The sequence below is a fragment of the Rhinoderma darwinii genome, chromosome 7 (assembly GCF_050947455.1).
Source record: "Rhinoderma darwinii isolate aRhiDar2 chromosome 7, aRhiDar2.hap1, whole genome shotgun sequence".
Classification (NCBI taxonomy): Eukaryota; Metazoa; Chordata; class Amphibia; order Anura; family Rhinodermatidae; genus Rhinoderma; species Rhinoderma darwinii.
Genome location: NC_134693.1, coordinates 50,944,442 through 51,088,620, shown reverse-complemented (window position 1 = coordinate 51,088,620; position 144,179 = coordinate 50,944,442).

Below are 144,179 nucleotides of genomic sequence, written 5' to 3'. Positions count from 1 at the left end.
TCCGCAACGTGGGCATGAGATTTTCTAAATCTCGTCCACTTTGCTGCTACTGTAAATTCAGCGTTTACGCTACGTGGGAACCCGGCCTAGGAGTAAAGGAAGTGGACACCCGCAGTTGTCACCGGGTTATGACTTGGCAGCAAGGCTGTAACTATAGCGGGTTCAGAGGGTGAGTTCGCACCCTGGCCCTAGCTATTGAGGGAGACCAGAAGATCCCTCTGTCCCATATGAGAAGATCAGTACTATAAATCACTGGGAGGCTTATTAAAGATTTTCCATTGTCGCCCAGGAGCTTCAAGTTACGCCTCAGCCTGTGAGGACGCAAAATTTAGCTAAGAAACTTCAGAGTAGGTAATGCTCACACCAAATAATCTTAACCACTTTGTGGCTCACATCATGCTGTGTGAATGTAATCATTGGTGGAATTGTTTTTCTTATTATTAACGTGTTCCTGTTGTGTTAAGATGTAACTATAAACCACAAATTTGCAAGTAAGAGAATTATTGTATTGGGATCTTTAAAAGAGCAGATATTAAAAAGACATCTCGCTGGTTTTAAAATATATCTACCTGATTTGATTATCCATTTTAAACAAACATGAATAATATAAGGATTCTTATCACACAAGTGCGCTCTAATTGCAGGCTTTTAACAGCACCCCACTGACAACACAGTTCTGATGTGAACGCTGATAGTCAGGGAAAGCTTAGCCTGACCACAGGTAAATCCTAATAACTCAAAGTTTTCTCTTAAAATGGAATTATTCTGTACAGCTGGATAGATTAGTAGGAAACAGCAGGCAAGAAGAAATAGATTTTTTCTAGCTAAATTAAACTTTCAGATTAAAGGATTTGCCCCGAAATATTCTCAGCAAAGGTGAGGCGAGCACTTAAGGGTATTGAAGGTATTATGTGAGTCTAGAGATCTGCTGGGGAGGAATACAACAAACAGGAACATTTTATTGATTAAAAATCCTCAGATTAATGCCGGGTGCAGCTGTCGAGCAGGCGGATTTAACAGGGAAGAAGATTCAGGTATTTGAAAGTATTATAATAATAGTATTGGTTTTCCTAGTCCTTACATTTAATATGCTGGAGTCTCTCTGACAGTGTAGTACTGATTTGATTGGCAAACCGTAAGCATATGGGTCTTCATTTCATTATGACTGTATGACCTTAAGGTCCCTGTGAAGAAACTGGTCAATTCATGTTTAGGGTATGTGCACACGAGAACTGCGTCGTTTCAGACGTAAAAGCTCCTCCTCGCATTATGCGAGGCGTCTGTGACGCTCGTAATCTTGAGCTGCTCCTCATTGAATTCAATGAAGAACGGCTCAAATTACGTTGCAAAGAAGTGTCCTGCACTTCTTTGCCGAGGTAGTCAATTTACGCGTCGTCGTTTGACAGATGTCAAACAACGACGCGTAAATGACAGGTCGTCGGCACAGTACCTTGGCAAACCCATTCAAATGAATGGGCAGATGTTTGCCGACGTATTGTAGCCGTATTTTCAGACGTAAAACGAGGCATAATACGCCTCGTTTACGCCTGAAAATAGGTCGTGTGAACCCAGCCTTAATGTTATTCTGTATGTGAAAGTTCTGCTGTAATAGCCAATAAAACGTTATTTCAGAATGATTCATTTCAGTACAATTTTCATATAAGCTACGGTATGTTTAGGGAGAAAAAAAAAAATCACAATTATACCTGGAAATTATAAGAAAAGTAGAAATCAGAAGATTAAGCCTGTTAAAGAAGTTATCCCATGAAGACGGGTGTGTATAAACTTAAGGCCGGGTTCCCACGGGTTGGATACGCTGCGTAAAAACTGTGCAGTATTTCCGACCTGGAGCCCGCAGCACTTTCCGTCCGAAAAACCGCACCACATTGTGGTGTAGTTTTTTTTAACGGAATTTCCGCTGCAGAATGCAGTGCTGGGATAAAAAAACAAAAATGTCTATACTTACCCCCTCCCTCTTTTCTGCACGTAGTCCAGCCTCCCTAGATGACGTTGCAGGCCATGTGACTCTGCAGTCTGTGATTGGCTGTTTTTCTGAGTTGCGTTATTTGCAGCGGAATCGCTGCGAACGCGCAGCAAAAAAATGCAACAACTGCTAATTGTTGCTGGTTTTACCTCCTTATTGAATTCAGTGGGGAAGACCCGCAACAAATAAGTAGCGTTTACGCAAAATACAATTGACATGCTGCGGAGTAAGATTCCACACCGCAGGTCAATTTCTGAGCGTTTTTTACGCTTAGTATTTACGTAGCATGTGGATGAAATTTGTTTTATCGGAGAATCTGCAGTATTTACGCAACATGTGAACTGACCCTAAGGGCATGCCCACACGTGGCGGATTTCCTCCGCAACTGTCCGCATCAATGTCGCACAGAATCTGCGTTGCAGATTCTGCGGCGGATCTGCCCAAAATGTGCAGTAAATTGATGCGGACTAGCTGCTGCGGACTGCGGTAAAAGTGCTTCCCTTCTCTCTATCAGTGCAGGATAGAGAGAAGGGCCAGCACTTTCCCTAGTGAAAGTAAACAAATTTCATACTTACCGGCCGTTGTCTTGGTGACGCGTCCCTCTTTCGGCATCCAGCCCGACCTCCCTGGATGACGCGGCAGTCCATGTGACCGCTGCAGCCTGTGATTGGCTGCAGCCGTCACTTAGACTGAAACGTCATCCTGGGAAGCCGGACTGGAGACAGAAGCAGGGAGTTCTCGGTAAGTATGAACTTCCTATTTTTTTTACAAGTTGCTGTATATTGGGATCGGTAGTCACTGTCCAGGGTGCAGAAACAGTTACTGCCGATCGCTTAACTCTTTCAGCACCCTGGACAGTGACTATTTACTGACGTCTCCTAGCAACGCTCCCGTAATTACGGGAGCCCCATTGACTTCCTCAGTCTGGCTGTAGACCTAGAAATACATAGGTCCAGCCAGAATGAAGAAATGTCATGTCGAAAAAGCAAGACGCATCCGCAGCACACATAACATGTGCATGACAGCTGCGGACTTCATTGCGGAAATTAGAATCTCCATTGAAGTCAATGGAGAAATTCCGCCATGAGTCCGCAACCAGTCCGCCACAACTCCGCAATATCCATTGCATGCTGCGGACACCAAATTTCGCACCGCAGCCTATGCTCCGCAGCGGAATTTTCAGCCTCGTCTAAACGAACCCTACTAAATAGAAGTGGAAGTCAATGGAGAAACGGCTCCGCTGCGGATTAACGCTGCGGAGTGTCCGCAGCGGAATTCAAGAGCAATTCCGCTACGTGTGGCTTTGCCCTAATACTGGAGCAAGAGCTGCTCTTTGTTAATGGCTCACTGCACAGGAGGGTCTTGAAAGTGGGGAGCCCCCTCTATGAGCTTAATTTGCCTCATTTTAAAAATATCCTGTTTGTCCTTGGAAACAGACTGCAGTTATCCATGATTTGCTGTCAGAAATGTGATTTAACAGCTGTAAAGTAATCTGAGCTCCCACAATGCACTACCATCTCTCATAACAGGAAACAAGTACAATTATTTTTATTTCCAAATCCCTTTTTATTGGATTTTTACATGAACATTTACATGCATATTACAACAGAATTACAATACAAGTAATATTTAACATAATCCAATTTAAACAAGTTACATAAAAGAGTAAAATAAAAAAAGGAATGTGAAAATTCACAAAAAGTAAGATATTTTATTCTGAAAACTGGCATCAATAATATACAAGGGATAGTCATATAAAAGGCTTTAGCTTCTTCCTGCTGTTGTGTAGCTGGATATATAAGGTGTCATGCAATGGCAGAGCCATGGGCATGGAGCCTGCATGGCAGCACAGTCCCTGCGGTCCCTGCATGGCAGCACAGTCCCTGCGGTCCCATATTACAAACGTGTAGGCACTTTGTGTGCCACCATATGGTATCTTCGTACTGCACTGTATTACGGAGGTATTGTCCCACAGTGGCAGTGCATATATGGTATGGAAAAGAAGGATTATAACAGACATACCAAAGCAGGTGCCTAACTGTAACAATGGAGCAGAAAACAATGTCAATTGTGAACATGAACAGCAGTGCAGTTCTTCATCAGGCAGCAGGAGGAGCAGTCAATGGATAGGTGATAAATATGGATAACTGATAAAAGTTTTTCTTGTGATAACCCCTTTAAACAAGCTAGGTCAAAACAGGTCACAAAATCAAGTCACAAATTGTCAAATAAATGAGGACAGAATGTATCACAATGATATTATAAGGTGCACCCTAAGGCTATGTTCCATAAACGCCCCGAAAAACGGCTAAAAATGCAGAGGCTGAATGCCTTCAAACATCTGCCCATTGATTTCAATGGTAAATACGGCGTTTCATTCCAACGGGGCGTTTTTTTACGTGGCCATTTGTAAAAACAGCAGCCGTTTTACATTGACTCAATAGAAAAACAGCTCCAAAAACGTCCGTAAAAAAATGCATCCAAAAACAATTGATGCTTTAAAAACGGCTGAAAATCAGGGGCTATTTTCCCTTGAAAACAGCTCTGTATTTTACGGCCGTTTTTAGTTTGCCGTGTGAACATACCCTAAAGGTGCCAGAGAAAGAGTCCAAAAGGCACTGTTACCTTGTGATTGGCTGAGCTCTATGCTACTCTGCATCCTTACCATGATTTCTTCTCTTTGTGCACCTAAGAATGAAGCCACTCTTCCTACAGAAGTTTTATAAAAAGATGGTCCTCCTGGTGGCCATCTATGGGTTCTCTAGAACTGGATGATGTCTGTTCTGTAGCTGACACTGCTCAGCCACCATAGTACTGTGTCATGCTATCCCAATACCTCTGCGATGCCCTTTCATGACATGTGATGGCTACAGCTTTGTCCAGATCAGACTACCTTTTTTATATGGTTTTCTCTTGCCTCTACACTGAGACTGCTCTATTTGCAATCACTGCAGTTATATTCACATGTTTTTCATCCTGCTTACTACGATAGACGTAGGAGTACACCTGGAATGATTACCTCAATACTGTCATATTGATTCTATCAATACTAGGATGCTGATATCTTTGTTACATTGTTTTATTGTATTTCAGAAAAGTATAAATAAACTACATTTAAAAAAAAGAATAATGACACACTGGTGATCAGCTGATCGCCATGGGTCTAGCTTCCCTAACCCTTGGCGATCAGCTGACCTCTCTAGGGAAAGCTACTTGTGGCCTGTGAATTCCTATGCAGTGAGCGGTACAGGGAGAATGTAGTGTAATATGGTGTCCATTGAAATGGGTGAATGAGTTATTATTTAGTACATGGACACGTCAAATTCACCAGAATGTATCTCCATTTTGTCTCACGGGGGAGCTGGGGACCACCTCTATGACATCTATTTGTTGTATCAGGGTGCAGTCACATGCGGCAGATTTTGCTGCAGGAATTTTCTGCAAATCAGTTCTATTCATCTGCAGCAAGTGTATGGATTTATGTAAGTTCCATTCAGATGATTGGAACTGATTATCAGTTGCAGAAAGTTTCTGCAGAAAATCTGCCGTGTGTGACTGCACCCTCAAAGACCTTGATGGGATATCTGCTTTAAATTACTGCCAGATCACACCACTTAAACAGCAGGCACGTATGTTTTTTTTTAAACTATTATTTAGAGTTGGAAAAATGAATTTTAAAAATAAGAGTTCCAGGTTGCTTGTAGTTTACCTCTGTGCCTTTAAACCAGTGCCACAGGTAAATCCTTCCTGTTTCACATTATACATACGGCTCTCTAGTCAGACAGCAAATCAATTTAACACAGACTTCATACGTCCACTAGAGAAGATTTACACCTTCCACAGCTCTACATCTAAAAGAGAGACTTCACACTCTGTCACAGCCTGAAGGACCTGCATAAAATAGTGTACCGACAACTCTAACAGACAAAGTATCATTGCGGTACTTTAAGCATGACGTTTATTTATTTATTAACATTCGTATATTTATAATTAAAAATAGAGATTTTTATCAAGTTACAAGATTTTAATAACATAAATTAATAACCCAGCGATGAGTCCAGATACACTAGATGCAAAACAAAATAACAATAATAAAAGGTTCACTAACACACGCTTTCAAGCAATATTGGAAATGTAAATTTGGAAAATTGTAACTCTAAGGGCTTGTGCACACGTAATGGAATTGCTGCAGAAAATGGTGCGGATTTTGTTGCATTTTTCTCAGTGTTGGGAGATGGTGATATCTCTTGTGAAAAATGCAGCAATTCAGTCCATTTTCCGCAGCAGGAATTGACATGCTGAGGTACTAAAAATACAGGTCAATTTTATGCAGCATGTGGATGAGATTTGTTAAATGCCACCCACTTTGCTGCTACTGTATTCTGCTGCGTATTTTCTATCCACGATTCCGGACTGAAAATATACAGCAATTCCGCTACATGTGGACAAGCCCTAAGGGCACGTTCAGACGTGGCAGAGTTTTTCTGCTGCAAATGTTGCTGCAGATTTGGGGCAATTACGCAACGAATCTGCACCAACATTTGCATATTTGACATGTAATTCAGACGTTGCAGAAAACACAGTGGACTTGCCACAGATTTCAGTTTTTGCATTGCAAAGGCTGAAATACGCAGTGAAATTCCGCTTCTTCTCCACAACAGACAGTGCATGCTGCGGACTGAAAATTCCACACCGCAGCCTATGGTCCGCAGCGGAGTTTTCCCGCAACGTCTGAACTAACTTTCCTAAAAATGTATAGAAAGAAATGTAAAAAACGGCCTGCAATTCCGCCACGTGTGAATGTGCCCTAAAACTGAAGACATGAAGCATACAGATGTAGCAATCCTTAACTTGACTGATCACTTGCTGCAGCGTGACATCACTTTAGCCTTGTAAAATTCATTCAAAAAGTTAACGTTTCTTGCCACTCTGTGTTTAATGCGTTTAAAGCCACGTTAAAGATCGCTACGGCTGTAGGAGCTTCATAAAGTCGCTGCGTTAGGAAACCTTTACATGTTTTTTAACATAGAGATCAATCGCAAGTCTTCATACACATGACAGTGTCGAATTGAGTGCTGAATATAGTATCATATCATAATGTGCACATGTTGCTTGATATACAGTATGTTAGAGTATATTTCCCCCTAAAAGCACTTGAGTGCTACAGTCTGATGTAAAAGCATATGATGGAGCATGCTGCATTTTCTTTTATGCAGACTTATAAAATGAAAATGCCACATGCATACTCCAAGGGATGCTTCTGTGCATGAGCCCTAAATATGATTTTCTATTTTTCAATATCAGTTTACACCACTGAAAATGGTTGGATATGTTAAGATAAAAGGAAAGGTCTAATAACTGCCAAATTTCACGATTTTTTTTAAAGTGGATAATAAAAGAAACATGGAAGAAAACTCTACCGAAATAAAAAAAATATATTTCTAATAAAAACCCTGATTTGTGCAGAAATCTGTCTTATTACACCTTTTACAATAACGTGTCTGCTGGGTTTTAACATGGATATGACTGGATGTGGACATGACAGGTTAACAGTTTTGAGAGGGATATTTCCAGCTAGAAGTAATATGATATGCAACTGGAAAAAAAAACTGTTGTGAGTGCATGGGTATATTCTTCTTTACATCCAGAGGCTTAAAACCCATACAGACTAAATGCTGAGAGTTTGTTACAATTGATGCAATCTAGTCTAAGCCATAGTCCGAGCTAAGTACATCAGCAGCACAAATCTCTCTCAAGTCCCTGATAGTTTGATTCAATGTTTCAGTCTGGTGAAAAATGTATCAGCCTGGAGTTCAGACTGTTTAGCTCACAAAAGATTATTTTGACTGGATACACTTGTAGCAAACTCTTAGGGCATGGCCCCACGTGGCGTATTTCTTCCGCAACTGTCCGTATCAATGCCGCACAGAATCTGTGTTGCAGATTCTGTGGCGGATCTGCCCAAAATGTGTAGTAAATTGATGCGGACTGGCCGTTGCGTATTGAGGTGAAAGTACTTCCCTTCTGTCTATCAGTGCAGGATAGAGAGAAGGGACAGCACTTTCCCTAGTGAAAGTAAAAGAATTTCATACTTACCGGCCGTTGTCTTGGTGACGTGTCCCTCTTTCGGCATCCAGCCTGACCTCCCTGGATGACGCGGCAGTCCATGTGACCGCTGCAGCCTGTGATTGGCTGCAGCCGTCACTTAGACTGAAACGTCATCCTGGGAAGCCGGACTGGAGAAAGAAGCAGCTAGTTCTCAATAAGTATGAACTTCTATTTTTTTTTACAGGTTGATGTATATTGTGATCGGTAGTCACTGTCCAGGGTGCTGAAACAGTTACTGCCGATCGCTTAACTCATTCAGCACCCTGGACAGTGACTATTTACTGACGTCGCCTAGCAATGCTCCCATAATTATGGGTGCACACACGTAGTCACCCGTAATTATGGGAGCCCCATTGACTTCCTCAGTCTGGCTGTAGACCTAGAAATACATAGGTCCAGCCAGAATGAAGAAATGTCATGTTAAAAAACCAATACGCTCCGCAGCACACATAACCATGTACATGACATCTGCGGACTTCATTGCGGAATTTAGAATCTCCATTGAAGTCAATGGAGAACTTCCGCAATGAGTCCGCAACCAGTCCGCCACAGGTCCGCAACATCCATTGTATGCTGCGGGCACCAAATACCGCACCGCAGCTTATGCTCCGCAGCGGAATTTTCTGCATCGTCTAAACTAACCGTTAGGCTGAGTTCACACGTTGCGGATTTGTTGCGGTTTTGAAGCAGATCTCACCCTTTTGCATTGCAAAGTGTAAAATCTGCACTGAAAATCTGCGTGAAATCCGCGACGTGTGAACTCAGCCTTAGTATTAGGGCACATTCAGACGTGGCGGAATTGCTGTTGAATTCCGCTGCGGACAGTCCACAGTGGAATTCTGCAACAGCCGTTTTTTGCATTTGTTTCTATACATTTTTAGGAAAGTTAGTTCAGACGTTGCAGAAAATAACTGTGCGGAAATTAGGCTGCGTTGCAGAATTTTCCCTCCGCAGCATGCTCTTTCCATTGTGGAGAAGAAGCGGAATTTCACTGTGTATTTCAGCCCTTGCAATGCAAAAACTGAAATCTGTGACAAGTCCGCTGTGATATCTGCAACGTCTGAATTACCTGTCAAATATGCTAATATTGGTGCAGATTCGTTGCGTAGCTGAGCCCATCTTCCTACTTTTAGCATAATGATGCATGTCTCCAGTATGAAAGTCCTCTGAATGTGGAGAAATTAAAAACACAAAAACTTATTTAAAGGCTATGTAAACCTTTGAAAGGCATTTAAAAAAAAAAAACGTCAGTCAGTGTTATTGGTGCAACTTGATAAATAGTTTTTATCAAAAATAATTTTTACAGTTTTTGATACAGCTGCTCTGTATTCTCTATGAACTTAAATGTAATAGATTACAGGTGGGTCCTGTGTGTCAGAGATACGCAGGACCCGCTTTCACTGAAACCGTCAGTGCCGCGGACCTGACGGGAACAGGGTTTAGCAAACGATACAGCTGCTCTGTATAGAAAATACAGAGCAGCTGTATCTCAAAAAGTAAAAATAATTTTGAATTACAAATATTTATAAAGTTGCACCAATCACACTGATAAACCTTTTTTATACATATAAAAAAACCGCCTTTCAAAAGTTTACATAGCCTTTAACTCAAGGAAAAAGCTAGAAGAGAGATTTACTAAGATACTGTATTGGAGCAGATGGTTACTAGTCGCAAAGGGACAGACAGAGTCATACAGTTCAGGTCAGCAACAAAGGTGGTAGGCAGAGGAATGGTCAGCAACAAAAGTGGCAGGCAGAGCAATGGTCAGGAACAAGAACTGATTGCTAATAGGAAAGTAATGCAGTACAGAGTCATGTAGGATGACAAGAGAACTACATTTTTGCTATAACATTATTATTGATGAGTTCCTGACCTTTGAGACCCCTTCCGATCCGGAGAACCTTGGTCCCCTCTGCATTTTCCCAGCACAGGGCTGTTTCTGTATACCTACATTGCAGGAAACACAGCTTAATTGAAGTGAATGGAGCATAGTTGCAGTTCCATGCACAGTGGGGTGACATGAGCACTGCTGTGCAGGAAAAAAACAAAGTAAGGCTGGTGGGTGTCCTGGCAGATAGAGACCCACCAATCAGGAAAAGATGGCATATCCTTGTGATATAAAGAATGGGAAAACCGGAGCACTTCAATCACAAAATAACGATGAGTCCTTTATTAAGCAAACATGTTCCAAAGTAAGGACCTTAGTTCCTTAGTAAGGACCTAGTAGTGAAATAACTCCATCAATGTCAAGGGCTGTCAATTTTGTCAGTATGATGGGAAATGCACAACATTTTTAGTTTATATCACATATAAACATAGACTATCAATGCTTCAGACTAGATATCCATTGACATATACGGTAGTATTGTAAAAAATTCAGCCGTGTGGCCGACCTAAGAAGATAGCATGATAACTGCAGGTAACTTATCATGCAACTTGTAGAATGTTTTTGTGAAAACAACAGATTCGACAGGTTCTGTTAATTTCTACGGGATAAACTCTTACTATGCTTCTAGGAGAGAATATGTTTATAATACAGTGCTGTACTGTGGTAAAAAGTACCTACAGCTCCATAGTACAGATGGACTCTACTCTATGTGACTCTGCTGTGTGCATGAAGCCTTGGTTTCAATAACTCTATTCCAGACACAATGTTACACTTTTCTAAGTGGGTCTATCTCATCCTTGAATCTGCTCACAATGTTATGATGAACCTGCTGGTCTAAATTAAAAGTAAAACTGGAACTGCATATGTTCCTAATTAAGATACTTGAGGATAATGACCTGTATTTGTGCTTTATGCTAAGTGTTTAATGTGGGATCATAAATATGGTTAACTGCTACCAGCCTGTGAAGGAAGCCGTAATTGCACTGTTAAAACACTAACAAGGTTATGTTTTTACTCTTTTTTTTTACATTATGGAAATCATCTTGACTCGTTAAGCTTCTGCTTAGAATAAAAGAAGCTGTTTCTTAAACCTAATGAGATGTAAAAATAAACTATAGAGATTTGCCGTGTGTTTATTACATTATCGCCAATATTACTTTAATTTGCCCTTCTACTCTGAGTTTGTGTACAGTCAGATATAGTGCTTTTCTTTGTGAATCTATAGATAAGTAAATCAACACATAAATTGTAGTTTCCACCTTGGGCATTCCATGGATTTAGGTCCTATAGAAGGTTATAATTTAATAATAAAATCTGTAAACTTAATAGTTTGTTACACAGTATCACCTAGTATGTGACTATGGTAAGGTGTAACTGCATAAATATTGCCAAACATAGTATTAGCATATTCATTTATCTAGTCCTCATTAGACATTAGCACACACACGTTTTTCATCACATTACAATAATCTTGAACTTCAAATCTGAAATCTAGTCCTTGTCCATGAGATGCACTTAATGGCCTTGATCAGTGGTGGTCAACCATGCATATTGTGGAAGCCTCAAAATCACATATTTCTGATTTTCGAAACCCATCCCATAGGGTTATGCTAAGAATCTTTTTAAATTTTCTTATGTCACCACACTTCATTAGGAACCCATCTCCAGGTAATTGCTTTTATAAGTCATACGGGCAGAGGTGTGTGACATGGGAGCACACTTAACATGGCTGAGAAACCTCATGAAGGAGATCCCCTAAAAATGCTCATTAGTATATGTGTTCTGCTATTCTCCACCACTTTTTGCATTAGTATGGCATCTGGGAGAGGCTTGGGACCAGTTCAAACAGAGGTTTTTTTACGCTGAAACCGCGTTGAGATCAGCTGCAAAAAAACGGCCAAAACCACCTCCCGGTTTTGGCCATTTTTTTTCAGGGAGGTTTTTAGCCGCTCAGGGTGAAAAAAAGTTGCATGCTCATTCTTGCCGCCTCTGTTCTCTCATTGAAATCAAGAGAGAGAAAGCATTTTTTCCCCGTGGTGCTCAATGGCCGCGGACGAAAAACACAGCGATAATCGTGGCAAGAATTTGCAAGCAGGTCAAATTCCTGAAGGAATTTTGAGGCAAATTTTTCTGCATGCAAAAAAACTCAGTGTGCACTTAGGGGACTTACTTTATATAGTACATTTTCCAGAAATTTCGAAAAAAAACCCTTATAGGATACAAAGGAAATTTCTGCCAAACATTCTACTTTATTGGTTATCAAAAAGGTAGTGCTTTATATGATGATTCAATAAGATGATTTGGGTGAAATATATTTATCTTCTTTCTTGCTTTTATCTTACAAAAATCTTATTTATCTTTCAAAATGTTAATTTTAAACTTTGAAGACCTTAAGACCTTATCTAAATCTGCTAAGTCTCATAAAACATAGACGGGATATGCAGATGCAGTGTTATCTTTAATAATGTAGGCACAATACAGTAATATGTATCATACAAGATGTATTTTTGTTGTATATTGATTCATAACTAAAAACTGTTGGGAGTTCATTTTTGCAAGCACAAAGGCTGAATGAAGCAAGTGTAAAAATAAAAGTTTTTTTTTTTCTATAATTATTTTTTCATTTTATTATAGGAAAAAAAACAGTACACATATTTGGTATGGCCGCGTTCGTAACAATCCAAACGATAAAACTATAATGTTAATTGTCCCGCACTGTAAAGACCGTTAAAAAATAAACGAAAAACAATGTTAGAATCACTCTTTTTTGGTCACCACCACTCCCAAAATATAGAATAAAAAGTGATCAAAAAGTAGTAGTACCAATAAAAACTACAACCCATCCCGCAAAAAACAAGCCCTTACACAGCTTCTTTGAATGAAAAATAAAAAAAGTTATAGCTCTCAGAATATGGTGACACAAAAAAAAAATTATATAACAACGGCCGGGTAAGTATGAATTTCTTGTACTTTTACTACGGAAAGGGCTGAACCTTCTCTTTATCCTGCACTGATAGAGAGAAGGGGCTGCCGATTAGTGCAGTGCAATTTTGCAGCGAAAACGTGCCCGTAAATACGGGTGGAATACTGGTGACACCGGACCCGTATTTACGGGCACGGGTCCGTAAATACTGGTGCAATACGGGTCGAATACGTGTGACCAAGGACCCGTATTTACGCCAGTATTTACGGGAGGAAAAAAATATGTTCGTGTGCATGAGGCCTTACTACAATAAATATAGCAAAATATATGTGAGGTCAAAATATCCCTAGATAAATTTCTAGAGAGGGTTTCAAAAATGGGGTCACTTTTGGGGGGTTTCCACTGTTTTGGCACCACAAGACCTCTTCAAACCTGACATGGTGCCTAAAACATAATCTAAAAACAAGGAGGCCCCATAATCCTCTAGGTGCTCCTTTGCTTCTGAGGCCGGTGTTTTAGTCCATTAGGACACTAGGGTCACATGTCGGATATTTCTAAAAAATACATAATCTGGACAATAAATATTGATTTGCGTTTCTCTGGTAAAACCTTCTGTGTTACAGAATAAAATGTGTTACACATGTATTTCGGCAAAAAAAAAATAATTTAATTTGTATATTTCCCCTCTACATTGCTTTATGTCCTGTGAAACTTTCTGAATGCTGTTTTGAATACTTTGAGGGGTACAGTTTTTAAAATGGGGTGATTTATTGGGGGATTGTAATATATAAGGCTCTCAAAACCAATTCAGAACTAAACTGGTACCTGTAAAAATAGCCTTTGGAAATTTTCTTGAAAATGTGAGAAATTGCTGCTAAAGTTCTAAACCTTGTAACGTCATAGAAAAATAAAAGGACATTCAAAAAACAATGCAAACATAAAGTAGTCATATGGGAAATGTTAACTAGTGACTATTTTGTGTGGTATTACTATCTGTTTTACAAGCAGATCCATTTACATTGAGAAAAGTGCAAATTCTTGCAAATGTTCTCAAAATTTTGGTTTTTCACTAATAAATATTGAATTTATCGATCCAATTTTTCCACTAACAAAAAGTACAATATGTCATGAGAAAACAATTTCATAATCGCTGGGATAGGTAAAAGCATTAACAAGTTCTTACCACATAAAGTGACATATGTCAGATTTAAAAAAATCGGCTGTGTCACAAAGCCAAATTAGGCTGCGTTCTGAAGGGGGTAAAAGCATTTATGTTCAAAAATGTATTTAAATGGACACTTACTTTTCAAACAACTTATTCTAATCTAATAGTATACCTGATATAGATCAACTTTGTAACTTACTTAATGTTAAAATGTAGTTCTTTTATTCATGCAAATTCTGTGCAAATTTACTGCCACTAGGTGTTTCCCTTTCTGTAATCTGCTGTCCATCCCCTGTTTTCCAGCAAAGTCTGTCCCTGGTTACAGAGCAGAATTGACGAACTGCAGAAGGTGGGAATGTATCTCTTCACTGACTGCCTACACAAGTCTATTAAATGGGAAAGGGGTAGCAAGAGGAGGGAGCAGAGGGAGAGTGGGTCAGCAACAGACATGACTGTAAGAAGTCTATGGAGAGGGCTGGTATTAGCAGGAGAAGGAAGCAGGAGCAAAATCAGAAAGACACAGTTGTAATGGTAAGATTTCTATGTCACCACAGTGCTGGATTCTCAGCTACACTGCTCATTACTGCTGTATAATCTCCACCATGCTGTTGCAGCTACTATATACACCGTGTTCCAAATTATTATACATTGGATTTAAGTGTCATAAACATGTAATTATTCGTTTTTCAATTAAACTCATGGATGGTATTGTGTCTTAGGGCTCTTTGGATCATTGTAATCAATCTCAGACACCCGTGATAATTAGTTTGCCAGGTGTGCCCAATAAAAGGAAAACAACTTAAGAAGGACGTTCCACATTATTAAGCAGGCCACAGGTTTCAAGCAATATGGGAAAGAAAAAGGATCTCTCTGTTGCCGAAAAGCGTGAAATAGTGCAATACCTTGGACAAGGTATGAAAACATTGGATATTTCAAGAAAACTTAAGGGTAATCATCGCACTGTGAAAAGATTTGTGGCTGATTCAGAGCACAGACGGGTTCGTTCAGATAAAGGCATAATGAGGAAGGTTTCTGCCAGACAAATGAATAGGATTAGGAGAGCAGCTGCTAAAATGCCATTGCAAAGCAGCAAACAGGTATTTGAAGCCGCTGGTGCCTCTGGAGTCCCGCAAACCTCAAGGTGTAGGATCCTCCAGAGGTTTGCAAGTGTTCATAAAGCTATTACTCGGCCCCCCCTAAACAATGCTCACAAGCAGAAACGGTTTCAGTGGGCTCAGAAATACATGAAGACTAATTTTCAAACCGTGTTGTTTACAGATGAGTGTCGTGCAACCCTGGATGGTCCAGATGAATGGATTAGTGGATGGTTGGTGAATAGTCACCATGTCCCTACAAGGCTGCGACAACAGCAAGGAGGTGGCGGAGTCATGTTTTGGGATGGAATCATGGTGAGAGAGCTGGTAGGCCCCTTTACGGTCCCTGACGGTGTGATAATGACCTCTGCAAAGTACGTAGAGTTTATGACTGATCACTTTCTTCCGTGGTACAAAAAGAAGAACCGTGCCTTCCGTCTCATGCTACCATCTCATGCTGCAAAGAATACCTCTGTGTCATTGGCTGCTATGGGCATAAAAGGAGAGAAACTCATGTTGTGGCCCCCATGTTCCCCTGACCTCAACCCTATTGAGAACCTTTGGAGCATCCTCAAGCAAAATATCTATGAGGGTGGGAGGCAGTTCACATCAAACAGAAGCTCTGGGAGGCTATTCTGACATCCTGCAAAGATATTCAAGCAGAAACTGTCCAAATACTCACAAATTCAATGGATGCAAGAATTGTGAAGGTGATATCAAAGAAGGGGTCCTATGTTAACATGTAACTTGGCCTGTTAAGTTTTTTTTTTTATTGAAAGAGCTTTTGATTTCTGTAAATATGACCTCCTGATGCTACAAATTACCATTTTAGTTCTCTTTACAACCTTTAAAATGTTTTGATCTCTGTTGTGCATAATAATGTGAAACAGTGCATTTTGAGTTTTTTACTTCTAAAAGAAAATCTGTTATCATTAGGAGATTTGTTCAATAAAATTTGCATTATACTCCAACGGTTGATGGCTTGAAGATTATACTGACTGTCATTTGCATCGACTATTTTGGAAAATCAGCGAAAAATAACATTTGCATAATAATTTGGAACGCGGTGTATGTGATAAATAGAGATAGGGTAGCAGGATTCTACTTTTATTTGTGTGAAGTGTATAAAAGACATGTTAGCCCACTAGCTCAGACACAATTGAGAATTAGAGATAGAGCTTGCAGAGGGGAAAACTGCTAAATTCTGCAGAGTGCAAGTCATATAATGGCCAGAAATAGTGTTATTCCTCATGTACGCACATATGACAGCTTATTCTGGAAATCACCTAAAAAGTTAGGTTTACTTTAAGAGCATGGTCGATATAGCAATGCAATCTAATGTGGAGTGGACTATGGAAGCCGCTTTACAGAATTTACATTTATTTAACAATTTTAAGGATTAAAAAGTCAATTGACCCAAACCAGCAAGAGATGCTAATTGAACTGCTTGGGATTAAAGGAACCTGTCTATAATTAGGTTTTAATGGAAACTAATCTTTCTAATACTTGTCAGTTAGTCATTCTGCTTTGCACAAAGACAGAGCTTAAAAGGTTTTTACCAAAACTTTTTTTAACATAAATATGCACTTTATGGACAAAAATATTGGGACACTTACACATTACACCTACAGGAGTTTCTATGACAGCCCATTCTAAATCCATAGGAATTAGTATGGAGTTGGTCCTCCTTTTGCAGCTAAAATAGCTACCACTCTTCTGGGAAGGCTTTCTACAATATGTTAGTGCGTCTGTGAGCATTTTTGCCCCTTCATCCAGAGGAGAATTTGTGCGGTCAGACACTGACGTTGGACGAGAAGGCCAGGCTTGCAATCTCCATTTTAGCTCATACCAAAGGTCTTCGACGGGGTTGAGGTCAGGGCTCTGTGTGGGCCAGTCAAGTTCTTGCACATCAAACTCACCCAGCCATGTCTTTCTGGACCTTGCTTTGTGCACTGGGGCACCTTCAGGCTGGAGAGAAAAAGGTCTCCTCCAAACTCTTCCCACAAAATTGGAAGCATATAATAGTCCATAATGTCTTAGTATACTGAAGCATTAAGATTTCCCTTCACTGTAAAAAAGGGGCCTAGGCCAACCCCTGAAAAACAACCCCATAGCATTATCTCTCCCCAACCTAGCATGACAGTTGGCACAATGCAGTCAGGCAGATAAAGTTCTCCTGGCATTCACCAAACCCAGACTGCCAGAGAGAGAAGTGTGGTTCGTTGCTCAACAGACCATGTTTCCACTGCTCCTGAGTCCAGTGGCGGCTTGCTTTACTCCACTCCATCTGACGCTTGGCATTGTGCTTGGTGATGTAAGGCTTCCATGCAGCTGCTTGGTCATGGAAAAACATGCCATGAAGTTCCAGTGGCACAGTTTTTGTGCGGATGTTAATGCCAGAGCAGGTTTGGAACTCTGCAGTTATTGATCAGCAAAGCGTTGGCATCTTTTATGCACTATGCGCCTCAGCTCTCAGCAACCCCGCTCTGTAACTTTACGTGGTCTGACACTTCGTGGCTAAGTTGCTTTGGTTCCTAAATACTGCCACTTTGCAATAATACCATTTACAGTTGATCGTGGAATATCTAGGAGGAAAGAAATTTCACAAACTGACTCATTAAGACAGTGGCATCCAATTACAGTACTACTCTCCAATTCAGTAAGCTCTTTAGGCTGGGTTCACACGACCTATTTTCAGACGTTAACGAGGCGTATTATGCCTCGTTTTACGTCTGAAAATAAGGCTACAATACGTCGGCAAACATCTGCCCATTCATTTGAATGGGTTTGCCGACGTACTTTGCAGACGACCTGTCATTTACGCGTCGTCGTTTGACAGCTGTCAAACAACGACGCGTAAAAATACAGCCTCGTCAAAAGAAGTGCAGGACACTTCTTTCAGACGTAATTTGAGCCGTTCTTCATTGAACTCAATGAAGCACAGCTCAAAATTTACGGCTGTCAGAGAAGCCTCGCAAAATGCGAGGAGGAGCATTTATGTCTGAAACGAGGCAGCTGTTTTCTCCTGAAAACAGTCTGTCTTTTCAGATGTAAAAGCCTGCTACCGTGTGCAAATACCCTTAGAATGAATCTTCTCACATCTTTTCACAAATGTTTGTGCAGGCAGACTGCATACGGTGGCTAGGTGCTTGATTTTTTTATATCTGTAGCAATGGGACTGAATGAAACACTGAATTTAATGATTAAGAGGTGTGTCCCAATACTTTTGTCAACATTGTGTATGAATAGTGTATGTGAGAAGAAAAAAAAAATCCTTGTGCATTTGTTCTGAGCTTGGGACAATGTGAAACATGACTATGTTTCGTGACCATGTAAATGTTACTTCAAAAGGATGACATGTCACTCTATATCCAATATATATACTGGCCCATAAACAGACTCAAGAGGAAGCTGACTTGCAACAAAAGATATGCATTATTATTTTTGTATTTGACATGTTATTATAAAAAAAATAATTATTGGAATCCGAAAAAAAGTCACCAAGGCTGGATTCCCACATAGATTTATTTTAGTTTTTTTAGCCAAACATAAGACTAAATACAAAACAGAGGAGAAATATAAGTCGTTGCTTTATACTTTCCTTCATTTTGGATCCACTCCTCACATTGGCTGAAAAAAAACGACATCAAAATCTCTATGTTTGAACCCAGGCTTAAAATGCACTCTGCTTAGCAGGTCAGAGCATGTGTCCAAACATACTGTACTTAACATTATGTTTTAAATTTTAGTATTAGGCCAAAAGGTGAAAATAATTGGGCAGAATTATCAATACTGGCACACTGTACAATTGGTTTGCCAGAAAACCCCCTGTGACCAGGGCCGGAAGGCCCCTACATACCAGTGGCATCGCTAGCAACGAGCATTTCAACTGCCACAATCAATTGTATCTGCATCCATAGGACGCAGATACAATTGAATACTATGACGGAGTAGGGAGCCTGCTCGCTGCCCTGCCATTCACTAGGCTGCAGGCCACGTTAGGCCTGCAGCCTATTAGACGCTAAGACAGGATCCCTGCGCATTCTAACAGAATGACGTCACTGGATTTCTCCAGACTACGCAAGCACCCCGTCTTGGCGCCTCACAGGCTACAGGACTAAGGAGGCTGTGGAGCTCTGTTCTTTGCGGGAACGGGTCTAGTATAAGCTGTTTTTATTTGTTTGTGGGGCACCTGGGCACTATCTACAGGGGGCTGTGTGGCACTATCTTCAAAGGGAGGGAGCTTAGCATTATCTATAAAGCGTGTGTGTGGCACTATCTATAAAGGGGGGGTTTAGCACTATCTACGAGGGGGTGTGTGGCACTATTTACAAGGGGGCTGTGTGGCACTATCTTCAAAGGGAGGGAGCGTAGCATTATCTATAAAGCATGTGTGTGGCACTATCTATAAAGAGGGTATGTAGCACTATCTACGAGGGGGTGTGTGGCACTATCTACAAGGGGGCTGTGTGTGGCACTATCTATAAGGGTGTGTGTGTGTGTGTGTGTGTGTGTGTGTGGCACTATTTACAGGGGGTGAGGCACTATCTACAAGGGGGTATGGGGCACTATCTACAGGGGGTGTGTGGCACTATCTACTAGTGGGGTGTGTGGCACTATCTACAAGGGGTATGTGGCACTATCTACAGGGGGTGTGGCACATTCTACAAGGGGGGTGTGGCACTATCTACAGGGGGCTGTGTGGCACTATCTACAGGGTGCTGTGTGGCACTATCTACAGGTGGCAGTGTAGCACAATCTACAGGGGTTGTGTGTAGTACTATCTACAGGCAATGGCAGATCATCATTAGGGTGTTTTGGGCTTCGCGTTTTTGACGGGATTTTGCCGCAAATCGCGGCAAAAAACAAGACGAAACTGCATTGTATATGTCCTGCAAAAGGACCTTAAGACATAAAGTCACATGACCTTATCTCTGCTATCATTACTGTTTAGATACCTGCTGGTCACATGACTGCAGGTCCTAAAACAGCAGCAAGTCTCCACAGAGAAGACTGTGAGGTGAGCTGCTAGGTAAGTATAAGGGATTTTATTTGTTTAATTGGTATGGGGTCTGCATTTAGGGGGTCTGTTCTGGGGTCTGTATTTAGGGGGTCTGGGCTGTATTTAGGAGGACTGGGGTCTGTAGTTAGGGGGTCTGTATTAGTTTAAGGGGTCTGGGGTCTGTATTTAGGGGGTCTGTATTAGTTTAAGAGGTCTAGGGTCTGTATTTAGGGGGTCTGGGGTCTGTATCAGTTTAAGGGGTCTTGATCTATATTTAGGTGTCTAGTCTGGGGTCTGTATTAGTTTAAGGGGTCTGTATTTAGGGGGTCTGGTCTGGGGTATGTATTTAGGGGTCTAGTCTCGGTCTGTATTAGTTTATGGGGTCTGTATTTAGAGGGCCTGGTCTGGGGCCTGTATTCGTTTAGAGGTCTTTATTTAGAGGGTCTGTATTTAGGGCTCTAGTCTGGGGGTCTGTATTAGTTTAGGGGGTCTGGTCTGGGGTCTGTATTACTTAAGGGAGTGAGATCTGGGGTTATTATTAGTGTAGGGGGTTAGGTCTGGGGGTCTGTATTTAGGGGTCTGGTCCATGGTCTGTATTTATTAGGGTGCTTGTTCTGGGGTCTGTATTTATTTAGGGTGCTTGTTCTGGGGTCTTTATATGTTTAGGGGGGTCTGGTCTGGGGACTGCAATAGTTTAGAAGGTCTGGGGTCTGTATGTATTCTAGGATCTAGTCTGGGGTCCGAATTTATTAGTCTGAGGAAAAGGGGTTGTCCGGGCACGTTGATTGGTCATGAGTATGCAAAACTGGTACATGCCGGACAATCCCTTTAATGTATGGACCTGGGTGTGGGAATTTGTGTGTTTCTATAGAGGCTAGAAATGGCTGCAGAAGCGAGGAGCAAAGATGTCTTCATAACGGTCTGTGTTAGATGGAGAAGAAAAGAGAATGACTCCCATCAGAGAAGACATCACCTGTGAGTCACTGGATCTATAGAGGAGATGTCCCCTCTCCTGATATGTCCATTATAGGTAATCCTTGTATCTACATATCTTTGTGTACCCAAGACTAATGGACAAATGTGTGTTACTATTCCCATTGTCAAGAGGATGTGTCCCTACACAGTGTGATACTGTCAGTGATGGTTGGAGATTGTCCGTATGTAGGCACACAGCCCTTTGACAAGGGGAATCGTAGCACCCATTTGTCAATGCTCGCACAGAAAGGTGATGTTCAGTATAGATGCGGCAGTGGGGAAGAGGGGCCAAAGTTTGTGGAACAGCCCAGTGCCTATGGTCTACTTAATCCGCCATTGTCTACAGGGGGCTGTTTGTAACACTATCTACAGGCTGGTGCGGCACTATGTATAGTGGTGTTTGGCACTATCTACATGGGCGTGTGTGCCACTATCTACAGAGGGTGTGTGGCACTATCTACAGGGGGGCTGTGTGGCACTATCTACAGGTGGCTGTCTGGCACTATCTACAGGGGGCTGTGAGTAGCACTAATTACAGGGTATGTGTGGCACTATCTACAGAGGGTGTGTAGGCACTATCTACATGGGGTGTGTGTTTGGCTCTACCTACTAAGGGGCGTATGTGGCACTATTTACAAGGGGGTGTGGCACTATCTACAGGGGGTGTGGCATTATCTACAGGGGGATGTGGCACTATCTGCAGGGGCACCCTGTGACACTATCTACAGGGGGTGTGTAGGCACTATCTACATGGGGTGTGTGTGTGTGTGGTTCTACCTACTAAGGGGTGTATGTGACACTATTTACAAGAGGGGTGTGTGGCACGATCTACAGGGGGGGTGGCACTATCTACAGGTTGTGTGTGGCACTATCTACAAGGAGCTATGGGGCACTATCTACAGGGGCTCAATGGCACTATCTACAGGGGGCTGTGTAGAACTATCTACAGGGGGCTGTGTAGCACTATCTTTGGGGGGCTGTGTGTAGCACTATCTACAGGGGATGTGTATATTACTGTCTACAGGGGGCTGTGTGTAGCACTATCTACAGGGGATGTGTGGCTCTATCTACAGGGGGCTGTGTATGCTCAATCTATAGTGGGGTGTGTGGCACTATCTACAGGCGTGGGTGTGGTACTATCTACAGAGAGCTGTGTGGGGCACTATCTACAGGGGATGTGTATATTACTGTCTACAGGGGGCTGTGTGTAGCACAATCTACAGGGGATGTGTGGCTCTATCTACAGGGGGCTGTGTATGCTCAATCTATAGTGGGGTGTGTGGCACTATCTACAGGCGGGGGTGTGGTACTATCTACAGAGAGCTGTGTGGGGCACTATCTACAGATGGCACTCTAGCATTATCTACAGGAAGGAGTGTGTGGCACTGTTTACTGGGGGCACTGTTACACTATGTACATGGGCTGTATATGACATTATCTACATGGGCTGTATGTGGCACTATCTACAGGGGGCAGTGTGTGACACTATCTACTGGGGTCACTTTGGTACTATTTGTATAGGCTGTGTGTGGTATTTTCTACAGTATGGGGCACCATCTACAAGGGGCACTGAATGTGGCGCTATCTATCTATCTATCTATCTAATTATCACTGTTTTTTACACTACAAGTAGTGGTCAGCACATATAGCCTAGCCCTTTTTTTTTTTTAGAACGAATAATATAAAGGGCTCGGCTGGTTGATACGTGCAGACGAATACTCATTGCGTAAAAGTAGAGGGTAGCGGGAGAGTGCCGAAAAAAACTTTTTGGTTTGAAAAGTATGCGTTTGGAAACCCCTCTTTAAAAATCCTGCGTTTGCCCCTGTAACAGTAACATACTTCAGAAGTGCTATCCAAAATGTTAATAACAAAGGTTAACAAAAAACGGAGTAAATAAAATATCAGCTACCCCTGTGTCCATTGTTCTATTACCTTCAGTTATCTGTGTCCTTCTTTTGTTCTCTCTTTCCAGAATACCTCCAGCTATCTTTTCTAGCAGTGAGTGCTGGATCTAGCTTTCTTTCTTGACACTGAGTCTCTCTCCCTTTCTCCTTCTGTGACCCCCACTCTCCCAATCACATTATGATGCAAAAGAAAGCTGTGAGACCGTAGCAGGGGGCAAATTGCTTGCATTCCCATCAGCAAATACATATATTAATGTTTAAGCTTTAATGTAGATAGAATGTGATACTCACACCAATTATATGTAATTGTGAAACACTCACAGTGAGTCAGGTTAACGAGGTTTGCGGGAAAATAGAGAAATGGCCAATGTATTAATTTCTGGGCAATATGCTCTGATCAATCACTCTCATTAACTCAACACATTTTCATAATTACACTCTACGGGGAGGAGGATAGGAAGCGGATTCCTGAGGGTAAACTCTTCCCGTCTAAATATAAATCAATTTCAATAAACATAATTAATCTTGTGTTTGGAGCATTAATAAAGTAAAATGGAGCAGTGACATGTAGACTAGAAAGGAAGCTGTTTAAACTCACTTTCAATAAAACAGTGTCTGCTGGTAGCTAAAAATATATTCACTTGCAAAGCTCATTCAGTTCAATAATAAAATGGTGCTTTCCAATGAAGAGTTAAAAGCAGACACATTATAATCCAAGTTCTATAAATATGTTATACATGTTTTTCACACCATTTATTTCAAGGTATCAAACCACACATACCAAATAATCTACTGAGCCAAGAACTAGTAACCTTATAAGTCCCAGTTGTGAAGGTCAGGCTAATGAGTAAACCTTTAGCAGAACTTATAAACGTGTTAAAATAATGTGTTAGAGTAATGTTCAGATTCAGAACCACTTCTGATATTGCATTAGGGAATTGTATTATTTGCATTTCGCTAATATAATCTTACAGTGTCATTCGGATAGTAAGTCTACGGGTCTGCAGGTTACTTAGATTTCTCTCTGTTAGCATCACAGGACACATTTATCCAAGCTTGGATTCGGTGAATGGACCCATGCTCATGATGCCTGTCCATTGGCAGAATACAGACTGCTACAAACAGAAACTGTATTATGTTGATGGTGCCTGATAGGTAGCAGTAATACAATTTCATACAGTCCTTCGTGATAATCAGAATTTATTATAACAACATTATATTAAGGAATTGCTTATTTACATATATATTATTACCTATCCTACGAGGCTAATTAATTAAAGCTGTAAGAGGAACAAAATTTGCACCGATTCTTTATTTTGTTTTAATATGACCTAGACACAGAACAGCGACAGCTTAAAAAAAAGTATGCTTTCCTATAAAAATGTCAGTTAATTGAAAGTCTACTCTGTGAAATTCTGTTCTAAAGATTCAACATCAAGGGAATGGCAAATGCTCTTATAGGTTGGTTTCCCCTCTTGGGACCCCTATCCATTAGCCTGAGCGGAGAGTCACTAACGAGTGTCTCTCGCGCTCGCCGAACTGGCCCTTCCATCTATATTGTTGGCTATTTATTTGAATATTGGCAAGTAACTGATTGAGAAATGACATACTATCTGTGCTTTTACACAAGACTACAGGTCAGTTTTAGACATATACAGGAAAGTGTCCCTGTGCTAGAATAGCACGTGGTCCTGTTGCTGTCCAAAAGCTAATTTGCTTAGAGGAAGGTAACCATCATAGAGCTCCTCTCTGATTATTCTCTAGTACATATTTGACTGGGGGGCCAATGACTCTGGTATTTCTCAATCCACTAGTAATTGTAAGCCCATGGAACCATTACCACCATCCCATACATGTAAGCTAGTAGACAGTAGGAGGAACTGCAATATTTTTATGGTGGTGGCAAGCCCCCTTGCCTATAGGATCCCTGTGCAGTTGCTGATTGTTTGTTCGACCCATGTAAATCTACTGCGTTATCTAACATTAGAAAGTAATCATGGTGTACAACTGGTGCAGAAAGCGTTAGGGTATGTGCACACGTAGTGACCAAAAATGTCTGAAAATACAGAGCTGTTTTCAAGGGAAAACAGCCCCTGGTTTTCAGATGTTTTTTGAGCAACTCGCGTTTTTCGCTGCATTTTTCGCAGCGTTTTCGCGGCGTTTTTTACGTCCGTTTTTGGAGCTGTTTTCATTGGAGTCTATGAGAAAATAGCTCCAAAAACGTCCAAAGAAGTGTCCTGCACTTCTTTTTACGAGGCGTAATTTTACGCGTCGTAATTGCCGTACGACGCGTAAAATTACGCGTCGTGGGAACAATACAGCGTTATACCCATAGAAAGTAATGGGCAGATGTTTGACAACGTATTTGAGACGTATTTTCAGACGTAAAACGAGGCAAAAAACACCTCGTATACGTCTGAAAATAGGTCGTGTGAACCCAGCCTTAATCTGTATGTTTTTGCATCTTAGACACTAAAATCCAGAACTTTTACTTTTTTTTTTTACTTTTATTTTTAACGTGTCTGGAATTTTTTAATACTCTTTATGAACAGTATTAACATAGTTAATTAGGAACGTTCACATGTAGTCCATAGAAAAGCCTAGGATAACCTTCATAAAAGACAAGATTCAAGGATCATGCAGTGGTTTAGTACTAGTGATCCCACCAAGGGAAAAAAAAAGGAAATCAGATAAGTAAAGGATTATGGGAGGGAAAAAAAAGCTGCACCAAAGTCTGCATGACAGTATGGCCAATCTATACTCTAATCAATTTCAAAACAGAAATGGTTTAAAGGGATAAACTTTCAGCCTGTTATTAAGTGTACCCTCTGTGGGCTCTTCTACCTTGACTTGATTGTTACTTTAAGCGGACATTCCCAGAAGGTTCTCTAAGTCATATATTTCTGCTCATTAGTGAGTAATCCATCTTCTATCCCTGGATCTTTATTGCACACGTTCGGCTGAGTGAAACTAATATCTTTTTTGGTTGATGTTGTTCACTTAAAATCAACAAGACTTTAGAAAAGATATAGATTAGCAATAAAGGTTTATCCTGTAATAATTACTCCAAGCTCAGTGCTGGAATCACAAATCAAACCTGGATCGTTAAGGGCAGGTTAAAAACAAAATGACAAAGGGTTTCAGAAAGATTAATATTGTGATAAATCAATGTTTTCCTATCTCACATGCTTCCTCTGAGTATTTTTTTTATTAAAGAAAATCTTTTCTCTATAAACGATGAATTTGTGTAAAGCGGCATATATACTTCCACGCCTTCATGCCTATGAAAAGTACATGTTGATACAGCTAAATGCCTTTTTGTTTTTGTAGTAAAACCAAATTAAAAGCATGCAACCATCAAAATCAATACAACTTTTGATTCTTCAGTGGGTTTTTAAAAAAACTGCTTTGGTATTTTTCATGAAGGAACAAAGCATGTGTTCAAATACGGTGAGCAAGAACTTTAGGGGATAGTGTTTTTATTGGTTGTAAAAATAACATTTATTTATAAAAAAAAAAAATTAACCAATGAGATTGGATGAAACTTAGCCAAGTGTAGGTCTCTAAGATAGGAACAGGGACTGATGTGACTGGTGATCATTTCTGTACAGTGCTGTGGCATATGTTGGCGCCCAATAATCAATGGGAAATAAATAAATTACGGGATCAATATATTCTGCAGTTTTACAGTCAGAGAGAGAATAGTTCACACACAAAAAAATAGGTTAACAAGAGAGCAAGACTAGAGATGAACCTGTTTATTACAGTTTACAATCTAAAGGAGATAAGGGTAATGAAACAATATCTACACAGGGCAACCTTTGTGCATTTCTTTTGTATTTTAGTGGGGTAGCTTCATCACCTACAACCTCTTCAATATGACAGCTGCTATGGCGGTCAGCTGATTTCTGCAGGTCCGGCTCCCATGACCCCAGGCAGACGGCTGATTTTGCTGTCGGAATTTATAGTCGGCTGTCATACATGGATGGCCCGAATTCACCCAAGCGAAAGACACTTGTTATAAGTGTCTCTTTGCTATGATTTGTAGAGGAAAGTCATGAGGGGTACCCTGACTGTGATATATGTATGTCCCAATAGGGCACATGGACATGGTATTTTCCTAATGAGAAAACCTTCCTATGGCTTACCTATAAACATTGAAACATACATTTTATTACAAAGAAGATCGCAGGCACGGCTACTTGTCTTGTGAAAATGTTTGTCTACTTACATTGTACTTCGACTTTAATGTTTATAGCTTATCCAAATATTAAAATATTTTATTACACGTCTGTGTCAAAGTTCATTGTTTCAGCACATTGTTTAAATGTATACAGTAGTATAATACAGCATATATACAGAAACAAATAGACCTGGAATAGAAATAACACAATTCAAAATCTTTTTACCAATGGGAATCCGGAGTGCATGGAAAGGGCACACATCAAAATAGTAAGACATTACCTAAAGTGCCTCTTAACTGTTCTGCACAGTGTCAGGAAAAATATTAAAATTTCTTCAAAAGGTCTGTAATTTTATTAGGTAAGAGCATATTCTAGATAAAAGGATGACATTTCTGAAATAGTATCTATCACCCCCATATTAGAATAATTTTAGCCTCAAGCTTCTTCATAGGCAAGAGACTTTATAAAGTCTCTAATAGAAAATTCTCCAAAGAAGTTAGGGGATATTCATTGCTTGACGACATTTTCTGGATGCCAATCCATCCAGAATGGCCATTGCTTTGATTCCTCAAAATACCTACATATGTGGGAATGTTCTAGGACTCCAAAACTCTACATACACATTAGATATCGTGTTGGCAGAACTGGTTTGATGGATTCCACCAACAAATATTTTGTGTCCCCCATTAAGCATAGTATGAGTGAGGCAAGCTGTATTCACAGGGATAAAAAGATTATCACTCAGGAATCAAGGCAAAATTTAAGTTAGGATTCTAAAATACTTGGTGCAATTTTAAAGTTATGATGTTCAACCGTGTTTCCTGGCATTTGTACATGTTAGGACTGCCAGTAAGACATCAATGTACCTACTATTACCCTAATGGTTAAATTAAAATAATGTATAATAAAGCTTCAAAAAAGATTTCAATGACATATAAATCAAATATGCCATAAAAGTGAAATAGTGGTGGTCTTGAAAGTTAAACAATTTCTTTCTTATCATCTGTGGCGAGATGGTAATGCTCTCATGGTCACTCTCCACTGAAAAGAAAAATTGCAGGTACCTTCAAATGCTCTTGGAACTAACAATACACAGAAGAATAAAAATCTAAAGTTAAGTAGTAAAACAGAATATGAAAACAAAGATATCCCATTAACTATCTCAGTTAATGTAAATTATTTTACACAGTGCCATCTGGATAAATTGTAAAATATAAGGAACAAAAACCAAAAACATTGCTGAGGAGGCAAAAACCAGCACACACTGAGATACAAAATTATCAAATTTAATTTCTTCCAAATTAACCCAAAATATTAAAATGTATAGATAACATTCCCTGGACAATACCAGCAAACATACTAAACTAAATAAAATATTAAATAACCCCTAGACTACCTGGCCAGGTAATAGAACTACAAGTCCTAGAAAAATGATGGAGTAGCCAATAACATGTGCTTACAAAGATAATCAAAGTTACCCAATCAAAAGTCATACAAAGTCAACATTTAGACAATCGCACAAATGTCCCTTAGATAGAGATTGTATCTTGCAGATCTTCTAAGCATATGTTCAACATATGCTTAAGAGATCCGCCAGGGACACAGCCAGAACGGCCGTCTCAGACTAAGTCCCCGCCGACCACAGGGGGCCCAGATCAATGATCCCACAAACAGCGGCGGGGAGCGAGCAACTGCATACCACCAAAACGACCTCGGACAGGTTCACAGCCAAGGATGGAGGGAGGTAGTGCCAATTCAGGGATTCAAAAGACTGCCTAGACTTCTCTGGCCATACAGTCCTGGTCCACTGCTCTCTTGTTAATTTATCCCGGACAGAAGGAAACTACAAACTGCGTCCTGAAAGACATGGCCATGCATGATACATGTACGCTTTACAATTTATGAGCTCTGTATCTAACACCTGGCTTATTTGAAGATCTTAGAGGTAGGAACTTGAGATCTTCTGGTTTACACATCCTAAATGGGGCTCCAGCACCTCAACAAATAGATGAGTATACTCACCTTTGGAGCGTTCAACATAAACCCTATATGTTGAACATATGCTTTAGAGATCTGCAAAATCTCTATCTAAGGGACATTTGTGTGATTGTCTAAATGTTGACTTTGCATAAGTTTTGATTGGGTAACTTTGATTATCTTTGTAAGCACATGTTATTGGCTTCTCCATCACTTTTCTGGGACTTGTAGCTCTATTACCTGGCCAGGTAGTCTAGGGGTTATTTCATATTATATTTTGTTTAGTATTTTTGCTGGTATTGTCCAGAGAATGTTATCTATATATTTTAATATTTGGGTTAATTTGGAATCAATTAAATTTGATAATTTTGTATCTCAGTGTGTGCTGGTTTTTGTCTAGACAGCAATCTTTTTGTTTTTTGTTCCTTATAGTAAAACAGAATAACTTACAAATATAATTTACTGTTGTGGATATAACAATATTTGTACTTGTGAAGTAAAATAAGAACCTGATAAGTAAAGATGTATCTCTTCTATGACTCAGGTCATCATAATTGAGGAGTCTGAATGGTTAGGGAGCTTTATGAGATATTATTTGCTATCATAAAATTGCACTATTATATTCCGTTGAAATAATTGTATGGCAGATTCTTTGTGGTGTGATATAATGAATAGGTTCCTGAAATAAAGAGAAAAGCAAAATGTTGCATGTCAGTGTGAACTGAGAAGTGAATATGACTTAGATAACTATGAAAGGGACTTGATATGAAAACTACAGAGAGTAAAGATATTTATGTATCATAAAGCACACCCAGCAGAGAAAAATAAAAGATGTCTGTCTAAATAGTCTACGTACTGCTTGTCCAGCTGTGGATGAATACATATGATTCATAGAACTGAAATAAAGATAAATGAGAAACAGAAATAAGCAAATTTTAGACAATGTCTTTAATTTTAGCAAAATATTATACAATTCTGCTGCATTCAAGCAGAATTTCTAATGTGGATGTATTTGGGGGGGGGGGGTGTTGTTTGCTTTCTTTTTACTTCCTTATTTTTGCCTAATTTTTACACATTGAGTTAAAGGAGTTGTCTAGTTTGGCTAAAGTTTTAACACGTCACAATTGAAATCAATAGGCCATCTGCATGAATGAGCCAAAAAGGATAGCCTCACTTTGCAGTAGCTCTCCGCCTTGGTTACCCAGTTTAGGATGCTGGACGAGTATGCTCATCATAAGTGGCCAGACGTTGCTGCATCAGGTTCAGCATACTCATTCTTCTGATTAGGCTTGCGCAGCAAGTGTGCCAGTATATACTTACAAATGGACACAGCTAGGTCAGAAACGCGTTTCTGACCTGGCTGTGTCCATTTGTAAGTATGGCCTTTTTCGGTGTTTTTGTATATATGTCCCCTTGTTTTTATCTGTTGTGTCTGTGCATCAGGAGCGTTTCATTCCAGTTAGGGAGTTAGGGACTCGGAAGTCTGGGGATCCTTGTCGTGGATTACGAGCTTGCGTCCTTTTGGCCAAAATAATCACTAATACCCCAGGTATTTTTCATTATTACTTATATTCGCTTCTTTTGGACACAGCCGGGTCTTTGATGCTGGGAGAGCATGGTGTGTTGTTGTTTGGCCTAGCAAGCAGGGTAGCCCGCTCTATGAATTATCAAGGCGTCACAAATAGGCTTCTACCTGGCTATCTGTATAGAGTCTCTTTAGTCTTTATCTTATCTTCTCATGAGGGTTAATGTGTTTTTCTTCTGTGTGCTTTACTGAAGTCACAGCTCGTAATGGAAACAGCGATGGTATATTTCGGTTTGAGCCATGGAAGTCAACTTGACACAGGGTAACCGATTTCTAGGCATAGGAATACAGTGGTGTCCGCTGGTTTAAATTTATATTTGGGATAATCTGTCCGCTGAGGTTCAAATTTTCAAGATCTCTGTTTTCAGTCGGCAAATGGGAACACTCTTGTTACATCATGATGCTGAATATCTGTACAGACCTAAGAATTGTTTAGGCTGGATTCACACGAGCATGTTCGGTCCGTAAAGGACGGAACGTATTTCGGCCGCAAGTCTCGGACCGAACATACTGCAGGGATCCGGGCTCCTAGCATCATAGTTATGTACGACGCTAGGAGTCCATGCCTCGATGAGGGACAACTGTCCCGTACTGTAATCATGTTTTCAGTACGGGACAGTAGTTCCACGGAGAGACAGGGACTCCTAGCGTCGTACATAACTATGATGCTAGGAGCCCGGCTAACTTCAGTGTGTTCGGTCCGGGACTTGCAGCCGAAATAGGTTTTGTCCTTTACGGACCGAACACGCTCATGTGAATCCAGCCTAACACAGCAGATTTATTGCAGAAGTTTCTGCAACTGCCAATTTATCTGAATAGGGTTTGCAAAATCAATGCAATGATGCAGAAACAACCCCACTCATATGTATGGAATTGATGATTTAGCAACAGACATTTCTTGCTTCAATTGTGTCTACTCTATGCAAGTGTACAACCTTCTGTTCGCTAAATATATTACCAGTCATCTTCATAAATCTCTCTGTCTTGATGCTGTTGTAGGAAACTCTTAGTCTTCGGTCTGTAGAGGTATAAATGTATTTTGTAAAATAGACCTTGAAATAATCTGCCTGGGGTTAGGGATACAAATCAGTAGAAGTGGCTTCATATAAAGCAGTTGCCCAGATGGGACAACCTCTATAATAATTTGCTGCTCAATGTAAACCTAAAATCTATACTCATTGGCTCATCTCCTGTTATCTTCGCTTAGAACTGACTGTGTAAAATATTTTCCTTTTTTCTTGCCTTAAGCCCCTGCTTGTGTCTATTTGTTCACAGCTATGATTTATAGATAGTAGTAATCTAAAATGATAAAATATTCCTTACATTAGACAAAGTATATCATCAGAAACATAGTACATATAGAAAAGATAAAAGGAAATTCTGCCCTTAGATCCCCTTATACAGAGAATGTCACTCACCCTCCCTTTCAGGGTATAAATGACCCATCTCGTTCTGTTTACTGCCCGTGGGATATTCTCAATCTTTCCATAAGACTTCTGTTCTTGCTTCATTTTTATCCAGATGAAGTAAAGTCTTTTAGCTCCAGTTCTCATACTTAATATCTTTCTAAGGAAGAACGCCTTCTGAGTAAATCAAAGAACTGACGCTTTAAGATACATACTGCAGGGAAAACTCTGCAAATACTTTAATCGCATATTTATTTGTCATCCATTAGAGCAATACCAGTTATAATTTATTTATTGAGCAATATTCTATTCTGAGCTTCAGTGAAATGCCTTTTATATATTATATTCAATACTTCGCTCCCTGCTAATGTTTGCAGTCTGCCATTTGAATTTATTTTTATAGTATTTTATAACTCAAAAAGGGAGGAGTAACAATGTAAAATAAATTATTATGCGGGAACGTAACATTGTGAAAAAAATATTTTCTTGCTTTTTTAGAACTATGCTTAGGATGCTGTTGTTCTTGTTATGCAGGGGCGTAGCTAGGGGGGGCAAGCGGGGCATGTGTCCCGGGCGCAACTTAGAGGGGGGCGCTAGCGCCACCTCCTCCTGCACTATAATTGTACCTGTGTCTATAGGACACAGGTACAATTAGAAGAAATGAATGGCCGGGTACGTTCCGTGCCCGGCTATTCAGCTCTTTTGTACCAGTGAAGCTTCCGTCGCTGAAAGGCGCTGAATGATAGGCAAAGTCATACTGCCCAGCCAATCAGCGCCTTTCATCTACGCTTCGTTCAACCCCCAGGAGACCTGCGCAGAAGAGAGCAGGTCTCCATTGCTGCCGGCTGGCGTGGGAGCGGGATTAAAGTGAGTTTTTTTTTTACTGTGATAAAAAAGTGTGTGGCTTTATCTACGGGGGGGGGGGTCTTTATCTACAAGGGGGACTTTATCTGCAGGGGGGGACTTTATCTGCAGGGGGCTTTATCTACACGGGGGGGGCTTTATCTACAAGGGGGACTTTATCTACAGGGGGACTTTATCTACACGGGGGTGCTTTATCTACAAGGGGGACTTTAGCTACGGGAGTCTAGCTACGGGGGGGCTTTATCTACGGGGGGGACATTATCTACGGGGTGGGGCTTTATCTACACACGGGGGGGGCTTTATCTATTGGGGGGCTATATACTGGGGTGGGTTATCTATGGAGCACCATATACAGGGGTGGGCTATATCTACAGGGGGGCTATATACAGGGGTGGGCGATCTATGGAGTACTATATACAGGGGTGGGCTATATCTACAGGGGGGCTGTATACAGGGGTGGGTGATCTTTGGGGCACTATATACAGGGGTGCGCTATATCTACAGGGGGGCTATATACAGGGGTGGGCTATCTGTGGAGCACTATATACAGGGGTGGGCCATATCTACAGGGGGCTATATACAGGAGTGGGTTATCTGTGGAGCACTATATACAGGGGTGTGCCATATCTACAGGGGGCTATATACAGGGGTGGACTATCTGTTGAGCACAATATACATGGGTGGGCTATATCTACAGGGGATCTATATACAGGGGTGGGCTATCTGTGGAGCACTATATACAGGGGTGGGCTATATCTACTCGGGGCTATATACAGGGTTGGGCTATACGTGGATCACTATATACAGGGCTGGGCTATATCTTCAGGGGGCTATATACAGGGGTGGGCTATCTTTAGAGAACTATAGGGGGAGCTATTTGTGGGACACTATATACAGGGGTGGGCTATATGTGGGCACTATCTTCAGGGGGCTCAATGGGGGCACTATCTATAGGGGGCACAGTGTGTGTGTATGGGACATGGTGTATGGTGCTATTATAATTAGAGGTGCAGTGTATGGCGTTATTATATTTAGGGGCGTAGTGTGTGGTATAATGATAACTTTATCTTTATTTATAGGTGTAGAAATGTTGGAAAAGTGGGAAGCTGAAGACATCTGAGCGGCAAACTGCAGAAATGGGCTGTGACCGGGAGAAGTCATCATAGAGGTCTGGATTGGATGGAGAAAAAAGAACTAGAATCTGAGACGTCACCGGTGAGTCACTTAATGCAAATGTTTATTCTGCCTCTAATCAGCACTGTAGTCACTGTATGATCTGCAGCGAGATGATGGATGGTATGATTATGATATGATTTATTTATTGTGAAACAGCAACTCCCAGTATATCCTTATCATTGTTCAAGCCATGCTGGGAGCTGTAGTTTTACGCCGTACATACCTATGCGGCAGGGGTTGTACTAAATTGAGCTGTATTTGTGCTGGTGTTGTATTTATGTGCTGAGCTTGGTTCTGGTGCTGTATATATGTATTGAGCTTGGTTCTGGTGTTGTGTATAGAACTATATTGCTTGTAAAATGTAAAAATGTTTTTATGCTCGAGTTACATAAAATGAAATGTGGAAAAGAAATGACACGTCATTGATTGGTAGAGAAAACAAACACGGCGAGGGGGAAGGAGATGTCTGGAAAGAGGTTGGGGGGGGCGCCAAACTGAATTTTTGCCCCGGTTGCTGGAGAACCTAGCTACGCCTCTGTGTTATGTGTGTTTTTTATTGGCATCTATAATCATAACCATGGTGTAGTACAGTGAAGGGAACCTGTCAGTAGGTTTGGAGCCACTAAACCACCAGCAGGCAATTATGCAGATTGGGTTTATTATACCAAAACTGCCTAACTCAAAAATGGATATTTAGCGAATAGTAAAGTAAATTATGACCAGGACCGTGAGCAGCATCGAGCGCATTGTACACAGGAAGCAGAGGTGAGTACACTGTGCATGCATATTGGAGCGAGGTGCAGTGTCCTCGGCTTCATGTCGGCAATGCATATGCGCCCACTCCACCCGGACTCCTTACCCAACCTCCTTTCGGTAAGTTGTAATTTACTTTACTAACTATACCTTAAATATCCGTCTTTGAGGTAGGCAGGTTTGGAACTCTAAACACCTGCTGCATAATGGCATTCTGGTGGTTTAGTTTCTCCAAACTTAAGTTTACCTTAAAACCCTATGAATATTATCTCCTGGGATCATCATCTCTCACTCATGTCCAGGTTACTACCACATGTAAATTAGTATCTCCCTATATGATCATTAAAGGGTTATTCCCAACATATACCTTTATATCCGAGTGTCCTGGATAAATGTATTAATATCTCTAAATACCTTCTTCTTTCTGTAGTGCAGTGTTTTGCAGCTATGGCCCCGTTTCCACCCTACTCCGTCTTCTTTGTTGCGGTAGTCATTCCTTTGGAAAGGACCACCACCGCAGCTTGCAATCTCGCATGCACAGTTCCCCCTGCTTTTGCTGGCTGGATTCCCGGGAGTGCGCTGGGGCTGCGATCTGCCGACCCTTCCTCCTCCCCTGCTAGTCATATTATTTGTAAGAGAAGGCTCCAGGGCTAGCACAGCAACCCTGGAGCCGTTCCCTTCTTGCACAGCGTTCTTTGTGAGCCCGTTGCTGTTAGAGCGCGCACAGAGATGGTGGCTAGGAGAGAGGTGGCTGAGTGACATGCCCACATTTTAGGAAATGCCTGAATACGAGAAGCGGGGAAAACAGGAGGAGTCATGAGAAGTATTGGGATGTGAATGACTACAAGGGGTGCAAAAAAAAAAAAATTAATATATAAAATAATTGCCTATTTTTTTTTTAACAAGGAAGTTTTTAACACCCCCATATAACACCCTCTTATATCGCACTTTATTCAGAAGTCTGGTCTGGGGTATGATTTGATTTAGAGGATCTGAGGTCTGTACTAATTTTGGTCGTCTGGGGTCTAAATGATGCAAGTACTCTTTATGGCACAACATTATATGGAACTCTATCTGTATTTTGGCATTATTTACAATAGAGCACTATCTGTATCTGGCGCTATTCACTGAAGGGTATTTTAAAGGAGTCCCTAAATGTATGGCAATATTAATTATGAAGCTATATCGTATGGTGCTATTTACTGTGTGGCACTTTGGGGGGTACTATGTGAATGGCACTACTTACTGTGAGGCACTGTATTTCACTCCAGTACAGTATTTGGGGGCATTGGCCAGCAGACCAGATACATTTTTAGGGGTAACGGCAGTACAATACTACTAAATGAGGCAGCAGGATTGGGGTTTATTCAAGAGGGTCGGGATGTGCTCAGAATGCATGGAGCCAAATGTCTGTGCGGCAAACACTGTTTGGAAGCATAGTTGAAAGAAGTCATGATAGCACAGTCTGGGTCAAATGGAAAAGATGGGGAAAGTGAATGATTCCAAGCAGAAAAGATGTCACCTGCGAGTCACTAGATATAGTTCTTTATTCTGCCTTTAACTTCGTCTGATTAGTTTATTTTATTAATTTTTCCTGTGTGCAGTGTTGTTATAATGTACAGACCGTCTGTGAGGTATGTGACCACTGTATTTAGTCTTAGTAGGTTGGTAATATTCACTTACAGTATGGTTGTAATTTTGGTACACTCATGGTGCTTTTTATTCAGCAAAAGTATGGAGGTATTATTCGCTGTATAATGTTTATATTTAGTCACTGTATGGTAGTGTTATTCAGTTACGGTATGGTGGTGTTATCCAGTCACGGCATGGTGGTGGTATTATGCAGTCAAGATATGGTGGTGTTATCCTTTTATTGTATAGTGATGTTATCCTGTTATGGTATGGTGGTGGTATCCTGTTACGGTATGGTGGTGTTATCTTGTCATGGTATGGTGGTGTTATCTTGTCATTGTATAGTGATGTTATCCTATTATGGTATGGTTGTGGTATCCTGTTACGGTATGGTGGTGTTATCTTGTCACGGTATGGTGGTGTTATCTTGTCACGGTTTGGTGGTGATATTTAGTCACTGTAAATATTATTATTTGGTAAAAGGGCTAATCTATGGATACAGATTTCAGATTCTGGTACAGAATAGTGTGCCCTGTATTTCCCAATAGCACACATGAGTCTTGTGGAGAACAGATCACACCACTGAACACCAGGACCTGGCTGCGTGCTAGGCAGCAATGCCTTGTGTAAATGCCTTGTGTAAATGTTATTAACCTGTATTTACATTTATCAATCGTGCCCCTGATAACAATTATTTCTGCTGCATCACAATTGATGATCAACAATATGCTATAGTTTTTTCCTTTGTTAACACTGCCCAATTATCATTACTATTGCTCAGGAACGAGCGAATCATTACAATAATTGGCTAGTGTAAATGGACCTTTAATGGGATCATATTCATTCTTAGTGCCTAGGGCAGCGTGCGCTGTAAATACAGCCTACCCATTGTAGAATGTAAAAGCATTCTTTCTAAAAAGCAAGTTTATGACCTCAAGAACAAAGCCTCATGGTCTTATTTTTTTAATTATCTCTAAATTAATGTTAGGCAACCAGCTAATCCAAACACATTTTACTGATATTCAATACTGAAATAAGTACCTAAGAGGCAATATTAGTGATATATTGAATGAACCCAAGCTCCTTCACTTTCCAGTGGTGGACAGTTATTTTGTTGCATGATTCAGTTTAATGTGTGAAGGAAGTAAGCAGAGCTGCTCCCCCCTCACTCACAGCACGCCGTCACTGAATCTCCTTTCTTTCATGGCAAAATAACCCTCTGGAACATCAGAGCCATGGAAATGAATCACCGTTCTACCAGGAATTTGCACAGTGTTCGGCTCTGGAAGGTAACCTTGACTTCAAAGCGAAGCTTGGTCTGAGCCATCCCGCGCTGGCAGAATCTGCAGCCGCCAAGATGAGGTTACTTTTGTCTTCGGAAGAAAGTCCCTTACTATTGATTCCTAGGATTCTTTGAACAAACTTCTAAAAAAAAAGTGAAGTTTCTTTCCGAAAATAATGCAGTTACTTTGAAATTCATGAGGACAAAGTTTCCTTGTGAGAATAAATATCTTATGTGTAACATAACAGATCCTATTGAGATAAAGGAATGCAGGATTGACAGCGAGAAAGATAATGTACAGCTATATGGCTAAACAGACAGGGATAGATAGATAGATAGATAGATAGATAGATAGATAGATAGATAGATAGATAGATAGATAGATAGATAGATAGATAGATAGATAGATAGATAGATAGATAGATAGATAGATAGATAGATAGATAGATAGATAGATATTGTTAGTGCCCTTCCCCTGTGAACTTATGTAATACGCTCTACTCTTTTTGGTGCATTTTGCTATGTATACAAACCACATCTGACACTAAGGGCCCATTCACACGAGTGTGAATAACGTCCGTGTGCTGCGCATTCCAATCACGCGCAGCACACGGACCCATTAATTTCAATAGGGCCGTTCACACATGTGTGCGTTTTCACGCAGCGAGAGTCTCACTGCATGTCCTATATTGGTGCGTTTTCACGCACCTACGCGCCCATTGAAGTCAATGGGTGAGTGAAAACCATGCACCGCACACGAGTGCGTGAAAAACGCATGCCACTCGCAAATCACACTGATGCATAACGCAACACACACGGACACTGACGTAGCTATAGGGGTCGCAGCGGTCGCAATTGCGACTGGGCCACGAAGCCAGGGGGCCCACGGCACCCCGCACCACATCAATAAAAAGTTACTATAGTAACTCGGGCCGCGGGCCCCTGTTACTATAGTAACATACTTTACTTACCTTCCTGGTTCCTGATCGCAGCGGAGGTCCTGACGTCAAGCGCTGTGCGCAGCGCATGACGTCACAGCGCTATGCGCTGCGCACAGTATCGAGACGACAGAACTCCCGCTGCGGCCGAAGAGGAAGGTAAGGTTAGCCCTGACTGGCGGGGTCTGACTCCCGGGACCCGCCAATCAGCTGTTTTGAAGGGGCCGCAGCACTCGTACGAGAGCTGCTCCCCTTCATTCCTGTCACTTCATTCCGGTCACACTGTGAATCCGTGTCGGCGATTCACAGTGTGGGCGAGTAGTGAAATGAAGGGGAAGCAGCTCTCGTACGAGTGCTGCGGCCCCTTCAAAACAGCTGATTTGCGGGTCCCGAGAGACACATCAGCTATTGATGGCCTATCCTGAGGATAGGCCATCAATGTTTAGGGACTGGACAACCCCTAAGCTTACGATGTAGCAGGCTTAGGGGGTCCATGAGACAGGATCACAGATTGTGTGATCCTGTCTGCTGGGCCCTGTATCTAAGCCAATCACATGGTAGGCTTAGATACATGGCCCATGCGTGATCCTGTCTGCTGGGCCCTGTATCTATGCCAATCACATGGTAGGCTTAGATACATGGCCCATGCGTGATCCTGTCTGCCGGGCACTGTATCTAAGCCAATCACATGGTAGGCTTAGATACATGGCCCATGTGTGATCCTGTCTGATGGGCCCTGTATATAAGCCTACCACACTGTAGGTTTAGATACAGGGCCCCAGCACACAGTAATCTTATACTGTATAAGATTACTGTCTGCTGGACCCTGTATCTAAGCCTACGTTGTGATAGGCTTAGATACAGGGTCCCACAGACAGTATCACACATGGGCGCTGTATCTAAGCCTAACACATGTGTTACTAATCATTTTTTGTGTGTTTTCTTACAGGTTCGGTCATTGGACTACGTTGGATTCCAGGACTACTTCGATGACAGCTTTTTTTTTATTATCAATAAAATGGTTAATGAGGGTTGTGTGTTTTTTTTTTATTTCAATAAAATATTTTTTTCTATGTCTTTGTGTTTTTTTTTTAACTATATTACTACCGCCTTAGTAATGGCCGCCGGCTGATTGACTGCATCCATTGCTAAGGCGGGGCTTAGTGTTAGCCGATGCAGAGGCTAACACTAACCCCCTTTATTACCCCGGTACCCACCGCCACCAGGCGTGCTGGGAAGAGCCGGGTACGATCCAGTACCTGACCATCTGTAGTGATGGTCGGCCACTGGGGTGGCCGCAGGCTGATATTATCAGGAGGGGAAAGGCCAAAATCAGTGGCCCTTCCTACCCTGGTGATGCTAGGCTGCTGCTGCTTTATTGTATCTGGCTGGTTATGAAAAATGGGGGGGACCATTACAAGGGTGGGAAGGGCCACTGTTTTTGGCCTTCCCCAGCCTAATACTACCAGCCTGCGGCCACCCCGGTGCCTGCCCGTCACTACAGATGGTCGGGTACTGGTTCGTACCCGGCTCTTCCCAGTACTCCTGGTGGCGGTAGGTACCGGGGTAATAATGGGGGTTAGTGTTCGCCTCTGCACCGGCTAACATTAAGCCTCGCCTTAGTAATGAAGGTTGTCAATCAGCCAGCGGCCATTACTAAGGCGGTGATAATAAAGTTTAAAAAGATACAAGCACATAGAAAAAATATTTTATTGAAATAAAAAAACACAACCCTCATTAACCATTTTATTGAGAATAAAAAAACCGCCGTCATTGAAGTCCTCGTATCCGAAGTCTAACAACCGAACCTGTAAAAAAACACAAACACACAAAAATAATCAGTAACACATAAAGAAGCAAAATTATTATTCTTACCTATCCTGGGTCCAGCGCTGGAGCCGCAATGTCAGCGAGCTGGGCCCTGTATCTAATCCTATCATGTGTGATACAGTCTGCTGAGCTGTGTATCTAATCCAATCATGTGTGATACTGTCTGCTGGGCCCTGTATCTAATTGTATCTTGTGTGATACTGTCTGCTGAGCCCTATATCTAATCCGATCATGTGTGATACTGTCTGCTGAGCCACTGTATCTAATCCTATCATGTGTGATACTGCCTTCTGAGCCACTGTATCCTATCCATAGTTTATAGGGTCGTAGTGCTATAGATATGCTATGCTGTCTCATATACACACTTTATTTTGGGCGGACACATATGTATTGGGGCTATTTCCCTGACATTTTAAGCCCTGAGGGTATGTTCACACGGCAGCGTCTGTTACGGCTGAAATTACGGTGCTGTTTTCAGGAGAAAACAGCACCGTAATTTCAGCCGTAATGGCATGTGCAGGCGTCTTTCGCTGCGTCCATTACGGACGTATTTGGAGCTGTTTTTCCATGGAGTCCATGGAAAACAGCTCCATTTACGTCTGAAGAAGTGACAGGCACTTCTTTGACGCGGGCGTCTTTTTTACGCGCCGCCTTTTGACAGCGGCGCGTAAAAAAAAATGACCGTCGGCACCGAACATCGTAAGACCCATTCAAATGAATGGGCAGATGTTTGCCAACGCTTTTGAGCCGCATTTTGGGACGTAATTCAATGCTAAAATGCCCGAATTACGTCCGTAAATAGGGTGTGTGAACCCAGCCTTAGTGACGCTCCGGCTGCTAGTGCTGCATTGTTGGGTCACTTAGGAGACCCAGCGATGCAGCTGAAAGCTGCGGACCGTCGGCCATGAGAAGTTTGCAGGGGGGGGGCCAGTAAGAATTTTGCGCATCGGGGCCCATGAGCCTTTAGCTACGCCCCTGCACACGGACCACATGTTTTTCACTCGCTTGAATCTGTTACGCTCGTGTGAATGTAGCCTAAATGTTAACTAAAAGCATTACTTTGTACAAGCTCTTCAATAATAACTTGATGAAAAGTTTGGCTACTTCTGCTGCCCTAGGCAGGTGTAACTCCTCGTCCAGTTAAGGTCAGTAAATAAATAAACGTTTTCAGCTAATTAAAGAATTAAAAGTGTTCAACTAAAATGGAAAATGAAAAAATAATGCCAACCACTTGTGAATTCACAGACATACCATAGAAATTGGGGCATCCGTAAAAAAGAAAAAAAAGAAAATCGAATGCATAATTATTTTGAAGCTTGAGGAGTTTGTGCAGATTATCATGATTCTGCTTATCATCATTTTACAAGTCACAGTAAATGATGCTGATGTGTTAATGTCACTATTCTGAGCTGTAGACATATCACTTGGCTGTTCATAATTTTAGTATAAGTTGTCCGGAAAAAAAGAAAAATCAGGTTTTCAACCCTGATTTTGTCTCTTTGAATGAAATGATAAGTAAGGCCACATTCAGATGGACGTATTATACCTGTGTTCAACTGTCTGTATTTCATACACCTAGTGTTACATCCAAAATATAGACTGTTCAATACAGGGTACAATGTGCCTGTCTGAATGAAGCCGAAGAATGATCAACTTTAGATAGATAGATAGATAGATAGATAGATAGATAGATAGATAGATAGATAGATAGATAGATAGATAGATAGATAGATAGATAGATAGATAGATAGATAGATAGATAGATAGAACTTTATTTATCCCCACAGGAAGATTATTGTGTTTTTCATAACTCCGAATATTTCACAAATCCAAAACAAACCTAAACATTCTACGAAAACACAAACAGCATACATTAATACATTTAAAACAAGCTTCGGGCCTGTTTACCTCAACGTTGGCTTTCCGTTGAGGAGTTCCGTCTGAGGTTTCTGTCGGGAGAACCCCTCAACGGAATGGCAAACGGAAACCTTAGCTTCCGTTTGCATCACCATTGATATCAATGGTGACGGAAACATTGCTAATGGTTTCTGTTTGTCACCATTCCACCAGGTTTCCGTTTTTTTGACGGAATTAATAGCGCAGTCAACTTATTTTTAAAAGTCTTTGTAATAGGTTTCAATTCAACATAGCCATTTCCTGTGTTCATCCATAGCATGGCAATCCCACCGGTCGGTCAATGACGCAAGTGGCCATTTCAGCCCTTGTATTCCCCAGCTCCAGATGATAATTTACCAAATACCCCCTCGTATCAACCTCAGCAGGGAAAGCAGGGACACTAGAGGCAACAGCATCCGCATCAGCAGCCCTCCTGAACCCTCCATTCTCCTCTGCAAAACTCTCCCTTCTCTGCGTTGGCTGTATTGGTGGGACATGCGTTGCTGCCCCTAGAGACACCTGCATCGGCACTGTTGTCAATCTCCACCTTGCCTTCTGCACCGCTGTCGTGGCCAGCTGCCTTCTCCCATCCACACTTTCCAAGACCATACCCCCATGCTCCATCCCTTCCCGGACCCCTGCGTGGCCTCTGGGAATCCTCCCGACCCGAACACCCCCTCCGTCACTCTCTTGGTCCCGGCTACGGGCTCTCTTGGTCCGGCCTGCGTGCTCCAACATTCAGAAAAATCCCGGCCTTTTCCACCTCCCCCTCTCTCGGCACGACCAACCTGAGCGCCGTCAACAGGACTGCTCTTAGTCAAGATGGTACTTCCGGCACTCTCACCACCTCTCCCTTGAACCGCGCTGCGGCCTCCAACATTGTCTGGCCTTTTCCTCCTCCTCTCCCGACACACAAAACAGCAGAATCACCAATGTAGTATGGCAAGTAAGCCCGCACATTGTAAACGACCACATAAACACATTTACACAGATAGACACGGAGCCGCTCTATGTTGCTGCCGCTAGCACGGCGCCATCTTTGCCTATAAATGTTCATGGTCCTGATCTTTCTAGATCTTTTTTCCCTGCTAATGTCAGACTGAGGGTCTGAACCTTGCATTTTTTCATAGTGGGATGCTGAAGTAATTATTTGTTATCCTTGCCCTAGCCCTGAAGAGGTCATACTTTGTGTCAATGATTAAGCCCTTATTGACATGGTGCAGATTTGATGCAGATTTAGCATGCATTTTTTTAAGCCAAAACCAGAATTGGATCCAGAAGAGGAGACACTTTAGGGCCTTTGATATATTTCTTCTGTTTAGGGTTCGTTCCTGGTTATGAGTTAAAAAAAATACATGCAAAATCTGCAGCAAAAGAGGCCTAAAAATTGCAAAAAAAAAAAAAAGTTTCTAGCATACACCTGAAAACAGTAACAAATTCAGTGCAACCGTAACTTGTTTATTTCAAATATGGAAATGTATTTTTTTTTCTAATTTTCACTTACAGAAATGTGCTAAAGGCTAACTGTTTGAATTTGTGATTTAGTTGCTATAAGCCAGACTGAATACGATTTCACATTATGCTAACTGAAATAATTAATGGAAAAACCTCCAATTGCACATGGTCTTAAAAACTCGGTCTGCATCCTGATTTGACCATATTATTCAGAACAAGAGTTTCCTGTGAAAATAATGCCATTTTGCCCAAGCCTTCATTAACCCCTTCACAACATCCGTCGTATACTGCAAGGGATTCCCGCAAGCCGCAGTACAGTTAAGTCGGGGTGATAGCGCGGGCCCAGAATCTGAGCCCACACCTTCACCGCCGGGTGTCAGCTGTATGTTACAGCTGACACCCTCCTGTAACGGCCAGGAGCAGAGCTAGTCTCCGATCCAGCCGATTAACCCCTTTAGATTCTGCCCTCAATAGAGAGTGCAGCATCGGAGGGTTTTTTAGCCGCACAGCACCCCAGCGAAGCGATCGCTGGGATGCCGATTCCTGGTATGGCAACCGGAGGCTTAACAATGTCCTTCATGTCTGCCTTGAGTGGAGGCCTATAAGGACCCGCCTCCTGCGGGTCCTAATAGACTTGCTGTCAGATTATAACTGATAGCTCTAATACACTGCACTGCGTATGTAGTGCAGTGTATTAGAATAGCGATCAGAAGTGCAGGACTTCAAGTCCTGCAACACTTTCCCAGGAAAATTTCTAAACTACAAAGGAGGAAAAGTCCCCAAAAGGTGCAGAGTGTTACAAAAGGGGGATAAGAAAGGACGCAGTTTATCAGTGTGACACTGGCCTGCGCATAACGGATTGCTTCATAGCGTACCACACATCTATGGATAGTTTTATTAATTACCACATTATTATACCCTCTTATTATGCCACGATGTACTCCACACAGATTACATATGCCCCCACATTATAAACTGAAATACAAGTAAAACTCCAAACAAAACTACTACAAAGCAAAATCCAAATTTTCACTTTGCATCATCCACTGTGTATTTATTTCTGAAAAGCACCTGTGGGGTTTAAATGCTCTCTAGACCCCTTGATAAATTCCTTTAGGGTTGTAGTTTCTAATTTGGGGGTCACATTTTCTTTTGGTACATCAGGGGTATTGCAAATCCAATGTGACGTCAGCAAACCATTTCAGCAAAATCTATGCTCCAAAAGTCAAATACTATTCCTTTTATTCTGAACTTTCCCATATGTCCAAACAGTAGTTTATAACCACATATGGGGTGTTACCATACTTGGGAGACATTGCTTTACAAATGTTGGCGTGCTTTTACTTCTTTATTCCTTGTGAAAATGTTAATTTTCACTGCTTAATTCTAATTATTTTAGCAAAAAACCTTTGGGGTCAAAATTCTCACTATACCCCTAGATGATTCCTCAAGGGGTGTAGTTTCCCAAATGGAGTCACTTTTGAGGTATTTTCACTGTACTAGTACTACAGGAGCTCAGAAAATGCAACATGGTGCCCATAAACTATTCCAAAAGTCAAATGGTGCTCCTTCCCTTCTGAGTCCAAACAGCAGTTTATGACCGCATATGAGGTATTACCGTATTCAGGAGAAATTTCTTTACAAATGTTTGGGTGCTTTTTCTTCTTTAGCTTTTGTGGAGATGAAAAAAAATTGTTAAATCTACATTTTATTGGAAAAAATTGAGATTTTCATATTCAAGGTCTACTTCCAATTATTTCTGCAAAAAAACCTGTTGGGTAAAAATGCTCACTATACCCCTAGATAATTTCCTTGAGGTGTGTAGTTTTCAAAATGGGGTCACTTGTGGGCGGTTTCCAGTGTTTTGGCCCATCAGTGTCTTTGCAAATGCAACATAGCCTCCACAAACCATTCCAGCTAAATTTGAGCTCCAAAAGTCAAATGGCGCTCCTTCCCTTCTGAGCCCTGCCGTGTGTCCAAACAGCAGTTTATGACCACATATGGGGTATTGCTGTACTGGGGAGAAATTGTTTCACAAATGTAGGGTGCTTTTTCTCCTTTAATCCTTGTGGAAATTTAAAAAATCTACGTTTTATTGGGGAAAGTGTCATTTCTCGTTTTTACAGCCCAATTCTAATAAAATCTATGAAACATCTGTGGGGTCAAAATGCTCACTACACCCCTAGATAAATTCCTTGTGAGGTGTCGTTTCCACAATGGGGTATTTTTTGTGGTGTTTCCTTTGTTTTCGCACCACAAGACCTCTTCAAACCTGACATGGTGCCTAAAATATAATCTAATAAAAAGAATGCCCCAAAATCCACTAGGTGCTCCTTTGTTTATGAGGCTTGTGCTTCAGTCTATTAGCACACAAGGGCCCGATGTTGGATATTTCTAAAAACGGAAGAATCTTGGCAATACGAAAAAAAATGGATAAAATATAAATTCCTGCAAAAAAATGAAATTTGTACATTCCACCTCAACATTTCTTTAATTCCTGTGAAACGCCTAAAGAGGTAAGAGACTTTCTAAAGGCTTTTTTGAGGGGTGCAGTTTTTAAAATGGGGTGATTTATGACGGTTTGTAAAGTATGGGCCCTTTAACCCGTTAGTGACCGGCCCATAGTCTTTTTACGTCGGTCACTAACGGGCCTTATTCCGATGCCATAGACTTTTTACGTTGCGGCATCGGAATAAGTAAACAGAGCAGGGAGCTGTCAAATCTTCCTGCTCTCAGCTGCCAGAGGCAGCTGAGGGCTGGGAGCGTCCCTGCTCTGCCGGGTGAGATCGATATTAGTATCGATCTCACACGTTTAACCCCTCAGATGCGGTACACAATAGCGTGCACCGCATCTGAGTGGTTTTGGAGAGAGGGAGGGAGCTCCCTCTCATCCCACCGATACCCGGCGATACGATCGCCGAGTGTCTGTGTCTCTAATGGCAGCCGGGGGCCTAATAAAGGCCCCCAGGTCTGCCTGGAGCGAATGCCTGCTAGATCATGCCGCAGGCATGACCTAGCAGATGCCTGTCCGTTTTAAACGGACAGGCAGTAATACACTGCAATACAAAAGTATTGCAGTGTATTATAAATGTGATCGCAGAATCGCATATTATAGTCCCCTAGTGGGACTAGTAAAAAAGTAAAAAAAAAGTTTAAGAAAGTTAATTTAAAAAAAAAAATTGAAAAAAAATGAAAAACCAGCTTTTTCCCTTACAAAATGCTTTACTATTAAATAAACAAAATAAAGTTAAAAAGTTACACATATTTGGTATTGACGCGTCCGTAACGACCCCGACTATAAATCTCTTACATTATTTAACCCGCACGGTGAACGCCGTAAAAAAATGTAATAAAAAACTATGGAAAAATTGCTGTTTTCTGTGAATCCTGACTTTAAAAAAATGTGATAAAAAGTGATAAAAAGTCGCATCTACTCCAAAATGGTACCAATAAAAACTACAAGTCTTCCCGCAAAAATAAAGCCCTCATACAACTGCATCGGCGGAGCAATAAAAAACGTATGGCTCTTCAAATATGCAGACACAAAAACAAATAATTTTGAAAAAAAAGTGTTTTTACTGTGTAAAAGTAGTAAAACATACAAAAACTATACAAATTTGGTATCGTTGCAATCGTAACAACCCGCTGAATAAAGTTATTGTGTTATTTATATCACACGGTAAATGGCGTAGATTTAAAACGCGAAAAAGAGTGGCGAAATTTCAGATTTTTTTCTATTTCCCCCCAAATAAAAGTTAATAAAAGTTAATCAATAAATAATATGTCCCCCAAAATGGTGCTATTAAAAAATACAACTTGTCCCGCAAAAAAACAAGACCTTATACAGCTCTGTCGACGCAAAAATTAAAAGGTTATAGCTCTTGGAATGCGACAATGGAAAAACTTAAAAAATGGCTTGGTCATTAAGGTTTAAAATAGGCTGGTCATTAAGGGGTTAAAACCAGTTCAGAACTGAACTGGCCCCTGAAAAAATAGCCTGTTGAAATTTTCTTGAAAATTGGATACATTTCTGCTAAACATCCTAGAAAATAAAAGAATGTTAAAAAAAAATGATGTGATTCTATTTTGTGTGGTATTATATTCAATTTATAAAAATGCTAATTTTTTTATTTTTTTGCTATATTTTGGTGTTTTTCACAATAAAATACTGAATGTATCAACCAAATTTCACCACTAACATAAAGTCCAATGTGTCACTAGAAAACATTCTCAGAATCGCTTGGATAGGTAAAAGAATTCCAAAGTTATTACCACATAAAGTGACACATGTCAAATTTGAAAAATGTGGCTCTGTCAGGAAGGTCAAAACTGGCTGCAGCAGAAAGGGGTTAATTGATGCATTGTACTCTACCTTAAACCATGTGACTACACAGCCTATTTTTTTTATTTAATTTTTGCTAGGGCATGATAAGTGCCCTTTTCTTATGAAAACAATTATTTCACATTAAAACTGCAAAACTCACAAATAAACCAAACTTATATCCATTTACAGACAAAATGTTTAACCCAGTAAGTCCAAATTAAATCTTCTAAACTAAGGAGGTGTACACCACTGAGTAGAAAACGAGAGATATTGCACAGTAATGTGCATGGGGGCTTAGTAAAAGTATCCTGCTTGTTCATCAGGTGCTGAATTTGTGATACTCTTATAATCTAGCTTTCCCCACCCTTAACAAAGAATACTTTGCACTTCCTAATGCAAAAAAAAAATTAGCAGAAAACTAACACAATCAAGAATTTAATGTAAAGTCATCAGTATGTTGAAAACAGTACTTCACTCCTTGATTTCTATATAAATAACAGAGTAGTTCAGAGTGGAGTAGCTGCGCCATATTGTTCAATCGACGTGCAATGTGTTTAGAAATATGGCACACCCTACACGAAAATTCAATACTAGTTTTAGTAAATATGCCCCACTGTGATCTTATGATGCCAAAATATAAACTTAGCTCTGCTACATATATGTTTATTTTTATTAAATTTAATTTCCTTTTTGACAAGAAGTTTCAATTTATTTAGGCCTACATTAATCAAAGTTTAGTGGTTACTGTGTATCAAGTTTATGCTGAAGTTAAAAAATAATTTTACATTTTAAGTCCACATTTAATTTTGATAAATTCTAGACTAGAAATTTTTTTTTTTAACCTAGGATAAACACAGAAAAGTACCTATATGTGTCTACTACACATAGTGTAGAAGTGGTTGGTAGTTATTCTTTATTTTCATTATGTTGCCCAGGTATGTGCAGCACTGTTAATTTAATTTAATTTTGCTAGTGCTTGCTGTTAGCGGGATCGCCATGTAAAGGATTACAGTTCCCAAGATTAATCTCCCCTCTCATAGACATTGCCTATATTTACAAAGTTTTCATGGCCCCTCCGTTACAAGGTGCAAGGAATTGCTGTAATCATTCACTGTCTGCTACTGAGACACAAATCTGCACTATCTGCTGCCCAGCATGTGATACACGATCCCTCCAGAGACAGGGACGGAGGGTGGAAACAAGTAGCAGTAGAGACAGAGGCTCTTTTTTTACACATTAGTGAGCCCAGTGCAAAGACTTAATGAGTGGCCCCTCTTCTTGATCATTTTTATACCCACCAACATTTTAAAATAAGAATGACACAACAAACACCCCCACCTCTTGCCCCGCAAGATACAAATACACACACACATTATATACACAAACCACTTAGTATACACACATACACCACGTATATACACATACACACATACACCACATATATACACACACATTATACATAATCCACATATATATGCAGCACATACATACATACACATACAGTACCATCCACACTAAATACTTCACTAGGCATTGAATGCCAAAAGTGTGGTCTTTTGGGATACGTTTAGCCAGTATGCTTTGGTATATGTAGTCAAATATGGTTTTCAATAAAAAAATAAGTAGTTTACATTTTCCAATGGATTTCAATGGTAGACCTATGCCACAATATAGGCATACAGTTGAATATGACTTGGGCAATTGTTTGATAGACCATTTAAAATGGTTCTGCTGAACGTAATTGGTAAACATGTTGGGAATCTAATCTAAGACTGAAAAATCGATTGACAAATATTGTAGACTGTGTAACCTTTTTACTCTATATCCTGCATTGATAACAACTAATAAATGTAAAATAGTAACATTGACTTTTATACATAGCACCTTGGACTTTTTTTTTATCTTTTGGTTTTTTTCATATTTAATTTTCACATTTGTTCACATAAAATACGGAAAAATAATCATTCCTACTAAACTAAACTCATTCAACAATTCATTTTTTTTTCCCTCAGAAAGCAAATGAAATAAAGCAGACAGGTCTTATAAATTTATCTTCAACACATGCCTGGGGCAGCTGAAGAGAAAAGAAATATTTTGTGTACTTGGTTGGTCTTATTACAGAGAAAAGACTTGTCTGCTGCTCCAGCAGATTTACTGATCTATAAAGATAATTCAGGTCCAACATTATCAATACGTCTTACAGATTGTCCCATTTACAAATCATTATGGTTCTATATTAGTGTATGCAGAACAAGTACACGATAAGAGCATAAGGAGTCCGCTGGAGGAAATGTGCTGAAATCTATCGTTGTGAGTAATCGCTAGATGTACACAAGTTATTAATGGGGAACAAAACTGATATGACAACTCCCTACTCAATCATTGCAGTTTCTAACCCCACAGATGTATAAACTAAAAACCCCTTAGTTTTATAAGAGTGAAAAAAATAAGAGTTGCAGAATAATTCAGTTAACATGAAAAGCCATCCATAGTTTCCAGTGGACCTGTAATCTTGGAAAGCAAATTCAAGAAAGTTGCCCTTTCCCCCCAAAAAACAAAAAAGCCACCACCAATGAATGTTCTGTATAAGCCTGCACAGCTTGTGAGTGGTGAGTTAGGCTTCGTTGACATCTGAGTCGGGACTTCGTACATGGGTTCCATCGGACCTTTCCGTCCGGGGAACCCAGGAACGGAATCCAAACTGAAACTAACAGAATCTATAGGTTTCTGTTTGCATCACCATTGATTTGATTTCAATATGGTTTCCGTTTGTTGCAGTTTGGGGTTCCCCTGATGGAAAGATCAGACGGAACCCATGAACGGATTCCCGATGCAGATGTGAATGAAGCCTTAGGGACATAGATGTTATTCCCCCTTTGGTAAACTATCTAAACAGTGCACAGATAAAAATAATTAGTGCCATGCAGTGGTCAAATAATTATTTATTCAGCAGCCAGATGAACAGTTTAACATGGCATCCATAAAAAAATTAATACAGTGTCTAGATATTCCACTCAAGAATAGTTGCCAGACAAATATAAACAACGTCACAACACGCAGTACATACAATGCCCAGATACATAATTTATACAGTTAAATAGTGTCATACAACACTAAGACAAATCAAGCATCCTCTATTAAATCATTATGAAACTGTAAGGAGGATAAACCAAGTGGCCCCTTCCCTATATATAGAGCCTATGAACTGAGAACATATGTTTTTCAAAATAGTGACCTGGTCCCTTAAGAGATGGTCCAGACAACTGTTGATGATGCCTTATGGGTATTCTGCTTTGTTCTGTTGTTTTGTCTTGCAGGTCGCTGGAGGAGGCAGGCTGCATACTCTGCAGTACCGCTGGTCATACAGTACTGTCATTGGTGAAGGGAAGTTGCATATAGCGCTGACAGAGGACGAGAGAGAAACTGGCAGGCCCTGGAAGAGCCTAGTATCGGTAAGTAGGAGAGAATGGTGATACTGATACCCTGAAAGGAGGGACCAGAAGGAGCCAATATGAGGGGGTGTTTTGGCGCCCAAAGAGTGCAAGAGAGCCGCGTGGAGTGTAGTGAGGAGGAGATCTGGTGATCAGGGCCGGCTAGCTTATTGCGGAAGAGCAGTGGAAGGCTGGAGGCTGCATCTTTTTAGGGAAATCCAGGGAAAATCTGTAGTGTGTCTCGCAGGGGAACTAGACTCTTTATAGAGAGTTCCCTGGACAGGTGGGCCCAAAAGAAAGCTACTGTAGAGTGGGTCAGATTGTGGCCTGGTAATTGTAGTCCTGGGAAAAACTGTCCGACTGCATAGTCATTGGAGAAGGTAGAGGTGGGTGACTCTTGAGAGCAGGGTCCTAGTGGATAGGCTACCTGCATCCTGAAGTGACTGAAAGTATGCGGGAGAAGACCTTGCTAGGGTCTGGAGACCTTCTAGTGGAAGTACCTGTTGGGTGTGGTCAGCAAAGCATTGAAGGACGTTGTAAATTTGCTTTGTTTGTGTGCCACCGTAAAAAGATTTGTGTGTTCAGTAAAGATTCTTGTTCAACATCCATTTGGTCTGCGATTGTGCTTCTTTTGAAGGAGAACCACTTGAGAAACCCCACGTTACAAAACTGCATTTAGTAGAGACGCCATGACTCTGGAGTGTCCTTTTACTCAGCGGACACACTTCTAGCAGAAACTTTCAGATATCGTGGGCAAGGCAGGTGTGAGGAAAATCAGTACTGTGACTACATGGTGAGAAAGGCAGGATCTGGTCAGGAGACATAGTAAGCAGTTCCCTTGGTCTGCCTTTGTCTTTTATGATGATGTTTATGGGAGTGCAGAGGCTGCAGGGCTTGTAGACAGGCAGGGGGGCGGCCTTCATTGGTGCACATGTTCTCCAAAAAAATATGTGACTGTGCTTCCACTCTGCTTATTGTTAACACTGGCACTAATCCTTAGCCCTTAATATAAACTTATGATCATATAACACTTTGAGCACTATGTCTACGTGTAATGTATATAGATATGGTGCACACAATAATCAGAGCTCTCACTGGTATTGAGCTATGTACGGCGGGACAAACAAGTTAGCACGTGGCCCTCTCACCCACAGGTCACATAGCACTGGCGTACCCTGTTCTCATGGTAGGTAAGCCTGTGAAACTGGGGACCTTAAAGTCCTTGTTTCAGCTGGTCACCATCATTTGTTAGTGGTAGCAGTGGGAAAACTAAAGGTATGTTCACACGGCGGGGGTCCGTAACGGCTGAAATTACGGGGATGTTTCAGCCTGAAAACATCCCCGTAATTTCAGCCGTACCGGCATGTGCAGGCGCTTGAACGCCGCGTCAATTACGGCCGTAATTAGCGCTGCTATTCATTGGAGTCAATGAATAACGGCTCTAATTACGGCCAAAGAAGTGACAGGTCACTTCTTTGACGCGGGCGTCTATTTACGCGCCGTCTTTTGACAGCGGCGCGTAAATATACGCCTCGTGTGAACAGACAAACGTCTGCCCATTGCTTTCAATGGGCAGATGTTTGTCAGCGCTATTGAGGCGCTATTTTTGGGCGTAATTCGGGGCAAAAACGCCCGAATTACGTCCGTAAATAGGCCGTGTGAACATACCCTAAGGCTCAAGCTGCAACATCCTATTGCTACAACACTGAGTTTGCCTGTGAGCTGCAGGCCCCAGAACCGCTGCTACAATTACTGCGGTACAAGAATATTTTATTTAAATATTTAAAATAACAATTATTAGGTTGGTAAGAAAAAAACAAAACTCTTTAGGTCCAGCAAAAGTGTAGAAGTCAGTAATGCTAATCTTTCCATCTCATAATCCATCTCTAGAAACTTATCCAGGTAATGTGTTGCCTGACTATACGGCATGAACAACAGTATTCAACTGTGCCAAGCTATTTAAAATCAACTCTCATTTTACAAAACAGTATTTTTACATTGGAAATATAATTTCTTTATTTCTTTATTTTTTTTCTGCTGAACACATTAAGAAAGCTACGTGAAATTTCTTAGAAATAAAATAATATCCTGTTTAGCAAGCTACTTGGTATAAAAACAATATTCTGTCACCTAAGCAGTTTTTCACCACATAATGGGGCAGATTTATTAATAATGGGAAAGCTAGAGGTGCTAGGCTGAAATGTGCCAAATTTTGCAATGACGCGCATGCTAATTGATAGATTTGGCATGTTTTGGCACGTCAGACACCTTTTCCTTCTTTACACCACCTATTAGGTGGTATACTTTAGGGGGGATTCACACGAGCGTGTATTCGGTCCGTGCGGGCCGTGTGGTTTTCACGCGGCACGCATGGACCAATACAAGTCTATGGGGCAGTACAGACAGTCCGTGTTTTTTGCGCAGCGTTTGTCTGCTGCGCAAAAAGCGTGACAGGTTCAATAACTCTGCGTATTTCGCGCATCACGCACCCATTGAAGTCAATGGGTGCGTGAAAATCACGCGCACCACACGGAAGCACTTCCGTGGGACGAGCGTGATTCGCGCAACAGCAGTGAAAAGGATGAATGAAAACAGAAAAGCACCACGTGCTTTTCTGTTTCCGAACATCCAAACAGAGTGTCTTTGCGATGAGCGAAGCCGGACAAGCGTACCGAACTTCACCGGGTTCGGCCAAACTCGTTTTGGCTGATCCCGGCAAAAAAATTATCGGTACGCGATGTCAGGAGATAGTCACTGTCCATGGTGCTGAAAGAGTTAAACTGTTTCAGCACCATGGACCGTGACTTCCGATCCCAAAATACATGAACCTGTAGAAAAAAAAACGAAGTTCTGACTTACCGCTAACTCCCGGCTTCTTCCTCCAGTCTGACCTCCCGGGATGACAATTAAGTCCAAGTGACAGCTCCAGCCAATCACAGGCCAAGCACAGGCTGCAGCGGTCACATGGAAGGGCGCGTCATCCAGGGAGGTGGGGCCCGATGTCAAGAGAGGCGCGTCACCAAGGACGCGTCACCAAGGCAACGGCCGGGAAGTTCTCGGTAAGTACGAACTTTTTCTTTTTTTTCTACAGGTTTTGCGATATTGTGTTCGGCATTCACTGTCGAGGGTGCTGAAAGAGTTAGCTCTTTCAGCACCTTGGACAGTGACGGCCGTCGACTAGCCTCATCTCTATGATGGCGGCTGCGCGAAAATTACGCAGCCGCGCATCAGACACGGATGACACACGCAGCTGTCAAATGGTTTTTGCGCGCGCAAAACGCTGCGTTGTTTGCGCGCGCAAAAACGCAACGCTCGTGTGAATCTGCCCTTAGACCAATACATTGCACCACAAAACCGGCGCACGCAAGTGATATCTAGCAGATTTCAGAACTCGATAAATCCATGGTTATATTCTAAGTATGCGACCCGACATGGCGAGCATGTCGCAGATCAAGGTTCATTCTGGCACACGCATTAATAAATTTGTCCAACATTAAACAAGAATGGATCTTAGATACGGGATACATTGTATTTAAAAAGTGAGCATAACATTCCATGGATCTCCCTTGTTATAAACTTTTTTTAAAATTCCTATCCTAATTTAACTGAATTCCTTAAGTGGATGGATGGATATAATTGCAGTGAAAACAACCCGCTATGCATAAATGGGATTTAGAAAAAATAGCCTTTGTGAATCTGCCCTTACTCCCTGATTTTAGGCAGTTTCACATGACCGTCATATGGCAACATTTTAACAACGCTGCACTGTTTTGCTGCATCTGTACTGCAGCAAATCAAGGACCATACTAGGACCAGGATCTGCTAATCTGAGATCAACATAAAACCCTACACTGATCTAAGGAAGGGGTCTGGGTTTTGTGGCCATAATACAGTCTTTAATGTGTGGCTGTATTATGGCCATTTGGAATATACGTAAGGCTGATCTCAGACTGCCATTTTTAAGTGTCTGTACTTCAGCCACAAGGCCATCTTCAAGTAGTGTTCTTTTTGGTTCAGTAGAACCACGGTGGGGCTGCGTCTTGAGCTTGTAATACGAATGTTAAAGTGCTTTTTCGAGCTTTTAAAAAAATAAGAAAACAGAAAAGTACCTGTATGTGTCTGAATGTTCACCAAGTGATGCTACTATAACTTATTTTTCATTTTCATTATGTTGCCCAGCTCTTTGTAGCTCTGCCTTTTTCATTTTGATGGGATTAGCAAGTAAACGACTGCAGTTCCCATGGGTCCTCTCCCCTCTCACAAACTTTTCCTATATTTACAACTGCCTGCATGCCCCTCTATTACAATGTGTAAGGTAGTGCTGGAATTACTCACTGTCAGCCACCGAGTCAAGGCTCTGCTGCTATACTCTTCACTACCTGTGACCAGCATGTGAAACATGATCCCTCCAGAAAAAGGGAGTGAGGGGGTAGAGCACAGAGCAGTGGTGATAAGAGATATGTGAAGTATGTATGAGGTATAGTAATTCAGGGAGTGGGAGAGGGACAGTAACCACTTATTCAGTGTACGGAACATCACACAGGCGAGAGATAAACACCAGGAGCCTGTTGATGTGAGTGCATGTGGGACTGGCTTATAGAGGTACTGTATTTTAGCTACAGATAGTATATTTGGTAATGACTAATCTTACTGCAGTTAAACCATTGCACAAAATTACTGGAAACACCCCTTTAAAATATGACAGAATGATGGCCATCTAAAACTGCCTTAAATCTCATTCCCGCAATCAATCTGGTACTCTAAAAATTAGAAAATAGGGCTAATAGGATATTAAGCACATCTTGAAGACGATAGTTTGTTAGTTTAGTTCATACCAGGACTCTTGCATAAAATTGAGGAAAAAAATGGTGTTGCTCGAGGGTAGCGGATATCTTCAAACATTAAAAGTACTGGACTAATGACATTACTAAGGAAATGTAGCACAAGAACAGTGTAAGCTAATTATGAAGTTAAAGGGCTGGACTACATCTTTTGAAATCTCACTTTTTTTTTGTATGGGCTGTCTAGGATTTGAATAAAATAACATGTCAATTATAATTGTTCTTTTTAATAAATTGTCAGCATTTTCTAAACATACAACCCCACTAAATAATTACTTAAGTACAGCATAAGCAGAACACTTGCTTAGAGCACATTCACTGTTAGCTTCTAAGCATTGCCTCAACCGGGCTCGTAGAGATGGAACAAATGGAATTTTACACAGCTCATAAAAACAAGTGATGGTATATAAACATAACAGGATGATACAAGTGTTTATGGCATAATAGCCGTGAAATTGCATTAGAAGGTAATAGAATTAGGGTTTTATTTAACTGCACGTAAATAAAACTTTCACAGCGTATTACGGCACTATGGCATTTACAGTTTACTAACCCCGTCATAGTCCTTTATCAGAGACTATTTGAAGGGGTGATTCTATATATAATTAGCATCACAACAACCTTCCATGGAAAATTGCCTTCTAAAATAAAAATAAAATAGAAATATAATTACGATTACAATTCTATTCGCTTATTTAAGGTCTATCCGTAAATGGGAAAACTGGTTGGGAAAAAAATGCAGCCATTATATAGCAACATTGTTAGTATGGTTGGAAAAAGAGCACCTCAAGTTTAAGTTCAACCTTTCATCCTGCAGTTTTGACCTTGATGGCTAGTCTCACAATGTTCGTTAGCTTATCTTAACTCCTGAATGTCATCTCTGCTTGTACGTAATGATATATTACCTTCTCAGTATCACTACAAAAGTTGTCAAAGTTGCTATTCCGGGTTTTAGGAAAATGAGATGACATTAAACATTAACGCACCACCTAATATTGTGTATGTTTCCTTTGTGCCACTAAAACAGCTCTAATCTGTTGATGCATGGACTCTACAAGACCTCTGAATGTGTCTTGTCGTATCTCCTACTAAGACGTTAGCAGCACATCCTTTACATCCTGTAAATTGGGAGGTGGGTCCTTCATGGATTGTACTTGATTTTCAATCACAACCCACAGATGCTCGATCAATTTGAGATCTAAGAAATTTGGAGAAGTCCATCTTTAACACTTCCACTTTTCCTCAAACCATCCGCAAACAATTTTTGCAGTGGGCCAGGGCATTTTTTCGGTCAGAAGTAAGGTCAGAAGTAAGTGTTAAAGTAACATGGTTGCCAGGAGCCAAGGTTTCCTAGCAGAGCAATACTCACAGCATCACACTGCCTCCTTGTGCTATCACTTTCTGAGGTAAGCAATGCAAATGTACTGGGCCGTCCACATGATGTAAAAGAAAGTGTGATTATCAGACTGGGCCACCTTTTTTCATTGAGTCAGGGTCCAGTTCTGATGCTCTAGTGCCCATTGTAAGCACTTTCTGTGATGGATAGGGCTTCGCATTGGCAATCTGACCAGTCTGCAGCAATGTAGCCCCAAACACAGCAAGCTGCAATGCACTGGGTACTTTCACACTTTATATTATAGCAAGCATTAACTTTTTTCAACAACTTGTGCTACAGTAGATCATCTGTGGGATCGGACCAGACTGGCTAGACACTTTTGTTAGGTACAACCACTGCATATCGGGAACACTTTATCACCTGCCGTTTTGGAGATTCTCTGAGTGCCAGCCTATGCCCTCTGTTCCTAATGACAGCTCTAACATCTAATTAAGAGACTGCTAGAACGTCACTCATAACAGAGGGAAGGGGCTGGCAGCGTTCAGTGAGTAGAGCCCAGAGCACTTGAACATGAAGGGGCTGTCTCCATGGCACTTGCAATCGCTGTAAAGGGGGCACTAAACTTAAAGCTCAACCAGCACAACAGCTATAGTTGCACTGCCCTCCGTCTCCTCTGTATAGCACTGTCAGCAGTTTTTAGGGCTCAAAACTGCTGACACCTTCCTTTTAATGATTTTGGATGTTTTTTTTCCCTTCTATGTATTTTGATCTTTTCTCCTCACTTACCGCTTCAATGTTTCTCTATATAAAAAAAAACATTACATTGTGATCTAGACTCTTCGTTGGCCCAATTGTGTAGACAGTTGTCCTACTTGTTTTTTTTCTTTTGTTTGGGGGTAGTGCCTAGATTATAGAAATTGCATGTAAGCACAGAAAGACTATACAAATGGAGATTGCCAGCTCAGGGCCCAAAAGCAGCAGTCCTAGCTACTGTGGGATCTTCAGCCTACACCTCCTAATGTCTAGTTGAAATTGTTTTGCAACATTTTAGTGAAAAATCTTACAACCTATGATTTGGCCTCGCTTCTCATATTTTTCTCACATTTTTATATGTTATATTTTGTTCACCAGATGTCATCTTTACTAGCAAAAAATAAACAATGAACAAATGCGAATTTCAGTAGACTGTATTTCCACAAAGTGTTGCAGTGCAGAAAAGTTATTGAAACTTGCATCAAATGGCTAATACTGTAATCTATGGACAGAAGGACATGTCCATCCTCATGGTTGGTTGAATTTGGTTAAAGACTCCAATTTCTTATGAAAAACTTTCAACACAATATTCCGACATGCTAGAAAAACCCTTGGCAGGCTGCAAGTCTCATCACAACCAATGGGTGGCCACCGCAAACATAGCAAAGACATCTCGTGACAGAGTACAGATGTAGCCGTCTTTACCTTGAATTTTAAGGCATTAAATAAACAATGGCTAGATCTCTTATCTTGACTTTTCAATGGCTTTTGTTGTGTGATATCACGCTGCAGCATGTTATCGGAATCAAGTTAAAGATGGCTACATCTGTTTTGCAAAATTATCTTTTAAAAGTGGTTATCTCGCGCCACACATCTCAGCATATGTTGAGATAAAAGGAGAGGTAAGGGGGGAAACATCTATAGTATGAGCTCTTAAAAGGAAATCCTGCCGAAAACTAGTTTCTCATTGTCGATATTCATAAGGAGTTCCTTCAGACGCTCTAATGAATATTCTTTTCTAGTAAAGTGCTCTTTAGGGAGTTCCTGAATGAGGTTGGATGGCTTGTTAGCAACCAGTGAAGGTTACGGTGTTAAATCTATATAAATCTATATGGGGTGGAGTAGATTCAGCATAGTCTTCTTCAAGCAACATCAGCACTTCCATTTCTGCACTCTGCAGGAGAAGATGGCAGCTGGGAGTGTAAGATGTGTAACAGTGTGTGCGAGAGCTGTAGCGTATGGAAGAGAGATAATGTCATCCTACCGCAGATTTTCTTTAATGACCATGACATATTAGGCAAAAACAAAACATTGAATGTCATAAAAATTATCAAGTGCCATACATTAAATATGGTTTTGGGGGAGGGAAAAATGATTTGATTTAGTTCAACCATTGTTATAATTTTTTTTCTAATAATTACATCTACAGATTCTTAATATAAGAATATTCTCGGTAAAAAAAAAGGGAAGCTTGTCTGAAATTATTCCATAGAACATTGAACCTGTATGCAAAATCATGATTACAATTGATAAAAGAATGGTCAATACCTCAAGCTCATTGAAACGTAAAGATTATTCTCATCTGAGACATTTATGGCATATTTACCCCCCCTGAGACTCCCACCTTTTTGGAAAAGAGGGTTTTTCAGACATGTTGGGCCACATCCTGCTGCAGACTTAATGGAGAGGTGACTGTTTTATGAAGGCATCGTTCTTCATTCAAGTCTAAAGGAGTTTTAGAAGAGCCGAGAAAGCGTGATTCTGTAACTCCGACAGACTTGAATAGAGAGAGCTATGTATCCATTTAGTTTGTGGCTGGAAGATGCAGGTGCTGGCCGCCTTGCCTTGGCAGAATAGGGTGCCCCCCGTTTTTCTGACTTCCACCTTTCAGTCATTAATTGTATACCGTATGCATGCCATAAATGCCATCTTATAAAGCTTATAATAGCAAAGGCTATATGCCAATGTATTTATAACATTCACACATCTGCGTGTAAATGTTTCTGGAGATTACCAGAACTAGAGAAATGTGAAATAAAGTGATCATGGGGCAATTTTTCTTTACTTTCCATCAGTAATCCTATTGAATAAAATTACAGTTAACCTCTTCTCAATCTGATAAGGCTAACATAGAATAAGACATAAAAATAGATTTTGTTCAGCTCCCAAAAAAACGTAGGCAAAACAGACCATCAGTTTATTGTACTTTTAGAGCACAGTCCACCCAAAATATATCTATGAATGTAATTAGCAGTTTTGTTGAGGTCGGTCTCATCAGTGTGATTCATCTTAAATTATAGTTCTACACGCAGTATATTATTATTTTTCTCTAAGACTGACGGAGTTGTCGCTGTAGGTTTCATGTTAACTGTTTGGTCCAATTCCAGGCTAAAATCATCCCTTGACTTTGGTATTCTTATAGTAATAAACCTCAAAGGTTTCATAGCACTAGTCTTTTTATGTCTGTAACTTATTCCATGTTCTACAAACATGAACACTCAGTAGCAGGCATGTGAAGCTTTACCATATTACATTATCAGAGCCACCAGCAGGCAATAAGCATGAAATGAGAGAGCAAAGCAACTTTTTTTTAGATTGCTATGAAGGTACCTCCAGCTTTACCAACCATAGTATCTATATATGCGTTTACATGGACTAAATATTACAACGTATGTATCTTAAAGTAAAGTAACTTGAGATTAAGAAAATAAATGTATCCTACTTATCTAAAGGCAAAGACTACAGGCCTCTGTTTTAAAATATTAAAGTGTTGTCCATTTTAGATGTTTCAATTTCATGTAGCATAGAGATTAAGGAACAGATTTTAAGAAACTAGGATTATTTCATCGAGGGAATTACAGTTTTAGCAAGTATGATTAACTGCTTCACTTCCCTAGACCATCAGAGTTATTACTTTAAACCACGTAACTGTGCAGTGTGGTATAGAAGATTTGCTCTCTTGTATCTCTGTTTTAAGCAACAGTAAGAACAGATCCCAGCACAAAGAGAGAGAAAAACATTCCTTAGGCTTCGTTCACATCTGCATCGGGACTCCGTTCATGGGTTCCGTCTGAGCTTTCTGTTAGGGGAACCCATGAACGGAATCCAAACTGAAACAAAAGGACACCATAGGTTTCTGTTTGCATCCCCATTGATTTCAATGGTGACGGATCCGGTGCAAATGGTTTTCCGTTTGTCAGCATTGTGTAAGGGTTCCCGTCGTTTTGACAGAATGAATAGCGCAGTCGACTATGGTATTGATTCCGCCAAAAACGAAAGAACCCTTACACAACGGTGACAAACAGGAACCATTTGCACCGGATCCGTCAATATTGAAATCAATGGTGATGCAAATGGAAACCTATGGTTTCTGTTTGTTTCAGTTTGGATTCCATTCATAGGTTCCCCTGACGTAAAGCTCCGACGGAACCCATGAACGGAATCCCGGCGCAGATGTGAACGAAGACTTAACATTTCCTTATGAAATGTTTCCCATTTGCTGGGGTCTATTCTTACTTTTTATTTAAAAAAAAAATAATTATTTAGTCACTGTGCAGCAGTATTCATTATTGTATTGTTTGGTAAATAACTTAAAAAATAATTATCTAGTTAAAAAACAATTCTTAATGTACACGAGCAGGAGGGATGTAGCATTTTGAATGTTAGGGAAAGACTCTAGAAACAGCCGTGATAGAAAGACAGAGATGATGGCTTGAAGGACAGAAATAGAAAGATAAATAGATAGATAGCCCCAGCCGAGAACTATACTATATATATATATATATATATATATATATATATATATATATATATATATATGAGATAGATAGATAGATAGATAGATAGATAGATAGATAGATAGATAGATAGATAGATAGATAGATAGATAGATAGATAGATAGATAGATAGATAGATAGATAGATAGATAGATAGATAGATAGATAGATAGATAGATAGATAGATAGACTTTTCAATATTGTATTTAAATTTTAATGCTACTTGTGATGTTCAGGGTTAAAAATTTGATATCTGTTTTTGAGTATATTCTTTTTGGGTGCTTGTTTTAATAATGAATATTCTCTCTATATATATATATATATATATATATATATATATATATATAAAATTAATGTTGATAATATGGTTTGATAAATAAATATGAAATGGTTACTAAGCATTCAGTACTATATTATAGTATTTGGTTTCTTTAAATGCTGTTTTGCATGGTGATGACTTCCACGGTTTTGTTCTTGTAACTTATTAATAATTAAACCGGTTGCTGGATGGAGGTGTAATATCTGCTCCAGTCACAGTCAATAAAACTTCAACCACTGAGCAAGAGGCCCCCAGTGTGCAGCTAATGAAACCTCCGCCTTAACTCAAACCCACTTCATGGAGGTTTTAGGAGCGCAAGGCAGGAAAGGGATCTTGTGGTGTGAGCTTCAGTAAACCAGCTTTAAAAGAACAATTCCCAGCTGGCAAATTAGTAGCCACAAAACTGAGAATGTGTTTGTATCTCTCACTAACCCTGTGCTCTGAAGATTCAGAGGTAACATAAAAGCATCACTTTATAAAGACAGTAGGAGGAGGCAGCTGGTGGTGACTGATTTACACGATCCGCTCATCTTCTTAATGGAAGCAGCAAAGACAAGAGGCTTTTTAAATTTGATGTGTCTTCTGAGTCTTAGGGATTGACAGTAGAGAATAATTCAATAGGTCTTGGTCCTCGGTTAGTCCAATTTTCAACAAGTAGTAAAACCGCAGACTCTTTTTGAAGATATTTTCACTCTTGATAGACCGACATTTTTTTAAACTACATAATCTTACTTTCAAAAATTTTATTTGTGAGATTTTCTACTGTAAATAGATAGATAGATAGATAGATAGAGACCTGACTTATTAAAATTAAATAATTGCTTTAAGATGCCTATATAACAAAGAGCCATAACTACAGTACAGTATACGCAGTACAATGGGGGCAGTCATCCAGGTGCCTGACGGGGTCCAGTTTGTTAATGTAGATTGTGCGATCTTAAATATCAAAAATGTGGATTCAGAGCGGTGTTCCTGGAGAAATGTTTAGTTGTTTTTTATTAGTCAGCCTAGATAGCCAAGGGTTTACCTTAGAAGTAGTACAATTGTACTATGTTTACTATGTTGCTATGTTAATCCCACCTCTTCCAGTCTGATTCTACTTTTTTACTAACAGAATTTTGTGTCAACCAATAGCGCAATTCATCAAGTTTCAGAAATAGGCCACAGTAATTGATGGAATGACAAATATTGGAAGTGTAAATTATGTTACATATGCTGACTGAGCACAGCACGAAGATACCAGCATATGGAAAAGGGGAAAACCTGAAATTAATAATGTTTAACCCCTTCCCTCCTCAGCCACTTTTTGGATTTTCATTTTCGCTTTTTCCTCCTTACTTTCCAAAAGCTATAACTTTTCTATTTTTCCGTCAATATAGCCATATGAGGGCTTTTTTTTATTGCGAACAATTTTTCGTTTTTCTCGGCACCATATACAATATAATGTAGTGGGAGACTGGTACAAAAGCTTTGTGTGGTGGAAAGGGAAGGAAACAGCGATTCTGGCATTTTATTTATTTATTTACAGCGTTCACCGTGCGGGTTAAATAATGATATATTGTAATAGTTCAGACTTTTACGGACGTGGTATTACCAGTTATGTTGAGTTTTTATTTTTTTTACATTGCTTTAGGGGGGAAATAAACTTTATTTAACCCCTTGGAGACCGACAATTTTGGTATTGTGGACACAGCCGATTTTTTCCAATCTGACATGTGTTTTTTTTATGTGGTAATAACTTTGTAATGGTTTTACTTATCCAAGCGATTCTGAGAGTGTTTTCTCGTGATATATTGTACTTTTTGTTAGTGGAAAAAATTGGTCAATAAATGCAGTGTTTGTTTGTGAAAAACACCAACATTTAGATAAAATGTGCAAAAATTTTAATTATTCTAAATATAAATGTATCTGCTTGAACGACAGATAGTAAAACCACACAAAATAGTTACTAGTTAACATTTACTATATGTCTACTTTATGTTGGCATAATTTTTTTTAACATAATTTTATTTTCCTAGGACGTTTTAAGGCTTATAAGTTTAGCAGCAAATTTCCAAAACCTATTTTTTAAGGTTTAGCTCTGAAGTGGCCCTATATATTAGAACCCCGCCATAAATCACCCCATTTTAAAAATGACACTCCTCAAAGTATTCAATGCAGCATTCAGTAAGTTTCTTAACCCTTAAAGCAAAGTGGAGGGGAAATTTTAGAAAATCGATATTAATAAAAAAATGTCTGTAACACTGAAGGCTTTACCAGAGAAACACAAATTAATATTTATTGCCCAGATTCTTCAGTTCTTAGACATATCCCATATGTGGCCCTAGTCTGGTAATGAACTGAAACAAAGGCCTCAGAAGCAAAGGAGCACCCAGTGGATGTGGGGTTCTCATTTTTATTAGAATATATTTTACGCACCATGTCAGGTTTGAAGAGGTCTTGTGGTGGTGCCAAAACATAGGAAACACCGCCAAAAAGATACCACTTTGGAAACTACACCCCAAAGGAATTTATCTAGGGGTATAGTGAGAAATTTGACCCCACCGATTTTTTGATAAATGTTGTGGAATTAGGCTGTCAAAATAAAAATGTCCATTTTTTCTCCAAAATTTAACATTTAGCTCCGATTTTGCTAATTTTGATAAGGAATAAAGGAGAAAAAGCACCCAACATTTGTAAAGAAATCTCTCCCAAGTGCGGAAATACCCCATATGTGGTCATAATCCACTCTTTAGACACACGGCAGAGCTAAGAAAGGAAGGAACGCCATTTGGCTTTTGGCTTTTAGAGCTCAAATTTAGCTGGAATGGTTTTTGGGTGCAATGTTGCATTTGCAAAGCACCTGGCCGACCAAAACAGTGGAAACCCCCGAAAAGTGACTCCATTTGGGAAACTACACCACTCAAGGAATCTATCTAGGGGTATAATGAGCATTTGGAACCCACAGTCTACTATACTATTCCATCCTTCAAAAAACAGGTAAACCCCATTCACGTGAGTTATATTGTAATTTGTAATGAATATTCAGTGCGTAATCCGCACCGAAAATAGGAGAGTTTTAGCCATGTGCCAATTTAAAAGCAAATTGTTCTTCTACTACTCTTCCAACCTACATGTATTTGGTCTTGTTTTTCTCAGAACATGTTGGGCTTCCATATCGTGTAAAAAAATAAGTGATGTAAAAAGGGAAATACATTTTTTTTAAAAAGGGAATATGTCATTTTAGGTGATGTTTTTTTACATCTGGTGCATGCCACTGAGTAAACACACCTGAATACATATTTGGCAACTTCTGCCGACTTCAGCTATACTAAATGTGTGCACATTTCTTACACTCTTAGCGCAAGGCGGAGCTTACAATGAATGGTGCTCAAATTGGCTTTTGGACAGAAAATTTTCCAAAGCTGATTCCATATCCTGATCTTTGTGCATGTGACCAGTGTCGCAGTCAAAATCGCTGTGTACGGCCTACAACTGTACAATACATCTATACACATGATATGAAAGATATAGATAAATAGAAAGGTAGATAGAAATAATAATAATCTTTATTTGTATAACACAAAAAAAAAAATCACAATTTAGCTATATAAAGATATTATAATGATCTATCTATCTATCTATCTATCTATCTATCTATCTATCTATCTATCTATCTATCTATCTATCTATCTATCTATCTATCTATCTATTTATCTCATATATATATAGATATATAGTATAGTTCTCGGCTGGGGCTACATGATGACTTTGGCCACGACACAGGTCCCATGGCCAAAAATCGCTGTGTCCAGTAGCCTACATCACAAGTAAAATGACTGCGACCACATTCCAGTCATTACTTGTCATGAAGGCTACGGAACATAATAATCTTTGGCCATGCAACCGGTGTCGCGGCCAAAGTCGCTGTGTAGCCCCAGCCTAACACTATACTATATATCAATATATATAAGATAGATAGAAATAATAATAATCTTAATTTATATGACACAAAAAAATCTGCATTTAGATAAATAGATGATTATTATAATATCTTTATTATGGACTAGATAGATGGAAAGATAGATAGATAGATAGATAGATAGTCGAGTGGGCCCCTTTTTTCCAGCCATGTGCCCAGGCCCCTAACGGCACTATTAGTAGTACTGCCCTGATGGCAGCCCTGTGTGCAACTGAAGACAAATACCTAATAAACTGTTTAGCGGGTTCTTTCGGGTATGGTAATGACATATATGTAGACGTTAACTGCTGTTTGGGCATGCTGTAGGGTTCAAAAGGGAGGCCATTGTTAGGCCTCTGGTTGCCATAGCAACCATCGGCACCCCGATAACAATGGCTTAACAATGGCCGATCGGCTACAAACCACCTAGATGCCGCGGTCGCAAATGACTGCGGCATCTAAGGGCTTAATCGACGGGGATCTGACCTCGGTTCGGTCCCTGCCATTACAGCAGGGTGTCAGCTGTAATATACTGCTGACACCCGCTGGTGGTGGAGCAGGCTCAGTTTCTTAGCCTGCTCCATCAAGGTCACGTACAGTTACGTGACAATGCGCTAACCCCATGGCGGAAGCTATGTAACTCTATCTGAGATGTCGCCAAGGGGTTAACTGTATTTAAACATTTTTAAAAGTCCCCTTAGGGAGACTTAAAACAGCAAACGTTGGATCCCTTGCACGATATACTACAATACTAATCTATTGCAGTATATTGTGTTTCTGACAGGCCCCTAATAAGCCCTGCCAGAGGCAGGACTTAATAGGAGTACAAAGATAACAGACCTCAGGTGCCTTCATTAGGCCCCTAGGTTGCCATGACAACCATCAGGACCCTGTGATCGCGTCATAGGGGGCCGCCCCCTTTGTTTCTAATGGCTTAGATAACGCAGTCGCATTTGACAGGGGGATCTAAGGGGTTAAATGAGCTTGTAAAATACAGTTGACACGCTCGTTCACAGCGTGAGCCTGCTCCATACTTCCTCACCCTATCTCCGCCGGCAGCTCTTGGCAAGGGGTTTAAAATCATATACAGGAACTCGAGCGATCTATTACCTGCATAAAGTGTATTGTAATATTCTGCTTTATAATAACCATATATTAATCTGATTATGGCATAGAGGCATGTAAAATGGTACATATTTATCAACATATTGGGCCACCCCCCATACTTGCCAACAGTTATTAGGTCATGTCAATGGAGCTACAGTTTTGTAATATGTGTGTCATCTATTATTGCATTACAACAACAAAAAAACCTGAAATTAATATGTATATAAGCACCAATATTTAGAGGGACACTCCGGCCAAAACAAAACTTTCCCATGTGTACCATTATGGTATTCCATGTGTTAGTCTGTCACCTGTTTATTTTCTTGCGGCTTCTATTGCTATATATCAGACTGGGATAGTTGCTTAGCAGCAGTGTGAATCAGGCTCAGTGACACTCTTTCTCTACTTGAGTCTATGGAGATCTATGTGTCACCCATCACAGGCTTCAGCAGTTCCTGTACCACACTAGTTTTCCTCAGCGGGGACAGAAACTTCTATAATCATCTACCACCGATACTTAGACAGGTTCCTGTCACACAGGTATAATGTACAAGAATATAGTGCAGCCTCCCTTTCTGTATACTTATGGTTTATCAGCTTATTTAGGAGACTATAGAGAAAATGATCAACACAGTGTCCCCCAACATGCAGAAATGATATTGTCTTTACTGGTCATATGATGTTGTGCTAATTCATCATGGGATTGATAGCAAAGCAGAGAGGAAGAGAAAACTGGGGAAATCTAAGACTCAAGATGTAAACTTTTTTAAAGGACAGACAAGGCAGCAGTTCAAAAAGTAAATACAGTATACATAAAAGAAGTGTAGAGTGTGGTATACAGTCAGGTGGGGAATACAGATCACTGGTTCAAGTAAAACAACTGTAAAATAAAGGTTTTTTAATAAATAATATAACAAATTAAAAGTTGAAAAATAAAAACTTTTCCCATTTTCCCTCAAGCACAATGTAAATTTTAAAAAAAAATTAACATAAATGGTATCGACATGTCTGTAAAAGTCTGAAATATTACAATATATTATTATTTAGTACACAGGATGAACACCGTAAAAAACGTGAAACCGTCAGAATTGCTGTTTTTGGTCACTTCATCTCCCACAAAAAAATGGAATGAAAAGTGATCAAAAGGTCTCATGTACCCCAAAATGGTACCAATAGAAACTACAGATCACCCCGCAACAAATAAGCCCTAATCTTGCTCAATCTACGGATAAATAAAAAAGTTATGGCTCTCAAAATGTGGCGACAAACACAAATTTTATATTTAACAATCAGTCTTTTCCTTGTATAAGTGGTAAAACATAAAAAAAGAATAATATAAATAGTGCCATGAAAATCTAAAACTCGTCCCGCAAAAAAAAAGCCCTCATACGACAATATCGATGGAAAAATAAAAAAATTATGGCTTTTGGAATTTGGGGAGGAAAAAATGAAAGTGAAAATCTAAAAAATGGCTGCGGCGGGAAAGGGTTAAAGAGGCACTCCCAAACTTTATTTCTTCTATTATTAGATAGTACTGTGCATGCATTGTTCACCCTTTCTTTTATATTTATATATATATGTATATATATATATATATATATATAAAAATATATATAAATATACATAGAGAGCAGCACTATACAAGGCCATAAAAATGGTAGCTGCAAGCCTCAGGACTCAGACTCCCAGTCCGAAAATCCGTACTTAATATTCCACAGAATAGGCAGCACCCAGTAAAGTAATCCAGTGAAAAAGTGGCGCTTTATTTAACCATAGTATATATAGTGTATATCTATCTATCTATCTATCTATCTACATATATATATATATATATATATATATATATATATATATATATATATATATATATATATATATATGTATAAAATTATTAACAGTACTGTGTAAACTGAGAAGGAGGCGAAGCTGTGCTAGTATATGCTATTTGCTTTATGGCAAAGTAGTAGTTCTGGGGAATTCTGAGACATCTCTATGAAGAGGATGAGCGAGGGAGAGCTATGGGAATTAAAACCTTGCAGCGCAGAGTGAGAGCACTATATTGATATTTTTCTGTTTATTCTACAGCACAAGGCTCCACAGGATGCATCAGTCCTAAACATGAAGATGTTGTTGCCTATTTGAGGAGCCATTAAAATGCACATTTACTAACCCTGGGCCATCATCAATCTCCATAAGACTCCTGATGGATTAGTGCAGTGTACTATACCTCCTGCAAGAAGAGAGTCATTATGTGCCTGTCAGGCTGTCACTATGCTAGGCTTGAACTCATAAACAGCGGGTTGGTGTGTCAGTATCATGTCATTACATAGAACCAATACTTTTAAAATTATAAACCCAGTCTGAAAATCAAATTGATTGAACACAATAAAAATAGACTGCACCATTATCATGGAGTTGTTTAGAGCATAGAATTTTATTACAACAAAACTGCAAATTTACATTTGTTTTAGCATGTTATAAATCAATAGTAAGAATCAATCTATATATCAAAATTATGTGATTACCTTTAATGCATAAAATCACAGATTTAAAGAATATCTATCCTACTCTGTTAGCAATCTGCACTATATAAACTGTGCAACATTGCGAAACACTGATGTAGCAAAATAAACACAAAATATAGCAACGCTGTTTTTGTTATATATAGTTGAGTACCATCTTGGGTCAATGTTCAATCTCACACTAGAAAATCATCAGCAATTTGCTAACATATATCTATAATACAATCCATTTTACAAGTTTAAATAGGTCGTCTAACCATAACTACATTTTCAGCTTGAAGCTGAGATAACAGCTGATCACCTGTTATATTACTAATGTAGTGTTACCTGCTGGCCATTCAAATGAATGGCCGACCATGTATTACAAGAGCAGGCCAGGTCCGAAAGTGTTGCTCTTTGTTAGTTGTCCAGAGTGGCTGATACACCTCTATGATGTCCATATGCCCTAACAGATTTAGTCATCCATAAAGTAGAACATGGCTGCTGTGGCTTATTCCAATTTTACCCTCCCACCACGATCAGCAGAATACAGGAGCCATTTACAGCACCTATATTCTCTGAACACAGTGAGTGGAGAACCTTTCATGATGCGTGAGATCATTGTGACAGCCTCTCATGATGCCTATTTTCTGCTGATGGGGACAGGAAGACAGCTGCATGGAATTTGGTTTCCCTGCTTGTTACGATGACCACTCACTGCACGCATGACTTTGGTGTGACTTTAAAGGGTTAAACAGCTTTCCAACCTCTTACACTCACCTATCATATTAGGCAAAACCAGTCCACACATCCATACAAAACTTCTCAATACCACTGTTGTTTAGCAGGTCAATGTCTAGCACATTATCATTCAAAGGGTTAACACAGCCATGCTATATTTTTTCTCTTCAAGATTGTGAGTAGGTTTAGCACAGCAAGGAACAAACTTATTAATTTTTAGATTAAGTTACTAAAATCATATCATAAAAGGGACATAGACATAAAGACAAAACAGTTTTAAAAAATCAAAAGGAATACAATTTAAAAAATTACCGACCTTTTACTAATCATATCTGTGAGAGATCCTGTTGAGAACAGCTTGAATATGGACAGATATGACATGTCTTAGATGGGAACAGCCCTTTAATTCTTTCATCATGTATTTATTAAGGATAACTTTAGAGATAAGATAATGTACTTGGTGTACCTGCAGTTCTAAGTAAAACCCATAGAAAACATACAGTATGTCTGTCTATCATTCCATGTTTTCCCAAGCGACAATCTCATTTTTTCCACACATAAAGTACGACTTGCTAATCATAGTGTCATGTCTTTTGCTCTACACATACATGTGAAACTTTTCTTGTTCTGTCGTTGCCTCCAACGTTTTTCAAGATTTCACAGTATGCAGTCACTGGTGCCAATGAAATGGCAAGACAAATTGTATTTGCATAACAATTCCTAACGGTGCCTCAGCGGTTAACTCTGTAGCCTTGCAGCATGGGGGGTCCTAGTTTTAACCCTTTCACGACCAAGGACGAAAATGCACGTCCTGGTCGGCTGCTAGTTCCCGCACCAGGACGTGCATTTTCGTCCGCATTTCAAACTGTCACTCTGTGTAAACACAGAGTGACAGACGCGCGCTGACAGCTGTCCTAGACAGCTGAGACATCAGTCTCGCCGGACAGCGGACCATCGCCGCTGCTTTCGGCAGTTAACCCCTTAAGTGCGGCGACGGATTGCCGTCGCCGCATTTAAGTGGTTTGAAGCACATCGGCAGCCCCCACGAAGTGATCGTGAGGGCTACCGATGCTTGTCACGGCAATCGGAGGTCAGATAATGACCTCCGGGTTGCCATGTACGGAAGCCTCGGAGGAACAGCCTCCGGCCGTTCCTCCTCTGCTTCCTGTCAGTGTGACAGTCACGTCACAATGACAGTTAGAGTACATTACACTACGTGTGTAGTGTAATGTACTCTAGCAGCGATCAAAGCTGCAAGTCTAAGTGTCCCCTAGTGGGACAAGTAAAAAAATAAAAAAAAAGTATTAAAAATGTTTTAAAAAAAGTGTAAAAATAAAAGTTATAAGTTATATAAACACAAAATGCTTTTTTTCCTATAATAAGACTTTTATTATAGAAAAAAAATGAACACGTTAAAAAAGTACACATATTTGGTATCACCGCGTTCGTAACGACCCCAACTATAAAACTGTAATGTTATTTTCCCCGCACGATGAACACCCCAAAAAAAATCAATAAAAAACGACGACAGAATCACAATTTTTTTGGTCACCACCGCTCCCTAAATAAAGAATAAAAAGTGATCAAAAAGTCGCATGTACCCGAAAATAATACCGATAAAAACTTCTCTCCGTCCCGCAAAAAACAAGCCCTTACACAGCTTTTTTGACTAAAAAATAAAAAAAATATGTCTCTCAGAATATGGTGACACAGAAATTTTTTTTGTTTATAAATAAGTCATTTTATTGCGCAAACGCTAAAAAAAAGGACCAAACCTATATACATCTGGTATCGCCGTAATCGTACCAACACGCAGAATAAAGTAAAAATGTCATTTATAGCGTACGGTGAGCGACACAAAAAGAAAACCTAAAAAACGGTGTCAGAATTCCTGTTTTTTGCTCAGGATTGCAAAAAAATTGAACAAAAAGTGAGAAAAAAAAAAAACGCACGTACCCCAAAATGGTACCAATGAAAACTACAGATTGTCCCGCAACAAATAAGCCCTCACAGGTCTCCGGTGGTGAAAAAATAAAAAAGTTCTGGCTTTCAGAATATGGCGATGCAAAATGTGCAGAGTGTCCAAAAGTGGATAAGATCGGGCGCCATTTATCAGTGCGACGCCGGGCACATATCTATGAATTATTATTTATTTACCCCATTATTATACCCTCTTATTATGCCCTGATGGACTCCGCACAGATTACATATGCCCCCACATTATAAACTGAAATACCAGCGAAACCCAAAACAGAAAAACTTCCAAGCAAAATCTGCGCTCCAAAAGCAAAATGGCGTCCCCTCACTTCTGAGCCCTGCAGCGTCCCCAAACAGCAGTTTGCGCCCACATATATGGCATCGCCATACCCGGGAGAACCCGCTTAAAGTTTTATGAGGTATTTGTCTTCTGTGGCACACACTGGGCACAACATATTATGCACTAAAATGGCGTATCAGTGGAAAATTGCAATTTTCACATTGAACCATCCGCTGTGCACTAACCCCTTTGCGCACTATGACTTAATTGCCCGTCATGGTGCGGCGGTTGATGTATGGAGCCGGCTCACGTGCTGAGCCCGCTCCATACTCTGCGGGTGTCGGCTGTGTATTACAGCAGGCCCCCTCGGTACTAACGGACAGGAACAGCGATCGCTCTGTTACAGAAGCCTGTAAGAATAACAATATACTGCAATACAGTAGTATTGCAGTGTGTTGTACCCGCGGATCCAATGATCGCTGGATCAGGTCCCCTAAGGGGATTGATTAATAAAATGTGTAGAAGAATTATAGTTATTAGTAGTGAGAATTTTTATTTTTTTTTTAGTTAAAAAAACAAAACACCTTTTCGCATTTTTCTTCTAAAGTAATGTAAAAAAATGAACAAAATTGGTATCGCTACGTCCGTAAAAGTCCGAACTATTACAATATACCATTATTTAATTTGCACAGTGCACACCTTAAAAAAATGTAATAATTGAAACCGCCAAAATCGCAGTTTTTTTTTTTTGTCACCTTCGCTCTAAAAAAAAAAATTTAATACAACTTTTGAATCACTTTTTATGTACCAAAAAATGGTACGAATAAGAACTGCAGCTCCTCCCGCAAGAAATAAGCCCTCACACCACTCTATTGATGGAAAAATAAAAAAGTTATGGCTCTTGGAAAGCGGGGAGGGAAAATCTAAAATAAGAAAGCAAAAACTGGATCAGTCCTGAAAGGGTTAATTCATTTCTAATGAAAAAACGTATGACCCCATGTGGGGTATTTCCGTACTCGGGAGAAATTGCTTTATAAAAAATGGTTGTTTTTTTCCTCCTTTATCCCTTGTGAAAATGAGAAAATGCAACATTTTAGTGGAAAAAATTTTGATATTAATTTTCGCGCCCTAATCTAATAAACTCTGCAAAAGACCCGTGGGGTGTAAATGCTCACTATACCCCTAGAAAAATTCCTTGAAGGTTTTTCCAAAATGGGGTCACTTTTGGGGGGTTTCCACTGTTTTGGTCCCTCCAGTGCATTGCAAATGCGACATGGCACCGAAAACATTCCAGCAAAATCATAAATCCAAATGGCGCTCCTTCCCTTCTGAGCCCTGCTGTGGGTCCAAACAGAAGTTTATTACCACATATGGGGTATTGTCGTAATCGGGAGACATTGCTTTACAAATGTTGGGGTGCATTTTCTTCGTTATTGCTTGTAAATAATAAAAATTTCTATGTTGTTTCAGAAAAAAAGTACATTTTAATTTTTACAGACTAATTCCAATATATTTAGCGAAAAACCTGTGTGGTCAAAATGCTAACTATACCCCTATATAAATACCTTAAGGGGTCTAGTTTTCGAAATGGGGTCATTTATGGGCAGTTTCTATCGTTCTGGCAGCTCAAAGCCTCTCCAAATGTACAGTGGGGCCTAAAACATTTTCAAGCAAAATATGAGTCCTGAAAGCCTCCGGGTGCTCCCTTCCTTTGGGGCCCTGCCGTGTGTCCAAACAACGCATTAGGGCCACAATGTGGGTATTTTTGAAAACAGGAGAAAGAGGGTGATAGATTTTGGGGTGTGTTTCTTCATTTTCATGTTCGCTTTACAAAGAAATCGGTCTTCAAACAAATACTTTTATGAAAAAAGTGAAATTATTTTTTTTTTCACCTGATATGCATTCAATTTAGCAAAAAACTGTGGGGTCAAAATACTTACTATACCCCTAAATAAATACCTTATGGGGTCTAGGTTTCTAAATGGGGTCGTTTATGGGGAGTTTCTATCGTTCTGGCAGCTCAAAGCCTCTCCAAATGTGCAGTGGGGCCTAAAACATTTTCAAGCAAAATATGAGTCCTGAAAGCCTCCGGGTGCTCCCTTCCTTTGGGGCCCTGCCGTGTGTCCAAACAACGCATTAGGGCCACAATGTGGGTATTTTTGAAAACAGGAGAAAGAGGGTGATAGATTTTGGGGTGTGTTTCTTCATTTTCATGTTCGCTTTACAAAGAAATCGGTCTTCAAACAAATACTTTTATGAAAAAAGTGAAATTATTTTTTTTTTCACCTGATATGCATTCAATTTAGCAAAAAACTGTGGGGTCAAAATACTTACTATACCCCTAAATAAATACCTTATGGGGTCTAGTTTTCTAAATGGGGTCGTTTATGGGGAGTTTCTATCGTTCTGGCAGCTCAAAGCCTCTCCAAATGTGCAGTGGGGCCTAAAACATTTTCAAGCAAAATATGAGTCCTGAAAGCCTCCGGGTGCTCCCTCCCTTTCGGGCCCTGTCGTGTGTCCAAGCAATGCATTAGGGTCACAGTGGGGGCATTTTTGAAAACAGGAGAAACAGGGTGATATATTTTGGGGTGTGTTTCTTCATTTTCATGGTCGCTTTACACAGAAATCGGTCTTCAAAGTGATACTTTTATGAAAAAAGTGTTTTTTGTTTTTTTTTCACCTGCTATGCATTAAATTTAGCAAAAAACTGTGGGGTCAAAGTACGCACTACACCCCTAGATAAATACCTTAAGGGGTCTAGTTTTCTAAATGGGGTCATTTATGGGGAGATTCTATCGCTCTGGTAGCTCAAAACCTCTCCAAATGTACAGTGGGGCCTAAAACATTTTCAAGCAAAATATGAGTCCTGAAAGCCTCCGGGTGCTCCCTCCCTTTCGGGCCCTGTCGTGTGTCCAAGCAATGCATTAGGGTCACAATGGGGGCATTTTTGAAAACAGGAGAAACAGGGTGATAGATTTTGGGGTGTGTTTCTTCATTCTCATGGTCGCTTTACAAAGAAATCGGTCTTCAAAGTGATACTTTTATGAAAAAAGTGAAATTATATTTTTTTACGCCTGCTTTGCATGAATTCTTACAAAAAAACTGTGGTGTCAAAATACTTACAACACCCCTTAATAAATACCTTAAGTGGTGTAGTTTTCAAAATGGGATCACTTGTGGGGGTTTCCACCATTCTGACACCTATGAGCCTCTGAAAACCTGGCTTGGTGCAGGAAAACAAAATGTACTTCAAAATGTATAAAATGATTACTAAATTTGTAAGTTATCCAAATTGTTCAAAAAAAATAATTTTTTTTCAAAAGTGCTGCCAAAATAGAGTAAAGAGATGGAAATATATATTTAATTAAAAAAATTGTGCAGTATGTATGTACATATGTCACATATTGCAGTTAAAAATAGGGAAAAATGATAATTTTTACAAAATTTCTTCAATTTCTCTATTTTTTTATTAATTTCCGCAAATCGTATCAGTCTACTTTTACCACTAAAATAAAGTACAACATGTGACGAAAAAACAATGTCAGAATTACTTGGATATTCAAAACTTTCACAGAGTTATTCTCTGATAAAGTCAGACATACCAGATTTGACAAATCTGGCTTGGTCATTAAGGTACAAACATGCCCAGTCATTAAGGGGTTAAATCTGAAAAAAGGTATGAAGTTATGGTTTTTTCCTGTTTCCTCCAAAACATACTGATAAATGGCTTTTCATTAAATTAGTCCTAGAATACTGTATATTTATTTGAAATTGGGAAATGTATTAAATGAGCGAACTGTTTGTACAGTGTTCTATAACATGGTTCTGCTATATATATACAATGGTAAATTTATCTAGTCCTACAAATGTTTGCTGAAATGTGGATTATCAATTTCTCTGAGGTAAACAGCTAGTGTCACTTGGGGCAAGTAAAATGATGGGACAATTAAAATTATGTTTTCAGGTTCGAAGAGACTTGAGTTTTCAGGGGCACAGTGTGTGGCAATATTATAGTCAGGAGGCACACTGTGTGGCACTGTGATAGCCAGGAGGCACAGTGTGTGGCACTATGAGAAGCTAATCTTAGTATAGAGGGTGAGGATCTGCTGCAAAAGTGAGGAACGTATTAAAGGGGTTATCCGTGGACAAAAAATATAAAAAATATATTATCATGTACTCTGGGAATGCCCTCAATTGACTACATATTGGAATCAAACGTTCCGTCTCTTATATGCTGTTACCCACTGCCGAATTCCTCAGGTTCCTCAATTAGCTTTACTCTTTCTCGATTTAGACAATTTCCCTATTAAGATTAGATGCTTGGTATGCAAAATATTGGCAATGGCGAAGTTGGTCATAACTCGCCACTGGAAGGAGACCTCTCCTCCCCTCCTGGTAGAACTGAAAGGCCTGATAAACACCACTTATATTTATGAAAAAACCATCGCCTTGGGTAATGGCGATTACCACAAATTTACTTCCATATGGGATCCGTGGACCCAGAGCTCTTCCTTTACACCATAATATTGTTTTAATTGGAATGTCGAGACTGGTAATTGATAACCGTGCACTCTTTCCCCAAAGATGTCAGAGTTGGGTCAAATACGGGAAGAAAATTCTAGCACGATGTTTGTTTCTTTTCCTTTTGTATTTTTGATGTTTACGTTGCATTGATATGTGTACCCCAATTGGTTCTGGGATATCGCGATGAATATAGCGACTGTATATTTTGTCCTTTTCTGATCCCAGAACAAAACTCCTTCAATTGTGTATTACCCATTATAAATACTACTGTATGAATATATGTGGATGCTGTTTTCCACGAGGTAACACATGTATACTTCCTTGTTTATATGTTTGACAACAAAATCCTTTAATAAAAACTATTGAAATGAAAAAATATAAAAAATTGCTTTGCATTCATATTTTTATGTAAAATGAAGTCACTTAATAATATAGTTTAATAAAAAAATTTGGTACCTAATGGTGCCGTTCAAACCCAGTGAACTGTTCCCAGAAGTCCTGAAGCTTTTCTAATATTGATGACACACTGGCACGGCCCCAAGGGACTGAGGGCTTGCTTCTTGTGCTGTTCATGTCGGCGTGTTATCAATGGCATGACTGCAAGGGGCTGTCATACTGCCTATTGCTGGAGTCCCCGAGCAGAGCATCAGCTAGCGCTTTGCTCGGGACTCCAGCACTTCTCCTGACATTTGGTCAGTGACTTCAGGGGTTCACACGGGTCAGATACGCTGCGTAAAAATCACGCAGTGCATTCGACCTGGAACCCGCAGCACCTTCCATCCGAAAAATCGCACCACATTGACGGAAATTCCTCTGCGTATAAAAGCACTCATACTTACTCTAGGCCATGTAACGGTGCAGCCTGTAATTGGCTGCAGCGGTCACATGGGATGAAACGTTATCCCAGGAGGCCGGACTGCAGGAAGATTGAGGGCATTCTGGGTAAGTATGATTTTTAACTTTTTTCTGGAGTTGCGATTTTTGCGGCATAATCACCACACTTGGCTTTCTGTTGCGGGTTTTGCATCCCCATTCAATTCAATGGGGAAAACCCGCAACAGAAAATCAACAAAAACGCAGCATAAATTGACATGCTGCGTAATTAAATTCCACACTGCAGGTCAATTTATTAACATTTACCCTGCGAATGAGATTTACTAAATCTCATTCCATTCACTTTGCTGCTACTGTAAATCCTGCAGAATTAACGCACACAATTCAGTTGCAGAGATTCCGTTTATGCTATGTGGGAACCCAGCCTAAGGCTCCATGCACACAACCGTACCCGTAATTATGACCCGCAATTACTGGCATGGATGGCCTCAGACAGGCGGACGTATTTACAGGCCCTGCTCCCATTATAAAGTATGGAAGCATGGTCTGTAAAATAAAAAAATAGGACATGTCCAATTTTTTTCGTCAGGTTTCTACGGCACGGATAACCTCCTCTAAATATACGGGAAGGTGTCTGTCGGCCATAGAAGCGAATGGGCCCGTAAATACGGAATGTAATTACGGTCCGTAATTACGGGCGATTTTACAGTCGTGTGCATATGGCCTTAGTGTACCATAGGCCCTGAAATGTTCATAAAACTGCCCTCAGGCCGGATTATTAGTCAGCAATAAGGCCTAATTTGGGCACCATATGTTTTACCATTTGGGAGCCCCTACTATATTAAATATTGATCTTAATATCTTTTCAAACCAATTTATTATACCCTCAAAGAGCTTATTCACACTGTGCGGTGAAATCATGGTAGCTTGCTGTGATTATCATAAAAAAAATAATAATTAAATAAATAAAATAAGTATTTTTTACAAATTGTAGCACAATTTCAGAATTTTGGCGCAATTTCGTAGTAATCGTGCCAATATCTGCAATTTGACCGCATCGCGTAAATTAGACTTATAGGGGTTTTTCCGAGTTATTAAAAAAAACAAGACACAGACAAAGTGATTCCCATATTGCAATGTACAATTTTTTACAGACTTCATTTACCCTGTCGTTCGCCGTTTGTTTACATCCTGGTTGGGCTTTTCATAACATGCTCTGACTACATTTCCCATGAGTCTTGGGAGTCTGCAGACTGTGGTGTAGCTCTTCCCTCTGTCTCTTACTCTGCTCTCGGAATAACTTCTAAGAAGAACACTGTGTCTGTCGATCCCGTTCTTCTTGTTCTTCTCCCGATGCCCTGACACCAACATGGCATCCCACTGCGCTTTGCTTTCTTTGATATACAGCAGTGCAGGGCTATGGCGCATGCGTAGAAACATTAGAGAACAGCAGGGACCGCACATGCGCATTTCCACCTGTATAACAGAACAGCCCATACACGGCACGTCGCTAAGGACGTGCCATATAAGAAGTTAAATATATTTTAATAATTAATTCACTAAAAACAGGGGTACAATCCCCCTGTATTCTGACCCTACGTGTTTCCATACACAGATTTCATCAGGGGCCTGTTATAGAGAACATTAAGCTGACTGTCATGCCAGCGATAATTCGATTCAACTCATCAGTAAATAGTTTGTTTGTATATGCACAGAAGCGTGCTCACATTTGGTATCAGCCGCTGATGAAATCTGTGTATGGAAACGCGTAGGATCAGAATAGAGCGGAAATGAGTGTAGGTGACAGCTTATTGAGATCATACAATGTCGGCATTGGAGTGCTTAGAGGTATTTCTGGCTGCTCCATGGGTTTATGATAGTGATCTGCTATGGCCACAATTGATAAACACATTGACCCCATGAATCGATAGAAGTCTGTTCATCCATAGGGTTCATAACTGAATCAGTAGGTTAATTTATTTTCTTTGAAAGATACTTTTGAGCACAGTTGGTTTTTCATGGTGGTGATTGTACCCCTGTTATTAGTGAGTTAATTAATAACATTTATTTTACTTCTTAGTCACAATCAGTGAATTGGAATAATTACAAAATTGTGGGAGCACAATAAAATAAAATACAATAATTCAGTGAATTATTTTTTTGATGTGCTGTATACCAGCAGGTTGACCACGTGACAGGTATTCGACTCGTAACAGAGGAGGCAAAGAGCGTGACATCACCAGTCACAAGCCCCGTGACAGCATCGGAAAACGGGGCCAGTATATATATAATAAGTGCATTACAAATGTAATCACATTCAGAGGTTAAAAGCACTGCCACATAAAAGTGTTACGTCGGAAAACCCCTTAAAATATTGATCTAAATTTTTTACATGTTATATTAAGTTCTATGTATAGTTCCCTATTTGGGATATTAAACAATATCCCCTCTTTCACAGCTTGTATATTATAAGATCACGCCACCCTCTTTCTTAACCTGTATATTATAAATCCCCAAGCTCTATGTTACAGATATATCACAAGATAGATATATAATAATGCCTCTACCCTTGTCTCACCCGCTCCTTAGGGCACATTCCATTTTATCACATATCCACTATTAAGCCTTCCTTTCTCGATCCGGCAGAGGCCGTTCATAGCAACCTTGTGGATGTAGATTTGGCCCCCCGGGGGCTTCTCTAGTACTGTTGAACAGCATCTCTGTCCAGTCTCTCCTCACCTCTCCTCAACAGGAGACAGCCACAGACAGAATCCTTGGTTGCTGCGGGCCATGGATAATAAGAATATTTATCAGTGTGTGGTGCCTGAACTGGCTTAGTCAATGATGGGTATTTTCGGTGGCCGTGGGACCTCCGGGAGCGCCAGACCCTGTGAGGTCATCCAAACCGCCCATATTATAATCCGCCACAGCAGAAGCAAGAAGTTGCTGAAAGAAGTTGTCATGGCTTTATAGGGCGAATGGAGAAGAAAAGGGAAAGATAACGACTCCAATCAGAGAAGATGTGAAAGACCTGAGAGTCAATGAATGCTATTGCTAATTCTGCCTGTTATTGCATTGGATAAGTGCTGTATTCAACTGTATGGTTTGCAGCGAAAATAATAAGTGGTACCATTGTTTTTGTGATCAACAGCTCCAAGTATACCCTTAGCATTGTTTAGGTCATACAGGGAGTTGTTGTTTTACACAATATAAAATAATATAGCAGTGGCTAACCTGACATGGCAATTAGTTTATTTGATTATTAGAGAAGAAATAATATTGAGCTAATTCATACTAAAAAGAAATAGTAAGAGAAATGGTGCAAGGAGCATCACTGATGCTACAAATTTTGAATGAATTCATATAAAAAATGGCTGCCTTCAATGCAGCCGACACACTCGCTTGAGTACAGTATACATATGAAGAATACACATTGAATGAGGAAAACAACATGTAAAAGAGATACATTCCCGGCAGAGAGATTGATAGATGAACAACATTCATGAGGTGTAAACACGAACATAAAGTCATCCCATAGGCACAAAGAATGAGGGGGAGAAATATACATAATGACAGACAATGTTAATCTCGCAGAATAAGTTAGTCACTATGATTTTAAGACAAGACTGGAGTGATATTGTCATTACCGGTTACATTTTGCAGAATGCTTTATGTTCTTTATTATTAAAAAAAAAACAACCTGTTTCCACGTGGGGATCTGATGTCATTGTATTTTGTGATTATTTTTATTTCTAAGGAAGAAATCATCACACTATTTCTAGTAGGATCTGCAATACAGGAGATGGGAGCTGACAGTGCACGTTTGCATATAGTACTTAAATGTTTCAATGTCAGGCCTCTGATACCAAAACATTATTATATTTTGTGGAAAAAAAAAATCTCCCTTTTCTACCCATGTAAACCAATTTCAGAAAGAGATACCCATATATCAAACTCCTCTAGTGTCTGAGGAAAATCAGATTATGAAAGCTCCACAAGAAAAAACTCATAATATTTCACTTTCTACAGAGATCTGAAAGGAGCAGCACACTGGCAATTCTCTTAAAGTGTCAGCCGTTCTATTGTATTAATCTTCTGAAAATGTCAACCAGCATTTATCCAAGAATAATCACTCCTGTCTTATTGCAGATTCCACTATAGAAAGGGTATATTGTATATACCACCTCAGCCTACCTATATTTAGCTACACGCCTTAAAACATAGAAGGAATGATATACAGTTACATTTCAGTCTCTAAATTTTTTCAATTCAAATTAAAATATAGCAAACATTAAAGCACTGATAAAACGGACATTGCTGTGTTGAATCTGTGCATGTGTTCGTCAATTTTAGGCTTTATTGACACCCACACAAATGTTGGCCACCAATCAGATCAATCAGACCAAAATCTTAGGTGAACGGTTGGTCACAGATGAACTTTTAAATACTGGACACAGATATTAAAACATTTTTTACTTGAATATATTGGTTCTCGTCTTAGCAAATAAAACTCACCTATTCCCAGGATTAGATTAACCTCTAGGCACAGTAGGTTGTGGTAGTGGGAGGTAGTCACCTAGGTAAGGCTGGATAGGGTGCTAGACGTTCTGAGAAGTTCACTGCAATGTTCTGATTTATTTTGTAAAACCAGTCAAACATTTTAAGTCATATATTAATTAAGGTGTGGGCTACTTGATGGGCGGAGTTTAAAGTGACGGGAAATCTGTGCCTACAGGCTTCTGCCTATTTCCAATATTTGTCTCTGAAATCAATGTGTTCAAGCTACAATTATACTAATAGTATTGATTTAATGCAGATATGATACATTTTCTAGTAGACAGATTTCCTTCAGATCAATTGATAATTTACATATTTCAGTTTAGATTGACATTGAGCTGATTGGGAACCAAAAATCTGTATTTGTAAACCCAACCTTGAAGTTAATGTCTAGCTTCTATTAGGCTGAATTCCCATCTACAGGGTGGGCCATTTATATGGATACACCTAAATAAAATGGGAATGGTTGGTGATATTAACTTCCTGTTTGTGGCACATTAGTATATGGGAGGGGGGAAACTTTTCAGGCTGGGTGTTGACCATGGTGGCCATTTTGAAGTCGGCCATTTTGTATCCAACTTTAGTTTTTTCAATGGGAAGAGGGTCATGTGATACATAAAACTTATCAAGAATTTCACAAGAAAAACAATGGTGTGCTTGGTTTTAACGTTACTTTATTCTTTCATGAGTTATTTACAAGTTTCTGACCACTTATAAAATGTGTTCAAAATGCTGCCCATTGTGTTGGATTGTCAATGCAACCCTCTTCTCCCACTCTTCACACACTGATAGCAACACCACAGAAGAAATGCTAGTACAGGCTTCCAGTATCCGTAGTTTCAGTTGCTGCACATGTCGTATCTTCACAGCATAGACAATTGCCTTCAGATGACCCCAAAGATAAAAGTCTAAGGGGGTCAGATCGGGAGACCTAGGGGGCCATTCAACTGGCCCACGACGACCAATCCACTTTCCAGGAAACTGTTCATCTAGGAATGCTCGGACCTGACACCCATAATGTGGTGGTGCACCATCTTGCTGGAAAAACTCAGGGAACGTGCCAGCTTCAGTGCATAAAGAGGGAAACACATCGTCATGTAGCAATTTCAGATATCCCGTGGCCTTGAGGTTTCCATTGATGAAGAATGGCACTTTGAACACATTTTATAAGTGGTCAGAAACTTGTAAAAACTAATGAAAGAATAAAGTAACGTTAAAACCAAGCACACAATTGTTTTTCTTGTGAAATTCTCGATAAGTTTGATGTGTCACATGATACTCTTCCCATTGAAAAAACTAAAGTTGGATACAAAATGGCTGACTTCAAAATGGTCACCATGGTCAACACCCAGCTTGAAAAGTTTCCCCCCTCCCATATACTAATGTGCCACAAACAGGAAGTTAATATCACCAACCATTCCCATTTTATTTAGATGTATCCATATAAATGGCCCACCCTGTACACTGATAATTTAATTTTCAATTCTGCTTTTTTTTCCATCATAGGAGCAGAATGAGGAAAATGACAAGTGCCAGATCTATCTGAGAACAGACACCTACGCAGTCCATTGGACCACATTGACTTATTTTGGTTGAGCTTCTGCTTCAGCTTCTGTCTTGGTGTCATTTTGAGGGAAAGAATGGTGCTGCATGGTGTACTATTCTTCCTGTCTAATATTGCACAATCTGCGACTGGGACCCCTGATGGAGCCTCCAATGGAGATGTGAACATAACCTAATGCCATTTTGTTTTATATTGGTTTTCTTCAAAAGTTCAAGATTCTGTGCTGATTAATTTGATAATATATATTTTTAGAGGGTTGGAGCTCTTTTTTTATGATACAAACACTATATGAACAATAGTATTGGGGCACACCTCTTAATCATTGAATTTAGGTGTTTCATTCAGTCCTATTACCACAGGTATATCAAATCCAGCACCTGGCCCTGCAGTCTGCCTGTACAAACATTTGCAATAGAATGATCACTGAATTCCATCATGGGACTGTAATAGGATGCCACCATCGCAACAAGTCAGTTCATGAAATTTCTGACCACCTAGATATTCGTGTAGGCGTTCAGAAATGGGGTCGCTGAGTGCTGAGCCGGATAGTGCATAAAAGTCGCCAACGCTTTGCTGATTCAATAACTGCAGACTTCCAAACCTCCTCTGGCATTACCATCCGCACAAAAACTGTGCCGTGGGAGCTTCATGACATAGGTTTCCATGGCTGATAAGCTACATGCCAGCCTTATATCACCAAGCACAATGCCAAGCGTCGGATGAAGTGGTGTAAAGCATGCTGGCACTGGACTCTGGAGCAGTGAAAATGTGTTTTGTGGAGTGACAAATCACGCTTCTCTATCTGGCAGTCTGATGGACGAGTCTGGGTTTGGCGAATGCGAAGAGAATGTTGCCTGCCTGACTATATTGTGCCAACTGTAAAGTTTGGTGAACGAGGGATAATGCTAAGGGGTTATTTTTTACAGGGGTTGGCATTATGCTTCAGCATACCAAGACATTTTGGATAATTATAGGCTTCCAACATTGTGGGAACAGTTTGAGGAAGGTCCTTTTCTGTTTCAGCATGACTGTGCCCCAGTGCATAAAGCAAGGTCCATAAAGACATGGTCGGGTGACTTGTGGAAGAACTTAACTGGCCTGCGCAGAGCCCTGACTTCATCGAACACCTTTGGGATGAACTAGAATGGAGATTGTGAGCCATGCCCTCTCCTTCAACATCAGTGTCTGACCTCACAAATGCTCTTCTGCATGAATGGGCAAAAATTCCCACAGACACAAACCAAAATGTTGTGGAAAGCCAAGCCTTCCCAACTTCTCAGAAGAGTGAAAGCTGTTTTTGCTGCAAGGGGGGTGGCAACAACGATGACTGACCATATTCATATCAATACCCATAGATTTATAATGGAATATCATAAAAGCTCCTGTAGGTGTAATGTGCGGGTGTCCCAATGGCATTGTCCATATAGCTTCAATCCCTTTCTTTCCTTCACACAGTTACATTCAGGCTGCCTACTGCAGTGTACTGTATACATACTTCCAGAACTCCAAATGACTGCAGAAACAAGTCAATACGCCGTATGCTCCCAAGCCGCCCCCCCCCCCCCCTAATGGTTGTAGCAGAAAATCTGAATTTTGTCTATGACTATGTAAAAGGGAGTAGGGGATTTAAGGCTCTGCTTCAGAAAGGGCGCTCTAACCCGTATAAAAACATATTATCAAATCAATCAACACAGAATTTTCCTGACAAGCATCCTGATTGTGAAAAATGGAAGAATACTTGTCAGATTGGGGACAAATTGTCCGCTGCTTGACCAGCTTTAGACATTGACCACATTACAATAATAGCACAATTGTGCAATATTGTTGAATATACATAACATGCCTTTGTCAATTTCTGGCAGAGCTGTAAATACTAGGCAGATAAAAAAAAAAAATAAAGGATATAGAAAGTTTGAAATATTTACAATGTAGCAGTTAAATTGTAGAATATTTAAGAGAAAATATCATAATTTGCCCTGAAGCCCTGTAATTGTTTACTTGTGCCAAGTCAATTTTATGTATAATTCCAGGGATCATTGGCTGAAGCTTCGGTAAATAATGCACTAATTAGTGTAACATTTCTCAATGTTGTGCGAGTTATTATTTATATTTTCTTGTTGTTTTATATCATTTTAATTTAGTAACAAAATTCAGATGTTGAACTTCGGTCTTTTTCATCAAGACTATCAAGTCTTCAAATTGAAGAAAAATATAGGGATACATGATATGTTGTGCTCGATTGCATTGCAACATATTGTTTTATATCTAATAAATTGTTCAAATTCTGAGATATATTTTTGAGAATTTATAGAGCACTTGTCATTTGTACACAATGGATTTAGGTATTGTGTACAGCATTTAGCAAGAACTCATGCCATGGAAAATATGGTAGATCTGTATGGTGGACATAGGTGGTGTAAGGCCAATGCAGGGCTGTCACGAAAAAGATGGTATGGAGACCAGGCCTAGTGGCAAAACAAAAGTCTTTAGGCTACATTCACACGAGCGCGACAGATTTATGGGCGTAAAAAACGGGCATAAATCTGGTTAGTGTGCGTTGCATTATTGCATCTGTGCTTTGCAAGTGGCATGTGTTTTTCACGCACTCGCAAAGCACATTTTTTTAAAAATGAAATTGATATGCAGGTGCGTGCAGTGCGTGGTTTTCACACACCGATTGACTTCAATTCGCGCGTAGGTGCGTGAAAACACACCAATATAGGACATGCAGTGAGCTTAACTCACCGGACTCTCGCTGCGTGAAAACTCCTGCATGTGTGAACGGCCCCATTGAAATCAATGGGTCCGAGTACTGTGCGTGATTTCCATGCACAGCACACGGACGAGATTCACGTTCATGTGAATGGGCACTTACCCAAACTGGTGTTTCTTAACACCAGGTCACAGCAGACAACAGAACACTTCTCAGCACTTGAGAGGCACAGTCTCTTGCAGGCAGGTTAATGGTTGGTTCAGGCAGTCTTTAATGTCTTTTTTAGATAAATGTCTCACAGGAGAAAGTAAGTGGTTAGGTACGACCAACATTAGTTCAAGGTACCCCCAAAATGTCACAAAATAGCGGACTCACTTATAGCATAGCATAAAATAGAGAAACAAGAGTCACAGAGCTACATGTAAAGTAGAAAAAATTAATTTTTATTACATATATTATACACATCTGACAAGTTAATAAAAACATGGCGAGGTTTCTAAAAAAGGAGAGTTACATATGGATCACTCCAAAAATAGCACATAACCACAAGGATGATGTGAATACTTGAACATGGACACAGCTGGACATTGATGATAGAAAGGGTATACAAAAAATGCAATGTAGTAGTGTATAGTTACAAGAAACCACTGTCTATCAAGTATACATGTCACTCTGACGTATCCATATAAATCCAAAAAATCACCCTTTAGTCAAATGTATATCCCACGTAACCAGACAGCATCACATGATGCTCTGGAAGAAAAACATCCAAAAGACCTAAAGTCTGATGTCCAGTGAATGTACCGTGCGACTGTCCCATGAAGTAAGGAACCATCCGATCTGGATATACATCCGAAGGTATACAGGGCTGCTCATCTGGAAATCACTAGAAAGAGCCTGGAAACATACACTCACCCATGGCTATAGAAATGAAATCGTGATCCACATGAAGAAAATAGCACCCCAACGCGCGTTTCGCTGTATCAGCTTCCTCAGGGGGTATAATCTAGGCTGTATCTTGTCCTGCCTATATAGTGTCCCCCGTCAGTCATAACGAGGAGAGAAGGGAAAAGAAATGGAGTTCCGGGTATAGATCCTCATGAGTGGTCCACGGCGCATGCGCGAGATTAGGTCGAAGGTCGCAAAGCCTCGGTCGCCTGTCGTCACGCCTCAACTGCGCACGCGCGTCTCCAAGGAGATCGCGCAAGCGCACAGTCGGCGTACTGAGGAAAGGGGACCGAGACAAGCGCCCGACATCTCTGCTCATGCGCAACCCCAAGATGAGGTCTGTAATCTGTCTTGTGTCTGTTTCTGGATGATGCCACAATCATGGGGCAATGCGAACGGTACATTCAACATGGAGTCTATATAAAAACAGTGGTAACTGCCCCATATCGTGGGACTAATCATAAAGACAGTGGCCGTAAATCTGATAGTTGAAAATAATAATAAAAAACTAACATAAAATAAATAATAATAAATAGTGAAAGCATGATAATAAATTAACTAAACCGAGACCAATGCACTCGGACAAGAAAAGAGTGAGGAAAATTAAAAAAATATATAAATAAAAATAAAAAAAGAGCAAAAGCACATGATATGTAATCAAAAAAAGAAATAATAATAGTATGACAGTAAAATTCATATACTGATAAGTGCAGTGAAGAAGATACATGAAAACACATGTACAGAAACATATAATTGAAAATATAAATATGAATATGAATATAAAGGGAAGGTTTAAGGAGTCTAAATCTCAAAAAGAGGGAAACATTTAATAGTACTCTAAGAAAAGGGGCGTCATCCAACAATATTACTTTAAGACATAGTTGATGTACACTATTAAGACACAATGTTCATTTCTCATCCATCTGTCTATTGTTGATTAATCGAATATTCGTATTCCCATTCATTCCAGCAACCTTACGGCTGTCAAAAAGAACGATCCTCATTGGAAAAATACAACAGGATCTAAACATGGACGCAGAGACACATGATTAGTAACAGATACCGGTAGGACAAATGTACATTATAGCATAAAATCACCTAAAAACACATTATTTGCAATGGGTGAATATGATTTATAGGAAAGCAGAAAAGCTCAATTTTTCATTTAGACCAAAAGGGATCATGGTACCGAGGGTAGTAATCCATCTGCACTCTTTTTGTGCTAGGATCTTGATACCTTTGATAGACACAGAGTAGACTTCTTGGATGTAGCAGTAGCAGCAAGGCCAGGAAACAAGCAGAGCAGAATCACAAGCAAAGGAGGAACAGGAAAGGCAGGTATAAATAGACAGAGGGCGGAACTAGCTCCGTCTGGCCAGGCTATGATAGGCTCTCCGACTCCTAAGCCTGCAATCCTGAGTGGTGGAAGATGGAGTCAGTCTCACAGACATAGGAGCAGGTGCAGACTGATTGCCCACGGGCGTCGACACAGAAGCTGTGTCTGGCAAATCCTTTACAGCAGGCTCAGGAATGAAACACAGCACGGGATACAGGAGATAGGATGCAGGGAACGGGAACACTGGGAGCAGGAAAACACTATGGGACCATTTGCAATATAGACATGGGAAAAGTACAAACACAATCAGGCAAGGAGTAGAAGGGCGGAGCCCTTCTTATAGTCCAGGATGAACAGGGGTTAATTAGGGAACTTTAACATGTGCGCGCGGTGGCCCTTTATGGCCGGGACCGTGTGAGAGCGTGCACCTTAACACTCCAAGCAGGGCCGGACGGCCGCGAGTGCTGGCGTCTCCTAGGAGGGAGACGCTGGTCGGATGCCAACGGTCTGTGGTCGCGGCCATTGCAAGGTAAGGAACGGCGGCGGTCCGTGACCACGGCCGTGCCACACACGAACGGTAACGTTGACGTGGAATATTATGACACAAGTGTATACGCAGATGTCTTCCTGGAAAATGCCTCCTGGAAGAGAAAAGTAGTAAAAGCACACATACTCAGACACAGTATAAAATATAAAAGGATTCTCTATCAGAATAAATACAGCCCCTTTGATATATGGGGATTATCCTCACAATTTTACAATCTTACAGACAAGTAGTTAGCACTGCAGCCTTGTGCCTCCAGGTTCCAAATACAAACAATGCAACATTTTCATGAAATTTGGAAACTTCCAAAGAGTGTGAGTCTTCTCACACCCCGCTCATCAGTACTGGTAATACTTAAAGTACCTGGGCCCCAATACAAAATCTGTAACAGAGCCCCCACACCTACGATGTGCGATTTGTCTTCTTGTGTAGCAAAGGGGATTCTAGGACCTGAGTGTGAATGCACCAATTTTAGTTTTGTTTTTGGTGCTGATGGGTCAGATGATTCCCTATTACCGAAGATAATTTGCAAATCTTTAAGACCAGGAAATAAAAATAAATGAGCGTGACGGTGGACAGATGATAATGTGAGTTCATGTTCTGTACAACACTCTAGAACGCTATATAAATAATATTTCATACATAAATTATGGTTTTCCATGTGGCTAATGGCATTTTATATAGGTGCTTCAGCAACCTGCTCCCCAACCTGAAACTAACATAATTTAGAATTAAGAACTAAGAAACACAGTAGTAATTAAAGATGGACCGTGACCAAACGGTCATTTTTCGATTATTAGTATTGTCATCAATACTGACTGTTTTATTGGTGTCTTGCTTGTTTTCCTTGAAAATAGCCACAACCATAAATACTGCTCTTTTTGTTTTTGAGGGTGTATATACTGTCAGATTTATTACCCTGGTACTGATAGGGTAAACAGTGTTAAACTGTAGTCTACACAGAAAGGAATATCATTTGTGTTACTAAATGCAAGAAAGAATGGAACTCTGCAGCTTCCGAGACTCCTTATTGGATGTTTTACATATTTTGGGTAAAAGCTTTCAAGGCTCCAACATCCCTTAGAGAAGATAAAAACCATTGATAATTATGGTCGATTTCAACTTCTCATGAAGACAACTCCGTTTCCAAATTGAAAATTGAACCCCCCCCCCCCCCAGTGATCAACAATTCTCAACAGTTAAAGCCCCATTCACGGGACCTGTTAAGCCCGTCTCTGGTACACCAGGACTGCCCATAAAAAGTCCCAAAATTGCCTAATTTTGGGTATGTTTTCATAGGGTCTACCTCCTTTGAGACCTGATTTATGGGACAATTCCTTGGAAAAACGTGACCCAAGGTTTGAAGGTATGCAACTCTAATCGCAAAGTGAAAGCTGCATGACCGATTTTGTAATACATGTATGGGCTGGGTCAACAAGAGTGGCCGTTGCAGGGGAGATGTAGTACTACATGGCAGCCATTCAAATTAATGCAATTCATGCTCATTGTGAGTGGCGCTCTGCTCTTTCTTATAGAGGGGGTTCCTGAAAAGGGTATCTCCCTTTGTGATATCTATATGCCCTAATAGGTCATATTAAAAGGGGTTGCCCTTATGAAAGAAGCTTTTAAAGTCTTATTTGTCACTAGGTCTGGGCGATTAATCTAATTAATTTGATTAATTCGCCCTCAAGGGCTCCCACAATTCTGTTTTTTAACAGAATCGTTGATTCATTCCATAGTGGCGCCATCAAGCCATGCTGAAGGAGAAAGCTTCGCCTGCCGCCTCGTCACTGGTCCTCCCCATTCTGTATCTGCTTCCCCTACAGAACAACAGTTCCGTGGGGAAGCAGAACTCCTAGTGTATATAGCCACACCACCCCGCTGTAGAATGCACCCCCCCTTATAGATCCCACCCCCCCACTTGTAGATTCCACCCCACCTTGTAGATCGCACCCCCCTTTGTAGATCGCACCCCCTCTCTTGTAGATCGCACTCCCCTCTCTTGTAGATCGCGCCGCTGTAGCTCCCATTAAGAACTGAATCCCCAGCCAAAGCATCGGCAATCTGGCCAGGGATTCAGCTGCTAGTGGCAGCTACAGTGGCGCGATCTACAAGGAAGGGGTGGGGGGGTGCGATCTACAAGGGAGGAGGTATGATCTACAAGGAAGGGGGTGCGATCTGCAACAGACGGGGGTTGCGATCTACTAGGGGGTGGGGTGCTATCTACAAGGGCAATGTGGCACTATATTGGGGGGTGGCACTATGTGGGCACTGTCATTGCATGTGGGCAATGGCATTACATGTGGGCACTGGCATTACATGTGGGCACTGTGGCACTGGTGTGGGCACTGTGGCACTGGTGCTGACACTGTATGTGGGCACTGTAGCTCTACATGTGGGCACTGTGACACTATATGTGGGCACTATCTACAGGGACATTGCGGCACTATCTACATGGGCACTGTGGCACTTTGTCACTATATGTGGGCACTGTGGCACTATATGTGGGCACTATCTACAAGGACACTACGGCACTGTCTGCATCCATCATCTTTTTTATTTTTATTTTTATTTTTTTTAACGGCCATGAAAAACGGACAGATGGACTGGAAATGGATGAGAATTTGGAGACACTGATGCAAAATGGACATGAAAAACTGGCAATTGATCAGTTTTTAATGGCCATCTTTTTTCACTGTCGTGTGACTGTAGCCTAAATGACTGACGCCAGGAGTCCCGTTCACATATACCGTGCTCGGGCTGGGAAATCCGGCTGACACACGGATCGTTTTTCATGGTCCAATCACGGTCATGTGAATCGGGCCTTAATATCATTTATTTAACCCTCCATCGTGGGGCCGGTACTGTAGCGGGTCCTGCTCAGACTTCAGACACTATAATGTAATCTTTCCCCAGAGTGACCTCTCGGCGCTATCTACCTGGCCCTGCTACACTTTACTGCTCTCGCCTGCAATGTCGCAGACCGGCTGAGGTGGTGACGGGCAGAAGTTAGATATTCGTGCATGCAGTATATAATTTATTTTAGATAGACAATTCCCCAATTGTATTTATGATAAAAAACAAAAACATTTGCAGAGGTTAAAAGTTGTGAAGTTACGTACAATAATGATAGCAATATATGTTAAAAAGTTATTTATATAAAGAAAATGTATTAGAATATCTCTGGGTATTACTGTTAAATAAACAAAAAAAAATAAGAAAAATTCAAATTGAAAATCGCCCAAAGTGTTGAAAAAAATCTAGCTTTTATTTTTTTGGTAAAATCGCCCAGCCCTATTTGTCAGTTACTTTTCCTGCATAGTATAAATGTTATTCTTCCCACCGTATGTTTTCTATTGTGCTACTACTGTTCCACATACAATACATTGCTGCTAGTTAGTAGAACTCCCATTATCTCCTCACATTATTGCTCCTCTTTACAACCCTCTAAACACTCTCCTGTTGCAGCAGCTTATAAGAGTGTCACACGGTGTAAATGGCGGATAGTTCCCCTCAGGAAAAGTTTACATTTCAGAAAATGGTTTTAGTAAATAAATGTTATATTCATTTTAGTCCATAATTGCATTACATGTTTCCTCTCTTCCCAGTCTGTCTTCAGGGCACACGTTCTGAAGATAATTAGTTTCTGCAAAACATTACAATATTGTCTGGCTGTGAACCGGGGGTGTGATCTCCAAGCTGTATTATACCAAGCCAAGTTCATTGGCAAATGACATTGAGGAGGCTCTGAGTGGGAGACAGTGAGGAGAAAATGAGAGGATAGGCAAATGAATTCGGGAAGACAAAAATGAAGAGAAATTGACTGCCTCATCAGAAAAATATTAATAATGATTGTTTTGTATAATGAACTAATAGAATATGTTAATATTTTACTTTGTGTTTATTAGTAACAGAGACTATTCTAGCTCTCGGATATTAGGAGGCGCTGACTGTTTATACTGAGGATATGCAGGCTGGTCTCACAATCACCATTGTATGTTATCTGAAGCCTGGCCTAATGTTTCTGTTATTGACAAAACTATAATCCTCTCATACTGAAAAATCTTTACAGAAAATTGTCATTTTTATAAAGCAAGCAGCAGTAAATCAGGGAGCACAAAGCATGGGAAATAGATATTACCACTAGTAAAGAAAACCAGAATATTCCTGATACCAGCTTAGGAAAACCGGTTTCTAAGTAGATAAAGCTGCATGTGTGAATTCTGAATGGATAAGTGGACAGTCGAGAAAACAAACAATAAACTTCATCTTTACTGTGTGAGCCGCTTTGGGATTTTATACAGAAAAAGATACATCAAGTGAGGAATACTGTATAAAATATTATAGCATGCCAGTTACAAAAATAGAAAATGGAAAATTTAAAAGACATGTTGCAGAAATTCTAATTTTTGTCATTTTTATCTTATGGTCATCAGGTCCGGATTGACAATCTGCCCTACCTAGCAGGTTACAAAGTGGCCCGCCGGCCCGCTGAGGTTAAATTATATATTTTTTTTTTAAATGCATTGCATGGTGTCCCGGGCCGCCTGCCCCAGTATACAGGGTGACTGTACTCAGTGTCAATACATTCTTTGCACAGCTCAATGCTGGTTCTGCCTCCCTCGCCATCTCTTGCCGTGCTGCCTTGTGACTGTCCTCTTCCTGCTCAAGGCAGCTGCCGATTCCCACGGATGATGAGTCTTAACTACAGCTTCTGAATATCCATGGAAAGTACCCAGCGTTGATAGACTGGTTTCCACACATCAAGCCTTTATCAAGGCTGTTACCTACAATACTTTTTGTCTTTTTTTACACAAAAATATTCAACATTGTACATATCAAGGCTGTTCCACGATTTTGACAAATTTATGACAAAAACTCTGCCATTTTGCTGCGGTCTTTCCAAAATTACAGCAAAACCGTGATAAAGCCATGATGTGGGGAATAGTCAAAGGCTGCATTCACACGTAATAGAATTGCTGCAGATTTTCCATCAAGAATTGCTGGCGGAAAATCTGCAGGGTATTACTGTAGCTGCGCTGCGTAAAATTTCAAGATATTGTACAGCGGTGCAGATTTTTTTAATCAGCAGCATGTAATTTTATGCTACAGAATGGTTACGCAGATAAAGTTGAATTCAATGCTGGAGCAAGGAGCTGACGGCACATCGCGCCTGTCTGCGCTGAGTCACACATAACACAGATTAAAGGAGGAGAATGGTCTCCTCCACTCGTCGTTGGATAGGTAACTAATTATTTTATTATTTTTCTATTAGGCACTATGGGGGGTATTATACTAGGTATGGGGAAGGGGGCCGATATCAGCCAATATACTGAATGGGGGCAGCTATGGGGGCATTATACTGTGTGGGGGCAGCTATAGGGGCATTATACTGTGTGGGGGCATTATAGTCTGTGGGGCATTTTACTGTGTTAGGACAGCTATGGGAGCATTATACTGTGGGGAGGTACTATAGGGTCATTACACTGTGGATGCAGCTATGGGGGCAATATACTGTGTGTGGGGAGCATCTATGGGTTTATTATATTGTGTAGAGAGGCACAATAGAGGCATTATACTGTGTGGAGGCAGTTTTAGGGGCACTATACTGTGTAGGAAGGCACTGAAGGGGCATTACACACAGTAGGGTGGCACTATAGGGGTATTATACTGTGCGGGCCAGCTATAAGGGCATTATATGGTATGGAGGCCACTAAGTGGTCATTATACTGTGTGCTGTGGCATAACTACTGCGGTACGGGGCCCGCGGCTTGATGGGACCCGTGCCGCCAGCCGACACGTCCCCCCCCATATGCCCAGTGGCGCCGCTAGCAGCTATTATGGCTGCTACAGCAGTAGCGCCGCTACTATGGGGCCCGCACCGCCGAGCCTCCAACAAGTATGGGCCGGGCGACACAGACCCTCTCATGCCTGTAGGCGTCGCTAGCACTGGGGGCCCCGGTGCTAGCGACATCCAAATACATGCACTAGCGCTGAATGGCCGACCATTCAGCGCCTTACAATGAAGCTGATTGGCTAGCGGCGTGATGACGTGATCGCGCCGCTTCCATGCTTGAAAGGCCCTGATTGACGGGGCAAATCATTCTGGCCCACCAATCAGCGTCATTGGACGACGCTCGTTCAGCTCCTGCAGACCTGCTCAGAAGAGAGCAGATCAGCATCGCCAGTGAACAGGAACGGGATCATGTGAGTATGTAAACTTTTTTTGTTTTTTTTCTCTCATAAAACTGTTAATGGCATTATCTATAGTGGGGGCTCTATCTACGGGGGGGGGGGGGGTCTATATGTGGGCCACTATATACAGAGGGTATATATGTGAGGATGTGGGGCACTAGCTACAGGGGTGGTCTGTATGTGAGGATGTGGGGCACAATCTACAGGGGGGTCTATATGTAGGGATGTGGGCCACTATATACAGGGGGGTCTATATGTGGGCAACTATGTACAGGGGGATCTATATGTGGGGCACTATCTACAGGGTGGTCTATATGTGGGGCACTATATACAGGAGGAGTTATACAGTGAAGGAAATAAGTATTTGATCCCTTGCTAATTTTGTAAGTTTGCCCACTGTCAAAGTCATGAACAGTCTAGAATTTTTAGGCTAGGTTAATTTTACCAGTGAGAGATAGATGATCTAAAAAAAAAAACAGAAAATCACATAGTCAAAATTATATATATTTATTAGAATTGTGCACAGAGAAATAAGTATTTGATCCCTTTGGCAAACAAGACTTAATAATGGTGGCAAAACCCTTGTTGGCAAGCACAGCAGTCAGACGTTTTTTTGTAGTTGATGATGAGGTTTGCAGATCATCTGTAAATCATTAAGATTTCGAGGCTGTCGCTTGGCAACTCGGATCTTCAGCTCCCTCCATAAGTTTTCGATGGGATTAAGGTCTGGAGACTGGCTAGGCCACTCCATGACCTTAATGTGCTTCTTTTTGAGCCACCCCTTTGTTGCCTTGGCTGTATGTTTCGGGTCATTGTCGTGCTGGAAGACCCAGCCACGAGCCATTTTTAATGTCCTGGTGGAGGGAAGGAGGTTGTCACTCAGGATTTAATGGTACATGGCTCCATCCATTCTCCCATTGATGCGGTGAAGTAGTCCTGTGCCCTTAGCAGAGAAACACCCCCAAAACATAATGTTTCCACCTCCATGCTTGACAGTGGGGACGGTGTTCTTTGGGTCATAGGCAACATTTCTCTTCCTCCAAACACGGCGAGTTGAGTTAATGCCAAAGAGCTCAATTTTAGTCTCATCTGACCACAGCACCTTCTCCCAATCACTCTCAGAATCATCCAGATGTTCATTTGCAAACTTCAGATGGGCCTTTACATGTGCCTTCTTGAGCAGGGGGACCTTGCGGGCACTGCAGGATTTTAATCCATTACGGCGTAATGTGTTACCAATGGTTTTCTTGGTGACTGTGGTCCCAGCTGCCTTGAGATCATTAACAAGTTCCCCCCGTGTAGTTTTCGGCTGAGCTCTCACCTTCCTCAGGATCACGGATACCCCACGAGGTGAGATTTTGCATGGAGCCCCAAATCGATGTTGATTGACAGTCATTTTGTATGTCTTCCATTTTCTTACTATTGCACCAACAGTTGTCTCCTTCTCACCCAGCGTCTTACTTATGGTTTTGTAGCCCATTCCAGCCTTGTGCAGGTCTATGATCTTGTCCCTGACATCTTTAGAAAGCTCTTTGGTCTTGCCCATGTTGTAGAGGTTAGAGTCAGACTGATTAATTGAGTCTGTGGACAGGAGTCTTTTATACAGGTGACCATTTAAGACAGCTGTCTTTAATGCAGGCACCAAGTTGATTTGGAGCGTGTAACTGGTCTGGAGGAGGATGAACTCTTAATGGTTGGTAGGGGATCAAATACTTATTTCTCTGTGCACAATGCAAATAAATATATATCATTTTGACTATGTGATTTTCTTTTTCTTTTTTTTATATAATCTATCTCTCACAGGTAAAATTAACCTAGCCTAAAAATTCTAGACTGTTCATGACTTTGACAGTGGGCAAACTTACAAAATCAGCAAGGGATCAAATACTTATTTCCTTCACTGTATGTGCTTTTGTGCTCCACAATAAAGCATTAAAAATTGTAGCTGGTGGTACCTCGGACCTCTCCTGCATATTGTATGCCAACAGATAACACATATGGGGAGATTACTAAAATTGGTGTGCCGTACCATCTAAAGTAGTGTGCACTGTGTTCCCCAACATTGTGCACTGTTGAGAAATATGATGCTGCTACTGAACAACACCAAATTGTGACTGGCATTATTCACTGCCACTTTTCTCACAAGCAGGGGCGTAGCTATAGGGGCTGCTGAGGTAGCAGTTGTACTCGGGCTCTGGTGCCAGGGGAAGCCCAGAGTCCTCTCTGCCCCATAAGTAGACTAGTATGGTATAAATGGCACATGGAGGGGGGCCCTGTTATAGATTTGGCTTTGGGGCAAAGTAGTTTCCAGTTATGCCTCTGCTCACAAGAAAAGTGGTTAAAAACTGTAGTAAATCAATTATACAATATGTTACTTGCCAACTATGTCTTTTATTACCAACACTAACAAAATTTGTTGCGGGTCTTGGAAAAGTAACAATGGGCTTTCATAAATATGTTGATGGTTCATCCTGAATATCACCTTGAAATGTGCAAAATTATAAGCTTCTGACAACCTCAGCGCTGCTCTAACTAAATCCATTTATCCCAGCTACATCTGTATAACAACACCATTACTATCAGTACCGTACTAGGACTAAAAAGCCCTGGCACAAAAACCCTACTGCCCACATACAATATCTCTTCCCTCACATCGCGGAAAAATAGCGGCACACAATGCGCAGTTTGCTTTATTTGATCAGGCCCCTCACCACTCTCTAAAATCTATATATCACACACAATAAGGAAATAAAAGTAAAACACCTGATCATATGATCATGGACAGACTGTCACCCACTTTATTAGTAAGAGACAAGTGTACACTACCACTATACAAGCACCAATGGAACTAATAATACCACTCTACAGTAACCATTTAGTGGTCAGATACAAATTCTACAGAGGCGCTCTGCAGGGTATCATCACGCGGCAGACTACACAAGAGAATCCAGTACTGATCAGATGCAGTCTGTAGCGTCCATGGCCGCAGGCCATCGGGTCTACTCACCTCTTGACGCCCGCAGCCATGGATCTGTGAGCACTGGTCCCCATCTCCCTCCCAGGAGACGCCAGCGCTCACTTCCACTCCGGTCCGCTATGTCCCGTAGGGTGAGCGCGCACGCTCGTGTCCGCTATTAAAGGACCAGCACGCGCACATGAAGAAAATCATCATCAACACACATGATTTCCTGGACTATAAGAAGGCCCCAGCACTTCTGATCTTTGTCTGAGCATTGTTAGCAATTCCCAAGTCTGTCTTGCAAATGGTCCCTTAGTGTTTCCCATTCCAGTTGGATTATCCAGGTACCCTTGTGCGAGACTTTGTATTGCTGGGGTTCCCTGTTGTTTGGCCAGCTGCCTCCCTGCTACGGCAGTGCGGCCTAGTGGACCCACATACCTACTCACCGTGACACAGTCACAGGCAGAATACATAACAATTAAGGAGGACCCGACTCCTCTGTTGACATGTCTGTTTTAGTAAACAATTAACTATTACAATAAGAATTCTGGCGCAACCTTTCTTAGAACTCTGTATTGTGCTGTTCCTCTTTTATTCCTCTTGGAATTGTATAAATGAATTGTCAACTGGCTGTTACCATTCACCTTGTCCCTACATAGACTGTCAGGGTCCAATCATCTTTGATAGTATTATACTGTGTACACATTCTATTAACAAGTGAAATGGTAACGCTCAGTTGTCAATCAGACTTGGGCTACACATAGACTTTTTGTAATGATACTGATTGATTTTAACTGTCTAGTTAAAAGTAATTAGTTGTGTTACAAAAAGTTTCCATGTAGACCAGGCCTTATTCATATATTTCCAGGAAGACTAAGCGTGGACTATCACAACACATAGTATATTATCTCAGGGGGAATACACTGATTTACTATAACAGACATGTCAGGAGAGGAGGTAGCTTCTTTTTAAGTCCAGTGACTAACAGGTGATCTGTATATGTTCTCTTTTCTTTTCCATCCGGCCTGGACCACCATAACAATTTCACTTTAAGACCCCAGAACACACTGTTCTTGCAGTCAGTGGAGGTCCTAGCGATCAGACTCTATGGCTATGCCAAAAATGTTTATGGTAGGAATATGTCTCAAATGCCTTAGAAAAAATATTAATGTTAAGACTTATTCACAAGCTGTGATTTTGTCACATTTTTTGGAGCAGTATTGCAACAAATTGGGACAAAAAAATTTGACAAATCCTGCGTTACCTAAGTATACACATGTATACATAAAACCATACAGATGCACATACATATACATACCTAAGTATACATGTACTGTATGCACACCCATACAGACACACATACATAACACTTAATTACATATGTGAACTCACCCATACATATACCTAAGCACACATGTATGCATACCCATACACACACACACACACACATACACACACATACAAATACATAAACATACCTACACAACTGATCATTAATTTTAAAACACCTCCCAATTCATCGAGTTTTTGGTAATAAACAAAAGCTAGTTTGTGATGAATATGTTTTGTACTCATGAACATTGTTTACTAATGAATTGAGCCTTGACTTCCTTAAAATTTTCTCTCATCAAAGTATTTACCCTTATCAGTGAACACAGCAGTGCAAACATGGAGTATTCTGTAGGTCAGTGGTTCTCAAACTTTCTGAGGCTGGGACACACTTTTGGCTGATACTTTTGTTTGGGACCCCCCACTACAATACTTAGCCCCATTTTGTCTTACGTATGTCAACATCATCCATAGCTAGATGCCGGTACTTAGCTCCATTCGAAAAATAATTCCCTGCAACATTGAAAACAACGATAATTGTACATGCATGGGATGGGACAGACTCAAGGTACCCTGCTAAAGTGTGTCGCTGAGGCCCCGACTATGGCAGCTAATGGTAGGTCATGTGAGCCGAACCGTCCATCAGTGGCCATCAGAGGTGTGTCTGGGGGCGTTGGGTTGCGAGCTTTGCGTATTTTGGCCAAAATAACAACTAATACCCCATGTTTCATGGATATTTCTTACTACGTATACTACACTTTTTTTCAGGACGCAGCCGGGTCTTATATGCTGGGAGGGCATGATGTGCTGGCGTTTGGTTTGGAATGCAGAGCAGCCCGCTTTAGCTAACACTAGCGGCGTTACAAATAGGCTGTTATTCGGCAAGATACGCCATGCCTGACGACCAGCACATTATCCCTCCACGTATTACACATAGTACTGACACCCCATGTACTATTCACAGCACTGACCCCTATTCATCACATTTATTTATTTATTTATTTTTATTACATTATTACACACTTTCATACATACATATTTATTTTTTACCATCCATTCACACCCTAGCACTACACTGACACTCATTTATCGCACACCTTTGAGCACTTAGTCCGCCACTCCCCTCAAGACTAGTGGGAGTGGCTATCACTACTTAATGCACACTCCTTCTGCAGCATTCTTTGACCCGTCTGCGTCCTGATGGGAACGGGTTTTCACCCACCCACCTACCTAGTGAGTATGGCCTTTTTTGTGGTTTTGATGATCTTTATGTCCCATTTTTTCTGTTTGTGTTTTTAAATTAGGAACGAAAAGTTCTGGTTAGGGACTCGCAAGGCACTGGGGACCCTTGACGTTGGGTTGCGAGCTTTGCGTATTTTGGCCAAAATAACAACTAATACCCCATGTTTCATGGATATTTCTTACTACGTATACTACACTTTTTTTCAGGACGCAGCCGGGTCTTATATGCTGGGAGGGCATGATGTGCTGGCGTTTGGTTTGGAATGCAGAGCAGCCCGCTTTAGCTAACACTAGCGGCGTTACAAATAGGCTGTTATTCGGCAAGATACGCCATGCCTGACGACCAGCACATTATCCCTCCACGTATTACACATAGTACTGACACCCCATGTACTATTCACAGCACTGACCCCTATTCATCACATTTATTTATTTATTTATTTTTATTACATTATTACACACTTTCATACATACATATTTATTTTTTACCATCCATTCACACCCTAGCACTACACTGACACTCATTTATCGCACACCTTTGAGCACTTAGTCCGCCACTCCCCTCAAGACTAGTGGGAGTGGCTATCACTACTTAATGCACACTCCTTCTGCAGCATTCTTTGACCCGTCTGCGTCCTGATGGGAACGGGTTTTCACCCACCCACCTACCTAGTGAGTATGGCCTTTTTTGTGGTTTTGATGATCTTTATGTCCCATTTTTTCTGTTTGTGTCTTTATTTATAGGTGTAGAAATGTTGGAAAAGTGAGAAGCTGAAGACAGCTGAGCGGAAAACTGCAGAAATGATCTGTGACCGGGAGAAGTCATCATAGAGGTCTGGACCGGATAGAGAAAAAGAACTAGAATCTGAGACGTCACCGGTGAGTCACTTAATGTAAATGTTTATTCTGTCTCTAATCGGCACTGTAGTCACTGTATGATCTGCAGTGAGATACTTATGATATGATTTATTTTTTGTGAAACAGCAACTCCCAGCATATCCTTATCATTGTTCGGGCCATGCTGGGAGCTGTAGTTTTACGCCGTACATTCCTATACGGCAGGGGTTGCACTAAATTGAGTTGTATTTGTGCTGGTGTTGTATTTATGTACTGGGCTTGGTTCTGGTGTTGTGTATAGAAGTATATTGCTTGTAAAATGTGCAAATGTTTTTATGCTCGAGTTACATAAAAAGAAATGTGGAAAAGAAATGACACGTCATTGATTGGTAGGGAAAACAAACACGGCGAGGGGGAAGGAGATGTCGGGAAAGAGGTTAGGGGGGGCGCCAAACTGAATCTTTGCCCCGGGTGCTGGAGAACCTAGCTACACCTCCGGGTAGTGCAATGCATTAGAGTAAAGATCAGATGTGCAGGTCCTCAAGTCCCCTAGTGGGACAAAAAAAGAAAGTTGAAAAAAGTTAATAAAAAAGTTGAATAAAAGTGTAAAAATAAACGTTTCAAACAATGTCTTTTTTCCTATGTCTTTTATTATAGGAAAAAAATGAAAACATTAAAAAAAGTACACATATGTGGTATCGCCGCATCTGTAACGAACCAAACTATAAAACTATAATGTTATTTTTCACGAACGGTTAACACCGCAAAAAAAATCAAATAAGAATCAATGCCAGAATCGCTATTTTTTTATCACCACCCCTCCCAAAACATGGAATAAAAAGTGATCAAAAAGTCGCACATACAATGCTGTTCCGAATACTTTGAGGAATGCAGTTTTTAAAATGGGGTGTTTTATAGGGGGCCTTCTAATATATAAGGCCCTCAAAGCCACTTCAGAATTGAACTGGTCCCTGAAAAAATTGCCTTTTGAGATTTTCTTGAAAATGTGAGAAAATGCTGCTAAATTTATAAGCCTAGTAACATCCTGGAAAAATAAAAGAATGCTGAAAAAACAATGCCAACATAAAGTAGACATATGGGAAATGTTGACTAGTAACTATTTTGTGTGGTATTACTATCTGTTTTACAAGTAGATACATTTAAATTTAGGAAAATACTAATTTTTGCACATTTTCTAAACATTTTGGTATTTTTCACAAATAAACACTGAATGTATCGACCAAATTTTACCACTAACTTAAAGTAAAATGTGTCACGAGAAAACAATCTCGAATTGCTTAAAAAAAAAGCATTACAAAGTTATTATCACATAAAGTGACACGTCAGATTTTAAAAAAATGGCCTGGTCCAATAGGCAAAAACAGGCTGTGTCCTTGAGGGGTTAAAGCTTACCTCCAGTTATAAAACAACTTTTCATGAATAGTAGAGGTATATATAAAATACTTTGTAATATATTTTATTAAAGAAATATGCTTCCTTCTTCACTTCTCAGGCTGCTTTCCTCCCCCGTCTCTTCGCCACTTATCCATAAGAATCCATCATCCATCAGCAGCCTCACATGCAGAAGTCTATAGAGAGGGGATGGGGGTGGAGGAGGCTGCTAATTGATTTATTACCTCACTCTGAACAGTGGTAGAGCATTATCTTAGTAGATATAACAGTATCAAAAGTGCTACGTGTAGAAGAGCTAATAAACTGCAATTTGTGTGGCTCTCTTCCAACAGCTTCCACCTTCCCCCACCCCTCTCCATAGACTTCTATGTTAAAAACAGAAAAGAGCAGAGCAGCCTTCTAAATGGAGTAAGAAGCATATTTATTCAATAACATATATTACAAAGTTTCTTATATTTACCTGCACTATTCCTTGATGAAAAGTTGTTTTATAATTGGAGGTACGCTTTAAAGGGGTTGTCCAGGCATGGGACGGTTTTTCATACTGATGGCCTATCCACAGGATAGGTCATCATTAGTATACAATCTGTGGGAATCCGACACCTGGACCTCGCACCAAACAGCTGTTCGAGCTGCCTCTGGGCATTGGAAGTTATGCAGTGGCCGGAGTCGGAAGCAGAAGGCTCCATACACTGCAAAGTGGTCATGCTGCAGAGCTGCAACTCTGCTCCTGTTCACTTGAATAGTAGCAGAGCTGCAGCACGGCCACCATACTGTGACCGGAGCCGTTAACTTTCGGCACGGACATCCGGTGCCTGGAGGGAGCCAGTGCAGCTAATCGGTGCGGGGTCCAGGTGTCGGACCCCCACTAATCATAAGTATGAAAAATCGTCCTGTTTCGGGCCTATACTATGTTGTGCCTGTACTATAGCGGAACCTCATAAGATTTTGTATGTCATGGTTATTTCCTCTCATTTACTTAACTGTATTTGAGATTTAGAAAGTTACCACATTTGGATTGTGAATCTGCTTCCCCATAGACTGAATATAGACTGCCTAAATTTCTAGGACCATAATGTTTTTAGGATGGTAGAAAAATGTGAGCATGGTTATTTTTATTGTTTTGTTTTTCTACTCAGGAAAAAGCATGTTGGAGTATGTTAATTTAACATGTTTTGTCATTCAGTGCCCAGAGCAATGCAATTATGTAAATGTCATTAGGAGACTACTGATTTCAAATGTTTTTGGTTTTTTGGTAATTTTTATTAAGACCTCCAAAAAGTACACAAAAATACAGAATAAACTGATGATGTATAAGAGGTGTTACAGAAGTACAGAAGTACCGAATTGCAGAGGTCAGAAAATAATTGTAAGTGGCAGGTTATATACAGTCATGATATGACATACAGTTAGGTCCAGAATTATTTGGACAGTGACACAAGTTTTGGCATTTTAGCTGTTTTCCAAAACAGGAAGGAGCTCTCAATGCAAGTGAAACAGACCATCGTTAGGCTGAAAAAAATGAAGAAATCCATCAGAGAGATAGCACAAATGTTAGGAGTGGCCAAATTAACAGTTTAGCACATTCTTGAAAAAAAAGAGTGCACTGGTGATCTCGTGAACTCCAAAAGGCCTGGACGTCCACAGAAGACAACAGTGGTGGATGATCGCAGAATCCTTTCCATGATGAAGAAAAACACCTTCACAACATCTACCCAAGTGAAGAACACTCTCCTGGAAGTAGGTGTATCAGTATCTAAGTCTACCATAAAGAGAAGACTTCATGAGAGCAAATACAGAGGGTTCACCACAAGGTGCAAACGATTAATCAGCCTCAAAAATAGTAATGCCGGATTAGACTCTGCCAAAAAACATCTAAAGAAGCCAGCCCAGTTCTGGCACAGCATTCTTTGGAGAGATGAAACTAAGATCAACCGGTACCAGAATGATGGGAGGAAGAAAGTATGGAGAAGGCATGGAATAGCTCATGATCCAAAGCACACCAAATTCTCTGTAAAACATGGTGGTGGCAGTGTGACGGCATGGGCATTCATGGCTGCCAAAGGCACTGGGTCACTAGTGTTTATTGCGGATGTGACTGAAGACAGAAGCACCCGGATGAATTCTGAAGTGTTCAGGGATATAATTTCTGCTCAGATTCAACCAAATGCAGCAAGGTTGATTGGAAGTCGCTTCACAGTACAGATGGACAATCACCCAAAACATACTGCGAAAGCAACCCAGGAGTTTTTTTAGGTAAAGAAGTGGAATATTCTGCAATGGCCAAGTCAATTACCAGATCTCAACACGGTCGAGCATGCATTTCATTTGCTTAAGACAACATTTAAGTCAGGAAGACCCACAAACAAGCAACAACTGAAGACAGCTGCAGTAAAGGCCGGGCAAAGCATCACAAATAAGGAAACCCAGCGTTTGTTGATGTCCATGGGTTCCAGACTTCAGGCAGTCATTGCCTGGAAAGGATTTTCTACAAATTATTTTTTTTAATTTTTTTTTATTTATAGTAATGTTAATTTGACCAATTACTTTTGAGCCCCTGAAATGAGGAGGCTTTGTAGAAAAATGGTTGCAATTCCTAAACATTTCACATCATATTTTTGTTCAACCCCTTGAATTAAATCTGAAAGTCTACACTTCAATTGCATCTCAATTGTTTCATTTCAAATCCAATGTGGTGGCATGCAGAGCCCAAATCATGAAGATTGTGTCACTGTCCAAATAATTCTGGACCTAACTGTATGTAACATAACTAGTAACACAAAAACAACAAATACAGCTTTTCAATATATTCAGGGCATAGAGACAGTAGTCAAGCGCAGTCAATTACATAATTCCCAATGGGGAACCGGGCAGAGCAGGAGACACAAAGAGGGCATTACTGTATATGCATGAGTGGATTCAACCGAGGAGAAGAGAACACTAGGGGACTAAAGACTATTGTGTGTGTTGGCAATCCAAGAATGCCATATCTTAGTGAATTTGTCCGGGCAGCCCCTGACCTCATTAGTGAGTTTAAAAAATAGGAGATTAGTGTTAACCATTGAGATCCACACTTGTAGCGTAAGAATTTTGGGATTCTTCCGGTTCGTGAGAATAGTATTTTTAGCATATAATAAAAGCAACCAGGGCGCTACAGGGTATATAAGTTCCTCAACCAAGAGAAGTAGGCAGACCCTTGGGTCTAGCACTCTCGCAAGACCTACTTTGAGTTTGAGATATTCCATGACTTCTGTCCAGAAGCCATGAATGACCGGACAGTCCCAAAACATGTGCAAAAAAGAACTGTCTTCACGAAGGCAACGAGGTCAGATAGGAGAGGACGATCACCCCATTCTAAATAATTTAACAGGAGAGTAATAAATTTGATGGACAAATTTCACCTGTATAAGTCGGTCTTTGGCTAAATTAGAGGATCAATTAAGGATTCTAAGAGTTCCTTATGGTCGTCGGTAGATGAAGAAGGGAGAGTTTGAGACCATCTAAAGCCGAAGTAAGTTTGTTGGAGGAGACACTTAATAGTTGCTTATAAAATAGAGATAGGAGTTTGATCAATATTCCCCGCGTTGCACATTCATCCAGGGAGGAGGTACATAGTCTAGCATTATAACTAGCAAGCTGAGACAAAAGAGCATGTCTAAACTGAAAATAACAAAACCTTATGTGAGTAGAGACGTGATATTTAGTTCTAAGCTGTGTGAAGGTGACTATCTGCTCTTCCGTGACAACTTTGGCCAAAGTCAGAATACCCAGGGCTGCCCACTCAGCAGGGTTAGGAATTCGGTGTACATGTGACAGACATGGATTATAGCACAGTGCCATAGCAGGCGACCCCGTCCACTCCACATTATTAAATAGCTGTAGTGACCTATGCCATACCTTCAAAGTAGTTTCCATTGGAGTGGTAAAGAAATTTCCCAGTGGGGGAGCCAATCTATACAAGGAGTTGACTAGAGCCTTATAGGAATCTAGAAGCAAAGCCTCAAGGTTCGTATAGGGATTCGCATGTCTATGGGTGAACAACCACCAAACAAAGACCAGCTGACTGGCTAGGAAGTACAGGTAGAGGTTCAGGAGGACTAGACCACCTTTCTCAACAGGTAATTGCAAAGCCTTCCAAACTTTTTGTACTGACATAATCCACTTTCTTGAAATCTTTATTAAATCCTTTAAGGGTGTAACATCTATGGCCGCGGACCGTCGTTCTGACTTACCCTCTGACGGCCGCGGCCATGGACGAGTGAGTGCCGGGCGGCATCTCCCTCCTGGGAGACTCCGGCACTCACTTCCGCATCAAGGTACTGGCTCCCCCAGGGTGCACACGCAAGCGCGTGCTCGACCTTAAAAGGCTAGTACGCGCACATGCAGAATATCTGAAAATTAGCCCTGAATGTCTCTGAATCATAAAAAGGGCTATGCCTTTCCATTCATTGCCTGAGCATTGTTGTGTTACCCTAGTCTGTCCTTGCAAATGGTCCCTTAGTTTTTCCCAGTTCCCAGTGTTCCTGCTTCCAGTACCCCGTATCCCATGCTACAGTGCCCCCGTGCCTTAAAGTGTTGCAGTCGTGTTGTGCTATCTGCTGCATCTGCTGTGTTGCACCCCGTCTGGTGCCTGCCTACTGCCGGAGCTTCATCTCAGCCTGAAACCACCGCTACTGTCTACATTGCCTCAGGTACCCTTTCCAGAACTATAGACATTACCTCTACCTGTTTTGCCAGCTGCTATCCCGCTACGCGGTACGGCCCAGTGGGTCCACACCCCACGTCGTGACAAAGGAGTTGTCCACTAGTTTCCACCAGATAGGTCATCAGTACATTATCGGTGGGGTTCCGACACACGGCCCCTACACCTTTAAGCCACTCCGGTTGCCTCTGGGCACCGGACGTACATGCTGGAAGCAGTTGGCTCCAGCCACGGAATAGCGGCCGAGTTGCAGTTCTGCAACTGCTTCTGGCTCCATACATCGCTTAGTGGGCAATAACATCCGGTGCCCACAGGCAACCAGAGCAGCTGATCAGTGCGGGGTCCCAGTGTCGGATCCGCACCGTTGATGTACTGATGACCTATTCAGTGGATAGGTCATCAGTTGTCCAGTAGTGGACAATCCCTTTGATAACATGCTATTTAATGGCTAGGCATTTATTTCTTGCCAATTTTCTATGACTTCCTTCAACATGTTGAGTATAAAGTTTTTTTGAAGCTGACAAGTATTTCAATTTACGTTTAAATGTCTTTGATCTATGAAGCTTGGTACACAGACTCCCCAGAAGATACACATTAAAGCAGAACTATATTTTACCTGCACAGAACATCTGCCACTCAGGAGATTTCACTGACGGGACAGTTATAAATTTATTATACACATGACGTAATATATAATCTACACAATTACGTAAGGTCGACTGACAGATGCCCTATGGACATATAACTAACACTTCACTCTTATAATTACATTTGATAGTTGAAGCTCCACAAGATTCATTTTAATGTAGAATTGCAGAGCTTAAAATGTATTTTAAAAGCCAGTCTTCTAGATAAGAAAGTATCACTGTCAAGAGATGTTATATACTGCGACTGACTTGTGCTTTGTAAAGAGAACCCTGTCAGACCATCATCATCATTGCTAGGAGTATTCTTAGCCTTGCTGATTGACTGGGGGTAGCTGTTACAATGTTTCTCCCAAAAGTCCTTTTTAGTTCGATGCAAGCACAGTGTAATGGAATCACTAGTTGAGCAATTCTCCAGAGTGCAAGTTATGGAATTGCTCTATAAGCAATCCCCCAAAGGCAGCTGGAGACTGTCTGGATAAAGCATGCAGGTAATCCGCTAGCTCAAGTCCATCACTACTCTGATCAGCAGAGTCTAAGGCTACTCTATGGTCTTCACCAGAGCCCACCGCAAAGCAGGTTGGATTTGGCTGCATAGAACCCAGGTTGCATTAACAGAATACAGTGTTGGACAGGAGGTGCAATGCAGGCAATACCAGAACGGAAACCAGACAGACAGAGGGTAAACAGCAAACAGAATAACTAACCAGGAGAGGCTGTAAGTCCAAATCAGAAAGTAGAGGAATACCAGGAGTTGCAGAGCTCTTGACTACCAGCTGAGAGCAGAATGTCCAAATCAGGGAGAAAAGAGTTAATCTAAAGACAAGTCGAGATCCAGTTCCAAGAATCAAAATAGTCAGGTGATACAGGGTGTAGCCAGGAGCTTGATGAGACACTTGCATACACAAAGAAATTCACAAACAACAATGGAAGAACTGACCAGACTTAAATACTCCACCCTAGAATCTGATAAGAAGACAGAGAAATGAGATAGGCTCTGCAACTCAAAACAGAGCCAACCAGAAGCTAGACTAGTAGTCATGACAATCTTAAAAAGACGGACGTTTCCTAACACACAGTATACGGCTTTTCATGACAATGCCACATGAACTTTTCACATCTTTAATGCTCATATTTTAAAATATATACTTTTAAACCCTATTTCTTTGCTACTTCTATTCTTTATGAGAACTGTATTTACATACACAGTTTGGCATTTTAGACTCCACCTATTAAGTAGACCACATGTGTAATGTATGGCTTTTACATTTTAGTCTGCTCTTACAAAATATAGAACATTGGGGTGTGCTTCTCCAAATGTCTAGAACCTTCCGCTGACTTCCACTTGTGCTTCCCTGGGTGTCCCCCTGATTCCCACAAAACTGTAAGTACATATACAGTAAATAAATATAACATACATATAAATACACACGATGCAGCAGTGGTGTACCTCAAATAGTTGCAGACCACGCCATTGCTAAGAGGCTCCAAGGCTAGGGGGACCCACTGCTCTGCCTTCAGAGCAATATCTCTTTCCCTGATTACCCATCAGCTCATTCTTGTTTGTGAAGGTAAAACTGATCTGCTGTACTATGCAACTCAATGACTAAAATATGCTCTACCAATCAGCAAATTTTCTAAAACACAGAGAAGTGCTGATTGGGCTGAAGCTGCACATTCCACTGAACTGAAGACTGGGCCTGTGCAAAGGAAAGGGAGGAGCCAAGCTCAGCAGTGACCAATCCTTTGCAGGCTGTCAGCTGCAACCTCATTGATCAGTGAGAAAAATGTATTATATACTGTATTATAGAACTGACAGGAGGAGTCATTGGAGTAGGGAGACGTAAAAAACTGTGTTATACAAGAGGGCTGGTGTAGAGGCGGGTGTAATGAACTGGTATTATGTAGTCGACACTGTGTGTGTGTGTGTGTGTGTGTGTGTGTGTGTGTGTGTGTCTGCATGTATGTTTGTATTTACATATATAAATATATTATATATAATGTATTTATTTGTGTGCATTCTTGATTATCTGTGTTACTATATGTGTATGTATAAGTATGTCTATTATTTATGCACGTGTGTATGAATGTGTGTAGTCCTTTGTATACCTGTACACACAAGTGTGAATACATTTGTATTTTTTATGTATAAAGTATATATGCACTTAATGTTTTTGCATGTTTCTGTGTATAAGTATTTATTTTTTCGTGTTTGTCTATATATGAATATGTGTAGTGGCGTGTCTAACCTTTGTACATATGTGTATGTTTTTTTATGTATATATGTGCACTTGTGTATAAGTATTTGTGTATCTGTTGCAACGGAGGGAGAGCCCATTCAAAATCTAGCTATGGGGACCTATGATCTCTAGTTACACCCCTGCTGTGCATATGTAAATTTCCCTTTCAGCAGGCACCCATCCCCCTGGCCACCCATAGGCATATCCAGCCCCGACTGAATAGCCCTGACAAACATAACCCTCAAAAAAATCTACAAATAATTGAGGATAATCCCAATGCCACCATAACACCACACCTAGACAGTTCCAATGCCTCATACCATTATCCTCTATCAATAGCATAACATATGCCCCACCCGGCGTAGCCTATTAGTTGAAGCTTGAGATTCTTCCATAACTCTTTCACTTCTGAGGACCTTCCCCAATATCTTAAAATACACAAGAACATTTAAATAGGCAAGAGGTGGAAAAGCATTAGTTTGTGTCCACCGCATCACAAAATCATCTTGCTTTCTATGGAATGGAAAATAGCCCTAAATAATTTTCCTGCCATTTAATAATTTAAATTAGCTGAGTGTGGGGGATACATTTTCTTCCTTTTATAATTTAAATTAGCTGAGTTTGGGGGATATTTTTTCTTGAAAATTATAAGGAATTGATACACATATTATATTTATAAAATTGCATAATTTTTTCTTATATAATGGATACGTTTTGTTTGCTAAACCAGAAAAAAACCTCTTCTTATGGGAGAAATCTTCACAGTGGAATCCACATAGTCTCTAGGTGACTGTCTTTATCTCTTCTTTCGACTTTCCCATTAAAACGTTAGGTCCATCTTCACCTGCCCTATGGACTTTACCTGTTGGAGGAGCTCATATCATACTCATGTCAGTACAAAGAATTTGAATATCAGCTTTTTCCTTAGCACTAGATTACTTTGTATATACAGTATATCCTGACACCATGCTTTCGTACCCTGATCTCAAATGTTCACATACATTTCCAATATCACTGTACATGCTGAGATTCCTTAGATTTTGATTCCTCTGCTGAAGAAAGTTGCATGCTGCTGTACCATACTTTTGGGTTTCTTCAGTTAGGGTATGTGCACACGCTTACTAAAAAACATCTGAAAATACAGAGCGGTTTTCAAGGGAAAACAGCTCCTGATTTACAGCCGTTTTTTTAGCAACTCGCTTTTTTCGCTGCGTTGTTTACGGACGTTTTTGGAGTTGTTTTTCTATAGAGTCAATGAAAAATGGCTCCAAAAGCGTCTCAAAAACTGACATGTACTTATTTTTCGTAAAAAAAAGGCCCGTCGGAACAGAACGCCGTTTTTCCCATTGAAATCAATGGGCAGATGTTCTGGCGTTCTGCTTCTGATTTTTCATCCGTTTCCGGCCCGAAAAACGTCCGAAAATAAGCCGTGTGAACATACCCTCAGGGTTACAATTTGCATCAACCTTCATCAGGTCCATTATGATGATTTTTTATTTTTTTTTATAGTTCCTGTCATGCCCATGGCCGCGGCCCGTCAGGCTCACTCACCTCCTGATGGCCGCAGCCATAAGTCTGTGAGCGCTGGCCCCCATCTCCTCAGGAGACGCCAGCGCTCACTTCCGCTTCTCTCGGCTGGGTCCTGTAGGGTGCGCTCGCACGCTCGTGCCCGCTCTTAAAGGGCCATCACGCGCTCCTGAGTTAAAGTGACAAATTTGTCCATGAGCACCCTGGACTATAAGAGGGGCCCAGCACCTGCCTGCCTTGCCTGAGCTTTGTTGTTGTTACCCTAGTTTGTCTTTGCAGATGGTCTCCTAGTGTCTTCCAGTTCCCAGTGTTCCCATTCCTGCTACCTGTAACCTGTATCCCGTGCTATCCTGGTCAGGTGCCGTATTGAGTTGGAGTCGTGCTGTGCTGTGTACCACGCCTGTCTTGTTACACCACGCCCGGTGTCCGCCTGCTGCCAAAGTCCCTTCAGAGTCTGCCTCGCTACTGACAAGCTACCACAGGTAGACTTTAGACTAAAGAACTATAGACTTTGACCTGTATTCTGTTGGCCAGCTGCCATACCGTTAAGGCAGTACGGCCCAGAGTGTCCACGTACCAAACGTGACAGTTACTATCATGGTCTGAAAAACGTGTACATTTCTCATGAATTTTTGCTCAGTAGATGTGCCTATCTTTAACTAGCAGTAACTAAAAGTAACCAACAAACCCCAAACCTGGTGAATTGCTTCTACCCTCACTGAAAATAATTATTTTCAAATTCTGTTCATTAATTCTCCCAAGTATAAACCTGTTTTTTTGCTGCAAATCTCAAACCTGGTGAATTGAAACTACAATTTGTAGGCACTGTATATAGCAAGTGTCAAGCAAAACATCTGGGTAGTATTGAATACTATTACAAAGATATAGAAGTAGTTTTACTGCAAATATTTCTCAAGTCTCACTGAGTCTTCTATAATAGAGAGTTCTCATCAGACTGTCATTGAATGTTATTAATATTTTCTACTCATCTTGTCTCTATGAACATTATGTTACTATATTAAGCATAATATAATTGAAAATACTTCTAAAGTAGAGACTTATGAAATTGGAAATGATCAGCCTTGACCAGAATAGAAGGTCAATGATGTAATAGCACGAAGGCCACATTAATATACACATGCAAAATTAGATGGCTATAAAGACAAATGATTCTTAATTTATTGTACAATTTGCTGATATATTCATTAGTACTTTGTGAAAATTAAATTTTTCACATATTTTCAAAAAAGGAGTTGTCTGCTTTGGACAATCTTTTTTTGTTAGAAGGGTCCATTGGCGATAAGTAGATCACTGGGTGTCCTGCTACTGGGATCCCCGGTGATCAACTATAATTTGTGGGTGAAACTAGAAGCAGGTGTTCCATTCCTCAATAGCACCACTACAGGTGAAAAGAAGCATTACATAATGCCTTTTGAAATTAATGGGCTGTCTGTGTAATGCATGGACATGCTGTCGCCCCCCAGAGGGACATTCTACTCTCTGGCTAGAAGATGAGACTACCTCTATTAACTAAAATAGTTCTAACAGAGTACTCGAAAATTAATTTAATAAAATAACTCCAGGAGAAAAAAAAACAGACTGGGCTGTATAGAAAGGAAATCGGGTTTTAATTAACTCTAAGATTAATACATCAGAAATAAAAAAAATGTTTAAGAATTATAATTTCACTAAACAAAGGTTATTAATTGTCTAATGAAAGGTTATGCAATTTTTCAATATACGTTCTTTATCAATTCCTTGTGGTTTTCAAGATATCTGCTTGCAGTCATTCAATAGGAACCTTCATTGTTTACTTTCTGAGGATAATAATCTGTCCTGGCCATGTGATGGACACACAGGTGCATGGCTCGTTACAGTTATAGTACAGTTTTTAGAGCTCTGAGTTATAACAAGCAGTTCACCGATGTGCCCATCACATGACCAGGACAGATTTTATCCCTTGGAGGTAAGGAATGGATATTTCTTTTTGATATCTGGAAGCAGAGATCCTGAAAACCATGAGAAATCTATACAGAAAATATATTAGAAATTTGTATAACTTTTGATTACACAACAAATAAGCTTTATTTGCAGAAACAACATTACTATTTTAAAAAGAAGACGTGGACATACGTCTAATACAAGGACCAGATTTCCTGACAGAATGTAAAGGATGTTATAGAATCCTGTTTATGCTGTGAAGTGTAAAAAACAGATTTGTTGAAATATTAAGTGAGGTCAGGTTTTATATGGGCTGATGGTATCTTATCTTCAAGTGGACAAGATGATGACTGCTGATACTAGCGCAGGATCCTGGCCACTATGTGCTTAATTGAGGGGCATTGAAACATGCTCCTAGGGAAGAGCTGCAGTGTCAATTTCCCACAAAAAAATATGTATTAATCAGGGAGCTCTCTGGATGCATCTCCACCGAATCCAAAACGAGCATTAACATATTTTGGTAAAAACATTTTCAAAATTAATTACATTTTCCAAAAGTTAGTAACTTTGGCATTAGAAACCCTTTGGCAAAAGCTAGCATTTTTCCTTCTGATTTACTGTCCTTTATGTAAGAATGGTTGTTTTATGTTTACTTTTATTTGTCAATCCAATTTTTTCAAGCTGAATAAACAGCTTTATTATTACACTCAGGAAAAGTATGAAACGCATTTAACACTTCTTTATTCAGTAATAGAATCGACATGTCCCATTTTTATGGCTATATAATTATTCATGTGATTTTAATTTTGTATATCACTTGGAAACTTCCATATCAAAATATTATTTCTGATTCAGCTCAACTTTAAACGTGGCACAAATTTTTGCACTAACTAAACAGAGGTTTAAACAAAGAGTGAATGTGTATTGTAGTGGCAACTATATCTGCAGTCCCAAAATTAATTTGGGTGTTACAGGAGATACAATGGCTCATTGTCAGTGGCGTTATTAGGCACATTCTTACATACTTTGAGTCTTTTAACTGGTGCCCCGGGATTATTGCTTTCAATTGTATCCGCATTCTTAGGACACGAACACAACTTATTATTAGTTTGCAGAGAAACAGCTGTGAACATTAGGTCGAAATTAGTTACTACTGTTCATCTGATATGTGAACATGTATGGACAGTACAGGTGGCTCTGCTATCAGGGGCCCGGGCTAAACAAGGAACCACCGCGACCACTAGAGGCGTAGCTATAGGGGTCGCAGCGGTCGCAATTGTGACAAGGCCCCCCGTAGCCAGGGGCGCACTACGTCTATTAAAAGATACTATAGTAACTGGGGCCTATGTAATAAACTGTGTAATAGTAACAGTATACTTACCGTCCTCGTTCCCAGCGCAGCAGAGGTCCTGATGTCTTTGACGTAATAACATCATGATGCCTTCACAATGTTGCGACTCTGGATGGTGTCAGGACCTCAAATGCGCCCGGAGCCGATGAAGAGATGGGTAAGTATAACATTACTGTCTGCTGGGGCCCTGTATCTAAGCCTACCATGTGCTAGGCTTAGAACAGGGCCCATCAGACAGGATCACACATGGTGTGATCCTTCTACTGGGCCCTGTATCTAAGCCTACCTCATGGCAGCCTAGATACAGAGTCCAACAGACGGTATCACACAAGGGCCCAGTATCTAAGCCTACCACATGGTAGACTTAGATACAGTGCCCCAGCAGACAGGATCACACATGGGCCCTGTATCTAAGCCTACCGCATGGTAGGCTTAGCTACATGGGCCATGCGTGATCCTGTCTGCTGCGCCCTGAACTTAAGCCTACCTTGTAGTAGGCTTAGATACAGGGTTAAACAGACAGTATCACACATGGGCCCTGTATCTAAGTTTACCACATGTGTTACTAATGTTTTGGTTTTCTTTGGTGCTTTTTTTACAGGTTCGGTTGTTGGACTACGTCGAATTCGAGGACTATTTTGATGAGAGCTTTTTTTATTTTCAATAAAAATTGTAATGAGGGTTGTGTTTGGGTTTTTTATTTCAATACAATATTTTTTCTATGTCTTTGTATTTGTTTTAAACTTTATTACTACTGCCTTAATAATGGCCACTGGCTGATTGACATCGTCCATTACTAAGGCGGGGCTTAATGTAGCCGGTGCAGAGTATAACACTAACTCTCATTATTACCCCGGTACCCACCGCCACCAGGGGTATTGGGAAGAGCCGGGTGCGATCCAGTACCCGACCATCTCTAGTAATAGCCGGGCACCGGGGCGGCCGCAGGCTGATATTATTAGCCTGAGAAAGACCAAAAACAGTGGGCCTTCCCACCCTGGTATTGCTAGGCTGCTGCAATGTTGTATCTATCTGGTTATAAAAAATGGGTAGACCCCACCTAATTTCAAAATAATAATAATTGGAAAAAACGATGTTGGGGTCCGCCCCCATTTTTTATAACCATACAGATACAACATAGCAGCAGCTGGCTAGCATTAGCAGGATGTGAAGGCCCACTGTTTTTGGGCTTTCCCAGCCTAATAACACCAACCTGAAGCCACCCATGTGCCCGACCATCTCTACAGATCACACCTGGTACTGGATCACACCTGTCTCTTCTCGAACATCTGGTGGCGGTGGGTACCGGGGTAATAATGGGGGTTACTGCTAGCCTTTACACTGGCTAACATTAAGCCCCGCCTTAGTAGTGGATGCTGTCAATCATCCAGCGGCCATTACTAAGGTCGTAGTAATAAAGTTTAAAAAAATATAGAGACAGAAAAAATATTTTATTGAAATAAAACCTATAAAAAAAAACACAAACATACAAAAAAGAATTGTAACATATGAAAAAGCAAATCAATTATTATACTTACCTTTCCTGGGTCCAGCACTGGAGCCGCAACGTCAGAGAGTTGGGCCCTATATCTAAGCCTATAGTATGTGATAAAGTCTGCTGAGCCACTGTGTCTAATCCTATCCATAGCTATAGGGTTGTAGTGCTATAGATATGCTGTCTCCCCTGACATTTTAAGACCTTAGCGACGACCCTGGCTGCCAGTGCCGCATCTTTGGGTCACTTAGAAGATCCAGCGATGCAACTGAAAGCTGCTGGCCATCAGCCATGAGTAGAAGGTGTGGGGGGGGGGGCCCAAGAAGGACTTCTGCACCAGGGCCCATGAGCCATTAGCTATGCTCCTGCTCCAGCTGCTGCCGCCATCTCCATGGAGACCTAGCAATATAATTTGGATTACGTTTTTTTTTTATTCTGCCCCTGACTTCACCTGATTAATACTTACCTTTATGTCATATGGTGATAATGATTGGTCACTTTATGGTGGTGTTATTGAGTTACTAGGTGGAGATAAAAATTTGATCATGGCGTGGAAGTGTTATTCAGTCACTGCAGAATTATTTAGTCCTTGCACAGAGGTATTATTTGGTCACTATATAAATAATTAAAGGTATGCTATATTTATTTATAATGAGGGAAATAATTTGGGAGTGGAGCTAAGAGGGCATATGCCCATGGGTAAGAAATTTTGCAGACCTCGTATCATGTGGCCCTATATATTATAATTCAACAAGACAAGCGACGCTCGTGCCATCTCTCCGCTCTCAATTTATCGCTGCCCATAGACGTTCTCAGATTAGCAACACCCCTGTTCATTTTCAATAACAGAATCCCTATTTAAACTGAATGAGGTACAATAGTTTGTGGGTAAAGTTTAACCACTTTCACTCATCCCAGTCTGCGTTAGCATAATAGCATATATTTTAATGTGTTTTTAAAGCGTTACTCACAAACATTTGATATCTGTAGTCAGATGGCACATGTCCACAAATTTGTTAGGCTTAAATCACATAAAATCTGAATAATAGAGTAATTAGCAACAATTAGCAAAAAGGCAATGCCTTGATGATGGAGAACCGGAGATAGTTAGGGGATGTGTAGGTAGGTGGAGTGAGTGGAATAGTAGGGGGTAACAAAAAAAAATAAATGCAAAAGAAAATAATTAGGAAGAAAGTATTGGAGGTGATAAATAATACTGAATCTAGCATAAACTCATAGCCAGACAGGATTGGTAGCAGTCATAGAGGCTGATAGAACCAGGTTTCATCTAAGTATTTAGTATTCTTTCTGTCTAGGGCTATGAGATTTTCCATATGCATATAGTAGTATTATTGATGCAGGTGAACTAATAAGCCAGCATTGGGAAATTAGGTGATCTCCAGTATATGTGATCTCCAGTATATAGTTATACAGGCTTTATTGAAATTCAACTTATGGTGTAGGTAAGAATTTTTTTTTTTTATAAAGAGAAATTATGCTATGATGGAAAGGAAACAGAACAAAGCCATCTTTGAGAGCCCAATCAGTAATCATGGAGACAATTTCCCTAGCATTGTTCTACAAGTTTCACCCCCTAAGGGTATGTTCACACACAATGTTTTCAGCTGAAAAATCGGAAGCAGAACGCCTACAAGCATCTGCCCATTGGTTTCAATGGGAAATACGGTGTTCTGTTCTGACAGGGCGTTTTTTACGTGGTAGTTTTCCAAAAACGGCACGTAAAAAGACGCCCGACCAAAATGAAGTGCACATCACTTCTTGGGAAGTTTTTGGAGCCGTTTTTCATTGACTTTATAGAAAAACAGCTCCAAAAACGGCCGTTAAAAAACGCGAATTTGATTAAAAAATGACTGAAAATCAGGAGCTGTTTTCCCTTTGTTTAGTAAGCATGTGAACATACACTTAGCCTTTTGGTGTGTCCTATAACTTCTTCCAGCTGCAGAATCACACCCAATATGGCTGCCGGACACTGCTTAGCAATTTGAAGACACCTTTACCTGGCTTGTGAGAGGGGGGGTGAGGTTCCCTCCCACATTTACAGCAGCTGTGAGTCAGGTTGCTTTGCCTTATTCACCTTGCTGTAATTCTGGGAAGTGCTCCCCCTGGTGGCCAACATTGGAAAACATGTCAAATTATTATTTAATTTGTAATACTTTCCACCATACGGAAAAAAAAAAATATACAGCAAAAAAATTATAAAAATATATTAGAAATAAGTAACGACACTTAAAAAAACAGGTTTAATTTGCGACACATTCGCTTTAAGCAAATGTTGTCGCACCAACATTATGGAGAAACTGCTTGGAACGTAATTAAATATGTACTCAATTGAAATAGAAAAGCCCTTGGTAAAATCATGATTTCATTAACTGTGGTGAGAAGAAAATAAACTACTTTCCCTACCTCGGAAAAGGGTAAGTCTTGTTTACAAGCACAGTGGTCCCTCAACATACAATATTAATTGGTTCAGACTATTGTATGTTGAAACTATTGTACGTTGAAGGCATAGCCCTATGGAAAACTTCTAATTGGTTCTGAAGCCCCCAAATTCCAGGAGGAGTAGTCAATTGTACCTATGGAAAACTTCTAATTGGTTCTGAAGCCCCCAAATTCCAGGAGGAGTAGTCAATTGTACCTGCGCCCCCTACAGTCTCCCCCAGTTGCGCCCGGGCCCCGTCTGCCCCCCCCCTCCTCTAGCTGCGGCACCAGAGTGAAGTTTCTCACCTTTTTCATTTATGAGGGCTTAGATTTGTGCTTGATGATCATACTGTCACTCTTTCTGATCTGATTTGAGAGGTATAACCAGTGGATGATGTATAATGATGCGCAATACAAAGAAGTGGTTTGCTTACCAAGTTAATGAAATTAACCATGCTCCGCTTACTCTCCTGGATTGTTCAGGAGTCTTCCGAGGGTAGATCTCTCAGACTCCCAACAGCGCAGACTAGTGCCCTACAAAGCCTGCTGACAATTCTATTGCTCACAGTTCAATAGGAACCGAATAAATAAGTATTTAGTATGCTCCCCCTTCTGAAAGCTGCAGGCAGCCTCAATCTTATATTTAATTTGACGGCTGTGTGAAGGGAAGTATTCTACTGGAGCTGTTTATAAGGGGCACTGTGCAAGCACTGTTTACGTGGTAGTCAATATGGTATTTTTTTAATCTTAGTTTCAATAATAAGTCCTAAGATCACAAGATTTCTTTAAATAAGAAATAAACATTACTTGACCAGTTCTTAGTACAGTACATGCATTATTTAACGTTAAGCTTCAATTCTCTGCATATGAATTACACAATCGCCAGGAACCACCAGCTTGCGGCTGAAGTTCCTGAAGCTGCTTGTTAAAAGATGGAGAATTTGGTTAGACAGATATTCTTGCTTACAGATTATTTTGCAAATGTTAAATGGCAATAGCTAAATGAGGTTGTTGCTCCAGTGACATTGCTGAGGTTAAAGCATTTCTCAGAAAGTTGTAAACAATATTGTCCATCCTTCTTCTCAGCTGCCCTCTGGTATATTGTTGCTGTCCAGAGAGACTGACTTTTTAACCTGCAATCATGGAGTAATCGATACATATTCAATGCCTAACAAATCATTGTTCATAAAGAAGGACAAGGGGCAATGTGTTAGCATCTTAATCCAACGTGTACCTCGCAGCACTGAAATACACATTGAAATAGAAACAGAAAAGACATTTGATGATTGATTCGGTATAAAGTAGTCTGGACAGCACTGTATAACAAATTTGGTTTATTCTTGACTTTGTCGTAACAGTTTATTTAGTAAGTCTCTTAAATGCTGCCCTATTGTTTCTGGTAAAATCACAGAAACCCCAAAGGAACCCATTAAAGTCAACAGGTTTCGTCCGATGCCGGTAATGCAACGGAATCGGTGCTTCCGGTTATTCCCTTCTTCTACTCCTATGACGGAGCAGAACAACGGAATGGCTAACACAGATGTGAGTGATGCCTAACTTTTGCATCTCACCTTTAGCTTCTGATTTAACTTTAGCTCCATTGACTCTTTCATGTGTCATCTTTTGTCATTTTTCTATGAGTACAATACATACAAATATTTGGTGAGAAACTGAAAAAAATCAAAAAGCTAAAAGAAATAAAGTCAACTGTGTAGATCACTGTGTTAGTGTTATTTCTTTAATAAGGTGGTAGCCATATCTGCATAGAGTGTTCATGTTTTAGGAACCAATGAAATTAGGAGTTATATCCATAAGGTCTTTTCTACATTTGTGACCAATGGAAAGTGTCATTAATAGCTGTATACTGTATCTATGTGCCAAAACAAACTGAACGGTGTTCTTTATAACTACAGCCTATGGCTGCAAACCTGTGTTAAATTATCAAGTCTTTCTTTGAAACCTCTGATACAGATTCAGATATATCTGCTTAGGAAATAGAGCAGGGATGTAAAAATATCTTCCTGTGGGTTAAAGAAATGATCAATAACATTCAGCAATGGAAACAATATGGTTGGCCCATTTGTTATGGTGAAGGAAGTTGCAGGTTTCTATAAGGAAAAGCATTTGGAACCTGAAAAAACGCAGTATAAAGAGGGATAATCTATCAATTAAATCAAACTAACCAAAGTCAGGAATTGAGGAAGGTCAGAAAAGGTATAAACAGAATATCAGCAATGTACAGGGAAAAACCACTATAACTGGCAATGAGGGCAAGTTCAGTCTTAAATGAAGCCCTTTCTGCCTGATTTGTGGGGCAAATGTGTGCACTGGGATTCAGCCTCCCAGCATCCTGACCGGCCCTACTAAAGAACACGAAGCTGAGGCTATCCTTTACACCGGCCCAGAGAATGTTTAAAGAAAACTTTAATCGGCCAACATCTTTGGACTAAAGCTTAAACTTTTTATACATTTGAAGTGGGTAAAGCTTTGTTCAGACTGGTTGTAACGTCTGCGGTCGCTGACCACAAACTCCTTCCATCCAGTCGACGCCCTTCTCTTAAGAGATGTCTGCACATACGGCTGTCTTGCTCCACAGTGACCACCAGGGTGCGCTCACGAACTCAGTCCAGACTTGAGAAGCCAGAGCGCATGCATGTTGGTAGTTGAGGTGATTGCTTCAGAGCACCCTGAGCTATAAGACGGTCCCAACCCCATCCTCCCACGCCTGAGCTTTGTTGTGTATTCCTAGTCTGTCTATGTGATGGCCTCCTAGTGTGTTACCTGTACCTGTTCCTGTACCTGTTCCAGTTCCTGTTGCTAGCATTCTATACCTTCCTGGTCGACCACTGTGCTGTGCCAAAGTCGTGTCGTGCTGTATCCACATCTGACCTGCTTCACCTTGCTTGACGTCTGCCTGCTGCCTAGTCCCAGCCGAGCCTGCCCTGCTGCTGTCTGAGCTGCCACAGGTACCTATACAAACTATAGACTTTCACCTGCGCCCTGTTGGCCAGCTGCCTTACCACCAAGGTGGTACGGCCCAGTGGGTCCACAGACCCATTCGTGACACTGGTGTCATGGCTTCCCTTATTACAGGAGATGTATATGACAGATCCGTTAATTATCCTTCTGTGATGGACTTCAAGAGTTCCTGGTAGATTTCATGGCTTAAAATTGGTCAATCAGATTCCAATTGTTTCTACTGGAAACAATAAAGCAACACACTACACTATTGTGGCTGTCAAAGAGCAAAAGACACATGACGAAAAGAACATAAAACAGAAGTGTGAACAAACCTTAATTCTTTACAAAGTCTTTGTGTACCCTTTTAGTGGCTTTTATAGACAGTGTAATGCTAAAAACATAGGGAATATTTTTGCATGAGAAATGGTCATCTCCTGTTTTGAAGTTACTAGCATCTAGTGACTCATTAAAGGTGCCCTTCTCCACTGCTACTATAAAACTAAATTGATAATATGTTTTCATTTTCATTAATTTAGTGACAGAAGATTTAGGTATAAGTGATCTAATTAAAAAAAATAAGCTATAAACAAAAAATAAAAATAAAGTTCTATAACAAACTTCCCAACATCTACATTTCTCTTTCCTGTTAGCACGAAGTTTAAAATGATTTAGGATAAGCTATTAATATCCACATGTTGGATAGCAGAACATTTTCACAATGTATTAGTTTGTGGCAGCAGAATATTGTTTCTGTGCCAATATTAATCTTGCATTGTTCAAATTTATCACACACTGTTGCTTTCCTGACATAAACAATAATGAATTTGCAAATATGTTTTTCTTTGGATTCATTGCCGTTGGAGCTTTTCTCAGTGCAGCTTTTATGTTTCGGAAAAGCAAAGCTCTCTCTTTTATTCGCAAACAAAATGAAGAGTAAGTCAAGGAACTACTTTTTCGTTCATGGTCAGTATTTCTTACATTTGCGGTCACCATATTTTAGCTGAAGGTTCTATCATGTGAGTCTGTAATATCATTTGGATAGAGTTAGAGAAATCCATTCTCTATTAATTATTTTACATGCAGGCAGAACTGATTTTTAACTAGGTTTATCTGCACAAATAGTACAATAAACATCACTTAAAATTTTCTTCAGAGGTGACCTTGGCAGAAATGCTTTCATGGTATATAGCACACAGTGATGTTGGATGAAACTTGTCACTTCACAGAATGCCAGGAGGATCGACACACAGTACATTTCACATTATACTTTCATTAGAGACCTGCACACATAGTGATTTCAGAAAATGTTATACATTGTAGTACAAACTTATATGAAAAAAGCAGGGTGGGTAAAGTTGCGGGGTGGGTGGATGAAATACAGGAAAGACTGTTTAGTTTGTATTAATTTTTTTTAAGAGATAGTACATTCAAAATCCTGTATATGTACAGTATATATATATACATACACACACTAATCCCTACCCTTGGTAGAGATAGGTACCAATCCTTAGATGAGCAATTGAGGGCTGAATTTTACCACATGATGTATGAGCAATATATATATCCTCAGCATAGGCCACCAATATCTGATTGGCGGAGTCCTAATTATCGGCACTCCCATCTATTAGATGTTTTAAAGGGGGTCTTGCTTCCCCTTAATTCCTGTCACTGCTTATTACTGTAAATCGCCTACACACTTGTAGTTAGACCCCTGGGGGAAGGGCAGTAGTGAGCAGGGCCGCCATCAGGGCAACACCAGTGATACTGCCGTATGTGGCCCAACCTTGAAAATAAAAAAAGGGGCCTTTTTTGCTATCAAAATTATCCCCAACGGTTGTTAGTTTAGAGAAACGAAAAGTCCCCATTATATTCTGGGGCCCAATCTCTTCTACAAACTAACTATCACTTGGGCCAGAAGTCGATCCAAGAAGACCCAGAGGCAGTAAATACATAGGGGGTCTATTCTGGGATCTGTTTTAGGGGGCCTGGTCTGAGGTCAGATTTTTTTTTTCAAATCTGGGGTCTGTATTAATTTAGGGGTCTCGTCTTGGATCTGTATTTATTTAGGGGTCTGGTATGTGGTCTGAATTAATGTAGGGGTTTGGTCTGGTGTCTACTCAGGTGACATGGATGCAACATATCTGGAGGAGGAAGAGACTTCGTCCAGGTGTTCAGCAGTGGTGGAAGATCTATGAGCTGCAGGATCCAGATGCAGCAGCCAGCACAGCATCTTGGTGAGTGACACTGCTGTCTAAAACCAGCAACTTCAGTACAATGCTTTTATTTATGTTGCCCCCTGCACACCTACTGTATCCCCCTTGGCCTCCCACAGATTGCATGCCCAACTGTCTACCCCCTGCCCCTCCACAAAGCCCCTGTCAGAGTACCTATCCAGCTGGCCCCACTCCCCCTTTAGCCACACCCCCACAGAGCCTGTCACCTAGTCTCTCCCCTTTGTCCTCTGACAAAGCCCCTGCCTACCCACTGTCACCACCCTGCCCCTCCACAGAGTGACTGCCAGTTTGTGTTTCGCCACTATATCCCTCCTGCCACTTACCGTTGCTACCCCCTATCCCACAGTAATGGGGGCATACGCCTTGACTGAATGGGGTCCATACAATTCTGATGGCTGCACTGGTAGTGAGTACTAGTGAGACAATGAGAGGGAAGGCACTGTTATGACTACTGGGGGATGGGGTGTAGAAGACACTGCATTACTTCAGGGATATAGGGAACAATGAAGTGATCACAGGCTGTCCGCATTTTCGGCCTGTGCTCCCATACAAAGTATGGGAGCATGGCCCGTAAAAAGCAAAAGATAGGACATGTCCTATCTTTTGCGGTACACTTCTATGGCATGGACACCTCTCCGTAGTGATACGGAAAGGTTTCCGCGGCCAATAGAACTGAATGGGTCCGTAATTTCGGACCGTATTATGGTCCACAATTACAGAGAATTTTTACGGCCGTGTGCATGGAGCCTTGGGGAGAACTCTACATTGACTTCTGTTGATGTACTGCTATGTCTGCTGGGGGAAAGGGGTAACTCTGCTGAAGATGCTAGAAGGGAGAGCGGAAAACATTGCTGTACAACTTGTGGGACATAGCCATAGGTGTAATTTGAAGCTCCTAGGCCCCATTACAAAACCTGTAACAGCCACCCAACTACTATGCAAGATCTATGATAGTGCTGTCTTCCAATGTTGCAGAGGGGCCTCTCGGCATCAGGGCCCGGGTGCAACCGCTGCACCACCTATAGCTTCACTGCTGGACACACCAAGGGGTACAGGTACACCAACTGCTACTGTGTGTATGTGGAGGGGGAATTAAAATGAGATATATGGCTAGGTTGACAAATCTTGTTATAGCTTTTTTTTTTTTAAGAAATAGTTTCACGAAATGTTCAAACAACGGTTTCCTACATAAAACGACTGTTGTGCGCTAATGATCTATGGTGCCCAGCATTCTTTGTCTAAAGGCTCCTGACATGTTAATCCGATCTTTTACACAAGTAAAAATTACCAGCCTTAAGGCCATTTTACAAGGGCCAATTATTGGGCAAACGAGCGTTCTTGCGAACGCTCATTCCTGATCATTGCCCTGTGTAAACGCTAGTAAAAGATTCATGGCAGTCATGTAGATAAGGAGTTTGCTCACTCATTATCACAAAGAACTGTATGACGTTGTATGTATTGACCAGATGGAACAAACAGGGTTAATCGATTTGGCACATGAGGCACATGGTTTCTTGCTTCTTTGACACAATCTTCCTCACTCTGTATTCATTTTATATCTTCCTTCTTTTTTCTTTTAAAACATTCTCAGTAAAGGGGTTGTCTAAAGAGAGACATTGATGTCATATCGCTAGGATATGCCAAAAATGTCAGATAACTGGGTGTCCAACTGCGGTGATCACTGCCACTGGTAATCTCTAGAACTAAGTGACAGGGGTACTAAGAAAATGTCATGCCACTTTGTCTACTATTGGCTCCACTCGGCTTTCTCCTGTGTCAACTTGGCAGTCTAATTAAGGTTAATAACCTACCATGTGGCCAACCAGAAGATGTTTCATAGGCGAGATGTTTAATAACACTTATGCAATATGAATAACCTAAGTTCTCTTTCAGAATAACCAAAGTAAATCAAAAGCAATAACTAAAACAATAAATTCTTCATTGAGAGTTTTTCTCTGTCAGATTTTTTCAAGATAAATAGTTACGTTTATATTGATCTACAGGAAATAAAATATCTTATAGGCAAAAAAAAAAAATCTATATTTTTGGTGATGAAATAAGTGCAACAGAACTTTAAGTACATAGTTGTTTTTTTTTCCTGAGTGCTAAATTTTCCTGATCGCAAACAACATTCTTCTTCCTTTCACCTCTCAGATATACAATTGAGGAACAAATTCCATTTGTGCTCTCCAAGCCTCCAAATGGGATCTCTTAAGTGTCTGTCGAGTTAGGTATCTGAGAATGATGAACTGTCTGTATAGAGATGTTACCTGTCTGGAGATACAGCTGCTTGTACAAGGCAAGGAAAAAGGAAATTGCAGAGATCAGAGGCAATAGCCGATCAATAGATAAAGCAAATCTAGCTGCGTTTCTTGCTCTCTGATTGATGCTCCGCTTATTCTCACCGCAGGGGCAAAGGGGAAAAGCAAACTAAAAAGACGGTAAAAGGAAAAATGTTAAAGGGAAATCAGGATTGTTTTTATTCAGTGTGATTTCAGATAGGAGCAGAAAATTACCAATTAACCTGTCAAAGTTTAAAGAGTTAAAGTGCCCTCTGCAATCACAAGATAAGCAATAACATTTATTGTTCTAGAATATAGTTCTATTAAAAAACATTTTAAAGTATTCTACATGGCGCACATTATTGCATATTTGAGGAACAGAATACTGTTTGATCTTAGAAAAGATATGTGGATATGTTCATACATGTTTTTTTTATCGTTTTTGTATAATTACTACATGTAAGGATTAAAGTTATCCAACACCCATATCCCCTGTGTGAAAGAGGTACTGTGCCTTTAATGTATTATTACTGTACTGTTTAATATTAGTCTTTTTCATCACTTTTGAGCGGTTTTAGCTAAATCATATTTGCAGCATTGCTTTAAGGGTCTGTTCATACATCTTGGTAGTGATGTGGCCAAAAAATGTGCATTATAGGCATCTTCAAATGTAGATATGCCATTTGTCTTTTTTAAAGCAACAGTTCTAGATAATGATCTTAAAACGACTTCTATGGATAACCACATTACAGTATACATTGAATGAAAATCTGCAGCAAATCTGTGGCAAAACCACAACAATATGGTTAAAAAAAAAAAAGCAGCGTGCCCCTAAAACCATGTGCTGTTTAGTAGCTGAGTGCTGGGCCTCTTTGTCTTTTTCACACCTCTCCTTGTAAGGACTCTTTCACACAAACGTGAATCTCGTCCGTGTGACGGCCATTAAAACAGCGACCATCACACGGACCCATGTTTTTCAATGGGGTTGTTTACACGACTGTTGTTTCAATGGAGCGTGTGAACGGTCCGTTGAAAAATAGGACATGTCCTATTTTACTGCATGTCACGCATCCCTCCATAGACTGTAGACTATGGGTGATCCATGACAACGCGTCCTGCACGGGTCCACCTCGGACGTGGAAAACGGCAGTTTTTCACGTCCGAGGAGGGCTACGTTCATGTGAAAGTATCCTTAGGGGGAGTCCATACTGAGTTTTTTGCCGCTGTTTTTGTCACGGAAACCGCGTTGGAAACCGAGCCAAACAACTTCCGAAATTGCCTTTCATTGATTTCAATGTACGATGGAGGCGTTTTTTTTCCCGTGAGCAGAAAAAAACGCTCGTGGGAAAAAAATCATCATGTCCTTTCTTCAGGCGTTTCCATCTCTGACCCCCCCATTGACATCAATGGCAGGCAGAGAAAGATTTTTCTGATTTTTCCGCCTGCAAAAAACTGTGTGAACTAGGCCTTAGGGTTAACTGTAAATAGACCCTATATCACACAACCTTCAGCTGCTGCAGCCTCCCTGTGAAAGAGCCGACATCAGCAGAAATGTACAGTGCTCAATCTGCTCCTTTGTTGTAGTGATTAGAGGAGGTCTCAGCGCCCGGACACCCACCAATATAAAGTTCTCTATCACGTCAGAAGTTTATTAAGATGATATTGACACTTTGTTCTTCTTGGTTTCTCTATTCAAATTCAGACTTACTTTCCAATTCTGGATCATTTTCATTGTCTTATTATTCTCTTTAAGAATATCTTGGTGCAGTGCAGAACGCATGGCTCCTTGAAAAATTTCAAGTTCTGTGTTTTAATGCAGTCAAGCATTTACTCATCATTACAGCACAACCACCATGTTTGATTGTGGATATTTCTAGAATTTTGTAGTTGCTCTATAAGGGTATGTTCACACGAGGGCGTCCGTAACGGCTGAAATTACGGGGATGTTTCAGCCTGAAAACATCCCCGTAATTTCAGCCGTAACGGCATGTGCAGGCGCTTGAACGCCGCGTCCATTACGGACATAATTGGCGCTGCTATTCATTGGAGTCAATGAATAACGGCTCCAATTACGGCCAAAGAAGTGACAGGTCACTTCTTTGACGCGGGCGTCTATTTACGCGCCGTCATTTGACAGCGGCGCGTAAATTACGCCTCGTGTGAACAGACAAACGTCTGCCCATTGCTTTCAATGGGCAGATGTTTGTCAGCGCTATTGAGGTGCTATTTTCTGACGTAATTCGGGGCAAAAACGCCCGAATTACGTCCGTAATTAGTGCGTGTGAACATACCCTAAAAGAAATAACAAGACCTGTTTTTTCTAAAAAGTAAAAAAGTTTCTTCTTTTCTTTGTCTATCATTCAGATGATCATTGATATTACTGTTTGGTAGCTTTTGTTACTAAATGCAATTTTTGCAGCATTTTGGATGTTCTTCTTGAATAGATTAGTTTGTACTTCCTATACTTATAGCAAGCTGTAAAGATTCAGCCCAGGAGGTAATGGGCCTCATATTGCGAGTCACTCCACAGCATTTTCAGGGTGTGGCTGTCATTTTACATATGTCTGATAGACTTTAATAGAGAGTGACCACAAATATGCCATAAATGTTTGTCACAGCAAAACTTCTTTATGATGGGGGGCAGTTACTTTGGGAATATGGGTATATGGAGAAATGTGTTTTCTAAATAGATATAGATGAAAAAAATTACTTTACCTATACTTAGGTTCACTTTATCTTATATTAAATATTGTGTAAAGAGCAGCACGGCTTCAGTGTAGCAATTACTTCCTCCCTAGTGTATATACAAATGAATATTGCCTGAGCTTAATATGGGTCTAATGCCTTCTATTCTTTTACAGTGCTGCAAATATTCTGAAAAACGTTGTCTTAAGAGAACAATCCCTGTATAAAAGGAAGCAGCCCCAGCAATCATCTGATCACAGCGGGTCGGGCTCCTGACATACCCGGCAATGAGAAGATGTAGCACCCATTCAAATAAATGGCCCACTCCCCAGAATGGAAACTGAACTCTATAAGTGCCTCTCTCTTCTGATTGAGAGATTGGGTCCTGATCATCCTCTATGTCATCTATATAGCCGGAAGGGGCAGGTGGACAAGGGTTGTCTTTTTCTGGCAACTCTTTTAAGCCTCTTATAACTAAACACTGAAATCTATTGGGGTTTACATATGGGATCATGGGAACACTGGGTTGGGCTTCTGAAAAATAAGTGTTGAAATCTGATTGTTTGTTTTGAGCAACTGCTCCACTTTGCTCAAATTTTGATAAACCTTCCCCACTTTTTCTCTTTCTAGTCAAACAATATATAGTTCTAATTTCTGTGGATAGCATACAATGAAAAATGGGGCACAGGGCATTAAATGGAATGTGCAGTCCTCAGATCTAGCCCTTATAATACAATTGTATATTTAAAACGTAATAGGTCACCATCTGTTATATTTTAACATGACTCTCAAACAAAAAAAAAAGTTAAGGACTTATAAATGTAGCAGAGCTGATTTTTTTTTTATTGACTGATTCTATAGTGTGCCATAATAACCCAGTTTAAATAACTCAGTAGTTTTACTTTCTGACCTATGGACAACCACAGATATCGAGATACCATTATGAATTGTGTCAAAAAACAAACTGAGCTCTACTACATCGGCAAACTAATTTCTGCTCCATCTGTAGATTTAATTAAGTTCAGTCATCACATCACATCAATTTGATAAATCAGCCACATATTTATTTATTGTTTTGTAGAATTTGAGATTGTACTTGCCCACTTAGTGTCAGGAAATTATATTTAATTCTAAACTATACCTTTCAATTAAAATAATTATGGAAATAAGCATGTTTTAATGGAGTTAGTAATTTTGGAGGCTTAGAGATGGAGAGAGAAGCAGCATATCTAACACATTCATTTTCAATCATGAAAATAATTTTGGTTCTCTTCTAATTTCAGAGATGGGTAAGGTACCAAAATACACAGAAATAAATGTCAGGACTGAGCTGGATGCTCTCATTCTGGCTTCAGGCAATTCACACATTTTAAAGTGATTTTATTTTTCTAAATCTGGCTGGAAATGACTCAGCCGGTAGATAAAGATATAATTCTGCCAGCATCACTTCAAAGGGCTGTGTTCACTGATAGCTGGTTGCGAGCACAGCATGTAGTTTAACAGGACAATGGGATTATTTCAACAGTTACACATTGCAAGGTGGGAAGGTGTATAGCTCCGCATGTCACAGATTCGCATTACATGTTTCACATATGTACTTGGCTGCATGTTATTTTGCTTCTTTTGAAGAAAATGTTCCTTTGGCAGATAGAGGAATTACACTGCTGAATTGGTTTGTTTTTCTTAATAATTGTATTAATAGTTTGGCACTATTGCTAGAGAGTATTATGAGTCTGTTATCATACAATAAATCAGAAATGGCAACATCAGAAGTTCATGTGTATTTTGCCAACATTAAAAACATGCAATATGAACATTCAAGTCTTATGTATTAAAAAATATACATTGATAAGGCTCAACTAATGAAGCATAGAATGGGACTTTTGTCCTTGTTAACATTAACATTGTTGGCCCATGCTTAAGATTGGACACCCATGGTGCGACATCACTTAGATGGGATGAGCCACTGTACCTATGTAAACAATTAAGGTTATGCCGTAAGCATTGTGAAACTAGAAATAGAGTCAAGGTACTACAACTGGCACCAGATCCATACTAGGGAGTAATATAAATATTGTTGAGTGTGATCAAATTGGTAAAAGGACCTAAGGATAGGACAACAGTGTTAAAGTCCTAGAGAAACAGCACCACACCTGTCCATGGGCTGTGTCTGATATTGCAGATCCATTGAAGTGACAGGAGTGGCACTATTTTTGGAAGTAAGCAACCATGTTTTTTCTAGTCCTGTAAAACTCCTTTAATCACTTCCCGCAAAACAACGTAACTGTACATTGAGTCTTTTTTTGCTGCAACGCGATGTACAGTTACGAAGCATGTATGGTGCCAGTGGCATTTAGAGTGGGTGTTAGCTGTAACATACAGCTGACATCTTGGTATATTGGCCAAAATCGGAGCTAGCTTTAATCCCAGCAACTGAACCCATTAGTTGCCGTGATCAACAGCAACCACGGGATTTCAGGAGTTTAACAGAGGAAGGGTACTCCCTCTGCTACTCCATTGGTGCCCCATGATGTGATTGCGGAGTGCCAATGTTTTGTCATGGCGGCCAGGGGCCTACCAAAGGTGATCTTGAGCTTGCACCTCATTTGTGTCTTTATCCATCCTGTGTACTATTGCTGCCCCTCTCCTGTGCCTTTGCTATCCCTCTTCTATTTCTTTTCTGATCCATCACCTGTGCCTGTGCTTTACCTGCTGCCCCTGAGCGCTAATCAGTGACATTACTTATCAGCAACTGCTCATTTTTGGCATTCAGGTTTACTGTTTTTTTTTTATATTCTTCAATATCACCCACCAGTCCCTGTTCACACATCTCCCTCCTACTGCACCAGTATTGATTAGTGACTCACATCATTGATCAGACTTTGTATATTTTTGGGGGGTTTCAGTGGTGGGCTTCTCCTTTTATTTGTACACCCCCACAAACTCCCTGTGAGTGTCTGTGGCCCTGAGCACAGCTTTATTTCCCCCCTTTTTTTCCCCTGTTATTATACCACCTTTATTCTACCCCAATGTTTTCCGCATGACTTACATATGACCCCACATGATAAATTGAAATACTAGTTAAAACCCCAAACAAAAGTACTATTTCTTATTAGATCAGCAGATGAGAATGCGCTAAGCGGTGGGGTTTCCAAAATGTCACTTCTCTGGAGTTTCCACTCTACTGGTACCTCAGGGGCTCTGCAAAAGCTACATTGGGGTATTTCAGTACGCAGGAGAAATTGCTTTACAAATGTTGAGATGTTTTTTCTCCTTAATTCCATGTGGAAATCAAAAAAGTTGAGCAAAACTACATTTCATTGGAAAAAATTTTGATTTTCATTTTCACGCTCTAATTCTAAAAAATTAAGCAAAGAACCTGTGGATCAAAATGCTCACTATACCCCTAGATACATTTGTTGAGGGGTATAGTTGGCAAAATTGGGTAATTTCTGTAGGGTTTCCACTGTTTTGGTCCCTTGGGGGCTTTACAAATGCGATTGAGCATCTGCAAATTATTCCAACACAATTTAGGCTCTACAAGCCATTTCTTCACTTGGCTTAACGTTAAGTTGCTTTTTCTTCTTTATTCTTTGTGTAAATGAAAAAAATGTAGATAAAACTATATTTTATTAGAAAAAACTATTTTAGGTTATAATTTTTACGGCCCAATTGTAATAAAATCTTTAAAAACACCTGTCCGGTCAAAATGCTGACTGCACCTCTAGATGAATTCCTTGGTGTTGTAGCTTCCAAATTGGTGTCCTTTTGGGAGTGTTTCTGATGTTTTGGCACCTCAAGGCCACTGCAAACCTATAGTGGTGTCTGAAAAACATCCTAATAAAAAAGGGGCCCCAAAATCCACAAGATGCGCCTTCATTTCTGAAGCCTTTGTTTCAATCAAGTAGCACACTAGGACCACATATCGGGTATTTATAAAAACTGCAGAAACACTGTAATAAATATTGAGTTGCATTTCTCTGAGTTGCAGAAAAAAATGTTTTAAAATAGAATATCAGTGTCACATACAATGTCCTGCGTCATGCTAAGGGGACCCGGAGTTAAGAAGAGGAGCGCTGAGCTTATTTTTTTTTTATATATATTTTTTTTATTCAACTGTACAATGGGAGGGTGGTGGGCAACTGATTGGGGGGGGGGGGGGGTATGGTACGAGGAACCAGCACTCTCTACCAAGTCTCTACCTTGCTATGCGCCATACAGTGAATTCTACGTCACTTAGGATCTGGCATAGATTTCCACTATTTCCGCATTGTAAAAGGCTAAAAGTCACAATTTGCACTGCAAATTGCAACTTTTTGGCCCTTTTGCAACTTTTCTGCGCCAGAACACTGGCATAGAAAGGTTGATAAATTCCCTGTTTGGTTCCATGTAACCGCTCATGCAAAGCGTCTTTAGCAGTTAGATAAGATTACATTCTTTTGTTCCATAAGACTGCTGCAGCCAATCACAGTCTGCAGCGGTCACATGGGACAAAACAATGTCATTTCAGGAGGTTGTCAGCAATGCGTCGCAGAAGCGTTCACATAGGACAGAACTACATCCTCTCAGGAGACCGGTGTTTTTTTTTATTTTAGGTGTTGAATCACAAGTGCCCTTATTGCCCTGTTTGACTCTCTGATATCTTCTAGGACTGTATCTAATTTGGGCAAATTTATTCATACCGGATTGATTTTGGCAGCGGATTCGATAGAATCTGCCTCAAAACTAATTTTGGTAAATTCGCTTATCTCAAGTAAATACCCCCAAAAAAATAAATTTTTCTGTATCTTTCTTGTCAAAACTGAACATCTATAATTAAGGGAGAGATTGTGTGCCATCCATCTAAAGGCACATAAATAGCTTTGAAAAGTTATTATACATGTAACTGTAAGACTGTGATTTATTTATTAAAATGTCCATGCGGAAAGGTTAATGTAGGACAACTGTCCCGCATGATAAAAATACAGCCTAATGAACAACAGTTCTCTATTAGGACGTTTGAACAGAAGGTACAAAAAGAACTACAAAGAAATGTTAGTTCTTAAATAGAAGATAGGAAGCAAAAAAAGATTAATGACACTACCAAACCCCATTTTTTTTTTTAATCAGGACAGGACAGTTAAAGGTTTACTTACTACAGAGAGAAGTATTCTAGATTTATTCTCTGGTTACATTGAGCCCAAGCGAACTGCAGTTTCAATATGTACTAGTATATTTACATATGTGTATACAGATATGTTCCTTTTCCTTTGTTCTTAAAAAAGTAAGAAAAAAAAGAGGCTTTTATATTCTATGATATAAATTTACAATTTGATATTGTTTATGGTTATAAGTTGTATTAAGTCAGAAATCCATTGTAATAACGGTTCCACTGTGTATTATTTTGAGTATTTATGTAAAAGCCTGTATATAAACCAAAATTATTGTTTTTTTACCACGCATGCTTGAGAAAGGGATCAGTCTCTGAAACGTTGCATCGGTGTGTGTTTCTGCATGATATACTCCACTAGCCTCTCTGGCAGGGATAGGCAACTATTATTGTATGGCGTGCCGATAAAAAAAATAAAAAAAATCAATGATGAAGTACTCATTGTGCCATACAAACATAAAAGTCATGTAAGACAAACTGTTACTATGTACATAAGCCAATTAATCAGTTAATTTAACTTACATTTGAGTGTGACCCTTGTCCCCGATCCATCTGTGGTGCATATGAGACGACTGAACACCAACTGGGGGGAAGGTGCATATAGGAGAGACCACAGCTAATGAACACCAGCTAGGGGGAACTCCACACAGGAGAGACTGCGGCTACTGAATACCAGATAAGGGGGTGTGCACACCGTAGAGAGCAACTCCTGAACAGCAGCATGGGGGGTGCACACAGGAGAGACCGCGACTACTGAACACCAGCTTGGAGGAGGGTTGCACGTAGGAGAGATCACAGCATTACGTTTTGACTGCGTCAGATAGAGCTATATGACTTCTGACCTTACAGATGTTTAAAGTTGAAGATTGAATGCATAGTGCAAAGCCTAAGGGAGTGGTACATGACACAGGGATTTTCTCTTTGAATCAATGTGTCATGCAACATCCCTTACGGTTGTGTATTAGGCATAGCTTAGTGTATAATTTTTTTCCAAGTGTCTTTCTACAAGTGCAAAGTGGCTCTATGTCGGTTACTTCTTTGAATAACATTACCAATCACTCACTGGACCAAGTGGTGAACCATAGTAACGGGCAAGAAAAGTTGTTGTGCACGTCAAAAGTGGTTATAGGCTGCACCAAATCAGAATATGGAATTGTAGTTGAATGTACTATTATTAACAGTGTTATACTGTAGTGATCAGTTTACAACTGGTTGTTAACAGTGTACAATGCTAAATCCAATTCGTGTGACAGGGGCAATTTCAGAAATCCAAGCAGCGGTCATCGGCATACAGTCAAAAGGAAAATCAAGCAACAAAATGAGAGCAAGGTAAGGAAAAACTCGCTGAGAATCTAAAAGGTCAAGAGTTTAAAGCTCAAAAACACAATAACTGTAGAAACAGGGACAAAGCACTATAACTGGCACAGTACTCATGCGAGGGGTAATTTAAAATGTAAATGAAATAGTATTGAGTGGGTTTTTATTGGCAGAAAGACCAGAGTCAGGTCTATAAAATATCACATAACTAAAGCTGGGTAACATTAAGATGACAATTTGACTGATATAACACAGAATCCTCATACATTAATCTGTGGCTCAGTGTTAGCAAAATAATTATTTTCATCCAAAAGAAATCTGTTCCACAAGAATAATATTGGTTAGACAAACTTTTTTTTAAAAATCCATGGTCATGTGAAACTCATTATTTGGTTCTTATACACAATTTAACCATAACATTAAAACGACTTGCCTAATATTGCGTAGGTCATCCTCACTCTGCTAAAACAGCTCTGACCCATTGAGGCATGTACTCCACTAGACCTTTAACCCCTTAAGGACACGGCCAATTTTAGCCTTGAGGACAGAGCAATTTTTTTTACATTTCCCTCTTTGCATCCCGACGCTCATAACGCTTTTATTTTTTGTACGACGTAGTTGTATGAGACTTTGTTTTTTGCGGGACGAATTGTACTTTATGTACGTACCATTTTTTGGTACAAATACATTATCGTTTAATTTCTATAAATTTTTAATTAGATTAAAATGCAGAAAAAAAAGCAGTTGTGCAGCAGTTTTAATATTATTTTTTTTACACCATACACCGATCATAATAAATAATGGTATACATTTGTAGTACAGGTTGTTACGGTCGTGGCGATACCAAATATGTCTATATTATTTCATGTTTTGGGACTTATATTTTAAAAAGTTGATTTATTATAAAAAATGTGTATTTCTGTGTATTTTATTTACTTTTTATTTATTTATTTACCATTATTTTTTTTTGACATTCATTTAACTTTTTTTTTTAATCCCATAAAGGGATTTATCATTTTTATTTTTATTTTGTAACTGTAATGTACTGGCATAGATCTATATGCCAGTACATTAGCCTGTTACTGATTGTACACAGGCAGTTGTTAGGGCATACCTCAGTATGCCCTAACAACAGAAAATATGTTCAGACAGCCCTGGGGTCCTTTACTGGACCCTGGGCTGTCTGGCCATATGAGTTGTTGGCTTTGATCGCGTCACAGTTATTTTCTGTGACGCGATCAAAGTGCAGTCCCCTCTCCTTGAACGCCGCGATCAGCTGTCATCGCGGCGTTCAAAGGGTTAACAGCGGAGAGAAGATGTTTCTCTCCTCTCCGCTGTCAGAGCGGGGCCGTGGCTGAGTATTACAGCCGTTGCCCCGCTCTCGATTGCGCGCACAGACACGCAGGGACGGCTGTCACACAGGACGAGTATGCTCGTCCTAATGCGCGAAGCGCTCGCCGCTCAGGACGAGCATACTCGTCCTGTGTTGGCAACCAGTTAAAGGTGTTCTTTGGTATATGGCATAGAGAGGTTGGCAGTAAATCCTTTAAGTTCAGTAAATTGTGTGGTGGGGCTTCCATGGGTTGGACCTGCTTTTCCAGCAGATCCTGCAGATGCTTGAATAGATTGAGAACTGAGGAATTTGGAGGCCAAGTCAACTCTTGAGCCTCAAACGCAGCAAGCTGTTATGCAATGTGTGTTCTGCTCTTTCTGTCATAGCCTACATTCATTTTTAGGACAATATTGGCTAGCCTTCGCTTTCCGTGCACATCAGTGAGGCTTGGGTACTCATTACTTTGTTGCCGGTTCATCGGTGGAATTTCCTTGGTCCAGTTTTGGTAGGGTGTAACCACTGCATATCGGGAACATCCCACAAGACCTGCCGTTTTGGAGATTCTCTGATACAGTCATATAGATATCACAAATTGGCCCTTGTCATAGTCTCTCAAATTCTTACACTTGCCCAATTTTCTGCTTCCAACACATCAACTTCAAGAACGAATTGGTCATTTGCTGCCTGATATATCTGCTGTATTAAATGGTGATACAGTGAGCTTGTGCCTGTGCACAACAGCCAATCTGAAGAAGTAGAGCTCTGGCGAAAGCAAGCAGAAGAGACCTCAGACAGGGAAGGAGCAACTCATGGAGCCACTGACATCATCAGAAACTATAGAAGATGCAGATTTGAGATTCATCCTCCAGTACCAAATTTACATCTCAGGAGCATGTAGGCACATAATCCTCTCCATTAACATTTTGATCAACCCGTGTAAACAGTAATGGCCAGGACAATGGATACCCAAACTTCTACCAGAGATTATACTATATGCTATGTATACATCCTTAGTGGCCAGCTTAATATGACCAGTAAGACCTTTCATGTAAAATGGTTACTAGGCAAATATTGCTAACGCCAGATCACTGAAAAATATAAGAAGATGAACATGAAAGCATTCACAAGTACAGCACAAAATGATGTATGTGGGATGATTGTGGGTGCTTAAAAAACTGGTGCGACTGCAAGCAAAACCGCTACAACCGCTCAATAGTTCAACAGCAGCAGTTGTTAAAGTTTTCAGAGGGCGGACTAAAAGACAGAAATCAAATGGCTGTTGAATGCTGGAGCTGAGCAGAGGGTTGTTAAACTTGTCAGAGAAAGGTGGAGACGTGCAACAGTCACATAACCGATAAGCTGAATTAGAGACCAATTCACACCTCAGCCTCTCATTGTATAATACAATACGCAATATCACAACGTAACTGGCCACTAAGCGAATATATATATATATATATATATATATATATATATATATATATATATATATATATATTCATTCTTTCTTCATTGTTGTGCTATGGTGCATTCAAATATGTTTGTCCAGGGGATTCCATCCTCTCCTACTAAATTTACATAAATAAAAGACTGAGGATAATAAAAAATAAAAGTGACATTTACTGTACAATGAATGTTTAATGAAAGCTCGGTGCTGTAGAATTTACATTTCTCTGTAGTGATTACCCACTCTCAATTATGATAATTTGACAAAAGTTTTATGCAGAAGAGCTACTGGCATTTCCAAATGCTCCCAGACATTGACACTTTACTGCTATCCAATGCACACAAAACAAATACATATTTATCTTCACTGGTAGAAATGTACTCATCACATTAAGTTTGCTTAAAGGCTATTTGCACTTTGCAACCATTTTTTGTTATTGCTCCAATGCATTTAAAATAAAAAGAAATGAAGGAATGTTGTCAATTGTCTTAATTAAAAAGATCCTAACATTTTGTGTACACAGCTCCTACGCAGGTTTATGTCCATTGAAAACAATTACAGATAAACTTGGGTATGGCCTTATCAAGCAGTTAAGTGTTATTTCCTCCCATCTGTCCCCTCTTCCACAGTGTGTATGTCAGCAAGAAGCACATTTTAGAGACCGCATATTTAGGCCTCGTGCACACGACCGTACAGTATTTACGGTCAGAAAACACTGCATGGACGGGCCACGAGAGGGCTGTGGAGTGTCACTCGCATTTGCGAATCATGGTCACAGGAAAAAGTAAAGGAGCACGGTCCGTAAATGCGAAAAATAGGACATATCCTATTTTTTGCGGGTCATTTCTACAGCCCGGACACACACCCGTAAATATACAGGAAGATGACTGTGGCCAATAGAAATGAATGGGTAAGTTTTTTATCCGGAAATATGGATCCGTAATTGTGGATAAAAATTACAGTCGTGTGCATGAGGCTTCTTACTACACACAGGGTTTGTTTGTAGTTGATTTCCATGAAACATCAGCAGTTGATTTCCATGGTAGAATATTGTTATATTAAATTTGATTTCAAAGTCGCTTTATTTCTGATTTTAGATGCATTGGGACAATATAATATTGTGTCAAAATTGTTCATACCCGTTAAGGGTATGTGCACACGATAGCAGGCATTTACGTCTGAAAAGACAGACTGTTTTCAGGAGAAAACAGCTGCCTCGTTTCAGACGTAAATGCTCCTCCTCGCATTTTGCGAGGCTTCTCTGACAGCCGTAAATGTTGAGCTGTGCTTCATTGAGTTCAATGAAGAACGGCTGAAATTACGTCTGAAAGAAGTGTCCTGCACTTCTTTTGCCGAGGCTGTATTTTTACGCGTCGTCGTTTGACAGCTGTTTGACAGGTTGTCTGCACAGTACGTCGGCAAACCCATTCAAATGAATGGGCAGATGTTTGCCGACGTATTGTAGCCCTATTTTCAGACGTAAAACGAGGCATAATACGCCTCGTTTATGTCTGAAAATAGGTCGTGTGAACCCAGCCTAATGGTTAATCTAGCTGATTGTTATACAGGGTGGGCCATTTATATGGATACACCTAAATAAAATGGGAATGGTTGGTGATATTAACTTCCTGTTTGTGGCACATTAGTATATGGGAGGGGGTAAACTTTTCAAGCTGGGTGTTGACCATGGTGGCCATTTTGAAGTTGGCCATTTTGTATCCAATTTTAGTTTTTTCAATGGGAAGAGGGTCATGTGACACATCAAACTTATCGAGAATTTCACCAAAGATAAAAGTCTAAGGGGGTCAGATCGGGAAACCTTGGGGGCCATTCAACTGGCCCACGACGACCAATCCACTTTCCAGGAAACTGTTCATCTAGGAATGCTCGGACCTGACACCCATAATGTGGTGGTGCACCATCTTGCTGGAAAAACTCAGGGAACGTGCCAGCTTCAGTGCATAAAGACGGAAACACATCATCATGTAGCAATTTCAGATATCCTGTGGCCTTGAGGTGACTTTTATCTTTGGGGTCATCTGAAGGCAATTGTCTATGCTGTGAAGATACGAGATGTGCAGCAACTGAAACTACGGATACTGGAAGCCTGTGCTAGCATTTCTTCTGCGGTATTGCTATCAGTGTGTGAAGAGTTGGAGAAGAGGGTTGCATTGACAATCCAACACAATGGGCAGCACTTTGAACACATTTTATAAGTGGTCAGAAACTTGTAAATAACTCATGAAAGAATAAAGTAACGTTAAAACCAAGCACACCATTGTTTTTCTTGTGAAATTCTTGATAAGTTTGATGTGTCACATGGCCCTCTTCCCATTGAAAAAACTAAAGTTGGATACAAAATGGCCGACTTCAAAATGGCCACCATGGTCAACACCCAGCTTGAAAAGTTTCCCCCCTCCCATATACTAATGTGCCACAAACAGGAAGTTAATATCACCAACCATTCCCATTTTATTTAGGTGTATCCATATAAATGGCCCACACTGTAGTATGCCTTTAGTATTAGTCTAGAATTAATATTCATTTTAGACTTGGTCACTAAACTACCACATAAATGTGGCACAAAACATGTTGGTGGCAACAACCAAAGATAGAAAAAGTGGTATTGTTTAATAGAGATGAGCGAACCGGGACAACCGAACCCGGTTTCGGTCCGAACTTCCGGTAAAGTTCGGTTCGCAGCGAATCCGAACTTCACCGGGTTCGGCCGAACCCGTTTTGACCGAACCCGGTCAAAAACATTATACAAATCGGGAGCCACTTATCTCTATCAATCACTGATAGAGAAAAGAGGCTGCTGATTAAAAATAAAATAAAAAGCATTTCATACGTACCCGGTCGTTGTCTTGTTGACGAGTCCCTCTTCTTCCTCCAGTCCGACCTTTTCTGACGCGGCAGCCTGTGATTGGCTGCAGAGGCCTCTGCAGCCTGTGATTGGCTGCAGAGGCCGCGGCAGCCTGTGATTGGCTGCAGCGCTCACAAGGCTGCATCGTCATCAAGGAATGTCGGGCCGGATGTCGAGAGGGACGCGTCACCAAGGCAACGGCCAGGAGACCGGACTGGAGGAAGCAGAAAGTTCTCGGTAAGTATGAACGTCTTTTTTTTTACAGGTACTGTGATCGGTAGTCACTGTCCAGGGTACTGAAACAGTTACTGCCGATCAGTTAACTCTTTCAGCACCCTGAACAGTGACTATTTAGTGTATGTGCACACACACTAATTACGTCCGTAAATGACGGACGTATTTCGGCCGCAAGTACCGGACCGAACACAGTGCAGGGAGCCGGGCTCCTAGCATCATACTTATGTACGATGCTAGGAGTCCCTGCCTCTCTGCAGGACAACTGTCCCGTACTGTAATCATGTTTTCAGTACGGGACAGTAGTTCCACGGAGAGGCAGGGACTCCTAGCATCGTACATAAATATGATGCTAGGAGCCCGGCTCCCTGCAGGGTGTTCGGTCCGGTACTTGCGGCCGAAATACGTCCGTCAATTACGGACGTAATTAGTGTGTGTGCACATACCCTTACTGACGTCGCCTAGCAACGCTGCCGTAATGACGGGTGCACACCTGTAGCCACCCATCATTACGGGGCCTCATGCACACGACCATAAAAACACCCGTTATCACGGGTCGTAATTACGACCCGAAATAGCGGGCCCATAGACTTCTGTTAGCCACGGGTACCTTCCCGTTTTCTCACGGGAAGGTGCCCGTGCCGTTAAAAAGATAGAACATGTTCTATTTTTTTATTTTACGGGCCGTGCTCGTAATTACGACTCGTAAGTACGAGCACGGCCGGCCGGCCACGGGCAGCTGGCCGCTTTTGCGAACCGTGCTGTCATTATAATTATAGCAGCACGGCCCGTAAAATAGAACATGTTCTATTTTTTTAACGGCACGGGCACCTTCCCGTGAGAATACGGAAAGGTACCCGTGGGTAACAGAAGTCTATGAGCCCGTTATTGCGGGTCGTAATTACGACCCGCAATAACGGGTGTTTTTACGGTCGTGTGCATGATGGGAGCACGGCTCGGAAAAACGAACGGCTGCCCGTGCTCATCTC